Source organism: Schistocerca americana, chromosome 1, assembly GCF_021461395.2.
Source record: "Schistocerca americana isolate TAMUIC-IGC-003095 chromosome 1, iqSchAmer2.1, whole genome shotgun sequence".
Taxonomy (NCBI): domain Eukaryota; kingdom Metazoa; phylum Arthropoda; class Insecta; order Orthoptera; family Acrididae; genus Schistocerca; species Schistocerca americana.
Window position 1 is genome coordinate 1,148,977,472 of NC_060119.1, and position 121,896 is coordinate 1,149,099,367.

The 121,896-nt window shown below is 40.6% G+C and overlaps 1 protein-coding gene and 1 non-coding gene across 4 annotated transcripts; one reads left to right on the plus strand and one right to left on the minus strand.

The window, feature by feature from the left end:
* Positions 1-8,631: 8,631 nt before the first annotated feature.
* LOC124619396 lies at positions 8,632-119,801 on the plus strand. Of its 3 annotated transcripts, none has more exons than XM_047145762.1 (11): positions 8,632-8,712; positions 10,204-10,244; positions 28,898-32,158; positions 42,716-42,823; positions 44,012-44,145; positions 60,963-61,077; positions 61,727-61,906; positions 81,455-81,582; positions 93,206-93,383; positions 97,071-97,251; positions 119,093-119,801. In XM_047145762.1, the coding sequence occupies exons 2-11, from the start codon at positions 10,230-10,232 to the stop codon at positions 119,272-119,274; spliced, it is 4,482 nt and encodes a 1,493-aa protein (XP_047001718.1). In that variant the 5' UTR covers positions 8,632-8,712; positions 10,204-10,229; the 3' UTR covers positions 119,275-119,801. The 3 variants fall into 3 exon arrangements, with proteins under 3 accessions (XP_047001718.1, XP_047001709.1, XP_047001725.1); XM_047145753.1 differs by having other exon boundaries at positions 8,637-8,712; positions 10,204-10,274; XM_047145769.1 differs by lacking the exon at positions 8,632-8,712 and adding an exon at positions 8,809-8,950.
* Trnas-cga lies at positions 39,037-39,111 on the minus strand. Its single transcript has one exon. It is a non-coding gene; the product is annotated as a tRNA-Ser (tRNA).
* Positions 119,802-121,896: the final 2,095 nt, after the last annotated feature.

The window sequence follows — 121,896 nt, forward strand, 5'->3', positions numbered from 1 at the left end:
CTGAAGTTTTCTCTAAAGCCCTCAGTAACATCAGGAGATGAGTCTGGTGGGCGATATTAGGATCTAATTACCGTTTTAGGCCCATCCCTGGTACTGAGTTTTGCTCAAACAATCTCACATGAAGTTCCATTTCTATCTTGGAGGATATCAATTTCTTGTCTACTGTGACAAATACACCACCTCCATTTTCCTTTCGATATCCTTTCCTAAAAATCTCATTCCTATCAGTTTTTGGTTTCAACCAGATTTCTGTACTTCATATAATGTGAGCTTCATTGCTTTTCAGGAGTATTTCAAACTCTGGCACTTTGTTGCAAATGCTTTATCAGTTTATCACTCGGATTTTGTACTCTCACCTGCGGGAAGCATTTCTTTCGATTTTACACTGATACTTCAGGGTTGCTAAAACTGTCGATATCTAAAAAAATAAAAAAGGAAAAGAAAAACATGTGTGTGCCCCACACAGAGTCAGCTATCTGGTAGCAGCCTCTGATGTGCAGTGCACACCTGACTCATTTTGGGGAACCCGAAGGGTCTCAATCCCACGGCACAAGTCCAGGAAGGTGCAGCCTACCTTGTCACAAAAACTTTAAATTCTCTGGTTCAGTCCTTCCACTGAACCAAAGGGCCACGAACAGCTCTGTTGGCAATGCTGCAAATTGTGAGCTCCATTGGAACTCCATGTCCAAGGCTATTCTTCTCAATCTTCTGTGCCAGTCGCTGGAATGATTCATGTACAACCTCAGAGCCCTGGCAACAAGCAACATTTGTTGAAGGATCATTATAATCTGCAGCTGATTGAACTCTGTCCCATCAATGGCTGCCGAAATAGCCTCTTCAGCCTTTTGGATGAGGCCCCGAGGCATACACACCCAGTGTCCTTTCCTGTTCCTTGCTGCTGTTTCCCTAAGGGATACCATCATTCACAGTATGTTGGAACTACCGAAAATTAACAGATCCCTACCCTTTAGCATTTGCCTCCTCTGAACACCAGACAAAATAGGTTTCCTCCAATGAGGTGAAGTGAGCCTCACTGTCTCAGTTCCAGTTTTAGTGAAAGACAGCACCTCAAACATGTTGGTTATGGTGATCAGTATAACTCCCTGGGTCCACCCTGGTCTGCGTCCATCCTGTACAGGACGCCTGGCTCTACCATTGAAATGCCACTTGCAGTGAAGTGGACGAATAATGACTAGTCCCATACTTTTTGCAAAGGAGAAAGGATCCACAATAGAGGATTTGCAGCAGCCACCAATCGTTTGACAGTAATTAGTGCGATTTCCAGCTGCTTACAAGCGTCTACCAACTCTTTCCATGTTCAAGAACAGCATTCACAGTGGGGATGCATTTTGGCTAGTACTCGTAATGCGTCACAGGACAGTGAGTAAATAACTTTAAACTAAGTCCCCTGATTATCTTTTAATCTGTCCAGCCTCAAAATTATTAATTCCCTATAGGAACTGAAGCAAATAAACAAGGTGAGATTTCTATTAAGGCAACAGGGAAATCTGTAGTAAAAATTGTTAGTTTCCTAAAACTTTTTGAGGTTAACTATAGTTATTAGCAAACTCGGAAATAGAGTTAATTTATGATAAATGTAGAAATACATACTCTTTAAGGGAACACTAGACGTAAGACAATAAGTTAGTAACAATATCTGCTATTGTAACTAAATCACAAACACTGATTTATTACAAATTGAATTGTACAAGCAACGATAGCTTCTGAAAATTCTCAAAAATGCGCGTTTATTTGCTTTGATATACATTGAAATTTGGGGTGATCTGTTCTTTGGAAGTGACTGTGAATTACAAACGCTAATTTGCTGGGAAATATGTTATCCAAAACACTCGTGCCCGTAACTTAAGAAAACATAGTTTCATAAGCGTCTGCAAATACGCAAAAAGAAACTATTCCTCGAGTGCAGTAATTATACAATGAAATTAGAGAACGGTTGCTCTGAATAAGAAATTTTAAAAGAGTACAAGTAAGTTTAAGCCTACAATTGACGACAACAGTACTAGTTTATTGTGGCACTCACGAATGTTCGCACTTTCACAATATATCGCCATACAAATAGGTATTGACACAATCAATGAACGATTACGCAGAAGCAATGTGAAAAATAAAATATGTAAATCCAGGATTTAAAATCAGCTCACGAAACTTGCACATGAAGTCTCATACAAAGGAAAATTCCGAAGATGGCTTTTACATATAATTAAACGTGCGAATTACAGGGATTATTCACTTAGCTGTTTCTGTGGCAATTTCTATACTGGCGTGCTGAAGAAGAAAACTGCAGTGTGAGTTTATGTCAGTCAAAATCGTGAAAATGTGCAGCACCAGCAAAGCTTGTATTCTGCCTGAAGCTCAAGCTTTTGACTCAGTTCAAAACGGAACTCATCGGTGACAAAAATTCTACTCTAGTAAATGAGATTCCAGGCTGAAGAAGTATCTGGAGACGCCCCAGAGGGCGGTGGGATGTCAACGTGACTGTCGCCCACCATACGACCCAACAACCCGTAATGATGGTTCAGGGTGCCATTTCCTTTCTTAACAGGACCCCTTTGGTTATCATCTGTGGCTCCCTTACAGTACAGTGGTCCGTCGATATTCAACGCTCCGTTTTGCTGCCTTTCATGGCAAGCAATCCTGGGCTTACGTTTCAGCAAGAAATGCCCACCCACACATGGTGAGAGTTTCTACTGCTTGTCTTCCTTCTTTCCAAACCCTGCCTAGATCAGCAAGCTCGCTGAATCTCTCCCCAATCAGGAGTGTTAGGGTATTATTGCATGTCTCGAGATTTTGACGATCTAACGCGCCAGTTGGATAGAATTGGCACAATATCTCTCAAGAAGACATCCACCAACACCATAAACCAATGCCAATTTAAGTAAATGCTTGCAAACTGGCCAGAGGTGGACCAGTGTATTATTAACTTGCTCAATTTGTGAAGCTCTTTCTCTTGAATAAAACATCCAGTTTTTCTGAAATTATTATCATTTATTTGTCTGGACATGCACTACGTTTCTACCGATTTCCGACCCATTTCGATAATCCTTTGTGGTGAGCTGTTTTGTTTTTTTCTTAGAGTGTGTTTGGCATACTTACACTCAACAATGTCTTATGGAGTAATTTTCTGCGATAGCTCACCACCTAGGAAGAAAGTACTGATTGCCAAAGCAAGCAATAAGAATAATATGGAGTTGACCATAGAAGTAGATGTATGTATCTCATTGAGGAGGTAAGCATTTTAATTTTGCTGTCACAATATGTATATTCGCTGATATAATTCATCATAAATAATCCATCACATTTCAGAAGAACAATTAGGTCCATACCTACAACACTAGAGACAAACGTGGCCCTTGATGTGTGATCTGAGGTTTTCCCGGCATACAGAAATTTTCAAAACGTGGTCCTTATCACCTATTATTAAATCTGTCAGTGCTTCAGAAATGAGTTCAATATGCAGCAACAAAAATCTTTGATCATTTGCACAGTACAGTAACTTAGTATGTCTGACAGGTATCTAATGACTGTTCTTAGACAGTATATATTCAGGTACCGCATTTATGTGCATGATACAAAGAAACATTTAGCATGAGAGATAAAAACCACAACTAAATTATTCGCAAAAAGGAAGACCTAGACATCTGAGGCTGTTGTTTATTCAAAACCTTTGGACAGCTTTCCACTATTCGTTCTGAGTATTATGCTGTTTATGAACGACCCGGGATAGACAATATTCAATTAGAACTACTGATAGCCTTGGGAGAGCCAGCCGTGACAAAACTATTCAATCTAGTGAGCAAGATGTATCACACAGGCGAAATACCCTAGACTTCAAGAAGAATGTAATAATTCCAATCCCAAAGAAAGCAGGCATTGACAGGTGTGAAAATTATCGACCTATCAGTTTAATAAGTCACAGCTGCAAAATACTAACACGAATTATTTACAGATGAATGGAAAATTGGTAGAAGCCGACCTTGGAGAAGATGAGTTTGGATTTCATAGAAATGTTGGAACACACAAGGCAATACTGACCCTACGGTTCACATTAGAAGGTAGATTAAGGAACAGCAAACCTACGTTTCTAGCATTTGTAGACTTAGAGAAAGCTTTTGACGATGTTGGCTGGAATACCCCCTTTCAAATTCTAAACGCGGCAGGAAGCGAAATGCTATTTACAATTTGTACAGATATCAGATGGCAGAGTCCAGGGCCATGAAAGGGAAGCAGTGGCTGAGAAGGGAATGAGACAGGGGTGTAGCCTATCCCCAGTGTTATTCAATCTGTATACTGAGCAAGCAGTAAAGTAAACAAAAGAAAAAAATGTAGTAGGAATTAAAATCGATGGAGAACAAATAAAAACTTTTGAGGTTTGCCGATGACATTCTGGCAGAGACAGACATTCTGGCAGAGACAGCAAAGGACCTGGAAGAGCAGTTGAACGGAATGGACAGTGTCTTGAAAGGCGGATACAAGATGATCATCGACAAAAGCAAAACAAGGATAATTGAATGTAGTCGAATTAAATCAGGCGATGCTTAGGGAATTAGATTAGGAAATGAGACACTTAAAGTAGTAAATAAGTTTTGCTATTTGGGGAGCAAAATAACTGATGATGGTCGAAGTAAAGAGGATATAAAATGTTGACTGGCAATGGCAAGGAAAGCGTTTCTGACAAAGAGAAATTTGTTAACATCGAGTATAGATTTAAGTGTCAGGAAGTCGTTTCTGAAAGTATTTGTATGGAGTGTAGCCATTTATAGAAGTAAACACGGACGATAAATAGTTTAGACAAGAAGAGAATAGAAGCTTTCGAAATGTGGTGCTACAGAAGAATGCTGAAGATTATATGGGTAGATCACGTAAGTAATGAGGAGGTGCTGAACAGAATTCGGGAGAAAAGGAATTTGTGGCACAGCTTGACTAGAAGAAGGGATCACGGTAGGACAAGTTCTGAGGAATCAAGGGATCACCAATTTAATATTGGAGGGAAGTGTGCAGGGTAAAAATAGTAGAGGGAGACAGAGGTATGAATACACTAAGCAGACTCAGAAGAATGTAGGTTGCATTAGTTACTCGGAGATGAAGACGCTTACACAAGATAGAGTAGCATGGAGAGCTGCAGCAAACCAGACTCTGGAAGAAGACCACAGCAACAACGGCAACATGAACGACCATCATTGGCAACGGAAAAGTTCATACCAAACAAAGATTCAAAATGCCCTGTATTAAATCTGCTATTTGTTAACACTGACATTGAAGAGTTAATGTGTAGAACTGTTCGAACAATATGCTACCGTATTGCTACTAAGATATGACTATTGTAAATATTTCTTGAGTTCAATAGCTACTGATTTTAACCATGGAATGTTTTTCTCTCAAGTTATATAAGTTTTTATTTAATGTGGTCCTACTTCACTTTCCCTAATCTTTATACACTCCTGGAAATTGAAATAAGAACACCGTGAATTCATTGTCCCAGGAAGGGGAAACTTTATTGACACATTCCTGGGGTCAGATACATCACATGATCACACTGACAGAACCACAGGCACATAGACACAGGCAACAGAGCATGCACAATGTCGGAACTAGTACAGTGTATATCCACCTTTCGCAGCAATGCAGGCTGCTATTCTCCCATGGAGACGATCGTAGAGATGCTGGATGTAGTCCTGTGGAACGGCTTGCCATGCCATTTCCACCTGGCGCCTCAGTTGGACCAGCGTTCGTGCTGGACGTGCAGACCGCGTGAGACGACGCTTCATCCAGTCCCAAACATGCTCAATGGGGGACAGATCCGGAGATCTTGCTGGCCAGGGTAGTTGACTTACACCTTCTAGAGCACGTTGGGTGGCACGGGATACATGCGGACGTGCATTGTCCTGTTGGAACAGCAAGTTCCCTTGCCGGTCTAGGAATGGTAGGACGATGGGTTTTGATGTACCGTGCACTATTCAGTGTCCCCTCGACGATCACCAGTGGTGTACAGCTAGTGTAGGAGATCGCTCCCCACACCATGATGCCGGGTGTTGGCCCTGTGTGCCTCGGTCGTATGCAGTCCTGATTGTGGCGCTCACCTGCACGGCGCCAAACACGCATACGACCATCATTGGCACCAAGGCAGAAGCGACTCTTATCGCTGAAGACGACACTTCTCCATTCGTCCCTCCATTCACGCCTGTCGCGACACCACTGGAGGCGGACTGCACGATGTTGGGGCGTGAGCGGAAGACGGCCTAACGGTGTGCGGGACCGTAGCCCAGCTTCATGGAGACGGTTGCGAATGGTCCTCGCCGATACCCCAGGAGCAACAGTGTCCCTAATTTGCTGGGAAGTGGCGGTGCGGTCCCCTACGGCACTGCGTAGGATCCTACGGTCTTGGCATGCATCCGTGCGTCGCTGCGGTCCGGTCCCAGGTCGACGGGCACGTGCGCCTTCCGCCGACCACTGGCGACAACATCGATGTACTGTGGAGACCTCACGCCCCACGTGTTGAGCAATTCGGCGGTACGTCCACCCGGCCTCCCGCATGCCCACTATACGCCCTCGCTCAAAGTCCGTCAACTGCACATACGGTTCACGTCCACGCTGTCGCGGCATGCTACCAGTGTTAAAGACTGCGATGGAGCTCCGTATGCCACGGGAAACTGGCTGACACTGACGGCGGCGGTGCACAAATGCTGCGCAGCTAGCGCCATTCGACGGCCAACACCGCGGTTCCTGGTGTGTCCGCTGTGCCGTGCGTGTGATCATTGCTTGTACAGCCCTCTCGCAGTGTCCGGAGCAAGTATGGTGGGTCTGACACACCGGTGTCAATGTGTTCTTTTTTCCATTTCCAGGAGTGTATTTCAATGCTAGCTCAGTCTCTATAATTTGATAATGAAATGCTAAAGGGGCCCTCACACGTTCAATAATACTGTCAAACTGACAATACATTGACCGTCTGAGGGCGCGCACGGAAGCATTGTCAATACTAGAAACACTTACGAGCAGTTTTGATGGATCTCAAAAAATTCTCAATACTGTCAATACATGCTGAACGTGTGAGGACAAGTATTGACGATTTGACAATATTCTCCATTCAGATATTCACAGAGCTTCAGGAATCAACTAAGCGACGTTAGTGTGCACGACTTATTTTTAAATACGCCGTTGTGTATGCTACGCCTCTCATTCAGTTTTTAAGACGTCTTTTTACCACAAAAGAATTTTGATATGCCTATTCAAGGGTAAACATTGTATATACCACTTTAGGACGGTTAACGTTGATTCTCGAAGACCCTGCTTACTTCATTAATTTGAAAATATAGTATAAATTGGTGTATTATATAGCAGCTTGGAAAAACGCACCCATTTCGAAAAATAGGTGATATATCTGCAATGAGTAGTAAGAGGTCTGTGAAATAAATGCCAGTTTCGCCAAATTATCAAAATGCGAGAAAAGAAACTGTTAAACGTTAATTGCCTGAACAGATTCTTGCCAGGCAGATATAATTGCTTAATAGGTTTCCACGGAATTTTACTAATGGTGCTAGCTGATATTACAGAACTAAACTTAAACATTAGGATGACTTGCCTGTCGCCAGAAATCACTAACTCACTCCTATCCTCTTCTCGACTGCGACTGCCTCTCTCATTAACGTACGGTGTTTTGCTTCTCTATTTTATCTCGTATCAGCGCTAATAACTATACGCATGAACCAGGGCTCATGGGAAAACAACTTTCGGGTCCATGGTTCTGACTTCAGACAGTAAATTAACACGTGATCAGTCGTTCCTTTTTTCCAACCAGTCTCAGGCCCGTTTCGTCTTTCTAGTTGTTTTCTACCGCTTGCAAGCTATCTACGGCTAATATAACAGCAGCACACGCTTTCATTTTCGTGTTCGACATTTTAACTGTAAGCTCTCGTTGTCAGTTCTCAATTTTTGTCAGTGTTATTGATAGTCTGAGATCGCTTCCGTATGTTGAAGGTTTGACAGCTATAATTGTCAATAAATTTGAACATGTGCAGGCCTCTTAATAATAATAAAAATGATATTAAAAGACGACAATTCTGGCCATTACACCAGGCACGCTTGTACAGGCAGATTTTAGTTTTTTTCTTATCTATCGTCTGAAAAGTCTTACTTTCCTCTGCTGCACTGATACACTAAATCCACCGTCTTATCTCTAACAAATCGTTATTACCGCGTTATTTTACTGTAATGCATCATGTTTCAACGCAAGTGGAATGAGGGCTGTGTAGTACTGGAATGGGAACAGGGAAGAGGCTCCAGCGAGGACAACGATTAACGAAGGATTAGGTCAGGAGGGTTACGGGAACGTAGTATATATTGTAAGAAGAGTTCTCATCCGTACAGTTCAGAAAAGCTGGTGTTGGTGAAAGGATCCATATGGCCTACAACAATGAGTAAAACGGATCGCTTTAGTGTTGAGCATTATATGCTTGAGAAAGATAACACAGATCTTTCACACTGTTACTGGACCCTGAAATTATAATAATACTTGAGAAATGATAAATATAAGAACTATTCCTATTTGTTGCGTTCAAAAACGTTACCGTCGTACAGGACTTCATAACTACGCAGTGATTACTGTTGCTACGAGCCGTTTGCATCTTTGGTCTATGAAGTTGTGTTAAAATGTGTGACTTGTGTTTAAAGGCATGCGGATCAGCTGTGTGATTTAAAGTAAGCTAAGCACGAGTCTTATCGGAAGTTTAGACGCCAGTGTTTCTCTTTCTGTGTATAGAAAATATATCGATATAAATAAAATAAACATTGTGAAGGCGTTTTGGTGTATTGCAGGTTAGGAAAGGACAACATATGTGCGTTTGGTTTGTTATGGTACTGTGTATATTTGTAAAACGTTTGTCGCCTCAAATTGTTTAAAATACGTCTTGTTCCTTCGCGGCTCAACTGCGTAAAGGTAATTCTCAGAAGTTCACTTGAAGCTAGGATAGTACGACTTTGTTAGTATTACCTTAACTATTTCGCTCCTCGTTTACGTCAAGGCGTGCTGGGATGTCTTCACTCAGGTTATTTTCTTGGTGTACCTTTCAGTTGAGAAGGGACTTTGCGTTTCTTATGCGGCGAAATGGGTAAAAGTGGTAATATAAAGGGGTCTGCAAATTTCACTTTTTACTTAATCTTCCCAAGAGCACTTCTTAAATTTGAAACATCGATAATCGTTTTAATCATACAATAAGTGTGCTAAATGTAAAAGAATTTGCAGAAAATCTGAATGGACTGATGACATAACCAGGAAACTCTTTAACTGAAAATGATAATTTTATTATTCATCGCCAAATACCGTTCCCTTTTTGTCTTCTACTTACTCCGCCCACTCCCTTTCTGTTGTGTAAGTTCCACTTAATAATGCACATGTGTTAGTCATTGACTCCGATGTCATTCAGTAACACTGTATAACGTGACTACATTTTAGGTTTTGTATACGGAAAATATATGATGAAACATTTTTCCCGAATGAGTAATCCATTAATGCTAGTGTTCACCATGTTTAACATTACAAATTCGTCAGAGAATAACAGCTTATCATTACATCCAAAGTTTTATAAAGCTGAGAATAATTACTAGTTGTACTTTCAGTACATGTTAACATATCAAAATAAACTCTTACAGCTGTACACTGACATTTTTCATTGACCTTGCCTATGTAAGATTTCACAAATGACGTGTATTCCCCGTGAACTTTTACTGCATAACGTAGTGGTAGTTGTCAGAATAAGGAACTGTTAAATGCTGCTCGCAGCTTATTTCTATGTTATGACAAGGCACAAAATCCTTCTTGCTGATAACTGTTTACATGCCTGTAGGGGAATTGTTTATGCAGTAAATGATCATTTGTGAAGCAAAAGAGAACACTGTGAATGTCAAAAACCACATGGAATGACAAGTACTTCTTTTCATGGTGTACACTGACTCATTTAAAAAGTTCAGGTTTCTAAAACAGGGCTTCTTAGTACTTCATGTAACAGCCTAGTGTTTAACATTTAATTTTTGTTAATTATAATAGTGTCCATTTTTCAGGCTCAACACACAACTTGCCATTTTAGTATGCATGTTCATTTGTACATAATGTCTCTAGCATGAATAGTATCATTTAATTATTAAACATTTAACTGAACTTACATAATGTGTGCTTTGGTACTTTCTTTATAGTATACTCTGGACGCAAAAGGAAAGCCATGGAGGGAAAACAGGTATTTTCCAAATGCCTGGAAAATAACATTGTAAGAGCTTCCTGTAATGCTGAGTTTTTGCCAGAATTTCTATTCTGTAACATGCTTGTGCATTCTAACGAAGCAAGTAGCCAATTGTATAAAACCTGTAGCCTGTTCTATAACTGCTTTTTCCTTTCACCATTCATCTCATTATTTTGGCTGGCAGTAACTTGATTTGTAGCAGTCTTTTTCTTCAGAAACATGATTTCTAATGACTAGTTAACTCTGAGAGGTACTCTTTTCTGTAATGATTTGATTTCCAAGTTTTGCATGAAGCTCTTCTCGTGGCTCTAACCAAATATGATATGATACTGTATTTTGGGCTCTGACTATGCATTTGCTTGCCAGAGATTTAAGTAACACCTTCTGTTTTTATTCTGAAATGTGGTTCCCATTGCTAGATTGTGATGGGTTTGATGACACATTCTATAAAGTATATAGTTTATTTATATAATAATGGTAATATGTGATATGCTGTTGGTTTTTATTAGATCTTTGTCTATGATTGTCTATGTTTCCATTTTCAAACTGTAAGTAGATGATCACATTATAGGCTACATAATGAACAACAGTAGTTTGTGACACTCTATAACAATATATGTTTAAGTTAATGTGACAAATGAAATTACATCAGTGCATAAGAAATTATGTTATAAAAACACTTATTAGTTGTATATTGTATTAAACATAAGATAGATTAATATGAATTCAGCACAGATACAAATTTTGTAAAGATATTATATAGTTGTTAAAATGTACCCTGACAAATCCTCTATCACAAATGTGATCATTGGGATGATGATAAATAAATAAATATTTGTTCTTATGTTCATGTTTAGTTTCAAAATCAGATTTGCGTTGTATTCGCAAACTTGGCAGACAACAGGGTTATAACTCACTATATGGGCTTGATGACAGTGTAGTCCTAGTACCCTAGATTCAAGTTTAAACTTTCCTTTAGCATTAGGGCAGCACAGATGAGTTTTATGTCATCATTTTGTAATGTAATTATGCAGTCTTGAACATGGCTGTTAAAAGCAATTGTGAGTAAGCTTTGATTAATAAGACAAACTGCCAGTCAGTTGTCATAAGTTTACTTATTTAAACTTGATCTGGGTTCCAATACTTCTGTAATTATCTTCTTCAGAAGTACAAGACATTACTTGGTTACATTAGTAGAAACATATTATGTGAATCTTGAGCTAACCACTCGAGTCACATGCAGTAATTGAAGTATCCGTTAAAACAGTAAAAGTGAAATATATATGGCTGCTGACCAATTGCAAACGTCTAACTAAGATTTACAGTTCCATTGGACATTTTAATTGCTGCATGTGACTTGAGCTTATTAGCTCATGATTATGTAATATGTTTCAACAAATATGTACCAAGTAACAGCATATACTTCTGAAAAAGATACTCACAGCAGTATCGCAACCTAGGTCAAGTTTTAATAAACTTCTGGCTGCTGATTGGGGCTTTTTACTTTCTTGATCAAAGTAATGTTATCATATATTTTGTCATTTGACATGATATTGTGCTTGGCTTTGATTAAAGTATGTTCCTCTCAGCACCAGCTTTTTAAATTTCAACATTTCAGACATCCTCTTCATGGTGCAATTTTGGCCTCAATTCTCCATTTGTTGTTTGTCATCATGAATGGATGAACATTGTTGTTACAATGTTCTATATATGAAATAAATTTTAAAAGTTATGTTAATTGACATCATTGTTTAGTCAACCATGTGACGTCCACAACTGGGTAAGACTTTACCCTAAGTACATGTACCCATCTTTCATTGGGTCATCATCTCAGACATTTCTTTGCTCTTGAAGTTAAGATGAAATAAATATTTGGGCAGAATGCCTTTGGCATGCCTTCTTGATATTTACCGCATTTATAGTAACTTGCAGGGCATTACTATGTAGCCAGCCGCGGTGGCCTTGCGGTTCTAGGCGCTGCAGTCCGGAATCGCGGGACTGCTATGGTCGCAGGTTCGAATCCTGCCTCGGGCATGGATGTGTGTGATGTCCTTAGGTTAGTTAGGTTTAAGTAGTTCTAAGTTCTAGGGGACTGATGACCTAAGATGTTAAGTCCCATAGTGCTCAGAGCCATTACAATGCAACACATTGAGATTTTCAAGGTCAATGTCAGTGACATTGCTTGTAAAAATTCTTAGAAACCCACCATGTTACGTGTGAACCTGAAGCTCTACTCATTAGCTTTCTGTTACGTTAAGCTTGACTGCTGTATCAGCATTGGAACTGGAATTATAGTCATTTATGTTGAGACAGATATAAATTTCACACAATTTCCAAACTTGGAAGAGCTATAACTTTATTCACAATTTTCAAATACCTATGCAAATTAGTAGTTTTACACCACATACCTAGATCATTGAATTATCCAAATTTGAAATAAATCTAAAATTGTCAGTTTTATAAGCAGTAATTTAAAAAGTTAAAATATGTAATTTTTGTTAAGAGATGTAATTCTCTATTTCTTAACCTACATTTCCATTTGGTAATATATATGGAATTTAATTTTTTTTAAATTCTGCTAACGAGATTGGAACCAGCGACTTTATGGGTACAAAGTTTTGCATTGCATACTTTTATTTGCTGTTAGTTGAATTCTGTGTTAGAAAAATGATTTAGTTCTGTAACAGATCAATTTTTTGATAGTTTAATGGGTAAGTGGAAGAAATTATCCACACTTTATCACTTCAGTTTATTAATTACTGGCTGCTCACCTATATCTGTGCTCTCGTGTTACTAATTTTGTTGTGATGAGCGATGGGTAGTAAGAAAGCTACTGTATGAGATTTTCACTCTGCAGCGGAGCGTGTGCTGATATGAAACTTCCTGACAGATTAAAACTGTGTGCCGGACCGAGACTCGAACTCGGGACCCGAGTTCGAGTCTCGATCTGGCACACAGTTTTAATCTGCCAGGAAGTTTCAAGCTACTGTATGTTTGTATTGGGTGTAAGACTTTGGGGGTAATCTGTGACACTATTTCCAGTGGTCACAGGCTCCTTTCTCCATCGTAGTGGTCACATATAAGCTGTCACACTCTGTGAACAAAGGTGGCGTCTGGAAACTAGTAGGTGCAAAGAATATTTAGTTAGGTGGATAGTGTGTACACGTCAGCCTTGGGTGGGACCAGGCATTTTCAAAATTCGAACTATGAAAGTTGGTGATTTGTTCAAACAAAACAGACTAGAATGGACTCGAGGTTGTCTGACTGTCCTTTAATACCTTTAGAGTATAGCAGATGCACCTCTGAAGCTGAAAAATGTAAATGGTACATGGAATTGTTTTAGTAATTTAATTTCATTTTGAAACTTAAGTTGTTGACAATGTGTATAAAACACACACACACACACAAATATATATATATAGTGACTTACCAAACGAGAAAGTGCTGGTAGATAGACATAATAAACAAAATTTATTGTGTCTGTCTACCAGCACTTTCTCGTTTGGTAAGTCACAGCATCTTCGTTTTTTGTATATATTTGTTCCCACGTGGAATGACCAGAAAGGAACAGTGGTTAACAATTTCGTAGAAGTTGTATCTTAGTCCTTCCATTTAGTCTAGCAAATCATTCCTTTGGACATTTTCCTTCGCAAATGACCCATCTCTATTTAGAGTCCAAGCTGCTCTTCACCGAGGTCGTAACATTCCATTCTTCTGTAAGTGATATGTGTGAGTATTCGGCAACAGTGACTTATTAAAATTATGGTTTGTTAATAGCCACACTTGTCAACTCGTGCATTCTGTGGAATATACTTTGTCCCCTTTTTTTTAGGTTTCACCCCTGAGGTACTTTTGTGGAGTTATGCAAAACACTGACCCACATCTGGCATAACGTCTTCACAGGACTTGTTTCCTTTTCCAGCCATGTGTTGTATAGTGTGTATTTCATTCAAATGGGTGAACTAAAATGCCATGCTCACATAAAATAAAATTCTTTGTTTCGCACAGTTTATTGACCTCAGAAATTCGTCAAGAGTTAATCTTGGGATACAAAGCGTCTGCTTTTTGATAGGGAAACACATTGTGACTAGATTCACTATTAGTCAGAAACTGACAAGTTTAGTCAATGATGTGGACCTTCCTACAATTTTCACTTATAATTTCTCTACTCTCCTATTTCCAAAGCACCTTAGTTTACAGGTATGTTGTCCTGAATTTTTTTGTTTTGCAGTCATGGACTTTTCTTCCATGTTAGCAGAACCACCAGCATCCACCCACTACTTTGATTGGTGTTTTCTTTCTGTCATGAAATTGTGGACCCCTGTCTCATCCACAATAACAAATAAATCCACAGTATCATGTGGATTCTGTATGAAAGATTTCAAACGTTCAGAAAAATGCATTTTTGCCTTGCTTGTGGTCAGTATTCGCGAATCAGCCATCTTGCACAAAATTTTCTCCTACCTGATTCTTCCCGCAGAATACACCATGCTCTTTCTTGCTGGCCTTCAAAAATAGCCATTTCATGAAACTGTAATTGTCAGTTGTTCAATATAGTGTTGTACATTTTGTCTCGGTTTTCGTAGGTAGTTGAACTTTCAGAGGGTCCTCTTTCAGTAAAACTGTTTTTTTAATCGAAAAACAAACTCCTTGTAAATGAACACTAACTTTTCATGATATTTCCAAGGACAATAAAATATTATAATTGTGTAAAGAAAAATAATATGTACGTGAAATGAAGTTTCTTCAAGAATCACCACAGCACTTACTTCAGGGTTAGGAAAAACCATAGGAAACCTAATCAGAATAAATGGATAGGGATGTAAAGTTACTACAGTAATCATCTCTCTCTGTCAGGCACTATTTTATGAGAACCTGCTGCTCACACAGCTACATTTGATGTTGAATTATCAGTGGCAGTGGCAGGCAGTCAATGATGAAGTTGAACTAATTGCAGTACCTTTCAACATCACATTCAAACCATCTTTCGTCTTGCATTGGCAAGGGCAGTTACAGCTAGCGGTGCATCTGAAGAAAAACAAATGAGAAACAGCAGCAGTGAGCATTCTTATAGCCTATGGTAAGCAGAACTTGTTTGCTATCAAAAATTTAAATTTAGATATGCCTTTCAGTGTACGGGCAAACCAGAGTCATGTGCTGCTTTAATTTGTCAGAAGGCAGGCAACACTTTGATATTATTCATGTCGTGTGGAAGCTTACTGTAAAAAAATACTGCATGCAGCTATTGAGTCTTTATCCATTAATTTTAGACACTTACTTTCTATGTGGTTATCATTCTGATTTTCAGTGTTGTAATCATGTGTGTCTCGACTGAAATTAGCTGAGCAGTGAAGATTTAAGAAAGGAATGGCTTTGTATGTGTACAGTGCTCGGACAGTTAATATCTGGAGATATTTAAATTTGTCTCTGCAACGATTTCTACAACATATTTTCGTGGTACGTGTAGTGACCGTCTTTGGAAGCTTTAACAAATTCTGCATATATACATTTGCAGCACAGCCCCAGACCATAGTACATTTTAGTAAAATGTCGTCATTAGAACTAGACATTTTCCCTGTAAGAAATATGTTGAAGCTTATTTTTGAGCAAATATGTTCCTGTGATATTCACAAGTCGCGTGCTTGTCCAATACCACTTCCACAGATTTGTCTCCGTTTGTCTCCTGTAGAGCTTAGTTTCGAAGACATAAGTGTGCCATCAAACTTATGTTTTCTGATTCATAATGAGCATGTGTAAGCAAAAGTGGCATACTCAGGCTTTGCCTGCAATGGACCAGCCACTGCAACAACCCAAACACAGCACAGTGAAATGAGATACACAATTCAGCAGTGGCAAGTGCAATAAAACTGCACTACATTATTGTTTGTGAATTTTCTTTCCTTGGTCATTGTACATGAAACATTGCATGTTTCATGATAAAATTTTCTTTCTGTACCAGGGAAATTCGCAAGACGTGTTTCATATGGACCTTTTGTATGATGTAAAAGCTTATATCATCCTGCGGATTGTCATTGTGAATGGTATGTAATGATGGTGTTTTCATTAAGTCTTTTGATCTTTTTGATCAACTCCTTTCCCAATTCATTTCCTGTGGGATTTATTTTCTTTACTGGCAGATGTTAGAAACAGAAGAATAATAAATCAGTTTTTACATTGGTATGTGAAGAAACTGACTGTTGGCCTTTGCCAATATTAATGCTGCACAAACCACTTACACTTTGCATACGTTTCACTATCATTACCCAATCTGATGTGAACCTGGGACTACACTACAGATAAGTCCTTCACTACAACCAAGATTCCTTAGTAACAACAAAACTGTCGCCTTCCGCCTTAACCTAGGCCTTGGACAGTGGTGTAGATCTATGTGCCACCAGAGTTAAGATTTTATGTTTCAGCCTAAATCATTAACAGCTACTTCAACATTGCAAGCAGGTGCAAAGGTACTATGAATAAATTGATAGCATAAATGTTTATGTAAAACTTGCATAGGAAATGTGAAAAATTCTTACTTCTGGCATATGGTCATCATCTGTCATTGGCTACACCATTCCACCGTCCCATTGACTACCTCTAACTTGACATGATGAAACTTTGCCAATATGTGCTCTATACGACACACAAGTGCATCATGTGGAAGGTCATTTTAGACTGTAGTCGGGTATGTAGAGAATTCCTTTCTTTCCCTTCAGTTTTGTACAGTAGTCATTGTAAGTTGTGATTCACTACCATTTTGATAAAATCGAGCACTTTTGTTTGTCAGTCAGCAATTCTAAGTCTTGCCTTATACCTGTTGTGTAGCAACCGTTGTGTTTAAGATATTTCCTATTTCTTACCTGCTATTTTCCTTTACCTTTCCTGGTTGCTACAATCTTTTTTTACAGATTTAGCAGTTAATTTTTTCAACATGAGCAACATACCTGTTGCTGGAATTAATAGTTTGTAGTTCCTGTTTTTGAAATATGGCACAATCAACTACTTGTCCATTTTACTATACATACATGGAAACTTTAATGTTTGTTTTACAGCCCTCAGTTGCTTGATAAACATTATTGCAATATCTGGGTTTTGATGACTGATTCCAGTATGTGTGTGAACTTGGTCAGATATGTAAGTTTTATTTGTTTTCAAAAGATTTTCCCTGTGGAAGTGTTTTCTTCCATGCAGTGGTTAAGATATTGGTCTTCAAACAAGCTCGAATACCCATCTGATCATCCAAATTTAGCTTCTGTCTGTTTTTCCTAAATAATTTAAGATAAATTCCTGGATGGTTCCTTTGAAAAGCATATGATCAATTTACTACCACATGCTTGTCCTCTTAAACTAATCCACTTCTAATGATGTTGTTGATGACATTTTAAAATCCTGATATACCTTCTTTGAAAAGTGCTTCATTTAATTTCCAAAGAAAAATTTATAAGAGTTGTACAGAAAGTTTGTCTCATGTGGTGCAAGTAAAATAGGTTTTTTTTCCTAGGATAGTTAAAATTAATTCAAATTATACTGCATGGTTATGTAACATCTGTAGTCATGAATGAAGGTTTTCTGCTCCTACATTTTTGGCCATTTCTGCTAATTGCCATGGCAGTTGGTATAGGTTTCAAACTACATTCAAATTCTTCCACAGTAAATTAAAATTGGGTATCTTTAACAGCTATAAACTACTTCCGTTTTCATGTAACCTGTTGTTCCATTAAACAATGAGGTTTGTCCTAAATATCATACTGTAACCGATTTCAGATTTTAGGCCAGACCCTGTGAAGTGTTACGTGAGTCCTGCTGCTATTCAGGAGGGCTAGAAACTCTGGTAATCCTTCAAAACTATGTACTCTAGATCGCCAATACCTTGATATTGTAAATTGTCAGGAACTATTCTTGGAGCCTTATATTTGCTCTTTGGAGCAGCAGTCTGGAGACAGTCTCACAATTAAAAAAAAAAAAAAAAAAAATTCTGCCACACACTGTGACATAAAATGTGTGTTGCAGCCTAGAATGTCTTGGGGCCCAGCACTTCTTGTCTCGGTGGTGCATGTACAGGTTGTCAGAATCACACAAGTCTCAGGTTTTGTCCTTTTGGCTCAAAATCACAGTATTACAGTCGTTTCGTTGTTAGTTGCATAGGACTGTGTCATGGTTGTTCAACTCCACCTTCTGTGACCATCGTGCTTTCTCAGAATCCAGGTGACTGGCATTATTTATTTTGGCTTTGCTGGCAGTAACATCTCAGAGCGACTTATTTCCTGGTGACCATGAGGGAGACCTCTTAAACTTGTTGAATGGGTCGTGTGGATACACACTGAATGCACATTGTTTTCTTTTCGTTCCTTTTTGTCATCTTTCTAAGGGACACCAGTATCTGCCATGTGTTTGAAATGCATGAAGTTCGTGCACCCCTTCCTCCTGCACCTTATTTAATGTAGTCGTTTCAAACAGCGTTTCATATTTGTTGATAGGGGGTAAGGGCATAGTATCCTCAGCTCTTCATTACTACTATCTGTGCTGTACAGAGGACTTAGTAACTGCCTCTTTTGGTATAACTTACCACTGACAGTCTAATGGGTATGCAGTTTGTGGCTCAGTTGTTCTGAAGAGAAAGCAGTGTAGTTCAATTACTTTGAGTATTCCAGTATATTACTTGTTCTATTTTGCCCAACTGCCACATTTACAATAGCTGCCAGTTCCTTGATAGCAGTCAGTGCACCTTTCAATTGCACAAAAAGCAGGTTCAGCTGGAAAGAGCATTTACATGGTGATATGTTGCAATCAGTATTTAACAGTTTGTCTCTCATTTGTACTGAATAAGTTAACTTTCATAGTAACGAGGATGGACAAAAACTAACATTTACAATAAATGCAAATAAAAATATTAAATTCTACAACACTAGACATAGAAATAGGCACTGAGGTCGCTTTATGGTACCAGCTGTATCACTAAATGAACTCAAGGAACATCTGGATTAAATAGGTATTGGTTAAAAATAATGTAACAGATTTTTAAGATGCAATTTGAAAAGGAAAAATAAAATATGAGAAAGTATTGCTTAACACACAAATATGTGCCACAATGAAGGAAGGTAAATCAAAGTACTAAAGGTATAGTTTTTACAGGTTACAAATATGTCATTTACGGCTTTTGGTTTTGTGTATGACACTACTAAATTTTGGAAACTTCACAAAGCAAGACATTCAGAAAGTTAGTACTGTTGTTCTGCTTGTTAATAGGTACACTAAGATCAAATTTCTGCCATCTTCTTGTCTGAAACACCATGTCTGTTATAAGTAATCAAGTAGTGGTACAATCATACCCATAGTAGTTGTTAGCTTATTTGCACCATTGATATTTTACATAGCGTGTAAACAACAGTTATGGGAACATTTGTGTTGTTGTATCATGTTGATAGTAATATACTTGGGTCATTTCATGTCAAGTCACCCAGGTCTTGACACCAACCATGTCAGATTTTGATGAAACTTGGTACAATTACGTCTTTTATCATCCTGAAAGCACTTGTAAACTTTTTTTGCTCGATCTCTTATAGTTTTTGTTTTATAAATTTTTAAAGTTTTTAGATTTGGCGTTGTTTCAGCAGTCGGAAATCGTAACTGAAACGTGTCCTCACAACAAAAAAATGTTGTATATTAAAGAATACTCAAGATATCAGTATGAAATTTTGGAATAAGTTTGTGTATTATATCTAAATGTTAAAAAAAATTACCATAAAGATATATTAAAATCTTCCAAATAAAAAAAAAATTTATAATAATTCCCCCCCCCCCCCCCCCCCAACGGGTGTTTAGTTTTACAAAAACTGCAATATCTAGAGTCTCAGACCTGATAGAAAGCTCAAATTTGTTTTAAAATACTCTTAATTGTATAGGCTATTAGATAAAAGAAAAATTATGTTGGCTTTTTAACCTGCTTAATAGTTATCTAATTTTTAAAATAATATTAATTATATTTTAAAAATAAAAAGTACCAAGTGACTTAGACACTGAAAATAAGATTTGTCTTCCTGGAGTACGCTTGCATTTTGTTTTGTTACTCCTGTGTTTTGAAGTAAAAAATTATTACAGTGTTAAATAGTGCTTGGATAGTATTTTATTAAGTTTATTCGAACTTTCAGTAAGTACTGTTACTTAGTTTACAGAGATTCTTTTCCAATATCCTATAAAAGTAACCAGAACAGTAATCAGACCAAAAGTGAAATCAGTATGTCAGATATTCAAACCTGTAGAGTAGGGTTATTTAAAAAATCTGACTGTTTCCAAACAACCTACACACCTTCAAAAAAGTTACAACTGGTATCTGAATTGAGTGAGGAAGAAAAAGATTTGATCCACTTACGATCTGCAATTAATCTGTGTGAATTTAAGAATATATGTTCACACCACAGCTACTACTTTTTAAATGTTTTTGAAAAGTATCAAACAACATGTGTAGACCCACTAAAAAAAACACAAAAAGCCCATCAAAAAATCGTTGAGAAGTGTAGGCTTGGATCTTTCTAAACAATTACTGACAAAAAATATCAGCACAAAACCTGGACAAAAGCTTTGCTCAACATGCCGTAACTTTTGTGAGGAAGAATTAAGAGTTGAAGTCAATGAAAGTGAAACAGATGATGAAGTCATGGTTGAAATAGAATCATTGGAATTCAGAAATGAATCCCTCGTACAAACAAACATTGCTCTTGATAATTTAGGTTTAGGTTTAGGTTTAACACCGATAAAGCTTCATGGCTTGTCAGAACAAAGTAAAGGGTCTTATTTTAAAAGGAAGGTTAGCAGTATTGAAAAGACTGCAAAAAAGGCGGTTTCAAAAGCATTAAAATATGATGCACCAAGTTCTGATGACGACGAACAAGATACAAGTGTGGTTGAGAAAGCAAAGTATTTTGATGTAATGATTTCTCTTATGAAAGAGAAGATTTCATCTGTTGGGAGGTCTAGAAAAATCCAGATTCTGACCTTGGCTCCAGATTCTTGGAGTCGAAATAAAGTGATGAAAGAATTTTATGTAAGTGAGTACATGGTGCGACAAGCTAGAAAGCTAAAATCTGAAAAGGGTATTTTGGAAACTCCTGGTCCAAAAAAAGGTAAAACTCTTTCTGAAAATACAGTAAGACTTGTAACAGATTTTTATGAAAAGGATGAAAGTTCCAGAGTGCTACCTGGAACAAAAGACAAAGTAAGTGTTCAAAAAAATGTGTACATGCAAAAAAGACTCATTTTGTGTAACTTGAGAGAACTCTGTTATTCTTTCAAATGGGAGAATCCCGAGGTAGAAGTAGAATTTTCAAAATTTTGTTTATTGAGACCTAAATGGTGTATCCTTGCTGGTGCTGCAGGCACACACACTGTATGTGTATTCAGTATCCACCAGAATGTTAAACCATTACTGGATGCTGTGAAAATTGAAGAATCTTATAAAGACCTAATTAAGATGCCTTGTGTGCAACACGGAAAACCAAAACTGCATGCTACATCATTGCGACAGCTGTCCTGCAAATGCTGCACTAACTGAGTACTTAACTGAAAAACTAAGTGAAGATTATGATTTAGAAGATGAAATTGTAATCAGTCAGTGGCTTAACACAGACAGGGCAGAAATGATCAGACAGAAGACTACATTTCTTTATTGGTTAGGTCATTGGAAAAGCTCACCCCGTACTCGTTTATAGCAAAATCCCAATCAGCAGCCTTTAAAAGATTGAAAGAAGACCCACCACCCAAAACAGCAATTATTGTGATGGATTTCAGTGAAAATTATTCCTTTGTTACAAAATGAGATCCAAAGTTACCACTGAAATAGAGGTGGTTGTACTCTACACCCAGTTGGAGTTTTTCTAAGAAATGATGAAAACAATGTTTTTGTTTTCAACCACTGTTTTATTAGTGATGACCAAGAACATGTCACTGGTTTTGTTAACTTTGTACAAAAAGAAATTACAAAGTGACTGTCATTCCATCATACTTACATTGACTCAGTTCACTATTTTACAGATGGTTGTGCTGGGCAGTACAAAAATAGAAACAGTTTTAAAAATTTGACTGAACACTTGAGAGACTTTAATTTGAAGGCCCAACACTCTTTTTTTGCAACAACTCATGGGAAGTCAATTTGTGATGGCCTAGGAGAAACTATTAAAAGAATTTTAAGGAAAGCCAGTCTACAGCTTTCAGACGAAGAACAAATAATGACAGCAATCGATGTGTACAAGTTTTGTGAAAAAAATATTGAAAACATTCATTTTCACTTTATTAACAAAAAAGAAGCTGATTTGCTATGGTTAAAACTAGAAAAACGTTTTTCAGCAACCCTAACCATTCCTGGAACAAGAAGTTTTCATAACTTCAAACAACTTCCAACAAACAACCTTGAAATTAGAAGGACTACAGATAGTATAAAACCCTCCTTAGTCTTTTCTTTCCATTCTTTTTCTGATTGGGTTCGTGTTGAACCATCCATAAATAGCTATGTGGCTGCAAATTATGATGGTAACTGGTACTTTGGACTGGTAAAAACAATATTCAATGATGAAGAAGATGCAGAAAATCTATTTCCACATCCTTCAGGACTAGCTGCATCATTTTATTGGCCTGAAAGAGAAGATTCCTGCGTAGTGCCTTTGGAGCACATAGTCTGTGTAAATAGACGCACCTCAATCAAGCGGCACTGGAGGAATGTATTACTTCAAAAAAGACTGTATCAGAAGAACTGAAAGCTCTTGAATGAAGTGGAAAAACAGTTTGAATCAGCATTAATGTTTATTAAAAAGACAAAATTATTCAAAAAGTTCAATGTTTCAAACAATCAGTTGGGTTATGCATAAGTTTCATAAGTACACTATCTTTGTACATAATTCTAATGTAATCTACTATAATTAATAAACATGTTAAAAAGCCATCATTAATTTTGTTTTATCAAGTAGCCTATATGTTTAAGAGCAAATTAAAACAAATTTGAGCATTCTATCAGGTCTGAGACTCTAGATATTGCAATTCTTATAAAACAAAACATCCGTTAAAAAAAAAAGAAAAAAAAATACATATATATTTTTTTCATAGAAAATATTAATATATTTTAATAGTATCATTTTTATCTTCAAATATGTATAATAAATAAACTTGCTGCAAAAATTCATGATGTTATCTAAAAGAGTTTTTAAGATAAACAATTTTAAACTTTGAATACAAATTTCCGAAGGTTCGGAAAACGCAAAACATAAAAAACAACTATAAGAGATAGAGCAAAAAAAATTTGCAGGTGTTGTCAGGATGGTATTAGAACCATCTGAGCCAAATGTCATGAAAATCTAAGGAGGTGGGTGTAAAATTTATTTTTTATTGGGTGATTTGATATGGAATGACCCACTCACCAAGTGGACATCTGCATTTGAGATTAAGTGCCACAATAGTGAATGAGCATTATTATTGTTATTGTTATTATTATTATTATTATTATTATTATTATTATTATTATTATTATTATGTTCATTTCTCCACATCAAGTAACAACTTTCCTGTACATCAGTAATCAGTACCAGTATTTATTACAAGGCTTCATCTAGAAAAATAAAAATGAGATCTACAGTTTTCTGGATTCGAAGAAGAAGAAGAAGAAGAAGAAGAAGAAGAAGAAGAAGAAGCAGGAGTGGCAATAATATCCCCAATACACCAATGTGTTGACTGGAGCTTCCGATAATGTATGTGTCATGGCATGATGAGTTATCCTTATTTAAAGTGCATGGGGACAGTGCCGAACAGTCAGTTTATTTTTAAGAACAGGTGTTTCCATTATTTTATGACTGTTGCATGTGTAAAGGCAATAAATACTAGCTCAATAAAATATATTATGCAAATATTCTTGCTACAAGTGTTTATAGAATGTACCCATTCCATTCCATTATTATTGACTGATATTGGCTTCCATAACATGATTCGTTAAACAATTATTAAATTTACTGTTCTGGTAACTTGTTTTTATATAGTGGTTTCCTTTTATGACCTGTGTTTCCAATAAATTTATTCTATGTATACAAATAATGGAAAATCCAAGATGGTATAATGACAATATTATGAGAAGTGATGGATTGCTATGCACCATATAGTGGGGATATTGAGTTGCAGACAGGCACAACAAAGAGACCGCTAAACAAATAAGCTTTTGGCTAAAAGGCCTTGTTCTGGAGTAGAAAACAAACACACGTGTGCACTCCACTACTCACAGATACATGACCACTGTGTCTAATTGCCAAGGCCAGACTGTGAGTAACTGTGCATGATGGGAGAAGCAATCTGGTTATAGTGGGTGTAAGGAGGAGCTTGGGCTGGGAAGAGGAAGGGATAGCTGTGGGGGGACAGTAAAGTGCTGCACGGTTTGTTGGTGGCCATTCATGCGGATAGACATTTTGTTGGTTGTCATGTCATGCCCATGTAGAATGCAACACAGTAGTTGCAGCTTAGCTTGTAGATCACATGACTGCTTTCACAGTTGGCCTCACTTTTGATTGGATAGGTGATATTGTGACTGGACTGGAGTAGCAGTGATGGAGGGTGTATAGGACAAGTCTTTCATTTAGATCTGTTGCAGGAATATTAACCATGACTCAAGAGGTTGGGAGCATGGACGGAGTGGAGATGGGATGAGGATATTGTGTAGGTTCAGTGGCCGGTAGAATACCACTGTGGGTGATATGGGAAGGATATATTTCAAGGGACAACGAGAGGTAGGCAAAACCTGGTGGAGAATGTGATCCAGTTGCTCCAGTCCTGGGCTGTACTGAGTCATGAGGCGAATACTCCTCTGTGGCTGGACAGTGCGGCTTTATGAGTTAGTGGGTTATTGGAGAAATAAGACACAGGAGAGCTGTTTCTGTACAAGAGTGGGAGCATAATTCAGTCTGTGAAGGCATGAGTGAGAACCTTGGTACATTTCGAGAGGGACTGCTTGTCACTACAGATTCGGCAGCAGTAGGTGGTTAAGGATGTATGGAAGGGTCTTCCTGGTATGCAATGGATGGCTGCTGTTAAAATGGAGGTATTGTTGACGGTTGATAGGTTTGATATGAAAGGATGCTGAAGTAGCCATTTAGGAGTGGAGGTCAATATTAATGAATGTGGCTTGTTGGTTTGAAGACCAGGTTAAGCGAATGGAGGAGAAGGTGTTGAGATTCTGGAGGAATGAAGATAAGGTGTTCTCATTCTCGATCCGGATCACAAAAATGTCATCAGTGAATCTGTGAATCAGGTGAGGTGTTTGGGATTGTGGGTGGATAGGAAGGAAGCCTCTAGATGGCCCATGAATAGGTTGGCAGAGGGTAGTGCAATGCAGGTGCCCATTGCCATACAATGGATTTGTTTGTAGTTGATACCTTCAGCGGTGCCTTTTATATATGGGGCAGTAAACAGAAAACTGGTTACTATGCTTCCACCGCCGTGCAGTCTAGCGCACTGCTTCCTGAGCGGGAAGGCGTGCCAGTCCTCGGCATGAATCTGCGTGGAGGATTAGTGTCAAGGTCTGGTGTGCCAGCCAGCCTGGTGGATGGTTTTCAAGGCGGTTTTGCATCTGCCTCAGCAAATGCGGGCTGGTTCCCCTTATTCCTCCTCAGTTACACTATGTCGGCGATCACTGCGCAAAACCGTCCTGCCACAGAGGAGTGTTCCCCTCTTGACTCAGTACCACCAGAACTGTAGCAACTGAATCACTTTTTCCACCGGGGTTTCGACTATCTTTCGTCGTTCTGTGAAATGAGGAATGTCCTACACACTATCCTTCCCACCCCTCCCCCAATGGTACTCCACCATCCACCAACCTACACAGTATTCTCATCAACCTGTACTCCACCACCACTCCCAACCTGTTGCCTCATGGCTCATATCCCTGTAATAGATATAGATGCAATACCTGCCCCATACATCCTCACTCCACCACCTACTTAAATCTGGTCACAAGTATCATCTATCCCATCAAAGGCAGGGCTACCTTTAAAAGCAGTCATGTGCTTTACAAGCTAAGCTGCAACCACTGTACATTTTATGTGAGCATGGCAACCAACAAGCTGTCTGTCCACCCAAATGGCCACCAACAGACTGCGGCCAAGAAATAGCTGGACTATCCAATTACTGAACACGCTGTCCGACACAACGTTCTTCACTTCAGCGACTGCTTCACAACCTGTGCCATCTGTATCTTTCCTATCAATGCTAGCTTTTCTGAATTGTGCAGGCGTGAACTCTACATAGCAACGCACCCAGTCTTTTTACTTTTCTCATTTTCCGCTCCCTTTCCCCTCCCCCTCCTCCCTTCCATCCTCTGTCTAACCTCCCGACTACACGTAGCTGTCCTACCCGCTCTCCACCTCATCCCTGTATGCTCCTACAAGCAGCAGTTTACCGACCCCCTCCCCGCCCCCAGCCTTCTCCTTACCCCCACCACCCAGATTGCTTCTCCCATTATGCACAATTGCTCGCAGCCTGGCCCTGGCAGCCAGAGAGAGTGGTGTGAGTTGTGTTTGTGTAAGAGAGAGAGAGAGAGAGAGAGAGAGAGAGAGAGAGAGAGAGAGAGAGAGAGAGAGAGTGTGTGTGTGTGTTTCTACTCCAGAATTAGTTCTTTTGGCTGAAAGGTTATTTGTTTAGCAGTCTTTTTGTTTTGCCTGTTTGCAACTCAGTATCTCCAACATAGTGTGTGTAGCAATCCATCATTTTCACAATATTGTTATTTTCGATCATTGATGAGAAACTTGTGCTTTGTGGCATTGTGAGTGAAACAATTTTTGATTCAGGCCTAGTTTCAGAGATTTATTTATTTAATTAAATTTCATTTTTATCTGTCATCAAGCAATATGCCTTGGGAAGAGATTCAGGAGAATCATTCCAAGAATCAGATGAATGTTGTGGGAACCTCAGCTTCGACAGAAACCATTCAAAAGGGCTCAATGAACCTTACTGTGGAACAGTTTGTAATCGCACTTATCATAGGACTATACTGATTTAATTGAAATTACATGTTGCATGTATTACACATTCCAGTTAAGTTTCTCACTGGAGTAATTTTTACTGATCTAAATTATAACAACAATGTATTACTTGTTGTGCCATTGTTACTTAGATATAAAAGACACATTGTTTTGCAGTTTATAGAAAATTTTTGATTTGAAGTCTACTTTATTTCAAGGAGCAGTGACCAAGAAAGAGTGGATTATCATTCTTTTTATTAATTGTGTGGCCCAGGTGTACTTTCATACACCACAAGATGTTAGAAACACCAAACCAAGCCTTCAGATATGTACAAAATAGTCTTTCCCTAGTTTTTTGTAGTAATTTCAAGCAGTTGCTGTCAGTAGTAATGAAGATAGTGGTAGATTAGGAATGTAGGTCAACTGGCAAAATACAAGTTTGGTGCAATATTATGTAGATGCTTCATCTTCATAGTGTGCTGACATGAATCTACGACAGCCGGGGTGCCTTAAAGTTCTTCGTTATTATTATTATTAAAATTTGCTTAAAGCAAAGGAGCAAAATTTAGCCTGCTAGATAATTTGTATGAAACAGTTGCATCACTCCAAGACTGTTTCTTTTGCTTAGTGTTTCCTGGCATTAGTAATAAATCATTACAATGTTCAGTAGTGCTTGAGAGCTAGGTTAGAAACAGGGGATGACTAAGCTGGAGGTGGCACTGACACACATACATAGATTCACAAAGATGGAGGAAATATGGTATATCAAGTTGTTGAATTTTGGCACTCTCTACGACAAAATTATTTCTTTTATTTTAGTCACTATCCTGAGATTCTGTTCCACAAAGTGAAACTCAAAGTCAGACCGCAATTATTTTGCTGCAAAATCTGAGCCCTCCCAACCCCTGTAATGGTACCCAATACATTTATAGGTGTATAAATGGGAAGCAATAGAGGGAAGTTCTGAATTGTAGCATAGATAGTGACTTTTTTATGCCATGAATGCCCTGCATTTCTATCATTTTCTCATTCTATTTTAAATGTGTACAGGTGTACAGTTATTTGTAACTGTTTGTTTTGATGTGGCGGTAACTAAACTATAAGGAGAGTTCCGCACATCAGTAACATTGTACTCTTGAGTTATATGGGTCTCACGTCGCTAGCTTTAACTGCATTATCTGGATCAGCTGCGTCAATAGTCTGTTGCTCCTCAAACCTTTGGCTACTACCTCAGACATCATTAAAATAATATAATAATAATAAAATTAACAGTGTTGATTGTACTCAGAAACTAAACTTTCAAGGTTGAAAGATATAGCAAGAGGGAGAGACTTCAAAAGCATAGAACTATGAAGTGTGGATGGTGACACACACCTAGCAGAGTGATACCTTCTTCCACTTGTTTCAGATACTTATTTATTTTTACACACACACACACACACACACACACACACACACACACACACACACACGAGTTATTCATATCCGTTATCTCCATAAAATAAACAGATCTCTTTTATTTATTTATTATTATTAATAAAATCATTTTTAGAGTGAGATATATTATTTTTCCTTTGTTAAAACCTTGCATCTTACGTAACATCACATTTATGTTCATGTTGCTGTTTTTAAAATGTCGTTTCACTACTGATCACAATCTTTGTGTTACAGGACGTGCAACATCAGAGAGAAACAGTTAAAAGGAAGCAAAAGTCAGCAACAGTGCAGAATGAAAATCAACATAAACACATTGAAAAAAATTGTGAATTGAAAGCCAAGAGAAAAAAGAAGGGTCTTGGGCCCTTGGTACCTACCCAAACCATAGAGAATTCATCTTTAAGCAAGGCATCAGTTGATAAAAAATCTGAAAATAAATTAACTCAGAATGTGTCCAAGACTAGAAGAAACGCCAAAAAAACTTGTGTTTCGAATGAAAAAATAGGTTTGTGTTTCCAGGACCATGCTGCTCAGTCACTGTCCTTGTCAGAGAAACAAAATATCTCAAATAAAAACGAAGTAAAACCTAAAGACCTTGAGACTGGACATGCTGTGGTCCCATCATCTGATGAAAGTGGATCAAAAGTGCCATTGAGTAAAGCAAAAAAAAGAAGACTAAGGAAGAAGCGAATTCTGCAGGTGTTGGGTCTTGTAAACAAACAGGTTCCAGCAAAGTCCCGAAAGAAGAAAAAGAAGAAGTGTGGTGATAGTGAATCTAATCTTGAGGAGAAAGCAAATGACAGCAGCAATTCACAGACTGAATTTAGTAATTTGTCTAGTGACATCAGTACTAGAAACTTTTTGTTTGAACAGAATTCAGATAGTTTAAGAAACACACACAAAACCAATAATATTTGCAATCACATTGTACCCAGAAGGCCAGTAACAGAGGACACATGTTTAGATGACAATGGTGGACATTTGTGTTCTGCTGTGAGAAACAGTTATTCCCAGGGAAATACTTTGCCAAATGGTACAGCTTCGGAAAATCCCAAATCAGTGTCAGAAAATATTTTAGCGACCAAGAGAAAACAGAAGAAAGAGAAACAGGCTGTAGTAAGCTCAAACAATCCTTTATCCTCAGAAACCAGCAATGGTATTCTATTTGAGGGTTTACAGAATGATATTAGCTTGTCACTGAATAGCGGAAATAAGGCAAAGAAGTCATCGGGTCGAAATGACAATACTGTAGAGAAAGGTAAACCTGTTACTGAATCAGTGTCAAAACTTCCCAAATCAAAAGAGAAGGAAAAGAAGATTACTGTTTCAAATCGAAGTTCGGCAAGTACTGAAACATCCAGCTGCGATACTGCATCCAAAGTTTCTGGGAAGACACTTTTGCCTGAAAACACAGTTAGAATTTTACATGAGAGAAAAAAGGAGCCTATAGGTAAAGGCTTTCCAACCAGTTCAGTAGACAACTCTGATAGTTTAAATGTAAGAGTACACACGTTCCTTCCAGAAACTGAAGGTAAAATAATTAAAAATCCTCTTTGCGATACGGAATTGCCCTCTGCTCTCTCACTACAGAGAAGTGTCCTTATAAGTGGCCCCATATATACCAGTCCAAACTTTGAAAACAGAGTCACTAGTAGTGCAGAAAGCAATCAGATATTCAACATCAGCAAGACCTCCTCAGTGCTTTCCAGCAGCATTTGCAGTGCAGCACCTGTAAAATCAAAGGAGAGTGATAACAGTCACGTGAAGATTCAGAATACTAAACCATCAATAATTACTTCAAAGAGCCCTACATGTCGTGTAGACTCATCTGGATTTTGTGTGAATGAGCATTTTTCACTTACTGATAAAAAGTGCGAGAAGACGTTATTAGAGGAAAAGGCTGTTTTTAGCAAAAGTGTGGAAAAAGAAAGTCATATTTCTATACGTGAGTTAAAGCAAAGTCCTTTGGAGTTGCAGGAATTTTCTAAAGAAACAGCTGTTTCATCGTGCGAGAAAAAGAATCTCCCCTTGTTGACTAAAAAGGAGAAAACTACCATAGAAAGTACTAAGGGCATCAAAAATACTCCTGTAAGTTTAGTTGAGGCTGATTGTGGTAAAAGTGCTGCAGATAATTGTTTAAGTGAGTCTTCATCAGAACCCCTCACAATGCCAAAAACAGACAAAACACGTGAAGAAATAAAGGCAGAGAGGGAGGCAAGAAAGTTAGCTAAACAAGCAAAAAAATCAAAGGTGGTAGTTACGCAGAACCAGCCAACTGCAGCACAAACAAATGATGCTGCTTCCACATCCAGTATCACTGCCGAGCAAGCAAATGTTGATGATAATAAACAAATAAAGAAATCCAGTGCAGCTAACACTGTGCAGCTACAACATATTGAAGTTGCTGCTAGCAGAAGTTCCAAGCTAAATGCTGCTGCTGCTGCCGCCACTGAAAAACAAAGTCCAAATGATCCACAGAAGTTACCTGATGGAACCTCAAATATGGCGATGAGTTCGAGTCAGTCATGTGTACAGGCTGACGATAGTAGGCCCAAAGTAAATACTGCAGGTGAGAAACCAAATAAAAGTGATGCCTTGAAGTTAGCTGATGGTATTCATCCAACAGTTGTCAACTCAAGTCAGCCTCATGAACAGGTTAGAAATACTGAACGTAAGGTAGATGTCGTTGCTCAAAGCCCAAATTCAAGCGATGCTTTAAAGTTAGCCGACAGCATTCATCCTGCAGTGATCAACTCAAGTCAATCTCTTGTGCAAGCTGGAAACAGTGGACATAAAGCCAGTGCTGTCAAAAAACCAAATACCAGTGATGCCGTGAAGTTAGCAGATGGGCTGCACACTTCAGTGATGAATTCAGGTCAGCCTCATTCACAAGTTGGGAGTAGCGTTCCTAAAATAGATACTGCTAGTTCTACTCACACAGAGGGAACAAATGTGAATGTTTCTGTGAAATCTGTTGATGGAATTAGTCTCACACAGCATGTATCACCTTGGTCCGAGTTGAAACCTTCTGCAAATGAGTCCAAGACAGATGCTGCTGCAACTGAGCACCCAAATGCAAGCGACTCTTTGAAGTTAGTTGATGGAATTTCTACTCCACAACAGACCACAAATCGGACCCTCACCCAGACTGGCAGTAACAGTCCCATATCGGGAGTTGCAGGTGAGCAAACCAATACCAGTGATGCGTTGAAATTAGTTGACGGTGTTCATCCTACACTGCAGGGCACGAGTTGTGTGGACACAAGTGATGTAGCATCAGGAATTCAGGCAGCAATGGCCCAAATTAATGACCACAAGGCAAGGAAGTTGCCGCAACAGTCGGTCCCAGTACAGAAACGAATCAATGCTTCAGATGATGAAAAAGTGAAGGAAAGGTCTGTTATAATGAAACAGAAGACAGAAACTCCAGTGGCAGCGCCAAGTACAGATGGAAAGTCAAAAGCTGAGCTCAGAGCTGAAAGGAGAGCAAAGCAGGTATATCTTTTTGTATCATTTCTTTGCATTTATTAATAATATAAAGTACTTAAATGTAGTATACATCTAGTGCTTACTTTTTTATTTCATGAGCAAAAAATATGTGAGTTTTTCTGTGAAACTATGTGATTATGCAAAGTTTTAAAATAACAGCTAGATTTACTCTTTATTACACCAAATTATATTCCAGTAATACATTAATGAAACACACAGATCCTCTAATTTAAGGTTTACTAGTAAACTAAGAACTTCAGTGGGTTACCATAGTAAAAACAGCCACATTTTTCGGCTGCACTTTGCAGCTCAGCACCAAGTGTTAACACTGGAACAGTACTCAAGAATAGATCACATTTTAGTCTATATCAACAAAAATAATTATTTTCTGAAAATATAATTGTAGAGATAAAAAAATGTACTCACCAAGCCGTGCCGAAACCACACACACAAATGTTGAGGAAATATGCAAGCTTGCAGAGCCACTGATTCCTCCTGACGGAAGGGCTGAAGGGAAACGAGGAGTGGCGAGATTTAGGAAATGAGGAGAATTACGGAAAAGGTGGTCAGAACTGTGGATTGGGGAGACTTAACAGATGGAATGAGAAAGAAAGACTGATTCAGTCTTTCCTTCTCACCCCATCCAGTAAGTCTCCCTGGACATGTGGTCATGGATGACTTTTCCATAACCCTTCCCATTTCTTACGCCTTTCCAGTCCTTTTCCTTCATCCTTCTTCCTTCCCCTTAAAAGCTTGTACTAGAAGTAGTCACTGACTCTAAAAGCTTGCACATTTCCTTAACTTTTATGTGTTTTATCCTCCCGGTGCTTGTTGTATAGATTTTTTATCTATCTATTTATATCACATTTTTCTGTGGTATGCAGTTTCATTAATAGCTGCATTAGATTGTCCCAGCAAATCCAGACCTAGCTTTCCCATTCCCTACCGCTGTTTTCAAATTTGTTCTATTTCATTTTACTTCCTAGCCTAGTATGTAAGCATTTAAGTGATATAACACATTCCTGGTGTGTATCAGTAATTTTACAATCCAATACTATTGGGTTCTTTATGGAGAATAATGGAACATCCAGGCAGCTGCACTCCTGAAAATATGTTCCCTGTAATCATACTGAGATTAACTCGGTGATTACATATTTTTTTATTTACAGATTTGTCTGCAACTCCACCTTCTGAAAAATCAATGTCACTATCCTCAAAATTATGTGATAACTCTTGAGCAATTTCAGCATTTGTCAAACTGAATCTTGCCATGTTGATGCAACTAAGTGCATGTGAACTGAAAAATGCTGTTGTGAAGACCTGCAAAAATACTCTTCTATAGGATACCTGCTCAATCTGGTAATCAATACTTGAGCTCCAGTCTTTAACGAGATTCCTAGTTGTTTGAGAAGTACAAGAACACAAACAAGATTGAAGGAGAACATCGAGAAAGTGCACTTGTAAGATTATGTGTGGTGGTGGACTTTCAGGCAGCTCCAAAGTATTATGAGTCCTAATCAATAGGACCTGTAAACAGGGGTGTGGTCTTTCACCCCTACTGTTCAATCTGTACATCAAAGAAGCAATGATTGAAATAAAAGAATGGATCAATAGTGTAATTAAAATTCAAGGTGAAAGGATATCAGTGATATGATTTGCTGATGACATTGGTATCCTGAGTGAAAGTGAAGAAAAATTGCAAGGTCTGCTGAATGGAATGAACAGTTGACGAGTACAGAATATGGATTGAGAGTAAATCAAAGAAAGATTGAAGTAATGAGAAGTAGCATACATGAGAAAAGCGAGAAACTTAGCATAGGTAACAAAATAACCAACAACAGACGGAGCAAGGAGGACACTATAAGCACACTAGCAATGGCAAGAGAAGTCTGCTAGTATCAAACCTAGGCCTTAATTTGAGGAAGAAATTTCTGAGAATGTACATCTGGAGTATTTTAGTGGAACATGGACTGTGTGAAAACAGGAACAGAAGAGAATCGAAGCATTTCAGACTGAGTGCTACAGACAAATGTTGAAAATTAGGTGGACTGTTAAGGTAAGGAATGAGAAGGTTCTGCGCAGAATCAGAGAGGAAAAGAATATGTGGAAAACACCAATAAGGAGAAGGGACAGGACGATAGGACATTCGTTAAGACATGAGGGAGTGACTTCCATGGTACTAGACTGAGCTGTAGAGGGTAAAAACTGTAGAGGAAGGCAATATTGGAATACATACTGCAAATAACTGAGGAGTAGGTTGCAAGTGCTACTCTGAGATGAAGAGGTTAGCACAGGAGAGGAATTTGCGGTGGGCCACATCAAACCAGTTGGAAGAATGAAGACAAAAAATCAATTGGGTTGAAAATAGAGCATCAAAGCAATTCGAAGGATGCTTTTGGAATTGCAGCCAGTCAGTATAGACCACACAGGAGTGTAATAGTGGTGCTTGGGAAGCTTAAGTGGTTAGAGATATAGTTTTTGGAAAGTTCTGATAGAATGTAAATGCTTTTTAATTAAAACAGACCTCACCAAAAAGCAGAAGTGTTGAGTTGTCAACACACACACACACACACACACACACACACACACACACACACACACACACACACACACACACACACAAGAAAGGAAACTTGCTAGCTTTTGGAGTAATCATTTTTCAAGTTAAGAAAAAGAAACACACACACACTTGTTCACACATGGCTATCCTCGTACATAATTCTGTCTAGATGAGCAGTACTAGTGCTGCATTTCAGCAGCTGGACTAGTTTGTGGTGGTGGTCGTGTTGGGTGGGGTGAGTATAGGGTAGAGCGGTGGGGAGGTAGGAGGGGGGGGGGGTATTAGGGGTGGGTGACTAGTGACTCAGAGAGAGACAACCAGCTTACGAGCTAGGAATGCAGGATGGAAGGGTGACGGGTACGTGGGGTAGGCGTGTAATGTTCAGTTGTCGGAGATGGAGGAGAGTTGTGCACATTGAAGATGACGTGGGAACATGAATTGGGAGGAGTTGCAGGATGGAGGAAGTAGAAACTGTTGGGTAGATGGTGTGGGGTCATTGGGCCACCAGAGATTAAGACCAGGACCATTACAGAAGCATAGGGTTTGGTGCAAGGATATCTCCCATCTGCGTTGTTCAAAGAACCTGGTCGTGGAGGGAAGGATCCTGATGGCCCGGGTTGTGAAGCAGAGGTTGAAATTGAGCATGTTGTGTCACCAGATGGCATGTTTTGTTACTAGCAACAGTTTGGCAGTGGCCTTTTATCCTGGTTGATGACTGGTTTGAGTCATATTGACATAAAAAACAGTACAGTGGTGGCAGCAGGGTTGGTATGGGAAATGGCTACTTTCATAGGTGGTGGGACCGCTGATGGGGTAGGATAAGCCTGTGACAGGACTGGAGTAGGGAGTGATGGGTGGGTGGATTGGGCAGTCTTGCACCATGGTCTACCTCAGGTATATGACTCCTGTGACAAAGGGTTGGGAGCGGGAATGGCTTAGGGATGGACTAGGATGTCGTGTAGAATGGATGGTAGTGAGGACACCACTTCAGGATGGGTGGGAAGGATCTTGAGTAGATTGTCAATCATTTCAAGGGATGCTGAGAGTTCATCAATACCTTGACAAAGGATATGACTCTGTTGTTTAACTCAGGAGTTGTGTGGGGGATGATGGGGGCACTTCTTTGTAGCTGATTCTGTGGGGGTGTAGAGAGGATAGAATGGCAGCTATCAAAATGCAGGTACTGTTGGTGATTAGTGGGTTTAATATGGACAGAGGTGTGGTTGGAGCCATCAGAGGTGGAGGTCAGTGTCCAGAAAAGTGGCACATTGAGTTGAAGAGGACCAGGTGAAGCAGATGGGAAAGAAGCTGTCGGGGTTGTGAAGAAATTAGGATAGTATGTCTTGTCCCTGAGTCCAGATCATGAAAATATCATTAGCGAACCTGAACCAGACTAGGGGAACAGAGTTTTTGGGGGCTAGGAACGTTTCCTCTAGATAGCCCATAAAAGTGTTGGCATAGGAGAGTCGCCATAGCTGCATTGCACATTTGTTTGCATACCTTCCGTTCAAAAGAAAAGTAGCTGAGAGTCAGGATAAAGTTGTAAGGTGTATAAGGAATGCGGTGGTGGTTTTGGAGCGTGTAGGGTATTGAGAGAGGTATTGTTCAATAGCAACAAGGCTATTGGTGTGAGGGATGTTTGTGTGTAGGGAGATGGCATCAACAGTGACGAGTAGGGATGTGCGTGGTAAATGGGTGGGGATGGTGGAGAGTTGGTAAAGGAAGTGATAAGTATCTTTGATGTGAGCAGCTAGGGTTTGGGCATTTGGTTGAAGGTTTTGGTCTGTCAGAGCAGAAATTCTTTCTGTGGGAGCACAATAATCAGCTACAATGGGGCATCCGGGAGTGTTGGGCTTGTGGATTTTGGGGAGCACGTAATAGTTGGTTGTGCAGGCTGTTGTTGGGGTGAAGAGGGAGGAATACTCATGGGAGAGGTTCTGGTCAGGACATATGAGTTTCAGTTGGGGTTGGAGCTTGTATATTGGACTTCTCAGATGGGATGCCTATAGCAGAACTTGTAGGTGGAGGAGTTAGACAGTTTTGTGGTGGCTTTCTGTTAAGTAGTCACTGCAACACATCACAAGAGTGGTGAAGCCTTTATCCTACCTAAGGTACCTCCCACCCCTCCTAAAGTGGTGTTCCTCGCCCACCAAACCCCCACAACATTCTAGTCAATCCCTGTGGTAGACTATGGTGGATGACGTGCCGAATCAACCTACCCAGCACTTCCTACTCCATGCCTGTCACAGACTTATCCTACCCCATCAGAAGCCAGGTCACCTTTGAAAGCAGCCATGTCACATACCAACTCTGCTGCAAACACTGCACAGTTTTTTGTCCCCCCCCCCCCCCCCCCCTGCATGACTACCAACCAATTGTCCAGTAGGGTGAATGGCCTCATTCAATTTCAATGGCTGCTTACAACCTGGTCCATCTGGATCCTTTCCTTCACAACCAGGTCCTTTCAACTATGCAGATGGGAGATAGCTTAGCAAAATGCCCTCTGATACTGTAATTGCTCTGAAGTCAATCTCTAGTAACCCAATGTCCCCCCCCCCCCCACGCCCACCCTCTACCCAACAGTTTTCCCTTCCTCCATCCTGCCACCCCTCCCAACTCATGTTCCCACATCACCTTCAGCATGTTCAGCTCTACACCATCTTCGACAAGTGAACATCACATGCCTACCCCATGTACTTACCACCCCTCCCCTCCCTCCCTCCCTCCCTCCCTCCCTCCCTCCCTCCCTAGCCCCCCTGCCCCCAATCCCTCTCCTTGCCTCTCTCCTTTCTCCCTCTACCCACCCTACCTCACAGCACTGGCATTGGAACTTTTCATCCTGCTTGCACCATGTAGGGGCATAGATGTGTGAATGGAGGGGGGGGGGGGGGGGGTCGGCAGTGCGTGTGAGTTTTACTTTACTCTAGTTGGGAAGACGATTACTCTGAAAGCTAGCAAGTATTCTTTCTTTGGTGTGTGGCTATCAACAACTTAACACTTCTGCTTTGCTGTGAGCGATCTGCTTTAACCCAAAAGCCTTTACATAGAGATATAGTTTTAGGTGTAGGCACAATTCTACTATCTTAATAAGATATGAGGTGACTTTACAAACAAAGTTAAAAATTATCATGGCAGGCCGAATAATCGAGACGGGTTTTTAGTTTTTTAATATATTAACCGACGATTGCTGACGCGCTGCGATGTTGAAGGTTCCAAATAACTTTTAATAAATGTTACCCTACACTTCAAAGTGACACAGACACATAACACTATTTTTGTCAACATAGCCACTGAGCCTCTGTAAACAGCAGTCTGAACATGCCCCTTGATGCCAGAGATTCATTTTTTGGTCAAGGAGCCATTCAAGAACCACTGTGTAAATGTCCTCACCATTGGAAAATTTAACCCCCCTCCCCCCAATGTTTGCTAACAGAATTATGGGTGTGATTTGCATCCATTATTGAGTGCTACTTTCTGCTGTTTTTACAGTACTGACATTCTAAGCAAACTGGCTCTGTGCTACTGAATTGGCAAAAATGAGATCATTTTGTGCTAACAGTTAGCATCATGAATTCCCAATCTTAAAAATCGATAGTGTTGTGGAGCAGTAACAGTTTTAGCACTCTCATTGGGAAATGGCATTTGAATAGCAAATAAATTCCAAATTTTGTTTGAAATGAAGCAAAACAGGCTAAGAAACATTGGAATGATGGAAAATTTGTTCGGTAGTGACTGATCCATTCATTGAAACATTTTTGTATCATATGCTGTATTTTGTGATGGTACAGAGGAGAATTAAGGAATTACATGAGCACAGAACCAATAACATGTCAGCTGCCTCAAAAAATCTCAGAATGCTTGCATCTGGCAGAAATAATGGCTCAAGATTCATTAGGCAACTTCCAAGGATACCAAAAAATGTTTTTCGGCAAATATTTGCCAAAGACTTAGGCAAATGAAAGTTGTCTGTGTGGTTGTGTTAAGAATCAAAAGTGCTTGTATCAAGACTTGGTGATTTCAATGTGAACTGTTTACAAAGCAACATAGCATAATGTTGTGTAACATAAGGAATTAAAATCCTAAGTATGTTTGCATAGAGTGCCTGTTATGTTAACATCAGAAGGTCAAATATCTTAATCTGATTATTATCTAGGAGTCCTCAGTAGTGTGTGGGCAAGAATTCACCAGATGCGACCTGAATATTTGTAGCAATATACTTGATACTTCCTCCACAGCTATGCCTTAGCTTGAAACTTCCAGAATGAGATTTTCACTCTGCAGCAGAGTGTGCGCTGATATGAAGCTTCCTGGCAGATTAAAACTGTGTGCCGGACCGAGACTCGAACTCGGGACCTTTGCCTTTCGCGGGCAAATGCTCTACCAACTGAGCTATCCAACCACTCTGGATGCCAAGCATTCTGGATGCCTTAGCTTAATTATCATGCCCAATGTTTGCTAAATGAGGGTGCTGCTGAGTCTTGATTGTTCCCAAAAGTAAAACTGATGATGGTGAAATACCACAATCTAAGATGTGGAAAGGAAAATGTGGTTACACAAAATGAATACATTAATTGTTTGCAAAACTAAATTGAGTCCTGTGAAATTATCAAATTATTAATATCTTGTATTTCTTATGAACACAGTATTAACTGATCCAGAAAGATTGTGTGATCTGACTTACAATACACTGAGTGCATTAATGATTTAATGAGCAGCAACAATCAAATGCTTATGTTTTAATTTGAACCAAAATTAAAATATCTGCTGTATGTTGCTGTTTTAAAACAGTGACATGCCCTGGTGTCCACACTTGTTTTGAGGTACCATTAATTCCACAACAAAAGCATTGAAAGAAAAGATAGTCTCATTTAAGAATCAAAAATTATATACCTGTGATATTTGGTGAATTAGGCTGTTTAAACAAACTACTGTTAATGATTTGTGACCCTCCCCACAGTTTCCTTCTGTCAGTAACTCTCTCTTCTTCCTTCCCAACTGTATAGAAGCTCTCTGTCCCATTTCAGCTTATAGATTAAATCTGTCATGAATTTTCATGTCAATATACACTACTGTAGAGGAAAAAGTTCACTTTGCTAACGACCCATATGTTTTAAGAGGAGAAAATTCTAAAATATTTGAAATCAGTTGGTATTAAAGCAACTGGAAACCTGCGAAGAGAATCTGCAGCAGAATTATCATTAACATAATACTGAAGACAACTGCTACTATTCAGTAAGCAAGCATGTGTCTCAAAAAACTTCTGCAACAGTTGAACCACAGCAGCTGTGTCATTGAACTAACTGTTGTAATTGTTAACTGCCCCAAAAGCATCACACAGGCAGTCCTCCCCAGTCAAGGGATTAACATAATCTTGTTTCCTTTTTATATGTGAAGTGTAAAAGACAAATATATGAGCTCATACTATGGAGCAGATCTGCTTATCTACTGGTGAGATAGGAATTACAGTTGGTACATTTTTTGCAGATGATGCTGTTGTATGTAGGAAAGTTACAATACCATAAAATTGTAGTGAAATGCAGGAAGGCATGCCAAGGAATGACACTTGCTGCAGGAAGTAAATGTAACATAAAACACATAAATAGATAGAAAAGCCTGTTATATTTCAGTGACACTATTGGTTATCAATCACTCGAACAATAAAATCTGTAAACTATCGTACAGTAACTGTCTGTAGTGACCTAAAGTGGAATGACTCCATAAACTAGTTCTAGGAAATGCAAACACCAGTTTGTGATCCACTGAATGAACCCTAAGAAATCCAGAAGAGAGGAATGAGGATTGTTACTGGGAGCAAACCCAGAGACTCCTGCAAACCCATCTTCAGAAAGTTGGAAATCCTTACACTGCCTTGCCTATACATTCTCGAGACTCTAAAATTTTTCAGGAACCACATAGTGCCAACTGACTCCAGAGTTGTAAAAAATAATGAAATACGTAAACATAACACCAGGAAAAACTCAAATCTGCATGTTTTATGCACAAACACTCAACTGTGTAGAAAGGGAGCTTTCCACATGGGCCTCCAACTGTTCAACAATCTTCCCACTAGTATTAAGTCTATCAAAGACAACATAAAATTTAGCAAAGCCGTGAAGTCATATTTGTTGTGTCACTGTTTTTACTCTGTAAATGAGTACTTAGAACAGTAATCTTGCTATCTGTGTTAAATTGAAAACAATGAGCAATATAATACATTATGATACTATATGTTAACAGTGTTAACTGATATTTTCCGACATTTGCAACACACTGTGTACCATCAGATCACTTGGAATAAATAAATAAAAGTCATCCAAGAATGAAGCAACTTGGAAAACCCGAATTTGACTGAGTTTTTAGCATTACTTACCAACCTCGAACACTTATAGAGGAGAGAGAGAACATACAGAGGGAAAAAAGAGTTTCATCACAGTTTCATTTGGTAGGTGTGTGTGTGTGTGTGTGTGTGTGTGTGTGTGTGTGTGTGTGTGTGTGTGTGCATGAAATGCCCATCCAACATCTTTCATAGACACCACAAGCAAGACAATATGCATCACAGCAGTGTTTACTGTTAAAACTCCAAAAGTGTGTGGTCCAAGAAGTTGGGAAACATATTAGTTACTCTCTGATTCATCTTGCAAAATTGCTGTAATGGGGAAATCACAGAAATAGAGCTCATGCACAGTGCCAGGTCATTCATTATTCCTGCACACCATTTGCAAATGGGAAAGAAAAGGGTAGATAGGGATGAGAATACTACCCAAAGTACTGTCTACTACACACCTTAAGATGGTTTCTGGAGTACAGACATAGATGTAAAAGTCTGGGATACTTATTGGGGGAGGAAATATATACTAAACATCAATCTTTTGGACCATTAAAAGGGAAGCACATATTTTGTCTGTTGGAAGAAAAATGTGGCAAGTAATTAGAAAAGCATATAGGACAAGCTCACTGGTGCAACATCCCTATTCTTTATCCCATGTGCCTCCTTTGTAATAGCCGGCAGCCATCCTTCCCTCACTCCCCCATTTTTTAGATTTGTGCATGGTTATTTCTAAATTCAAGCCCTTGAAGACAAGTGCTGAGGAGAACTCATGTCTGCAATTTTGCAAATTGATTACTTGTAATGTATTGTGGGTGTTGGCGTGTCTGTTGACCAGTGGTCCTGGTTCCACCCTGAACAACCCCATTTCATCCAACTTTTGCCTCCTCGTCAGACAAAGAATCTACAGGTCTCAGAGGTTAATAATAGTTTATGTTTAAATATATATCATTATCATTTCCTATAATCTAGGTTTCTCTATTTGCATTTGGTTTTTAATATGGTAGTGGGAATATCTTGGATAGAACTGAAATAGTAGTTTGAAGTTGTGAAAGGTATTAAGCAGCAGCTTTACTCTCCCCCCTCCCACCCCACCGCACTCCCCCCCTCTCCCACCGCACTCCCCCCCTCTCCCACCGCACTCCCCCCCCCTCTCCCACCGCGCTGCCCCCCACCCTCTCCCACCGCACTCCCCTCCCCCTCTCCTACCCTACTCCCCCCTCCCTCTCCCCCGTCCCCCCTCCCTCTCCCCCGCCCCCTCCCTCTCCCCCGCCCCCTCCCTCTCCCCCGCCCCCTCCCTCTCCCCCGTCCCCCTCCCTCTCCCCCGTCCCCCTCCCTCTCCCCCGTCCCCCTCCCTCTCCCCCGTCCCCCTCCATCTCCCCCTACCCCTCCCTCTTCCATCACCCCCCCCCACCCTCTCCCCCGTCCCTCCCCCTCCCTCTCCCCCGTCCCTCCCCCTCTCCTTCACCACTCCATCCTCTGTTGTTACATGCCTATCTGCTACTCAGTGCCTCTTTTTATATGTTGATTATATGTTTTCATTCAATAGTTGTCTTCCATCATATTGTTCATGTTCTAAATTTGTGGGACTGTATACTTCATGCATGTTCACATTATATTTATTGCATTACAAATTAAAAGAATCTTACTATTTAATCTTTTCATAAAAACTTTGTAGGAGGCACAGAGAGCAGCCAAATTACAGAATCAGCAGCGTAAATCGGGAGATCAGAAAGAGGAAAGTAAAAGCAAGGCTGACAAGCCACCTAAGATTTCCAGAGACAAGGTAGGAATCCTGTTTTGTTGTTCTGTTGTGTCATAAATGAGAAAGTTATTATGAAATTGCTTATAAAACTTTAGAAACCCTGCTGTTGTCTTGTCAGAGCTTGTTTTGGATAAATAATAGTTTGACTGTAAGAACCCTTATTATGCATATGATGATTTTATCTTGTAATTAGTTATTTGTACATTCTATTTGTGCTCAAAGCACTGCAATAAAAATAATTTCCTTTCAAGAATGTGCATGTGTTCTGCATCTGAATGGAGTCAAAACAATGAAAGGTCATTTAATATTGCAGACCTTACTCATATTAGAATATGTATGCCAAGTCACATTCAGAGTTGTGAGGATAATGTGGTTTTCCAATGTGTTGACAGAAGCTGTAACCTCTTCTCAGGTGCATGTTACCACCAGAATTAAATATTCCAATGATAATAGATAAACCTTAGTGAGAGGAGGGGAATTCAGAGTTGGGGGTTCCAATGTTCGCTGTAAGGTCATGAGTAAACGCATGATCTGCGTTCATTTTTCATATGTTCGGTGTTCACTCGGGCGTGCACATGCACACGTAGACACGTGATCGGAAACTCGTTGAGCAATATTTTTTCAGAAATCCATAAAGAAGGCATTATCATAAAAAAGAGCAGATACCACTAATTACTTTGGTTACATGGGACCTGCTGTGTGGATGTTTCTGATCAATGTGTAATAGCAGCCACTTTCATAATAGCTCTTCAACTGTCCAAGAAAAGCCACCTGAAGAGGTCTTGAGAGTAAAAGTGGAGATACTGTAAGCGAGGGTTCTGGAAGTACAACATAGTCATCAAATCATCCTGTAGAGACAGCAAAGACAAGATTAGACTAACTACAGTGCCCATTGAATCATTTAAGCAATCACTGTTCTCATGCTTAGTTTGTGAATGGTATAGGAAGAAGTCCTCATAAGTGATACAATGGGAAGTACCCCTCTGCCATTCAATTCATGTAGTTCACAGAGTGTAGATGCAGATACTAATTTGTCACATTCTATCAGTATTTAATCGTAATAAGATTGAGAAATATTTGTAATTAGATATTTGATTGTATTATAGATGTTAGTAACATTTCGTTTATGGAATGAAATACAGCTAGAGTTTTAAGAATGTTGTAGTTTACAATTTTTCTTCTTCTCATCTTTTGCATATCGCATTCCAGCAACAAGCACCAGCCAAGAGCGGTACCGCGAGTCCTGTTTCGAAAGTAGCGCAAGGGCTTGTAGATGTTCAGCACAAAGTGAAGCTGTTCAACCATTTATATCTACGTCAGAAAGAAGCCATCTCTGCAGCTGTGTAAGCATTTCGTTCCTTAGTTTAATACAAACCGTACAAGAAGTTTTTGTTATATACAGACTTGCCTGTGAAAGTTTCCAAGTTAGAATTCCAGTACATAAGAATTCTTTTTGAATTACGATAAAAGATATCTGTAAAAGTGAATGAAAGCTTTTTTGTATTGATCAGATATAAATATGCTGTACAGATTTTCTTCTAGAAGTCATTTTTCATATTGGCTTAAAAAAAAAAAAAGAAAAGAAAAAAAAGGCAACTGACTAAATTCAGGTCCATGAAACATCTGCATTTACATGAGAACAGCTGTATTTACATAAACATGTATACTGCGCAGCTCACCTTGAAGTCTGTCGTAGAGGGTACATAGTATTACAGTATTGTCTCCCAGTCTTTCCTATTTCGTCTGCAGGTGGCGAGTTGAAAAAAGACTGTGGGCTCATCTCAGTGTAAGCTCAGGTTTCTCTGGTGTTACCGTCATGATTATTATGAGAGATCTATTTGGGAAGAAGTAATGTTTCTTGACTCACTCCAGAACCTGTGCTGAACCATGCAGCTCTTCTGTATTAATTAATCCAATTTGTTGTGGCTCCCAAATTGATATATAATGCTCAAAATTTGATTGAACTTGGGTTTTCCTTCATGGATCTTTTCGGAGCGTTCCCCACAATCGGATTTCTGTAGATATTGCCAGCACATATTTCTAAAATTTTAGGTGTAGGAACATATCTTTTCAACAACCAGTCCCCCCCCCCCCCCCTTTCCCCTTACGTGTCTGTGGAGGGGGGTCAAGGGAGCACTAAGTTCAAAATTCTCACATATTTCTGGAAATTACTGTGTCTGATTTTACTCAGCCGCATGCAAGGGGTAACACAATGTCTCTAGTACACACTACATTGTTTGATTGGCAAGACTGCTGATTGTTTGATTGCCAAGACTGCTGACAGTAAATTATATAATTTTTTTGTGATGGCAGCTGTTTCGGCATTATTTTACTGTCTTGGGAAATGTGAATTTTACAGAGCATTGCGGAAATAGAGCACCCATTCTTTTCTCTGTCGCTTCCTTGTACAGTCCCTAGTGAGCTACCGAAATGGACAGATCCAACATCTAGCACAGTATAAACGTGGCTGCATTTTACATTCTCCACAACCATCCCCAGTGCCCACAAGAGCAGCCCTTTTGCTTGCGTAAATCTTAATCTCAACAGTAAGTTTGCATTTGACTGATCAAAGGTTGCTGAGACTACATTCAGTTTTACACGGTAGAGCGATTGTAGTAGAGTATGAAAGATACGGTCTTGTTATACTGTAGGTTTAATCACCTATACTTCATCTGCAAGCGCAAATACAGAAGAAATAGAAATTTCTGCACTTGATGAGAGGGATAAAAAGTTGAATAAAGAATGAAAAGGTGTCTAGACATTCTTAAACTATATGATTCATAAACTATTGGGTACAACCCAGCGCAGCATCCAGCCATAGATTTAAGAGTTCCATAATCCATTTGCCATGTCTGCACCATCACATGCAAAACATGGGAGACAAATACTAGTTTGGTTAAGTCGTAGGCAGTGAAGGGCTGGTTCTATCAACCAATTTGATGGGTGTTTTCGCAAGTTTCATTCATCCATGTTCATATTAATAATATACAAAGATATACGTTGGATACAGTAATGAAATATGCTTACTTTCGAGGTACAGCAGCAATCTGCCTTACAAAAGATTCACTGGATAACTAGCAAATGTTTAAGATAGAATGAGCTGTGAGTACTTCATGTCAAATTTGTTTCTTGGGGCACAACATGTTCTCAAACTCAACTAATCAATTGTTTAAAACATGGAACATTTGGAATCTTGCCCCCGCTTGGATAAATTTCTGTGGATACGTGTGACATGGCAAAGGAAAGGGAGACTTGAGTAGAAAATGTGGGTGCAGAAGGTTAGCGAAGTGGGGGCATGCAAATACAGACAGACAGCTGCCACCACCCTTCACAGAGGAATGGGGTACTTAAAACTCAAGTACATAGGGCGCGCACTATCTCTGACACAGAGAGTCTACCCCAGGAATTGGAACATCTGAGAACTGTATTTCGAAAAAATGGGTACTCAGAGTGGCAGATTCAACGTGCTCTCCGCCCAACCACTACAGCACAACCTGTGGATATGGATGAAATCACGAGGTAGGAGGTAGGCACTGCGTTTATTCCATATACAGGCACACTCTCTGGGAAAATCGCCCGCATTTTGAAGAAACACTGGGTCAGAACTGTGTTTTGTCCTCCGAATAAAACTCGTGCACTGGTAGGGAGCACCAAAGATGACCTCGGTTTGAGGAAGGCCGGCATGTACCAGATTCCATGTCAATGTGGCAAGTCGTATATTGGTCAGACGATGCGTACCGTCGAGGATCGATGCCGTGAACACCAGAGGCACACTCGACTGATGTATCCGAGCAAGTCGGCGGTCGCTGAACAATGTTTGTCGGAAAATCACGCTATGGAGTATGAATGCACAAGGATTCTGGTACAGACGTCAAGATACTGGGACAGCGTTGTTAGAGAGGCCATCGAAATTCGCACCAATGACGACCTCATAAACTGTGACTGTGGCTATAATCTTAGCAAGACTTGGGAACCAGTGATTGGGTTAATCAAGAGTAAATCGAGCAAACGTATAGTTGTGATGACCATGGCGGACAGAGCCATCACTCCGACGTCATCTCAGACGCCGTCGCAGTCTGTTCCACCGCGCAACCAAGGCGCGGGGCGCGGACAGCGGAGGGATCGTGCCGCGCGGGTGGAGGGTATTTAAATCGGCCGCCGCCGCGACCGAACCCAGTTCCCTCTGAGCAGCCATAGTGTACGGATCTCCGTGCCGGCACATTCACAGGAGATCAGTCTGTCAGTTCACCTGATGATGGCGACATGTATGATTGCCGAAATATTGTGCCCGTTGGATGCTGTAGACCGGCAGTACACCCGTGGATATTTTGATTAAGATAGGTCATGTTTTCACCGTGTGAAATTTTACATATAATTGTACTTTAATTGTAATATGAAGTTTATTTGATTTTTTTATTACTTTAATGAAGTCACAGCTTTAAATTCTGGTAAACTTAAAACTAATTAGAAAATGGAAATGTTTGAAATAAATAATTTACACATTAAGAAGATAGAAAAGTTTGAAGATAGGGAAGAGTTTAGATCCATAGAATGCCACCATTGATGCTATACTAGAAGGAGTACCTCAGAAGGAAATTGAGCCTCTTGCTCGTATGGGCCACTGCCTGATGCCACAGTCATTGAGATCAGTCCACAGAGACTTTCTGTAAGTGATTGTGTTGTGTGTGTGTGTGTGTGTGTGTGTGTGTGTGTGTGTGTGTACAACATAGAAGTAACAGGCACAGTCAAGCTCCTAACTGAAGTTTACAGGCAGCAAATGTGTGAGGTAAGCTCAATGCTCATTAAGAAATGAACCACGAACCGGTGGGGATTGACATGTTTCATCCTCAATCTCTCTGCGATGTTTGGGAAGAATGCATATTATACTCTATGGTCCTTTCTGAAGTTGTCCTGCTGTCCTGCTCCCTTTGCTATGAAATTGCCGTGGAGGGTTTCATTTGCAGTTGCTCATAGTTTGTAGTACAGCCGACGTTTTCACTTCAAGGTGCTCTCTTAGAGTTGTTCATTATCACAAGAATTAGGTCATCAACATATGCGATTACTCCTTCTGTGCAATCATACCCTTCCTTTAATGTTTGGAGTGGTTCAGTAGTTATGTTCCAGAAAATGGACCTATAATTTGACCCCTGTGGGCACCCCTTAGGGATCTTTTCGGTAACTTCATCATTCCTTGCTCGCCACTCATTGACCCTATTTCTGCAATAGTCAAGAAGACTGTGGTGTGGAGCTGCCGGGAGTTGCAGGTCTTGAAGGTGTGCAGACTTCACGTGCCACCATAAGTTGTCGAACACTTCTGCTATTGTGTTATAGCCAGATTCACAAACAGTGGTTGTTCGAACAGGTCAAAGCCCATATGAGGAATCCAGTGTTGCCATTTCCAAGTGACAGTTGTAGTATGCACATACACGTGCTTTGTGCTTGAAGAAAATGAGTATCCCACAAATTACGTCTCTTGCTAGCTTATGTAGAATTTGTCATTTACCCATCACCATCAGCAATGAGAAATTGTAGCAAATGGAATAAAAATGTACTAAATAACTCACTACAGTCGTATTTAATGCTCGCATTGGCTAAGATATTTACAATAGAGCGTGCAGAAGACTACTGAATGCTCATTGGCTTCAAAGAATGTGTTGTAGGTGCACAGAACAAGCATAAACTTGACTGTCTTGTTTGTGGTGCCAATTATAGTAATACTACATTATATTTCTTTTCTCTTCCATTTACTGTTTGGATAGCCTTATTTATCTTTTGACTTTTCGCGTCTTATTATGAACTGATATATAAATACAAAGATGAGGTGACTTACCGAACAAAAACGCTGGCAGGTCGATAGACACACAAACAAACACAAACATACACACAAAATTCAAGCTTTCGCAACAAATTGTTGCCTCATCAGGAAAGAGGGAAGGAGAGGGGAAGACGAAAGGAAGTGGGTTTTAAAGGAGAGGGTAAGGAGTCATTCCAATCCCGGGAGCGGAAAGACTTACCTTAGGGGGAAAAAAGGACAGGTATACACTTCTGCCTCGACTGACATCTCTGCCCAAACTCTTTGTCTTTAAATATGTCTGCTTGTGTCTGTATGTGTGGATGGATATGTGCGTGTGTGCGAGTGTATACCTGTCCTTTTTTCCCCCTAAGGTAAGTCTTTCCGCTCCCGGGATTGGAATGACTCCTTACCCTCTCCTTTAAAACCCACTTCCTTTCGTCTTCCCCTCTCCTTCCCTCTTTCCTGATGAGGCAACAATTTGTTGCGAAAGCTTGAATTTTGTGTGTATGTTTGTGTTTGTTTGTGTGTCTATCGACCTGCCAGCGTTTTTGTTCGGTAAGTCACCTCATCTTTGTATTTATATATAATTTTTCCCACGTGGAATGTTTCCTTCCATTATATTATTATGAACTGATTTAGACTAAGGCCCATGAGTGCCCTGTGCACATGAAAGTGATCGCAAAGGAGAACGTTAATCATTCTACCTATTTAATTTACGATATCTGATGAATAAATGAGAAACACACTTGGTCAGAAAATCCTTCCTGCACCCATGAACATAAATACAAGCTGTCCGTAACCAACTTTGACTGAGGAAAACTGTGTTCTAATGCCAAGCCTCAGCAGCCACCTTAGCTCTTCCTTTGGTGGTGCTGATCACCATTTTCACATCCACATGGTGCCTGCTTCTTTCTATCTGCACAGCATGATCTTAATCCACCTACATGATGCCGTGCACTTTTATAAATTTAACTGTGGAGTCAAAATTCCTGTTACTAGTATCAAGCAAGATGCAGAGTGTGATTTCCTGAAAGAGTTGTGTGTTTGATAGTTTCGTATGAATTTGGAGAAGTGCAGTTTCACTTGATTCGCCTGGTTGATAAGTGTGTTGGTTTTCATGTGGAGGAATTCCATTTAACCTACTCCTCCTAACATGCATGTTGACTAGTTTTTCTAATGTCTTTAGAAGAATGAAGGACAGGTTGGTTGGTTTCACTTTCTTAGCCTTGATATGATTGATTCTCCTTGGCTTTAGAATGAATACAACCTTCACTGCCTTCCAAGCATTGTGAATGACCCATGCAACTAAACTAACTCTACACCGTCTTCATAGGAATCCAGTTAATCCTTCTGCTTGTTGCAGTGGAGCCAGAAAGATACCATCTGGACCTGGAGACTTGAATGTTTGAAATGTTCCCATCACACACAGGATTTTATTGAAATCCACACATTCCTTGGCATTGATCACCTGTAAATGAGTACTGTGTAAGGGCTGAATTTTGGTTTGAAACATCTGCAAGTGTGCATTGGGTGAGTGAGTCTTGAGGAGGTCTTTGAGTATCTCAAGTGCTAACCTAGTATAATCACCATCCTTCATCATTAGTGTGTCTCCTGAATTTGTTCGCAACCTAATCAGGATTTTTTTAAGTCGGACTCTGGCAGCTGTAATTTTTAATTCTTCACAAAATGTCTTCTAGGATGATTGTTGTGCTTGCTTAACAGCAAGATTGGATTTAAGAAGGCTTCTCAACATTTTGTTCATTGTCCTTTCCTTCTTGCAATGGTAAACAGTCTTCTTACCAGCTTTCTTCGCAAATCCAGATTTTTGTCCCACCAAGATACATTCCCGTGAGTGCTCTGCTTGGTGATTGGGCAGTTTTTTTTAAATATGATGTCATGCATCCGCCATTTCCTCTAAGTCTACTGGATTTCTTATCAAAATTTTAACTTCAGATGGATGAAAGTTTAGGCAGACATTTCAGACTTTGTAATGTTTCAGTCTATGAACTCTCAAAGTGAAACAAAACTGTGCATTCATAATATAAACTGTAGGACTTTAAAAGCATGTCGATTGGATAATTATTTCTTTTTTTTTTCCACAATATAAAGTTTTATTGTATTTAAAGTTCAAGAATTACAACTACATGTTTTTCGAGATAAGAAGGATACCTCTACTTGCATATTCTTGACTGTTCAATGTAAATGTTAAGAATGAAGCAAGTGTTCTGTTCCTCACAGTAAGCCTTATAAGTAATGTTGGGTGGTCCTCAGCATACTTTAGAGGACATGTTCATGCTGCAGCCTCGCTGGTGCACATCGCTGGTACACCTGGCTGACTGCAATAAACGAACCCAATGCGCATTGGCTGGCCACAGGCACATTTAACCTGCAGCTTGATTGCTGGCATAACATGCATGCTTCTCTCTAAGTGTGAACAGTATCACTTGTGTCCACATGTTGGGACAAGGCATGCACCTACATGCTACATACTCGTGGGGCAACCGCAGACACACGGATACTAGGGGCAAGGCACACACATGTGAACCCACCTTTATTTTGCTTCATTCGGACTGTCACTATGTCCCTGGAACAGAAGTTTGTCATCAACAAGAATGAAATTCCATTTTTAGTGTAAATACATCTTCGGGGAAGGGGGGGGGGGGGGGGCATTACATTCCTCACATGAATAAACTTAAATCCAGTTCCTTCAATTCGTGACACACCCAGTTTGTACGACTGTGGTTCTTAGATCAGGGCCTGTCTTACTCGAAAGTGACTCATCGTGGCAGTTGTCCCATTACTGTGCTGCAATTTTATCTGCAACATTCCAGCAACACTTTAGGTCTTACTCTCGCGTTGCTTTCAGGGATTTCTCTCAGACTTTATCACAAGGAATTGACCATCAGTTCCAACCTTACAGTTAATGATCCTCCAGTCCTCTGTCAAGGCTGCGCTTTCTCTAATGGTGTTTCTGGAGAACTTCCTTAAATAGTTTTGGTACCCAGATTGATATTTTAGCGGTCTTCAATAGTCCCGCTGCTGTCCTGAGCAGCAGCTTCGCCTCTTCCCACAGAGGTATTGTTGGCACCAAATCATTAATCCCCTTTTAGCATATTTCTTTTTTGTCATTCCCGATGCTTCAGCCACTGCTTTATTGTACCGTATTTACTTGAATCTAAGCCGCACCTGAAAAATGAGACTCGAAATGAAGGGAAAAAAATTTCCTGAATCTAAGCCGCACCTGACATTTGAGACTCGAAATTCAAGGGGATAGAAAAGTTTTAGACCGCACCTCCAAATCGAAACAAAGTTGGTCCATTGTAACATGAGACACAATTTAGGTCAAATGGATGAAGATACAGCTACAGTAGTTTGGTTCGAGTCGTAAGTTTAGCAGTTAGGCTTTACCAGGTAGCCGTTGCTATGTCAGGCGCTCCATCCATATTTATACGGGTACCCTTCCTTTTTCACGAGCTTCGTCTGGTTTGAATGGATTGCTTATTTTGCTTTGATCTGATAAGTGCCGTTCTCTTTCTTATAGGTGTTTATGTCACTCTAAGCTGAAAATGCATTATTGTACTGTGTCATGCATTGTTTGTCGCATTCTGATAATGAGTGTTCACGACATGTCGCCGCTCGTGGCATGGCTTGCTTTTGTGTGCACTACCGCCGCTTACAATAAAAAAAAAAGAGAGGAATTGCCTCATTAGCGAAACAATGGCAAGTGACTGTTATTTGTTGTTACTTACACTGCTGCTTTCTTTGATAATGATCAACAAGAACCAAATAATAGACTGTGTGTGATAGAAGATGTTCTGAACGAGAGTTTTTCTCCATTTGAAAATCTTTGCAGACGCCTCTTGTATCACGACATGACATATCTCACTTGTTATAGTTTATTAGGCAGACAGGATTTAACAGAGATAGCAGTAAATATGAAAGTATACATGGCACAATTTTTACATTCGTCTTATTCTTATGGTGATACTGCATGTGATTCACGATTCATATAATTTCCTATTAGCAACCATCTCTTGCCACATGTAGGAAAAAATTCAGAACGTAGAGTTGGCCATATTGACCATATTGACATACATCCCAAACAGTCTTGCCAGTCGGATTTTCATAGTAGACTTTTAGTGATGACTTCAAATCCAGAGTGTGTTGTTGTTGTTTTCAGTTCGTAGACTGGTTTGGTGCAACTCTCCACGCTTTTCTAACCTGTGCAATAAAATAATTTAAACGCTGAAGTTTAAAACAAAATTTTATTAGGTTTGTAATACATCTTATATGAAATGTTTAAAATATCAGTCATGATTCTGAATCACTGTCACTCAATTCTTTGTTGCTCATTTCTTCGTACAGAGCTTCTTCCTGCGTGCCATCTAGTGCATTGGATATCAAACATTTTTTAAATGCTTGTTGCACGGTCTGATTTGGAACACACTTCCATGCATCGTAAATCCATTGGCACACTTGGGACAAACTTGCGCACTCTACACGTCCTGTTGTTGTCAGTTGTATGTCGCTTTTCGAAAGCTAGTCTATGTAAATGCGTTTAACCTTGTCCTTAAATGGTTTATTCAAACAGACATCAAGTTGTTGCAGAATTCCTGATCCTGCCTGGAATTACTGCCAAGTCCGTTTTGCTTTCCCTAATTTTTGTTGTATACATGGAAGAATCCTGGAGATACTAGAAGATATCAGATAGATTATATAATGGTAAGACAGAGTAGGAACCAGGTTTTAAATTGTAAGACATTTCCAGGGGCAGATGTGGACTCTGTCTACAATCTATTGGTTATGAACTGTAGATTAAAACTGAAGAAACTGCAAAAAGGTGGGAATTTAAGGAGACGGGACCTGGATAAACTGACTAAACCAGAGGTTGTACAGAGTTTCAGGGAGAGCATAAGGGAACAATTGACAGGAATGGGGGAAAGAAATACAGTAGAAGAAGAATGGGTAGCTCTGAGGGATGAAGTAGTGAAGGCAGCAGAGGATCAAGTAGGTAAAAAGACGAGGGCTAGTAGAACTCCTTGGGTAACAGAAGAAATATTGAACTTAATTGATGAAAGGAGAAAATATAAAAATGCAGTAAATGAAGCAGGCAAAAAGAAATACAAACGTCTCAAAAATGAGATCGACTGGAAGTGCAAAATGGCTAAGCAGGGATGGCTAGAGGACAAATGTAAGGATGTAGAGCTTATCTCACTAGGGGAAATATAGATACTGCCTACAGGAAAATTAATGAGACCTTTGGAGAAAAGAGAACCACTTGTATGAATATCAAGAGCTCAGATGGAAACCCAGTTCTAAGCAAAGAAGGGAAAGCAGAAAGGTGGAAGGAGTATATAGAGGGTCTATACAAGGGCGATGTACTTGAGGACAATATTATGGAAATGGAAGAGGATGTAGATGAAGATGAAATGGGAGATACAATACTGCGTGAAGAGTTTGACAGAGCACTGAAAGACCTGAGTCGAAACAAGGCCCCGGGAGTAGGCAACATTCCATTAGAACTACTGATGGCCGTGGGAGAGCCAGTCCTGACAAAACTCTACCATCTGGTGAGCAAGATGTATGAGACAGGCAAAATACCCTCAGACTTCAAGAAGAATATAATAATCCCAATCCCACAGAAAGCAGGTGTTGACAGATGTGAAAATTACCGAACTATCAGTTTAATAAGTCACAGCTGCAAAATACTAACGCGAATTCTTTACAGACGAATGGAAAAACTGGTAGAAGCCGACCTCGGGGAAGATCAGTTTGGATTCCATAGAAATATTGGAACACGTGAGGCAATACTGACCTTACGACTTATCTTAGAAGAAAAATTAAGGAAAGGCAAACCTAAGTTTCTAGCATTTGTAGACTTGGAGAAAGCTTTTGACAATGTTGATTGGAATACTCTCTTTCAAATTCTAAAGGTGGCAGGGGTAAAATACAGGGAGCGAAAAGCTATTTACAATTTGTACAGAAACCAGATGGCAGTTATAAGAGTCGAGGAACATGAAAGGGAAGCAGTGGTTGGGAAGGGAGTGAGACAGGGTTGTAGCCTCTCCCCGATGTTATTCAACCTGTATATTGAGCAAGCAGTAAAGGAAGCAAAAGAAAAAATTCTGAATAGGTATTAAAATCCATGGAGAGGAAATAAAAACTTTGAGGTTCGCCGATGACATTGTAATTCTATCGGAGACAGCAAAGGACTTGGAAGAGCAGTTGAACGGAATGGACAGTGTCTTGAAAGGAGGGTGTAAGATGAACATCAACAAAAGCAAAACGAGGATAATGGAATGTAGTCAAATTAAATCGGGTGATGCTGAGGGAATTAGATTAGGAAATGAGACACTTAAAGTAGTAAAGGAGTTTTGCTATTTGGGGAGCAAAATAACTGATGATGGTCGAAGTAGAGAGGATATAAAATGTACACTGGCAATGGAAAGGAAAGCGTTTCTGAAGAAGAGAAATTTGTTAACATCGAGTATAGGTTTATGTGTCAGGAAGTCGTTTCTGAAAGTATTTGTATGGAGTGTAGCCATGTATGGAAGTGAAACATGGACGATAAATAGTTTGGACAAGAAGAGAATAGGAACTTTCGAAATGTGGTGCTACAGAAGAATGCTGAAGATTAGATGGGTAGATCACATAACTAATGATGAAGTATTGAATAGAATTGGGGAGAAGAGGAGTATGTGGCACAACTTGACAAATTTAGCATTGGAGGGCAGGGTGGAGGGTAAAAATCGTAGAGGGAGACCAAGAGATGAATACACTTAGCAGATTCAGAAGGATGTGGGTTGCAGTAAGTACTGGGAGATGAAGCAGCTTGCAGAGGATAGGGTAGCATGGAGAGCTGCATCAAACCAGTCTCAGGACTGAAGAGCACAACAACAACAATTCTTTTTTTACTGCAGATGTTTTATGGCCTGCATATGCATCTAATACCAACAGGCAGCGTAAACCAAGCATTGCGCCAGGACGATGATTCCACTGATGTAAGAACACTTATGTCTTTCTTTCTTTTGGTGTCAACCATATAATTTGTCAAAATATACGGGAGTTTGGTCAGCATGTCCCATCTGACCAAGAAGATATTGCTTTTCTGCACGCCGCCTAATTATAAAGCGCTGAAATTCCACATGTTTTTCTTCATAATTTTTTGGCAGCTTCTGTGCAACTGAAGTTCGCCTTCGAAGTGAAAAATCCCAGTGCTTCATAAACAGATCAATCCAGCTGTTAGTAGCTTTAAAATTTTTGATTTTTTGCTCTTTAGCAATTTCATGTACCTTAATTTTTAAAATTTTGATGTTCACAGGCAGGAATTCCTGATGCTGTCCCTTAACAAATTCATTTAAAATCACTTCTAGTGCATGATATCGTCCACACTTTGGCCCACTAAATGCTTTCGTGCTACTTGAACATTGAAGTATTTGTCTCTCTGCAGTCGCCATCGCCTGGCATTGCTCTCGTCAACCGCGTATCGCAGAACTGCAGCATGATTAGAACTTTGTTCCGCAAAAGAAATAACTCTCTTCTTGAATTTGGCACTATAATGAAAGCGCTTCGTTATGGTTCACTAATACCAACAAGCACTTCACAAAATTCCACGAAGCAATAGGTGCCGCTACGTGAAATCTTAATGAGCCCCAGCGTATCAACTCGTGCAACAATCCTAAAGCCTTCTGCATTGTTGGTATTTTTGTGTAAAGAAATTTATTTTTGTTGCTACGAATATTTGAAAGGCTGCTACATTTCAAGATGAACAATACGGAATTTCTGTTTATTTCATTGGATAATGTATGAAAATGCAGTGGTCGAAACTCGGGCCAGAGAAAAAAGCTTGTCTTCTACCATTTTAATTTATTTACTGACTCAGAGGTTTTGACGCCAGTATTTATCTTTGTGCCTGCAAAGCATGCCTGTGTAGCACTACATATATTCGACGGCAGCAGTTAGTTGTGGCGGCACGTACCAACATTTTTCAGAACTTCCACTTACTTTGCACTAGATTCTAAGCCGCAGGCGGTTTTTTGGATTACAAAAACTGGAAAAAAGTGCGGCTTAGTTTCAAGTAAATACGGTAATTACTTTAATAGTATTCTTCTCTCCATTAATATTGTATTGAATCAAACGACATTTCTCATTTAGTCTCTATTGATAATATAGTTTGATACTATATTCTTGAAGTAAATGCATTGTATAAGTTCTTGCGTCCAGCTATATGTTTACAGATGGTTTCTTTCATGTCTGAAAAAGTTGCATAACTTCTTACAAAAAGTGATCTGATGATACACCAAAGCTTCTGTAGGCCATTTTGTCTTTTATTCTTACCCATGTCTTTTAATTTGAAAGAGTATAGCCTATTATTGAAGCTATACCTGATCTGCCCACATAAAGTTATCGATGTCACATTGTTTAAAAATGGGTTTTATTATTCTTAGTTCATTATAAATTGCTAACTCTGTTAGCTTCTTTCCATTATTATTCAGTGTATTTTCACCCTCTGTAACTATATTCTCAATAAGTCTCTTACCAACTCTGGCATAAGTCTCCCATGTTAAGTATATAATCATTTTTCCTGCAGTGTTCTGTAACTGTAACTGGTCATAAAATCCCTTAGCACTTTGAGTTCTTTCTTCTTCTGGTGCTCCCCCCCCCCCAGTCGTCAGTCTTCTGACTGGTTGGATGTCTCCCACCCCCATTCCTTTTCTGCACCAAACTCTTCATCTCAGAGTAGCACTTGAAACCTGCAGCCTCATATTTGCTGGATGTATTCCAATCTCTGCCTTCCTCTACAGCTCCCTCTAGTAGCATGGAAGTTATTCCCTGATGTCTTAATTGATGTTGTACCATCCTGTGCCTTCGTCTTATCAGTATTTTCCATATGTGCCTTTCCTCTCCGATTTCTGTGCAAAACCTTCTCATTCCATACCTTACCAGCCCACCTAATTTTCAATATTCTTCTGTAGTACCACATCTCAAGTGCTTTCGGGAGGACGATGGTTCAAACACATGGCTGTCCATCTGATTTAGGTTATTTGTGTTTTCCTAAATTGCTTCAGGCAAATGCCGGGGTGGTTCCTTCCCTAAACACTTGGGACTAATGACCTTGCTGTTTGGTCCCCTCCCCCAAATCAGCCAGCTCAAGTGCTTTGATTCTCTTCTGTTCCCATTTTCCGACAGGCTACGTCTCACTGCCAAACAATGCTGTACTCCATTCTCAGAAGTTTCTTCCTCAAATTAAGACCTATATTTGATACTAGTAGACTTCTCTTGGACAGAAATGCCTTTTTGCCAGTGCTAGTGTACATTTAATGTCGTCCTTGCTCCATCCGTTACAGTTATTTTGCTACCTAGATAGCAGAAATCCTTAACTTCATCTACTTTGTTATCACCAATCCTAGTGTTAAACTTCTCGCTGTTCTCATTTCTCCTACTGCTCATTACTTTTTTTCTATTTATTCTCAATCCATATTCTGTACTCATTAGACTGGTTATTCTATTCAGCAAATCCTGTATTTCCTTTCACCGAGGATAGCAGTGTTATCAGAGAATCTTATCATTGACATTTTTTCAGCTTGAATTTTAATCCCAATCTGGAACATTTCTTTAATTTCCATCATTGTTTCTTCAATGCACAGATTGAACAATAGCAGTGAAAGATTACATCCCTGTCTTACACCCATTTTAATCCGCGTACTTCATTCTTGGTCTTTCACTCTCATTATTCCTTCTTGGTTCTCGTACATGTTGTATATTACCTGTCTCTCTCTGTTGCTTACCCGTATATTCCCCAGAATTTCTAACACCTTGCACCATTTGACAGTGTCGAAAGCTGTCTCTAGGTTGACAAAGCTTGTGAACATGTCTTGATTTTTCTTTAGTCTTGCTTCCATTATAAAGTGCAACGTCAGACTTGCCTCTCTGGTGCCTTTACCTTTCCTGATCGTCATCCAACACATCCTCAATTTTCTTCTCCATTCGTCTGTATATTATTCTTGTCAGCAACTTGGGTGCATGAGCTAAGTTGATTGTGCAATAATTCTCACACTTGTCAGTTCTTGCAGTCTTTGGAATTGTGTGGATGATATTTTTCCTAAAATCAGATGGTATGTTGCCAGACTCATTTTTCCTAAAATCAGATGGTATGTTGCCAGACTCATACATTCTACACACCAACATGAATAGCCGTTTCATTGCCACTTTCCCCAGTGATTTTAGAAATTCTGATGGAATATTATCTATCCCTTCTGCCTTATTTGATCTTAAGTCCTCCAAAGTTACCTTAAATTTTGATTCTAATACTGGATCCCATGTCTCTTCCACCATAGCAGATAAATCTTCCCCCTCATAGAGGCCTTCAATGTACTCTTTCCACCAGTCCACTCTTTCCTCTGCATTTAACAGTGGATCCCCATTGCGCTATTAGTGTTGCCACCCTTGCTTTTAATCTCGCCAAAGGTTGTTTTGACTTTCCTGTATACTGAGTCAGTCCTTCCGACAATCATTCATATTTAAATTTCTTCACATTTTTCATGCAGCCATTTTGTCTTAGCTTCCTTGCATTTCATGTTTATTTCATTCCACAGCGACTTGTATTTCTGTATTCCTGAATTTCCCTGAACATTTTTGTATTTCCTTCTGTCATCGATCAACTGAAGTGTTTCTTCTGTTACCCATGGTTTCATTCCAATTTCTTTGATTGCCTTTCTTGAGGTATCCATTTCTCTTCAACTGAAATGCCTACTGAGCTGTTCCTTATCACAGTATCTGTAGCCGTAGAGAAGGTCAAGCGTATCTCTTCATTCCTTAGAACTTTTGTATCCCACTTCTTTGTGTATTGATTCTTCCTGACTAGTCTCTTAAATATCAGCCTACTCTTCATTACTACTAAATTGTGATCTGAATCTGTGTCTGTTCATGGGTATGCCATACAATCTAGTATCTAATTTCAGAATATCTGGCAGACCATGATGTAATCTAACGGAAACCTTCTCGTATCTCCCAGCCTTTTCCAAGTATACTTTCTCCTCTTGTGATTCTGGTGCATATACAGTAAAGACAATATGGAGATACGTCCTCTCTGAACTATAAGATGTGACAGTCTTTTATTTATTTATTATTTTATTTATAAAAGTGTGCAGATATATTCTGTTCTTTTATGCTTTCTGCACTCACTTGAGATTCCAGCAGCAGCCCTTTGTTCTTGTGATACTCCGCAATGGATCATCAAATAATTCTGAAATTTGATCGTTTCCTGTAATTTCTTTTTCATTTCAATGATGGCAGCAATATCAGTTTTAGCTTTACTTAATTCTTGTTCCAACTCTGTTTCTTTATATGCCTGACCTTGTACATTCAACATTGCTATTTTAAATACTGGACTTGCATCCTCCCCAGTTTTTCAAAGTGGGCCTGCTATAATGTCTTCTACTGTTCTGAGGTGATGTAACAAGAAGACCTTGTTGGAAAACCACCATGCTAAAACTGAGACAGCAGTACTATGGGTCTGATTCTGTTTCCTGCCTGCATGTCTCATGTGAACTCCTTCCTCATTCTCTTGCTAACTATCTTAGAAGAAGAAGAAGAAGAAGAAGAAGGAGAAGAGGAAGAAGGTGTTTGTTTTTTTCGCTTCACTCTGAGACAGTCTTTCCCACTTGTGGCACAGCCAAGGCTTCAGGCTTGAACTGGTCTAGCTTATCAGTAACTTCTTCTACTCTTGGAACTTTGGCCTCACATGATCAAGTTGCAGAAATGCTTCCGTTGGCACAGTGCCCAATGTCTGGGTATTTCAGATATTTTGAACATCAAAACGCTAAGTGGGTCCAGTGAGTATAGGAATGTGTGTTCATCCACACAAGCAAAACCACACACTGATGTAAGGCTACTCAGGGAGGTCACGCAGTATTATTCCTGAGGTCCATTCATGACACCACATCCTATCTGTCTTGCATCGCTCAGCATGTATCATGTCACACATTGGGTTGTGTGAGTGCTTTCGTTTTTTCCCCACTTGTTCCATCCAATAAACATTTTCATTTGAACTGGATTGCCCAAGGAAGAGTACGTATCCTTCTCACCTCTGTGAAATGATCTGTCGTTGCATGGGCTCAAGCTCACTAGACAAAAGCGGAAGCGTTCATGAGGGAGAATGTGGGGGTAGGGTACGGTCGCGATTTGGAGATAAAATTTTATAATTTGTTTAATTTTGTGTGTTTTATGTTTCACACCATGCCTTTCCTTATTGTCCTCTTTGTTTTGTACAGATTGGGTGTCTCACAGCCTCATTCAAACTTATATAGGTATTTGTATTTATCTGCAGTGTGTAGAGTTTATAGCGTAAATATATTTACTTTTCAGTGGAGCAGAAGCATCGTTACATCCAGCCATCGTGCGGCTAGGAATACAGTATAAATCAAGGGTTGTGACTGGATCAAATGCTCGTTGTGTAGCATTATTACATGCAATTAAACAGGTAAAGATATGGTTTATTTTTGAATATGTGATATTACTTTTGTAGAGAGGAAATGTACTTCGTTTTTAAAACCAAATACCTAGTAGAAAGTGAGACTTTACTATTTCTTTGCTCTTGGAGCCTGTAATTTTCAATTAATTTTGACCAGAGTATGTTTATATTTAATCATAGCTACATAATTGAAAGCTGATTTCTTCCTGCATATCTCAGACTTTATCATTGTTCTGTGTCCGATGCAATTGAAATTCAGGCTAAACTGCACATTTTAGTACAATAGAATAAATATAAATACCTTCAGCATACCTACCTGTTATGATTATCGTACTTTCTTTTCCAGAGTTCTTTAGTCACATAACTGATGTCTGCCTCAACTAATTTCACCCCTCTGCTCCCAATGTATTTTCTGTCATAGTATATAGTCTCACAGATTGCATTTAGCAACATGACTGTAATTTTTATGGAACATTATTCTGTGCATCATTGCGTGTGCTGCGGTATTACTTGAAACTGTGTAATAGTAACTCAATATATTGAGATTGTTGAGCTGTTGTATAGAAGATCTTAACTAAAATATGTAACTTCTAGCAGACATTACTTCATTAATCAGGTTTTGGTATTGATGAGTGATGATTATTTTAAAACTGTGCAGGTGATTGAAGACTTTCACACGCCCTCACAACAAGAGTTCTCACGCGGTTTGGAGAGCTCCTTACGTCAGCTGACAACATATCTTCATGCCTGCCGTCCTCTTCCAGTTTCTGCAACAAATGCTTTACGTCATTTGAAGTGGCAGCTGACATTGTTGCCAAACAATGTGACAGACTCTGATGTAAGTTATCTTCCAAGTCTTTGGTAGCCAGATAAGTGTATTTGGTGTTCATGTGGCACTGCTTTCCAGGTAGTATACATTTTACTTGACCTAACAAAATTTTCCTTTGAAATAATGTAAAACCCATGAAATTTACATAAACTTTTTTATATTTTGAAAGTTATGTGGTTGTATTGAAACATTATTACAGTACACAATTTACTCACATGCGTGTTGCATCTAAAAAGCAAAACAGAATTATTGAAGAGAAAAGGAAGTATCGGCAGTGTAACGAAGTATATTCACAAATAACTGACACTGTAAATAATTATTATATGCTGGATTGATTGAAACTGATAGAAGTGATTGTGAGACAAATATTTGGGAGGATCTGGATTCATTTCCCATCTGGCCATCTAGATTTAGGTTTTCCATAGTTTCCCATAAATCAGTTAAGGCAAATGCCAGGATTGTTTCTTTGTAGAGATCACAGTGGTATCATTTTCAATCCAAATATGTGCACCATCTCTAATGACTCTGTTGCTCACCATTCTTTTCCTGAGTGAGTGAAATATTTTAATGTTTGACTCCTTAACTGGAGAAATAAAATATGAATATTTTATGGTGCTGCTGCAACTACTATTGCTGTAAACTGGAAAGGAATATGCATGTGTTAAGTACCATTTACAAAATATGACAAGGAAGTTATAACTGAAATTAAGATTAGCTTCGAAGTTAGGATTGAGATACCTTGTCTCTCATCTTCTAACCCCTTGTGTTCAAGAAAGCTGTATTGTAAAGATTTGTAGCAAGAGATGGTGATAAGATAGTTTTTCTTTCAAAGGTAGCACATTTAGCAGTTTACTTTTTAGCACATGAGATTTTTTAAAAATGAGAAAAGATAAAGTGAAATCACACATGAGATACATCAATAAGCAAAAGGTATAAAATGTTTGTGCAATCATTGATGCTTATACATAAGTGCATACTTTTGTGTACCTGCAATTTGACAGATGGGTCATTCCATGTCAAAGGGACCTATTAAAAGGTGTCCCCACTCAGCCACCTCCAAATCTGATTAAATTTCGTGTTAAGGTTCTATGTGGTCTTTGATGGTTATGTACAAAATTTCAGTCCAGTATCTTCTGTGGTTGAATTTTTAGAGACTTTTAAGGAGAGGCTACTCATTTTCAAATCACATACGAAGGTGCAAATGTTCTAGCAGACATTCGGTCATTTAATTTAATATACACAGACACCTTTTTATGCTGAATCACACCACGGCAAAAATTATGGATTTAGCCATACCTAAATACAGATAAAAGCCTCTAAAGTGGCTAAAAAATTCATTGCACTATTCTGAGAGCCAAGGTTTGACTGATCACTGCTACTTTTCATATGAACCAAACACACCAAAACTTCAGAGGGTTATTTCTACCTTTGATGTCTGTTTGTGGATACAATTTAATTAACATTGGATGCCTAGATGAAAATATATGCATTTGCAAAGTTGACAAAAATTTTCTACATTTAAATTTTAGGGTATTTTTGAGGGGCAATATCTCAACTTTGTCTTGTTCAATCCTTTTTGCTTGCCACAGCTGGAAAGAGCATGCTTTAGGCTTTCAAAACTATAGTGTGTATTTTCTGGATCTCGCATACTGATGAGTAAGGTTACCTATCAAAAGTAGGGAAAATTGATTAGCGAGAAATACAAAATATTAATACAATTTCAAGGTTTAAATAAAAAAATTTATAATTGTAATTTTAATAGTAGAAGATTTGCTTGTGGTTTAGGGACTGTAACTATGCTAATAAGAAGTGTTTTTACATTGGTTTACGTTATAGAATATAAATATAATAAATCCTCAGAAAATTCTGTTAATATTAAAAAATCTGGACGATCATATTGGAACACTACCTCGCTTTAAATCATTTTAATCCTACAATGCATGGGGGTGCATATATGCATTGTCACTCAGTTTCCATCGACATTATAAAGCAGGATACATTGCTGAATCACCACGTTCAGTTGTTGCTTTCAATATTGGCAGTTTTCACAGTGTGTTTTTTGTGCAGTTTAATCTTCGGTGTTGGCATTGTACAATCTGTCTTGGTAGTTTGAATAACCATTGTCGTAGCTGAAGGAATGCACTAAAACAATATATTTTGATACATTAATTTGTATATTTTATATACATACAAGTCTGAATCTGCTATGCTTCAAAGCAGGATATTCACGTGCTTTCAGAACTGCTTGTTATTAGTTAGTAAACTATTGTATCGAATGAACTAAGAGACTCTTGCACCCTGCTACTTTGGTGGATCAGATGGAGCTGATTGTGATAAGTCATCACCATTGTATTATGGAAAAAGTCACCTACAATCAGTTAAGAAAATGTCACCATTGAACAAGAAACTTCCACGACATAAGTCTGGTCTTGATTTTACTGAAGATGCCCCACTTTGTTATACCATAATGCCTTCTTGATGGCAAAATTTCAATTCCTGCAGAAGGCTTGGTGCAACCTGGTTGGTAAAGAAAAACATGTAATCAAGAAGTCTTTAACACCAGTAACCATTGCAATGCATGATAGGTTGAAGTTACTGTCTAATGAAGGTTTTAAGTCTGGCCAGAAAATTTGTACCAAATGTAGACCTGAAGTGGCCCAAAAAGAATCATACCACCAGGATAAGCAAGAATCACCATCCACTGAAGACATGGATGTTGTTGTTACTTGCTTTACTGCTAGTATTTCATTATCATCACTTGGAGAGTCACCATTAAAGCTTCAACGGATTAGTAAAATGATTCAGTGGGATAAATAAAGCACAAAGTTCTGAAAGCCCAAGGCAGCATTACTAAGGTAATTGCCACAACTGCTGGTGTGAGCCAAGTAGATATTGCTCAAATACAAATGGAAGAGTGCCAAAAATGTAAAGATATGGACACCTTAATTGAAGAACTTAAGATAAAACTACAGACTTCAAGCAATTGCAGTAAAGTTCAAATTCAGACCCTGGTCCCAAATCACTGGGCTATTGAAAATATGGCTAAAGAATTTCCTGTTTCAACTATAATGGTGAAGAAGGCTAGGAAACTGAAGATGGAAGGTGGGATTTTGGCAACACCAGCAAACTGAAAAGGGAGAAAGCTCAATGTTGAAGTAAAACAAAAGTCCTCATTGTTTTTGAAGATCATCAGTTTTCTCGTTTATGTCCTAGTGAAAAGGATTGTGTTGCTGTAAGAATAAATGGAGAAAAGATTCACAAGTAGAAAAGCCTTCTCCTTTGTAACCCGAAAGAAATGTTCATTGCTTACTGTAAGCAAGATGTAAATCAGCTGAGCTTCTCAATGAGAGCTCAGGCCAAAATGGTGTACTACAGTACACACATTCAGTAGTGTATGTGCAATCCATCAAAATGTCAAATTAATGTTGGCTACAGCAACATCCATCTAAGATGACTACAAGAATTCGATGAAAGAAACTGTATGCAGTTTGGAATCAAAAGATTGTATGCTGCAACATTGTGAAGAATGTGCAGAAAAAATACAACTAGAGGCTTTTCTTGAAGATGCTTTTAAAAACGTTGACTCTGAAGAAACAATGGAATACAAGAAATGGGCCCATACTGACAGACACACACTAGAGTCATGTCAGAGAACTGTTGTTGATTTCATGGGGGCACTGATTTTGAAAATTACCAGTTTAAGAAACCATCACTTTGTATGAAAACACAACATTTATACCTTAAGCAGCTAAAAAGAAATCTCACAGAAAGTGAATTAATTATATTGATGGAGTTTGCTGAGAATTATTCATTTGTTGTTCAAGATGCTGTGCAAGGATTTCATTGGGAGAATAGTTAGGCCACATCAGTTTGTTGCCTATTTTGGTGGCAAAGGATGTCAGAGTATTAGCATTTGTATGATCAGCAATCTGTCTCCATCGTGATACTATTGCTGTTCATGCGTTTCAAATAAAGTTAATAGCACATTTAATGACAAAGATTGAAAACATTAAGAACATTTATTACTTTAGTGATTGTTCACCTGCTTAGTATAAGAATTTCATCAATTTATGTCTGCATGAAAAGGATTTTGGCATCACTGCCAGATGTAATTTTTTTGGAACGAGCCATGCTAAATCACCTTGTGATGGCACTGGAGGAACAGCAAAAAGACTAGCAGCCTGTGCTAGTTTGTAGAGGTCATTAGATAACCAAATATTGACTCCATAAGATTTGTTCAAACTCTGTGATGGTAATATTCCAGGCAAACGGTTTTTTTATGTACCAAAAGAAGATATTGAAAAAATTCAGCCTGATCAAGAAACAAGGTTCACCATGGGACATACAATATCTCGAACAAGAGAAAATCACCAGTTTAAGGCAATTAAACGTAATCAGCTTAGAGCAAGCAGAGTTTCCAATGATGCTACAGCTTTGATAATTCATGCCTTCGATGCACATGGAGAAATTCCAGCTATGTGAATCGCAAGTTTACAGCCAGGAAAATATGTTGCATGTATCTATGACAATTTTTAGTGGGTTAGAAATGTGTGTGAAATTTCACACGAACAACAAGAAATCATCATGAGCTTTGTGCACCCGCACAATTCTGCTTGTTCCTACCACTGGCCAACTGTTAAAGACACCTGCTGGATTCCTGAGCAACATATTTTCATGACTTTAGAAGCAACATCAGTGTCATCATCAGGAAGACAACACAGTTATCCACAATCTGCCCTTGACAAAATTGTAATACTGTTTAACCAAAAATGGAACTGACTCTTTAGTATTTTTGTTTTGCAGCTTTGCTGTGTTGAGTATTTTACGTGTTTTTATGGCATGTGTTTAATTAATGATTGAAACTGATTTATATACTGGAACAAAAAAAGATTAATTATGGGACTTCAAGAGCAAAATATTTCACTTTTCAATCTTCTCGAAGTGCTAAAATAATAACTTTTGAAATGTGTTATTACTCGTAAATATGCAAGATCAAAAAATTAAACTATATACCTTTGAAAGCTGAAAGCATGCTCTTTTCAGCTGTGGCTAGGAAAAAAGGATTGAACAAGACACAATTGAAATATTGCCCCCAAAAAATACCCAAAAATTTACATGCAGATAATTTTGGCAAACTTTGCAGATGCATATCTTTTCACCTAGGAGTCCAATGTTAATTAAATTTGATCCATACATAGACATCCAAGGTAGGAATAACCCTCTGAAGTTTTGGTGTGATTGGTTCATATGAAAAGTAGCAGTAGTTGGTCAAACCTCAGCTCTCAGAATAGCACAACAATTTTTTTAGCCACTTTAGAGGCTTGTATCTATATTTAGGTGTGGCAATAATCCCTAATTTTTGCTATGGTGTGTCTATGTATATTAAAGAAAATGAATAAATGTTTTCTAGAACTGCTAAAAAAGCCTAGCAAACTTGGCCCATTTGGACTTTTTTATGTATTGCAAAGATGAATAGCCTCTCTTTAAAGGCCCCTAAAAATTCAACCACTGAAGATACTGGACTGAAATTTGGTATACAAGAATCCAAGACCATATAGAACCTCCACACCAAATTTCATTACATTTGGAGATGCTTGAGTGGGGAATGACCCAGGTGCTACTGTTTTTGCCATAATGAAAATTAGCTTTCAGAAGAGTGTCTGGCTTTCTTTCTATTTGATCAGTACAAAAAGAACCCACCTTTTCTTAATTATGTTCATTTGCTTTTATTTGCATATATTTCATTGTAAGAATTCCTGTATTGGCACAATGCTTGCTATTCTTCATCAAATCACGAGTGTTATTTACAGCTGTCATCACTTCTCACTTCCCATGTTCCACACCTTTCTAGTTACTAAGCTTCCTTCCTGGAGGTCTCCAGTCATCATTGCCTGATGTTCACCTTCCTTCCATGTTCTTGGAGAGCATTCCCTCTTCCTTCTCCTTTGTGGAGTCCATGTCCAAACTCGTTTTGATCACCTGCCATAATCCATCCTTTCTAGATGGACAAGCACAATAGCTGTTGAGCTTCTATTGCTTCACTTAACATCTTGCTGGCTCCCATAATCTCTCTTGCTGTATTATTCTTCACATGGTGGATCATCTGAATGCTTTGATGTTTTATATCTCCAAAAGCTAGCCTCTCTCTCTCTCTCTCTCTCTCTCTCTCTCTCTCTCCCTCCCTCCCTCTCCCTGCCTGCCTGTTATTCAACTCCCATGTCTACACCATATGTAACAGGACTGTCAACAATGGATTTATAGATGAATTTCTTGGTCCTTTTTGTTATTTTACTATCCAGAAAACAGAAGTGAATTGTCTTATTGCACTTAGGTTTGGTGTATTTTGTTATTTATGTCAACTCTGTGTGTACTGTTGGATGGCAACAATACTCCCAAGTATCTGAAAACATCACATCCTGTGATTTTGCCAGTTCAATGTGTAGGTCTTCCACATTCCTTTCTCCTACTGCTAAATATTAATTTTTCTGCATTTTGACTGTCAGTCACCTTTCTTCATATTCTTACTTCTGCTTTTGCACCAAGTAGGTTGCATCATTCTTATCTCCAGCTACAACAACCTAACTGTCAGCAAAAGAAGGGTACAATGTTTTCTGCCCTGTTTTATCAGTTTCTTTACAGCTCCTTGTAGACTTTAAATAAGTTTGGCAACCTAGAGCACCCTTGTCACTTTCTTTGCAATAGAATTTTCTAAAACTGTAGTTATTGCTCATTTTTGTGGTAAATGAAAACCATAGCTACAAAAATTTGTTCAGTGAATGAATGTATGTTGGAATTGGTGCATTTCTTCTTGTCCAGTTTCTAGTTGCTAATTTATAATAGATCATCTTTGTAGTTTTTCAGCACTTATTTTCCTTAAAGGCTATCAATACAAATAAGGATTATTTTGATGATAGTGAAGTCGTGATCCTCAGAATGCATTTAACCTTCTCTCACTACTGTTCTTTAGTACACATAAATCAATCTGAAATCAATATATATTTAAGAAAGGAAGAGAATATCCAGTAGCAGTAAAAATGAACATTTTTTCCAGTCATTGTTTAATGTAATCTGTTGCACATCAATCATCACTGTCCTGTGTTACATGAGTGGATTGTATAATCATCTCTCAGTTATTATTTCCAATTTAGGAAGTTTTCTTCAACATTATTTTTCAATTAACTGCCTTTCCCTTTGTCAAAATATGCTATATGGTTAAGTGATTCAGAAATTCTTCCCTTTTTTATTTGAAATCATAGTTTTATCATCTCAACTTGCAATTACATTTGCATAATTGTCAAATCAACAACTCCTACGCCACAGCTTTGGTCACTATATATCATTATAACGTCATCTTTCTCTTTACGTACAGCAATCAGCAATCTCTCCGCATCTTTCAGAACTTTCTCCCCCCCCCCCCCCCCCCCCCCCCCTCATTTTTAGCACAACCAGGAAGGGTGGGCGTTAAAGCTATCCATATATAGGGTGATACAAAAAGGAATAACAGATTCCAGTTGTTTATTACAGACACACTATGAAAGATAGAAACTTAGTGTGCTTGTCACTGGATAGGGGAAGGTTTATTGAGTCTTACGTTTGCATGGACGTGAGTGCCAAGCATTCCTCAAGAAACATCCAAATAGTAATCCCTTTCATTCCACACGTGAATCAACAGGTCCCTGTTTATTAAATCAGCAGCTTCAACAATTCGATTTCTTGGCTCTTGAAGAGTAGCTGCCTTAGGTGGGACAAAGACTTTGTCTTTCATGTACCCTCACAGAAAAAAATTGCGAGATGTGATGTCTGGCAACCTCCACCTGGGAGGCCAAAGACAGTGAACAAGATCTTGTTGTCCACCTCTTCCAATCCATATGACATACATGTCCAACCAGTATTCTTCCATTTGCATGTGCAACCGGCATTCCAAGTATTTTGAATGCCAATCATAAATTTGCTTGTGCAGATGTGGCCTCTAGCTGAATTGATGGCAGAATACATGTTGCACTTGAACTATGTATTGACTTCATACATATTCCAACACAGAAAATTCTCTCTCTTGTGATGTAGTTGCCGTTGCTACAAACAACAGTGCAGCTGTGTCAGAACTTTGAACCTTCCTGTTTCCAGTAACATGAACAATGTGTTTCTATTTTTTGTAGTTTGCCTGTAATAAAAAAATTGAAATCTGTTCTTTCTTTCAGAATTACCCAGTACAGTCACTATTACTGCACACAACATTGTCTAAAGCACAGACATATGGATCGTATATTGTACGACTGCATGCCTGAATATTGGTATATTTCTTGCATTCATTTATCCAAAAAAACTCTTCCATCTGGCCTCCTCACCTTCTCAGAGCAAACTTAAGTTAATTGAAATCAGTAATTTGACCCTTCTGGACTAATCAGTGCACCATCAGGACACTCCTAGAACTTCATAAATAAGCATCTGTAAGTGATCTGTAATGCACTTACAATGGAGGGTACCCATCCGTACCTGATCTCAAACACACATTCCATTTACTCAACTACCCCTGCCCTTTCACAGCCTTTGAACTTCTCAGTGTTCACAAAAGCAATCTGATGATTCCAAGTTCTTTCATATTTACCCCAGTGTGCCAGTACTACACTACCTGGCGAAAAAGTGAAGCACCTAGAAAGGGAGGAGGGAACGAAATGAATCCTCAATAGTTGAGAGCCTATGTGATGTTATTTCAGAGATTACAAAATTGAGTCAGATTTACGGAGAACTTAGCAGTATGAGCCCACTAACCAGTTATGACATTGCAACCGCTCAGGCCTGGATGCATGTAGTGATTCAATTGGCCAGGGTGTCATGAAGCCATTCTGTCCTCTCCTGAAGGCACCTGTAGTAACTGGTCCTTGATGTCGTAAATACTGGTTCTGGGACAGAGTTGACGTCCAAGTTGGTCCACACATGTTCTATCAAGGACAGACCTGGGTATCGTGCTGGCCATCAGAGTACCTCAATATCATGCAGACAATCCATAGAGACACGTGCCATGTGTGGACGACCATTGTCCTGTTGAAAAATCACTTCACAATACTGTCACATGAGAAGTAACACATAAGAACACAGAATGTCCGTGACATACTGTTGCTTCGTCAGAGTTCCTGCAATCACTACCAGCCGTGACCTGAAGTCATACCCAGTGGCAGCCTACAGCAAAATGCCTCCCCCTGCGGGTCCGGGGTAAGAATAGGCCCGAGGTATTCCTGCCTGTCGTAAGAGGCGACTAAAAGGAGTTTCAACCATTTCAGCCTTTCCATGTGATGGTCCCCCTTGGGGTTTGACCTCCATTTTTCAAAATTCTACAGAAGTACGAGCCTTTTGGGGAAGGACGCCTTACGTGGTGTACCACTGGTCCTCAGTGCACTAAGTCCTTGGCACTCAGCATTGTACCGGCGTTGTAACCATACCCACTATTCCTCAAATTGGGCCTAAACGCCTGATGGGTTGTACAAGTTACGCCCATAGTGCGTCCCCATCTGCACCTACGATCATGATGGACTTTCCATGGCACCAGAAATCCAGCACGGTAGCCAGCCCGTTGTGGTGGGGTCGTCATGTACCCTCTAGGTTGTAGCCCCCTGACAACACAGGGTCGTAATGCCGATACCTGAGCTGCACCCTCCCCACGTCGGCCAAGGAGTAGATGCCCATCTCCTTGGGGCATCAGGACTCCCAGCAACGGTCATTCTGCCAGGTGGCCCTTGCTGAGGCTGGGTGGCGCCCGTGGGGAGAGCCCCTGGTCGGAGTGGGTGGTATCGGGGCGGACGTTTCGCAGATGAAACGTCAACACGTATCAGGTCGCTCTGCGGCCGAGTCTTTCAAACGGAAAGGTACTGTCTCTAGTTCTGGTTCTCCTGCCCTTTCCCCATTGGCCACTCCCTGGGAGGAGGGACAGGCCCGCCGGCTTGGGGCGAAGTACTTCCCCCGCTATTTGGTCTGTTCTCGAACCGATGGGGGGACGTTCGCCACCTCCAAGCCCGTGTTCTTTGTTCAGCACATTGAGGACATCTTCGGGGAAATCGAGGCTCTCAGTAAGATGCGTTTGGGGTCCGTTCTTATAAAGACCACCTCCGCCACACAGTCGGCGGCGCTCCAGGCATGCGACCGCCTAGGGGATATCCCAGTGTCCATTGTCCCGCATCTGACACTAAATAGGACGCAGGGGATTATTTTTCATCGGGACCTACTGCTGCAATCTGAGGAGGAACTCAGGGCCAACCTGGAGCGCCGAGGCGTGCATTTGGTCCGGCGAGTCCAGCATGGCCCCAAAGACCGTCGCATCGACACCGGGGCCTTTATCCTCGGCTTCGAGGGGGATGTTCTCCCGGAGAAGGTAAAGTTGATGTGCTACCGGTGCGACGTGCGACCTTACGTCCCGCCTCCTATGCGCTGTTTTCGGTGTATGCGCTTTGGGCACATGTCGTCACGGTGTGAGGCTGAGCCCCTTTGTGGCGATTGTGGACGTCCTCTTCATGAGGAACATACATGCACCCCACCACCTCAGTGCATTAATTATTCTGGCATCCACTCGCCTAGATCCTCAGACTGCCCCGCATATCAGAAGGAGAAGAAGATAGAAGAACTCAAAACTTTGGATCGTCTCTCTTATTCTGAGGCCAGGAAGAAGTATGACCGCCTCCATCCCGTGCCGTTGACCACTTCGTTTGCCTCAGTTGTGTCCCCTCCTTCCGCGGTATCCTCACCCCTATCCTGTCCCCCCTCCACCTCCTCCCCCCATCCGGGGTCTCTGCCTCCGCCTCCCAAATCCCTCCCTTCCAAATCCTCCTCCCCCATGGCCCCCGCCCCCTGTGCCCCAGGGGCCACCCTTCCTCTTCCTCCTCCTCCTCCTTCTCCTGCCCCCCTGCCGCCTGAGGAGCGATCCTCTTCTCAGGCGTCCATCGGGGCAACGTTCCGGACCCCAGCTTCCGAGGTCCGGCGTTCCAAAACAGACCCCGCACGTGAGGACCTTCTTTGGGTCCAGCCCACCGCCCCTGTGCCTCCTCGGACTTCCAAGAAGGCCCCCAAGAAGAAGTCTCTATCCCCCTCTCCACCCCAGCGCGTTTCGTCTGACGCTCCATCCGTGAGTCGCTGCTCCCGGCCGTCCTCAGTTTCGCCGGGACGCTCTGCTGCCAGGCGCTCAGCTGGCCTCTCGTCGGCAAATGGTGATGCCCCTCCTACACCACCAGGGACAGCGGCCGCAGCTGGCGATGACTCGATGGAACAGGATCCGCCTCCCGCCGGTTGTAGCGTTGTTCCCTTGAAACTTGGCCCTCCGCGGCCGTCGAGGTGACCAGCTATTCCCCCGTCTCGTTCCCCCTCCTTTTTGACTAGCGATGGCCTTGTTACATTGGAACATAAGAGGTATTCGATCTAATCGGGAGGAATTACAACTGCTCCTCCGCCTGCACTGTCCGCTCGTCCTTGGTCTCCAGGGAACCAAGTTGCACCCGACTGACCGTATTGCCTTTACCCACTATACCTCGGAGCGGTATGACCTCAACCCTGTGGACGGTATCCCAGCTCATGGTGGGGTCATGTTGCTCGTTCGGGACGATGTCTATTACCATCCCATCCCATCCCATTGACCACCCCACTCCAAGCAATAGCTGTCCGTATTACTCTTTCTGCTTTTACTTTTTCAGTTTGTACCATCTACACTCCATCGTCATCCACTGTTAGTCGGTTGACATGATGCACCTGATTGTTCAGCTTCCCCCGCCGTTTTTATTGTTTGGCGACTTCAATGCCCATCATCCCCTTTGGGGCTCTCCTGCATCCTGTCAAAGAGGCTCACTCTTGGCGGATGTCTTCAACCATCTCAATCTTGTCTGCCTCAATACTGGTGCCCCAACTTTCCTCTCGGACTCTACTCATACCTACTCCCACTTGGACCTCTCTCTCTGTTCTACCATTCTACCACTCTTGCCCGTCGGTTCGAGTGGTATGTCCTTTCTGACACCTATTCGAGCGACCACTTCCCCTGTGTCGTTCGTCTCCTGCACCACACCCCATCCCCATGTCCTTCGAGCTGGAACATACTGAAAGCTGACTGGGGACTTTACTCCTCCCTGGCGACCTTTCCGGACCATGATTTTCTCAGTTGTGACAGTCAGGTCGAATACCTCACGGCTGTTATCATCAATGCTGCCGAACGTTCCATTCCTCGTACTACCTCTTCTTCACGTCGCGTTTCCGTCCCCTGGTGGAACGAGGCTTGTAGAGACGCTATCCGTGCTCGACGACGTGCTTTACGCACCTTTCGCCGCCATCCTACGTTGGCGAATTGTATTGGATACAAACGGCTGCGAGCGCAATGCCATAGAGTCATCAAAGACAGCAAAAAAACTTGTTGGGCCTCTTTCACCAGCTCCTTTAACAGTTTTACTCCCTCTTCTGTCGTTTGGGGTGGCCTGCGCCGGCTGTCGGGCATTAAGGCCCACTCCTCGGTACCTGGCCTGACCTCAGGTAATGAGGTCCTTGTTGATCCTGTGGCTGTCTCCAACGCCTTTTGGCCGGTTTTTCGCGGAGGTTTCAAGCTCCGCCTATTACCACCCTGCCTTCCTTCCCAGGAAAGAGGCAGAAGAGGCTCGGCGACCTTCCTTCCACTCGCTGAATCTGGAAACTTATAATGCCCCCTTTACTATGCGGGAACTCGAACGTGCGCTTGCACTGTCCCAGTCCTCTGCTCTGGGGCCAGATGCCATTCGCGTTCAGATGCTGGCACACCTTTCTCCGGCGGGCAAAAGCTTCCTTCTTCGTACCTACAATCGCGTCTGGACCGAAGGTCAGGTCCCCATGCGTTGGCGTGACGCCGTCGTTGTTCCTATACCCAAACCTGGGAAGGATAAACACCTTCCTTCTAGTTACTGTCCCATTTCTCTTACAAGCTGTGTCTGTAAGGTGATGGAGCGCATGGTTCATGCTAGGTTAGTTTGGATTCTTGAATCTCGACGGCTACTTACCAATGTCCAATGCGGCTTTCGTCGCCGCCGCTCCGCTGTTGACCACCTTGTGACCTTGTCGACATTCATCATGAACAACTTTTTGCGAAGGCGCCAAACGGTAGCCGTGTTCTTCGATTTGGAGAAGGCTTATGATACCTGTTGGAGAGGAGGTATCCTCCGCACTATGCACAGGTGGGGCCTACGCAGTCGCCTGCCCCTTTTTATTGATTCCTTTTTAACGAATCGAAAGTTTAGGGTACGTGTGGGTTCCGTATTGTTCGACATCTTCCTCCAGGAGAACGGAGTGCCTCAGGGCTCCGTCTTGAGCGTAGCCCTTTTTGCCATCGCGATCAATCCAATTATGGATTGCATTCCACCTAATGTCTCAGGCTCTCTCTTTGTCGATGACTTCGCGATCTACTGCAGTGCCCAGAGAACATGCCTCCTGGAGCGCTACCTTCAGCGTTGTCTAGACAGCCTATACTCATGGAGTGTGGCAAATGGCTTCCGGTTCTCTGAAGAGAAGACGGTTTGTATCAACTTTTGGCGATATAAAGCGTTCCTTCCGCCATCCTTACATCTCGGTCCCGTTGTTCTCCCATTCGTGGAAACAACTAAGTTTCTAGGGCTCATGTTGGACAGGAAACTGTGTTGGTCTCCGCATGTCTCTTATTTGGCGGTCTGTTGTACACGTTCCCTTAATGTCCTCAGAGTTGTTAGTGGTTCATCTTGGGGAACGGATCGCACTGTCCTGCTTCGCTTGTATCGGTCCATAGTCCGATCGAAGCTGGATTATGGGAGCTTCGTCTACTCGTCTGCTCGGCCATCTCTCTTACGCCGTCTCAACTCCATCCACCATTGGGGGTTACGTCTTGCGACCGGAGCCTTCTACACTAGTCCTGTCGCGAGTCTTTATGCTGAAGCTGCCGAATTACATTGACCTACCGGCGCGACGTACTGCTGTGTCGGTATGCCTGCCGGCTGTTGTCTATGCCCGACCACCCCTCTTACCAGTCCTTCTTCGCCGATTCTCTCGACCGTCAGTACGGGTTGTATGTGTCTGCCCTGCTGCCCCCCGGAGTCCGCTTCCGTCGCCTGCTTCGACAATTGAATTTTGCCCTCCCTACCACCTTCAGAGAGGGTGAGAGCCCGACACCACCTTGGCTCCAGGCTCCGGTTCATATTTATCTCGACCTCAGCTCACTCCCGAAGGACGGTACTCCGGCTGCAGTGTATTGCTCACGGTTTGTCGAACTTCGTGCTCGACTTGCCGGTCACACCTTTATTTACACCGATGGCTCCAAAACGGACGATGGTGTCGGCTGTGCCTTTGTCGTTGGGGCCGCCACTTTTAAATACCGGCTCCTCGGCCAATGTTCCAGCTTTACCTCCGAGCTTTTTGCTCTCCATCAGGCCGTTCAGTGTGCCCGCCGCCACCGCCATTCATCGTATGTACTCTGCTCTGACTCACTCAGTGCTCTTCCAGAGCCTTGGAGCTCCCTGTGGGTTCCCGGACATGTAGGAGTGCCTGGGAATGAGGCTGCGGATGCTGCAGCCAAGGCTGCAGTCCTCCTGCCTCGGCCAGCCTCCCATTGTGTCCCGTCATCTGACGTTCGTGGGGATGTTTGTAAGAGGCTTGTGTCGTTGTGGTGGGATGCTTGGTCATCCCTCCAAGGAAACAAGCTCTGGGCAGTGAAACCACTCCCAACTGCTTGGACAACCTCCTCCCGACCATCTCAGCGAGAGGAGGTCCTTCTGACCAGGTTGCGGATTGGGCATTGCCGGTTTAGCCACTGCTACCTGCTCTCCGGTGACCCAGCCCCGCAGTGCCCTTGTGGTCAGGCATTAACAGTACGCCATGTTTTATTGTCGTGTCCCCGCTTTAGTCAATCTCGTGTTGTCCTGTCCCTGCCATCTACTTTACCGGATATTTTAGCTGATGACGCTCGAGCAGCTGCTCGTGTTCTGCGTTTTATAACTTTGACTGGCTTGTCCAAAGACATCTAACCTTTTTCCTTATTTTATCTACATCTTTGTTAGGTCTTTCTGGTGTCCCCCCCTCTCCCTGAGTTTTACTAGATCCCATGTGCTCTAACAACAGTGACTGGGCGCTAATGACCTCAGTAGTTGAGCGCCCTTAAACCTCACCAAAAAAAAAAATGCCAGGAGTAATATCCAAAACTTTGGAAGGATGGGACCTATTCTCAGGTTTCTGCCATACATGCCAATGATGATCATCTAGAGTGGTGCTGAACTCAGGGTTGCCGTAGATTCTGGAAAACAGGAAATATCAGAGAATTTCAAACATGTCAGGCAAATATCAGGGAAATTTGGAAAAAAAGCCCTGGAAAAATCTTGTTTTTGTCTCAGTAGATGAAATGGTTTGTTTACTGAGGTGTCGTGCATCATTGCTGGCTGGGTGCAGCTGAGTATGTGCACCATTTCTGTACTCCTCTCATTCCTACTGTTTCTCCCCTTCCTACCCCTCCCCTCACATTGCAGTCAGTGCTGCTACCATTTCTTACCGCTAACGTAGCAGCCGCTGACAAGAGGCATGGAGCTCATATTTTGACAAATGCTATGGCTGAAAATTTAGTTGTGAGAGTGCGCTTGTCTTTTCTACATATGTCTGTAGCTCAGCAATCATCTTTACAATGAGTTGCTACCTGTCTTCATTATTACTGATTCTCAGAGTACTTGAACAAGTTATTTGTTGCCTGGCTTGATCACCATGCTCTCATTTCATAAACATGCTGTTTGTGGCTTGTGAATAGCTGGCCACAGGAGTGGATGTTTATGATGGGTCAAAACTGAGGCCATTTCTGCGAGTATCTGTATTGGGTATTGGACCTGCCGATCTGAATCTATCCTGTTCCCACTAATTTGTGCAGCCTGCCTGTCAGGTGTAGTTTCACCGATCTGCCCACAGGCCAAGTCTATCTGTGTGTGAAATAATGCAGCGGATTTTCATGGTTTATGCATGTACCCAGGACTACAGTGCTCCTCAGTAGGCCAGAGGCCGTGGGCAAGGGATTTCAGGAATTGTGACTGTCTCGCTGCAAGTACATTGTACAGTGTGGTGTTTTATAGATATTTTATTTGTCCTAGTACATTTTGGCACTTCGAGAGTAATTTATGTTAGAAAGTATGGACGATAAGAAGAAGAAAATTGTCAGTCACTGGCAGTTGTACGCTATGTACTCATATATTTCTCGAAAGAAAAATCACACAATACCTGTAAAATAATAGATATAACACACCTGACAATAATGAACATGATAGAACTAAAATTTTGTGGGCGGTCACCTACAGTATTGGTTTACACACTTCTTCCCCACTTTATACACTTCTTTTAAGAGGCCTACATTTTTCTGAGGTGATTTCTAAAATCAGTGAAGGTATTCTAAATCTGTCTTGTGACTCGAAGGAAATTCGTATTTTTGTCACCAAATGTGTTCTCCAAAATGAAACACACATACCATTTGGCTTGCTATCTCCATCTAAAAACAGTTCATTACAAAAGATGTTGATGTTAGTACTTAAGAGTTTTGCTCACTTCAGGAAATGCCATCCGCTTGCAAGTCTTTTTTCAATATTTCCTCATTTGCACCATTGTTTCTTGTACCATAGCTGCAAAAGACAGATTGTCAACTTATGTCTTTACTAACCCTTGAGATCTCAAAATTTGTCAGGGAAAAATGCCAAAACTTGTCTGGAAATCAGGGAAATATCATTTGGGGAAACTTGTGGCAACTCTGTGAATTGTGTTTCATCACTAAACAATGTAACCCCATTCATCAGAAGTCCATGCTTCCTGGTCAAGCCATTAATGTGTTATGATGTTGATGCCAGCCTACACCTGGGATAATAATTCCCTGGTCTAGCTGCTGCTAGTCTCTGACTAGTGGTGCAGGAAGATACTGAATGCTGCAGGGAGTCCATTATTTGTTCTTTGATGGCAGGTACAGATGCGAAGGGGTTATGATATGCTCAATGTGGAATACAGCGATCCTCCGTTTTGGTGGTCAGATATAGTTGTAGGAATCTTGGTGACAATTATGCCTGCCCTCATGTTTCCACGTGTTCCATCATTGGATCACTCTCATATCTGAATGACCCACAGATCTGCAGACTGTGCTTTCTCACATGAGTATGTGGCATCTCTGTCTCCTTCACAGTGATTACTCAACATATGAAGCCGTTCACATCCCTTATATACCGTACTAGGCTTGGTAACAACACTAAATGTCGACAACATTCTACCTAGAAGGCTGCATCTCTAATCTACCTACCTGCCATGCCAATGGTGTGTGTGTGTGTGTGTGTGTGTGTGTGTGTGTGTGTGTGTGTGTTTGTGTGTGTGTACAAAGTTATGTTGAAATCCGACCATGACTTCTGCTGCTTTACTTTTATTGTTAGGCAGTGTGACATACTAAAAACAGTGCGACTTACTGTCTCACTAACTTTAGCACTTTGAATTATCATTTTCGTGTTCCCTTTGATAACAGTTAATATCAGTAATATCATTTAATGGTTGAAAAGTAAATGGTGATACTACACATAGCCAATCAAGTATGAGGGTCCTTAATGGATGTGAACATTGCTATACCATTACTACAGTTCAAACTGCAGTGAGGCATAGTATTTTTTGCAGTAACGAATTGTTGGCAGAGGTGAAAAAGGGGTAACTGACCTGAAAACCTCCTAGGACAGACTAAAGACCAGACCTTTGATGCCACCAAGCCATTCCATTAACCCACTTAAAGCTGAGTGGCACAAATTTGCATCATACCTGTGCGACACTAATAAATGGAAGATTAACTGTTTTTAGCACAGGAGCAGTAGATGCAGATTCTATATAAAGCTATCAACACTTGCAACCTATGTTGACACCTCCCGATTGTTTCAGATTTGTCTAGAACTATATTTGTATTTTTATTTTTTTATTTCTTTCTTTTGTGTAGGAATTTATTCAGGCACTAAGGGACGAAGTTGCACTGCTCTGCATAACTTAAGGATGAGCTTTATGAAGTAACATAAGATACTAACTACTAGGTGGAAATAAAGGAAAAGTGTGGGAGCGTGTTGCTAGAGGTCTTCCAGTCATGTGCAGAAAGTAGGACGTCACAAGATATGAGGTTGGTATGACTGTAGCACCAAATGAGGCTGGCCCCCGCAACATGAGGCAGTGGAAGGAATGGGAAGAGACAGCATATGTCAATCAGTGAACAGTTATGGTGCACTGGTGGTGATCTTCATTACAGTGTAGCTGAAAGATAACATTTGGATGCAGAAGATGGGCATAGTGTGAAAAGTGTAGCCCCAGAGATCGAGATTGGTCAAACCATTGCTTCATGTGCATGAGGAGCATTTCAAACCACAGGCACTGCTGTCCAAAGGCAACAGGCAAGAAGAGACATCAAACATTGAGTGCAGTTGCAGCTACATTAAACAGGAATCAAAGGCACACAATCCACAGTGGCACAGAAATTGCTTGGGGTGGTCCCTTTGCCCAACTACCAGTATGTTGTTTTCTGTTGACACCCGCACATCAGTGATGGTGCTAAGAGCATAGGGACTGAACTAAAGAGGAGTGGGATCACATGCTCTTCTTAGGTGAGAACAGATTCAGTCTGAGTAGTTCTTGTGGACATATGCTCATATAGTAAGAGGTGGGAACACGTAATGCGCTCAAGAACATTGCCGAACATGTTTGTTTTGGTAGCACAGGTGTTGGTGTGGTAAAGCACAATGTTGCATGGGAAAACTGACCTCCAAAGCTAAGAAGGCAGTACAATCACTGGTCAACATTATTGTGACATTGTACTCCTTTCCCATGTGTGTCTTCCCAGGGGTGCATTTGACCCTGCCTCCATTTTTATGGATGACAATGTGCAACTGCATCAAACAGCACAGGTGAAGGAGCTGGAACCAGGGGACATGCAGTGAACGGACTGGTCTGTCCATTGCCCCCGACTTAAATCACGTCAAGCACACATATGATGCGTTTGGAAGACAAAGTAATGCAGCTTGCCCATATGCACCAACAACTGTCCAACTGGTGGGGGAAGAACAACTCCTTACCACCTTGTGGCCATCATGGAATCACGTTGTAGAGCATACATTGCTGTCCACGGTACTCTCATACCCTATTAAGAACCATGTCCCACCCTTTGTAACATTGATGGTGCCATCACAAATCATGTTGACTTCAGTGCAATTATTGACTTTTAATGAAAGTGTTATTTCTGTTTATCTCATTGTTTATTTCTTTTAGTTGCCTTCTGTACTATACTGTACAGTTCTTTCTATGTGTGGTCCAAGAATCATCGAGCTGTGTCACTTGGCAGTGATTTCATGTGCAAGTTACTTTGTCGCTAAGTTTTCATCATTTTATATATTCAAAGTAATTATAAATCACATAAAGTTAGTTACAGAATGATTAGAGTAGCTTAAGAGAAACATCAGACCACATTTTGTATGTGTGGTTATGTCAGGGTATACATATAATAATTTGTTGTTTTTGCTGATATTGTAGTCGTGCATGTGTACTTAAAATTTACAAAGATTACATTTTTTGCAGGCAAAGAAGAAGTTACATGACTCTGTTGACACATACATAAGAGAACAGATAGATGTGGCAGGCCAGGCAATTTGTAATGCTGTTCTAGACAAAATAACTAATGGTGACACGATACTCACGTATGGATGGTGAGTTGTAATTTGATAGCATAGTCTTGTACACTTTTCAGTGAACCATGTTCTTTCAATAAAATTGATGTGGCACCATTAAAGCAGTTATTAATCTTCAGAATATGCGAGGTATGATCAAGAAGTAAAAGAAATTTTTTAATTTCACAGGCTTTTATACATCCAATTTTCAATTTTTTTATATTGTTGGTGCACATGGTATATTTGCATTTTCAGCTGTTTTGAATATTTAGTTTATTGTTGACAATCAGAAAAATTATGTGTTTTTGAATGCTTGGTGAAGTATTACTTTCGAAAAAGATGGATCAAAGAATTTGCATTAAATTTTGCTCGAAAAATGGAATAAAGTACAGCACTGCATTCAAAATGTTGACTGACTTTTTGGCAAATTTACTATTGAAAGACAAGAGTTTATGAGTCTTACGAATGTTTGAATCAGAGTCGAAAACTCGTTGAAGATGACAACCACTGTAGATGCCCTAGCACATCAATTTCTGATGAAAATGTGGAAGAAGTGAAGAAAATGATTCTGGAAAATCCCAGTCACCATCAGAGAGGCTGCTGATGATGTTGGCATATCCGTTGGCTCATGCCAAGCAATTTTTTCATGTGTTTTCAGTATGTAATGTGTAGCAGGAAAGTTTGTTCCGAAATTGTTCAACTTTGACCAAAAACAATGTTGCATGGACATCTCTTGGGAATTTCTGAATGTAGTTGACAACAATCCAGAACTTATAAAGAAGGTTATAACACATGAGAAAACACGAGTATACGGGTATAACATTGAAACCAAGGCCCAATCGTTTCAATGGAAACTGCCTGAAGAGCCAATTTTTTTCAATTACAATGGAATATTACATCATGAGTTCCTGCCTTATGATCATACGGTCAATAAGAAATACTACCTGGAAGTCATGCGCCATTTTCGTAAAGTTCAAAGAAAACGACCAGAATTGTGGCAAAAGAACTCATGAAAATTGCGTCACGATATTCCTATATTCCTTGCACTCACACCTGAATGCATGTTCGTGATTTTTTGGTTTAAAAAAAAAACTGTTATATTGCCTCAGTATTATCTGGAAATGGCCCCCTGCAACTTCTTTCTATTCCTGAGGCTGATGGGAACCATGAAAGGATGTCGTTTGGCTACCATTGATGAGATAAAAACAGAATTGCTGGAGGAGCTGAACACCATGATGAAAGGTGAGTTTCAAAGTGCTTCCAAGATTGGAAAAAGCACTGGCACGAGTGTATTATATCTGAGTGGGATTACTTTAAAGAGGGGACAGTGTTGATGTTGATGAATAAATAAAGATTATTAGAGAAAAACAAAAACCTCCGTTACTTGCTGATCATATCTCATATATCAGCATATAATTCAGAAGCTGTTAAGGCCAAATATAAATGCTGGGAGGGGGACGTAGGAGAAAAAGGAAATTCTGAAAAGACCTAAATTAAGGAATGGTTCTCAAGTAATTGGGTTTTACATCTACATCCATACTCTGCAAGCCACCTGACGGTGTGTGGCGGAGGGTACCCTGAGGAACTCTATCGGTTCTCCCTTCTATTCCAGTCTCGTATTGTTCGTGGAAAGAAGGATTGTTGGTATGCTTCTGTGTGGGCTCCAATCTCTCTGATTTTATCCTCATGGTCTCTTCACGAGATATACGTAGGAGGGAGCAATATACTGCTTGACTCTTCAGTGAAGGTATGTTCTCGAAACTTTAACAAAAGCCCGTACCGAGCTACCGAGTGTCTCTCCTGCAGAGTCTTCCACTGGAGTTTATCTATCATCTCCGTAGCGCTTTCGCGATTACTAAATGATCCTGTAACGAAGCGCGCTGCTCTCCATTGGATCTTCTCTATCTCTTCTATCAACCCTATCTGGTACGGATCCCACACTGCTGAGCAGTATTCAAGCAGTGGGCGAACAAGCGTACTGTAACCTACTTCCTTTGTTTTCGGATTGCATTTCCTTAGGATTCTTCCAATGAATCTCAGTCTGGCATCTGCTTTACCGATGATCAACTTTATATGATCATTCCATTTTAAATCACTCCTAATGCGTACTCCCAGATAATTTATGGAATTAACGGCTTCCAGTTGCTGACCTGCTATTTTGTAGCTAAATGATAAGGGATCTATCTTTCTATGTATTCGCAGCACATTACACTTTTCTACATTGAGATTCAATTGCCATTCCCTGCATCATGCGTCAATTCGCTGCAGATCCTCCTGCATTTCAGTACAATTTTCCGTTGTTACAACCTCTCGATACACCACAGCATCATCTGCAAAAAGCTTCAGTGAACTTCCGATGTCATCCACCAGGTCATTTATGTATATTGTGAATAACAACGGTCCTATGACACTCCCCTGTGGCACACCTGAAATCACTCTTACTTCGGAAGACTTTTCTCCATTGAGAATGACATGCTGCATTCTGTTATCTAGGAACTACTCAATCTAATCACACAATTGGTCTGATAGTCCATATGCTCTTACTTTGTTCATTAAACGACTGTGGGGAACTGTATCGAACGCCTTGCGGAAGTCAAGAAACACGGCATCTACCTGTGAACCCGTGTCTATGGCCCTCTGAGTCTCGTGGATGAATAGCGCAAGCTGGGTTTTACACGACCATCTTTTTCGAAACCCATGCTGATTCCTACAGAGTAGATTTCTAGTCTCCAGAAAAGTCATTATATTCGAACATAATACGTGTTCCAAAATTCTACAACTGATCGACATTAGAGATATAGGTCTATAGTTCTGCACATCTGTTCGACGTCCCTTCTTGAAAACGGGGATGACCTGTGCCTTTTTCCAATCCTTTGGAACGCTACGCTCTTCTAGAGACCTACGGTACACCGCTGCAAGAAGGGGGGCAAGTTCCTTCGCGTACTCTGTGTAAAATCGAACTGGTATCCCATCAGGTCCAGCGGCCTTTCCTCTTTTGAGCGATTTTAATTGTTTCTCTATCCCTCTGTCATCCATTTCGATATCTACCATGTTGTCATCTGTGCGACAATCTAGAGAAGGAACTACAGTGCAGTCTTCCTCTGTGAAACAGTTTTGGAAAAAGACATTTAGTATTTCGGCCTTTAGTCTGTCATCCTCTGTTTCAGTACCATTTGGGTCACAGAGTGTCTGGACATTTCGTTTTGATCCATCTACCGCTTTGACATAAGACCAAAATTTCTTAGGATTTTCGGCCAAGTCAGTACATAGAACTTTACTTTTGAATTCGTTGAGTGCCTGTCGCATAGCCCTCCTCACACTACATTTCGCTTCACGTAATTTTTGTTTGTCTGCAAGGCTTTGGCTATGTTTATGTTTGCTGTGAAGTTCCCTTTGCTTCTGCAGCAGTTTTCTGGCTCGCTTGTTGTACCACGGTGGCTCTTTTCCATCTCTTACGATCTTGCTTGGCACATACTCATCTTATGCATATTGTACGATGGTTTTGAACTTTGTCCACTGATCCTCAACATTATCTGTACTTGAGACAAAACTTTTGTGTTGAGCTGTCAGGTACTCTGTAATCTGCTTTTTGTCACTTTTGCTAAACAGAAAAATCTTCCTACCTTTTTTAATATTTCTATTTACGGCTGAAATCGTCGATGCCGTAACCACTTTATGATTGCTGATTCCCTGTTCTGCAAATAGTTTCAAATAATTCGGGTCTGCTAGTCACCAGAAGGTCTGATATGTTATCGCCATGAGTCGGTTCTCTGTTTAACTGCTCAAGGTAGTTTTCAGATAAAGCACTTAAAAAAATTTCACTGGATTCTTTGCCCCTGCCACCCGTTATGAACGTTTGAGTCTCCCAGTCTATATCTGGCAAATTAAAATCTCCACCCAGAACTATAACATGGTGGGGAAATCTACTCGAAATATTTTCCAAATTATCCTTCAGGTGCTCAGCCACAACAGCTGCTGAGCCAGGGGGCCTATAGAGACATCCAATTACCTGCTTTAACCGTTACCTTCACCCAAATCATTTCACATTTCGGATCTCCGTCAACTTCCTTCGATACTATTGCACTTCTTATTGCTATAAACACGCCTCCCCCTTCACTGTCCAGACTGTCTCTGCGATATACATTCCAATCTGAGTTTAGAATTTCATTACTGTTTACATCTGGTTTCAGCCAACTTTCTGTCCCTAGTACTATATGGGCGTTGTGGCCGTTTATTAATGAGAGCAGTTCTAGGACCTTTCTATAGACGCTCCTGCAGTTTACTATTAGCACATTAATATTGTTATTCCCTGTTGCATTTTGCCTATTCCTACCTTGCCACCGAGCGAGGTGGCGCAGTGGTTAGACACTGGACTCGCATTCGGGAGGACGACGGTTCAATCCCGCGTCCGGCCATCCTGATTTAGGTTTTCCGTGATTTCCCTAAATCGCTCCAGGCAAATGCCGGGATGGTTCCTTTCAAAGGGCATGGCCGACTTCCTTCCCCGTCCTTCCCTAATCCGATGAGACCGATGACCTCGCTGTCTGGTCTCCTTCCCCCAAAAACCACCACCACCACCTACCTTGCCGCGTCTCAGGAGGCGTCTTGTCGGGCCTAGGGAGGGAATTCTCTAACCTAAAAAGCCCCCATGTGCACTCCACACGTACTCCGCTACCCTTGTAGCCACTTCCAGCGTGTAGTGCACGCCTGACCTATTCAGGGGGACCCTACATTTCTCCACCCGATAGCGGAGGTCGAGAAATTTGCAACCCACATCTCCGCAGAATCGTCTGAGCATCTGGTTTAAGCCTTCCACTCGGCTCCAAACCAAAGGACCGCGATCGGTTCTGGGAACGATACTACAGATAGTTAGCACTGATTCCACCCCGCGAGCGAGGCTCTCCGCCTTCACCAATTCCGCCAATCGCCTGTACGAACTGAGGATGACCTCTGAACCCAAACAGCAGGAGTCATTGGTGCCGACATGAGCAACAATTTGCAGTCGCATGCACCCAGCGCTCTCTATCGCCGCCAGTAGGGCCTCCTCCACATCCCGGATGAGACCCCCCGGCAAGCAGACAGAGTGAACACTGGCCTTCTTCCCCGACCTTTCCGCTATTTCCCTAAGGGGCTCCATCACCCGCCTAACGTTGGAGCTCCCAATGACTAATAAACCCCTCCCCCCGTGTGCCTGCTCGGACCTTGCTGAAGGAGCAGCCACATGTCCACTCACAGGCAGAGCAGGTGATGCCACACGGCCAGCCTCAACATTTACCCTCCACCTCGTGCGCCACGAACGCCGCTGAACCCGCCACTACCCTTGGTGAGAGGGTGGCCCAACCACGCCCGGTACCCGCGAAGATGTCTCGACAGCAGGGACAGTGGGTGAAGCATGTAACACCTGGGGTGTACCATGCGACGCACCAGACTCCCCACTGCTGCTACACTCCGAGGCAGCAGCCTGAAGACGGCTGACCGTGGCCATCAACACGTTTAGCTGTTCGCGAACAGTGGCCAGCTCCTCCTGCGTCTGTACGCAGCAGTCACACATCCTATCTATCCTAAGGAATCAATTTACGGAAGAGAGTTAATCAACTTTTAACTAGACTGCTAATTCACTAAAGGCGGCTGATTTAATGCTAAAGACTATAAATGGTTCACCAAATTGAACAGAAAGGTAGCAAATTAGTATAATCTTTTTAATAAAACTTGCTTCTCAGTCGGTAAAATTAGCTCATCTATGATTTCACTTCATAGCACTAAAATTGTTTGTCATATGTTGTAGCTGACAGTAATTAATTGAACTTAAAACTGTGTACTACTTTTATTAGGTGTATGGTATCCTTAAGTAATTTAGCTGGTATGAATGTGAGTGAGACCTGATGGATACAGTCTTACTGTGTTGTCAGATTCCTTGCCATTAGATTCTGCATTCGACTAAACATGATATTTCAGTATTCCATTTAACACCATTTTTCAGATGAAATATTTTGCTTTTTATCTGTCAGAACTAATACCACACAAGAGATCCCCCCCCAACAGCCTATAGGTTGCAGGAAGGGCTTGCTGCAACTTGTAATTAAAACCGTCTGCCAGCTGAAGCAAAGAACTGTGGTTTATTACATGTTCAGTGCTGAAGGACACAGGAGTGAGGTGACAACTTATGGCTCATATTTCATTCCATGTCTGTTAAGTGCTACTCCAGATATAACTTTGTGTGATATTTTTTAACACATTTTGTCCTGAACAATCCCAGTAGTCTGGTAGATGCATAATTTGACTTAATGACATGGCACGAGTGTATTATATCTGAATGGGATTACTTGGAAAAGGCGATAGAGTTGATGTTGATGAATAAATAAAGATTATTAGAGAAAAACAAAAACCTCCATTACTTGCTGATCATATCTCATATATCAGCTTATAATTCAGAAGCTGTTCAGGCCAAATATAAATGCTGGGAGGGGAACGTAGGAGAAAAAGAAAATTCTGAAAATACCTTAATATAGGAATGGTTCTCAAGTAATTGGGTTAATGCTAAAGACTATAAATGGTTCACCAAATTTAATGACATGGAATCTTATAAAGACAAGGGCTTAATTTAAGCCAGATGTTAAATCCCATCTTAACATGATTAAAGCAAAATACTCATTGTCCTAGCAGGCGGGGGAATGCAAATCTCAGGACACATTTATACCACTTTGACATTGCATGTTTACACAGCATCATTAGACAGCTACAATGGTGCACAGCTACAATGGTGCACAGCTACAATGGTGCACTTTCTTCTGTGAATAGAATGAGGGAGAGGGGTCATCTCTGATGAGACATCAGTTGAGCAAGATACAGTACAACAATTCTTCTGAGAATGGCAGCTGGGCAGGCCTGTGACATAGTTGAATGCAGGATCTGGTGGAAAACTCAAGAAGAATATAAGTCATTATACCGAAAAAGCCTAAATTCTCATTAAAATCAGTTAAAAGTATATTGGTATAACATCACTGGCAAAGGGAGAGATGTACAGTAAGAAACAAAGCTAAAAGAAGTGTGTGAGATCCACTGTAAATCACAAGTTAAAAGCAGCAAATAACTTACTTAAGTCTATTTGCCACAAAGACTGTCATTGTGTAGGAACATCTAGTAATAATAATCCACAAAACTGAAGAGTTTCTTCTTCCTCTCTGAGGAAGAAATCAATGTTGGCAATATTTGAGATGGGAGAGAAATATTTACATACTACTTAGCAAGACCAAGTGAGGTGGCACAATGGACTTGCATTCAGGAGTGTGGTTCAGATTGCTTCCAGATTTAAATTTCCTGTAGTTCCCCAAAGTCGCTTAAAGTGAATGGCAGGATGGTACTTTAAAAGGTACTAGTCAATTTACTTCACATTTATGTCTAAATCTAAGTTGTGGTCTGTCTCTAATTGCCTCATTCTCAAAGGGTGCTAAAATCTGTCTTCCCTGCTCCTTTCCTGTTTCCTAGCTGCCAAAACAAGAACAACTTTAAAGGAGCCAATAGTCACAAATTTTAAAAAGTTTAATCTTGTGCTTTGTTAACTCTGTAAAACCAATAGGCTATAGTACAGGTGCTGGAAAACAATAAATCAGATTGTGTGCTAGAACAGAGACAGAGACTTAGAATTAATAGTGAAATATCCCTTCTTAGTGGACCAATTTTGCAAAAGCATGCCTGTGAAATGTTCCACAGTCTGCAAGTTTGTGTGATTCATGAAATGCCACTAGGCAACACAATTATTGTCACAAAGGAATCGTGAATCAGCAGACCTCTATTATTTATTTGCATTGATGCATTACTGAAATAGATTTTTGTGAGGATTGATGTCTTACTTCAGCTGATGAGCCGAGGTTAGGGAGTCACCACTCTTCCCTGTAGCAAGCCAGCTGCACAAGATCCAACCACTGGACTGGAAACATGTTAACAATAACTTTTTAGTCTCCAAGTTACTGTTTACAGTATATTTGGTGGCCTCATCAGAGAAAAGCATCTCAGGATAACTCCCCAGAAACAATATGATTTACTCCCACTTTAATTCCAAGCAACTGTTTGCTCCCTAATCTGACACAAAATTGCCACATCAGCTGAGGCTAAATCACTGTACACTTGACTTTGAAAATCACATTGCCAATCAGGAATTACTATAACAAAGCTGCATCTGTAAAATCTCGTGCACCTGTGCTGGAACTGTAAAGTTTCTCTGTGAAATTTAAAACTGCTGTTAGCACTCCATATCCACATCTCATCAGTCTTGCCTTCTTCCCTCCACAAGAGTCCATAACTAACTGTAAGATTTTGGAACTTAAAGTCACTTCAAAAATTTAGACTTCTTAGCCATTTGGCTATCAAGCCACAGAACGCCATTTGTTTAGCAGCCATTTGTGTTATAGCTAAAAACACTAACTCATAACAAAATTTGTAAATTATCTTGCAGAAAAGTTCCAATGACATCACTGTTATTGCTCTGAATACTCAGTGTAGTGAAGGCATCCCAAACTGTCGTACTAATCTCAGATTTGGAGATAATCTCCTCAACCCAACCAGACTGCCAACAAACGAAGTATCCCATTTGCCTATGAAGATTTTTACATTTCATGTTGTGACTGGTAGAATAATAATAAAGAACTATGTGAAGCAATTTCACAAACTGCTTAAGTTGGTAAAGGATGACTCATAATTGCCAATAATTGGTTTAACTGCTTATCAGAGTATCATTTTGTTTAATCAAACTATGGGAAGTCCTGGTTGGAATATCAACAATATTATGAATGGGTAGATCACTGTGCCTGGTAAGGATAACACATTGAGAAAGACTGCTACACGTTGAGCTTACAGCCAATCTCTCTTTCAGAAAGGAGAATAAAAACTCGCAATTCACCCAGCCAGGCACACCCCATGCATACATGACCGCTATCTCCGATCACTCTGGCCAAAATGCAATTGTATTGTTCCAGCAGTAGCAGCAATCCAGAATGGGGCAGGGAAGGGAGGAGGTATAGCAGGATATGGCTGGAGGGAGAGGAGTCAGCGCTGCCTGGAGGAGTGTGCAGGTAGTAGGAGGCGGGATAAGGCTACCAGGAGCAGCATCAGGAGGCTGTAGGAGGAGGTGAGCAGAAAAGGAGAGGAGCAGAGAAGGGGAAAAGACTGGTGGTTGCAGTGGCAGAGAGTGAGGGGTGAGGGGACGTGAATTTGGAGGAGATGATAAGAGAGAAGAGGTGAAACTGTTGGCTGGAGACTGTGGAGACAGTGGGTTACCTTAGGTTGAGGACAGGATGATTTCTGGGCCAGAGAATGTGTTGTAAGGATAACTCTCAATGATGAAGTTCAGAAAAGCTGGTGGTGGAGGGCAGGATCCAGATGTCCTGGGTTGTAAAGCAGGCAGTTGAAATCGAGCATCTAACGTTCTGCTGCATTTTGTGCCAAAGGTGGTCCACTTTTCTCTTAGCCACACTTTGGCAGTGGTCATCCATCCTCATGGACAGCTGGTTGGTAGACATACCAATTAAAAAAAAAAACAAAAAAAAACTGTGCACTGATTGCAGCAGAGATGGTATATGATATGGATTTTTTCACTGGTGGCCTAGCCTGTGACAGGACTGGAATAGGTAGTGCTGGGTGGGTGGATTTGGCAGTTCTTGCACCTGGGTCTTCCACAGGCATGTGATCCCTGTGACAAGGGGTTAGGATTGGCAGTGGCATAGATGTGGGCTAGGATGTTGTGGGGTTTGGGTGGATGATGGAACACTACTTAATGAGGTAGGGAAGGATCTTGGGTAGGATTTCCCTTGTTTCAGGGCAGGGTGGTAGATAATCAAAGCCCTGGCGAAGGATATGGCTCATTTGTTTCAGTCCAGGGTGATACTAGGTGATGAAGGGGGGCACTCCTTTGTAGCTGACTTTTAGCAGTGGTGGGAGGATTGGATGTGTGTGTGGGGAATGGCATGGGAAATCTTTTTGCAGACCAGGTCTGGGGGACAGTGCCTCTCTGTGAAAGACTTTGTGAGCCCTTCAGCGAACTGGGTAAGGGTGTTCTAATCACAGCAGATGCACTGTCCCTGAGTGACCAGGCTGTGTGGGAGGGATATTTTGGTGTGGAAGGGATAGCAGCTGTTGAAATGCAGGCATGGTTGGTGGGTTTTATGTGTACGAAGTTGTGGATGGACCCATCAGAAACGAGCAGGTCAACGTCCAGGAAGGTGGCTTGCTGGGTTGAGAAAGACCAGGTAAAGCAGGAGGAAGAGAAGTTGAAGTTGTGAAGGAATTGGGATAGGGTGCCTTGGCCCCGAGTCCAGATAATGGGATCCAAGAGGTAAAGGAGTGTGGTTGGTGGGGAGTCGGTGAAGTAAGTTGTTGATATCTATGACTTGGGAGGCTCAATTTTGGGTAGGTGATTGGAAGTGTTGATCAGTGAGGGCCAAAATTCTTTCAGTGGAAGCACAATAACCAGCTACAACGGGTTGCTCAGGATTGTTAGGCTTGTGGATTTTGGAGATCAGGTGGAAGGTAGGTGTGTGTGTGTGTGTGTGTGTGTGTGTGTGTGTGATGTCAAAGGGGTGAGAAGGGAAATGAATTCAGGAGAGAGGTTCTCTGACTTTTTCCGCAATTAGGATGATTAGGTCAGGATCTGTTCTGGGGCTGTGTTTGGCTGTCCTTTCTTCTGGTGAAAAGTTGTTCTTGGGAAGGGACCAGGGGAAGGAGGTGAGGCCAAGTTGGATTCTTGAAACGTGACCTAAGGGTGGTTAGGTTAGAGGCGGGGAGGATAACAGGTATGAATGGGGATTAGGTTGGAGGGATTGGTGGCAAAGGAGTGTTCCCATTTCAAGGATTGAGAGAAGGAGAGTAGGTCTTTGTCAAGTCCAGCGTGGTTAAATTTGGGTGCAGGGCTGATGGTGAGGCCTTTGGATAGGACTAGAACTTCTTTGGGGCAGAGTATTTTGGTGGAAAGGTTAAAAACAGTGTTCTGGGATTGTTTCAGATATGGATGTAGTGGAGTGGGGCAAGGAATTTCGGTTAGCTATACAGATGTGAGTGCTATGAGGAGTTAATGAGGAGGAACACTGTGGGTAGGTTAGGAACTGGGTTGGCAGTAGGATGTCAGCAGACTGGATAACTTAGAGGTGGTGTCTGGAATGCTCTTCCAGGTGCTGGAGTGCAAGGGATTCAACTTCAGAGATATGATGCTTGTGATAGGGATTGCATAAGTAGCAGTATCTTCTTGAGGGAGCAGAGGTGGTTCTGGGATACCTGTGCTTGGAGATGCGTTTTTGCAATAATAAGTTTTTGAGGGACAGAGACTGGTGGAATCTGAAAATGTGAAGGTCAGTGTGAAAGAAGGGGGTGGGGCTATCCTTCCCCGTTCCCCACTCCACTCCAAATTGACGCTTCCACTCTGTGCAGAACAGTTGAATTCTGGCCAGAGTGACTGCAGATAGTGGTCGTGTGTGAGGTGTGCTTGCTTGTGTGAATGTGTTTTCCTTTTCGAAGAGGGCTTTGGCTGAAAGCTCAGTGTGTAACAGTCTTTTCTTTGTTTTTGTCAGCAACTAAGCATGTCGTCATATGCTGAGTAGAAATGTGCCTTTTCATAATATTTTGTTTAGTAATCTATAACTATTATTAATTTATAAACAATTTTCTTTATTTTCAGTTCATCGTTGTTGACGAGAATTCTGCTGAAGGCTCATGATAGCGGGAAAAGATTTCATGTTGTTGTGGCAGATGGGCGGCCGTGGCTTGAAGGGCGGGAAATGTTGCGCCGACTTGTGAAGCATGGCCTAAAATGTTCATATGTATTGTTACCTGCTGCCAGTTTCATCATGCGTGAGGTAAGGTTCAGTCTCCCATGCCTGTAAAAGTTTTATCATGATGTAAAGCAAAAAGAAAAGTAGAACACCTGTATAACAGTGTGATATAACAGCAAAAGATTGTCAAAACAAGATGATGAACAGCTGTGGACTGTTAGACTGGTGGTTTTTCATCAACAGCTCTTTTGCCCAGATGGACAGATAATAAATCTGGAAAATTAAATGAAACATGAAATACACTACTGGCCATTAAAATTGCTACACCAAGAAGAAATGCAGATGATAAACAGGTATCCATTGGACAAATATATTATACTAGAACTGACATGTGATTACATTTTCACGCAATTTGGTTGCATAGATCCTGAGAAATAAGTACCCACAACAATCAGCTCTGGCCGTAATAAGAGCCTTGATACGCCTGGGCATTGAGTCGAACAGAGCTTGGATGGTGTGTACAGGTACAGCTGCCCATGCAGCTTCAACACAATACCACAGTTCATCAAGAGTAGTGACTGGCGTATTGTGAAGAGCCAGTTGCTCGGTCACCATTGACCAGACGTTTTCAGTTGGTGAGAGATCTGGAGAATGTGCTGGCCGGGGCAGCAGTCGAACATTTTCTGTATCCAGAAAGGTCCGTACAGGACCTGCAACATGCGGTAGTGCATTATCCTGCTGAAATGTAGGGTTTCCCAGGGATCGAATGAAGGTTAGAGCCACAGGTCATAACACATCTGAAATGTAATGTCCACTGTTCAAAGTGCCGTCAATGCGAACAAGATGTGACCGAGACGTGTAACCATTGGCACCCCATACCATCATGCCAGGTGATACGCCAGTATGGCCACACACCGTCAGGTGGCTTGCGGAGTATGGATGTAGATGTAGATGTAGATGGCAATGAGGAATACACGCTTCCAATGTGCGTTCACCGCAATGTCGCCAGACATGGATGCGATCATCATGATGCTGTAAACAGAACCTGGATTCATCCGAAAAAATGACGTTTTGCCATTCGTGCACCCAGGTTTGTCATTGAGTACACCATCGCAGGTGCTCCTGTCTGTGATGCAGCGTCAAGGGTAATCGCAGCCATGGTCTCCGAGCTGATAGTCCATTCTGCTGCAAACAATGTCGAGCTGTTCGTGCAGATGGTTGTCTTGCAAACGTCCCCATCTATTGACTCAGGGATCGAAACGTGGCTGCAGGATCCGTTACAACCATGCGGATAAGATGCCTGTCATCTCGACTGCTAGTGATACGAGGCCGTTGGGATCCAGGACGGCGTTCCGTATTACCCTCCCGAACCCACCTATTCCATATTCTGCTAACGGTCATTGGCTCTCGACCAACGCGAGCAACAATGTCGCGATACGATAAACCGCAATCGCGATAGGCCACAATCCGACCTTTATCAAAGTCGGAAATGTGATGGTACACATTTCTCCTCCTTACATGAGGCATCACAACAACATTTCACCAGGCAACGCCGGTTAAGTGCTGTTTGTGTATGAGAAATCGGTTGGAAACTTTGCTTATGTCAGCACGTTGTAGGAGTCGCCACCAGTGCCAACCTTGTGTGAATGCTCTGAAAAGCTAATCATTTGCATATCACAGCACCTTCTTCCTGTTGGTTAAATTTCGCGTCTGTAGCACGTCATCTTCGTGGTGTAGCAATTTTAATGGCCAGTAGTGCAAGTGTGGAAGGGAAGGGAAGGTGTGTGTGTGTGGGGGGGTGGGGTGTAATATTAGTATTGGATGATGATGAGAGCAGAGAGATAGTGAAACCTGGTGCCGGCGCACAGACTGTTCCAACCAAACAGCACCAAGGGGGCCACCGAGCTTAACGTCTCTATTAGACTTATGGGTCACTGTCAACTATGTCACATACCCTTACTTCATGAGAGACTGCAGAGAGATTTGTTATTTAAACCAGGAAATTGGTACAAAGTCTAATGATCAGAAGTTTACGCCACCACCTCTATCCCGCTTGCCAGCCAAATACTGACATTGAAAATCTATTCCACTGCCAGGATTTGAGCCAGCTTACTCCCAGTTCAAGCACCATTGACCAAGCGTGCGTTAGCGACCTTTGCCTTGGTGATGGGTACTAGGATGATAGTATTTCTACAGCTTACCCCACTCCCTGAGAGACATTTTTTAAATTTTTTCTAAAATTGTGATTAATGTTAACTGCTTGCATACTTTTAGTAGATGAAGAAAAACTAATTATAATGCAAATTGATGTAGTTCTTAATTGGCTATCCCATAAATCCATCCAGATTGGGCACTTATTTATTAAGAATGAAAGCTGTTCGGAATGTTCCTTAAAAAAAGAAAAAGTTACAGAATATATTTGGAGGTTTTATTCATATTTGAATACATATCCATCAAAAATCAATTAAAATACACTTTTTTTTTTTGCTGAAGCTGTAGTTTTATTTGAAACCAGATGTTTTACTCCACATTGTTGACCACCCTCAAACATTTGGTCATTTTCAAGAGGATTTGTATGCAAGCTTTTAAGTACACATTAACTGATCATATATGATGCTAAATTGAAGAACCAAATGTGACCCTATTTACATAGTCACTATTTAGTCTCTTCCCATTCACTGGTGTAGTGTGGCTGTACTTAATTTTGAATGTGGACATACTTGGGTACACTGTTGTATGATAAGCTGTAATAGTATGGTTAATAGTCAGTTGGGATGCTAATGTTCTGGAAGTACTCTCTCATGTTCGGTTCTTTGTTGTGAAATAAACTACATTCTGTTAATTTTATACATATGAACATATCTAAAAACAAAGATGATGTGACTTACCGAACGAAAGTGCTGGCAGGTCGATAGACACACAAACAAACACAAACATACACATTAAATTCAAGCTTTCAGGAAAGAGGGAAGGAGAGGGAAAGACGAAAGGATGTGGGTTTTGAGGGAGAGGGTAAGGAGTCATTCCAATCCCGGGAGCGGAAAGACTTACCTTAGGGTGAAAGAAGGGGTATACACTCGCGCGCGCGCACACACACACACACATATCCATCCGCACATACACAGACACAAGCAGACATTGTGTCTGTGTATGTGCGGATGGATATGTGTGTGTGTGGGGGGGGGGGGGGGGCGCGAGTGTATACCCCTTCTTTCCCCCTAAGGTAAGTCTTTCCGCTCCCGGGATTGGAATGACTCCTTACCCTCTCCCTTAAAACCCACATCCTTTCGTCTTTCCCTCTCCTTCCCTCGTAACTGATGAGGCAACAGTTTGTTGCGAAAGCTTGAATTTAATGTGTATGTTTGTGTTTGTTTGTGTGTCTATCGACCTGCCAGCACTTTCGTTCGGTAAGTCACATCATCTGTGTTTTTAGATATATTTTTCCCACGTGGAATGTTTCCCTCTATTATATTTATACATATGAACATACGTACTTGAAAATATCGAACTAAAAATTCACCAAAAGTGTGGTGTAAAACGTTTATTGTGTAAAAAAAAACTCTTTTAATACTTAGTGGATTAATTAATAAGAAAGGAACCAACTTGCTACTGCACAATCACGTGAGACAATGTCACAATAATTTGGATTCAAGGATTATTATATTCATACTGTGCATCTCTTGTAATGAGAAATAATAATTCTTTGTAGTCAAATTATCTGTTTGTTTAAAAACCTATGTAATCACATTGGAACCATCCACAATTCCACAGGCAACAAAGGTATTACTTGGAGCCCATGCACTCCTGGCAAATGGATATGTGATGTCTCGTGCAGGGGCCTCGCAAATAGCTTTGCTTGCTCACACTTACAATGTGCCAGTCTTGGTTTGCTGTGAAACTCACAAATTTAGTGAAAGAGTGCAGACTGATTCCTTTGTCTACAATGAACTTGGTAAGTAGGCATAAATCACAACTGTAAGTAAAAATAGTTAGATATCTTTATTGTATTGTATAAAATATTTAGCAGTGTTAAATAGTTTACCAAATACGTGTTTCAAATGGTGATGAAGAACACAATTAAGTTTCGTGTAATTGTTTGTGTGTGAATGGGGACCTTGAGAAGCATATTAGGTCTAGCCACTGGTGATTTGTATGCAAATCAGAGTCTTGTTTAGCCACCAAGTGAGGTGGCAGAGAGGTTAAGACACTGGACTCAACAGTAGTAAAGATCAGGGTTAAAATCCACTTACAGCAGATTTAGGATTTTAGCAATTTCTGTAAATCACTTCAGGCAAATGCAGGGATGATTCCTTTGAGCAGGACAGAGCTGATTTACTTCCCTGTCCAAGCTTGAGTTCCATTTCTAATTACCTCATTTTGACAGAATCTTAATCAGGGAAAAGTTTTCATTTGTTCTTTAAGGCTGTCATTATGACTTCGACTGCAGTCATAACTGTGTTGTAGGGTCAACTAAAACTCATATTTGGGGCGACATGCTGCAGAGCCCTGCATGCAACATTGTGTAAGAAGTAGTGTGTTTGAAAATATTCATTAGTCCTGTCTGTGAACTTTAAGGTTTCCCCAGTTAAAAGATGTTTGAATAACTTCTGGGACTGCAGATAGGTAAATTTGTCAGAAAGTGTCGACATTTCGAAAGGTAAACCCCCGCACCTCACCTCCTCCCTGCTGCCACCCCTAATTTTCAAAAATGGTAGAGATTCCGGGATGGTCCATTTCAGCAAGAACACTTGCTATTGGCTGGATCCGACTGATGTTAGTGAGAATGCATAGTGCAGCACAGCTGTGGGTTTGCATGGCAAATGCACCAAACCGCAGCCATTGGGGCGTATTATTCGTTCATTTTCCTGTTGATTAAATTTAATAAAGATCTGGACAAATCAAATCAAGTGGCTTGACAGATGTATTGCACCTTAGGACCAAATAAACCATATTTAAGAGGGGAAAATAAATCACTTGTTTGATGAAGAAGCAGATGGTAATGCAGCCTTTTCCAGATTTCTCTTTATCATTTACCAGATGAAGATATAATTCATAGCTCCTTCCTTCTTGTGGCACATTTCATTCTGGCTTCCAACTTAGTGTCTTAATTCGGATTCCTAATCGTGTTCTTACAAAAAGAGCAACGACTGTGTCATGAATCTCGGGTAACTTTTGTTTAAAGATATAGTGCATTTTACAACCTTTTTTTATGTTAGCACACTTGTTTGCATGAAAAGCAACAAATTCTGCTGCAAAGTACAACACTTTATTTTTCCATGCTGGCATTGGATGAGAAACATCCCCACAAGATATAATTGTATTCACTCTGAATTATGCTTTCGTACTTTACTTTTTGTTGCTGGAAAAACCAATGAGTTATCAGTGTCTTGACATTGTAATGCGATATAGCCTCCAATGTATTTCAGCACATCTGGGAGAACATGAGAGATTAGAGTTGTCGCACACTGTTCCCACATCTCTTAATAAGATTTTTTTCAACTTTCGCAGTTTCTGGTATTTCTTATACTTGTGATTCATCAGCATCATTTCTCACAGTGTCCACGTAGTATAGTGGTTTAGACACACTCATCATATGCTGAAGGTTGAGTGATTCAATCTCATCAGGTGCCTTTTTTATTTTTATATGCATAACTTTTATCGTTATTATATTGATTTAAACATATTATTTTATTTGCTCTTTTTCATTTGGAATCTTTGTCCATACTTTTTATGTATTAACTTTGATTTAATTTCTACCATTTTATCATTTTACACTCCTGGAAAACAAAACTTAGTACACCTGGCAAGACAACATTGATGCGCTGATGGCATATGCCACTTGGGAGATAGTAGGTGTACTGATAATGGTTTCAACATCATCCATCAACAGACAGAATAGTGGCATCTGTGTCTGCTCTTTAATACGAATGCTCATATGCTCATAGCGAGAAGGTTCAGTGTGATGCAAACGTGGAGCAAGTAGGCAACCATGCCACAGAGACGCACTTGTGCTTTCTAGAGCCAACTGAGCGAGTTTGAAAGGAGTTAAATTGTGGCCTGAGTGGTGAGACGGACGTTTCAGAGCACCATACAAGTTGGACATATTGTATCAGCTGTGGAACGATGCTGGTATCGGTGGTCATGTGGACATTCTCACCTGTAGAAATGGTACTGTGTGTCTGCACAGCGCAGGCGCCCACCAGTATCGTCATATTGTGAAGGGCAGCGGTGGCAGATCATACAGCTACCACAACACAGATGAGAGGGCTTGTGAGACCAGACATGTCAACATGAACTGTTGTGAACCAGATGTTAGTAGTGGGACTACAGGCGTGCACAATCTTCTGCTCATCACAACATAGACATGCACTGCTTGACTGGTGCTGTCAGAGGATCACTCTGAAGATGGAATGGTGCGCCGCAGTCTTCATCGATGAAAGCAGATTCTGCCTGGCCACAAGAGATGGACTTTAGTGCATATACCTGGTGAATGTTGTCTCATAGAGTGCATTGATCCAAACTTACTGGCCCCACCCCAGGCTTATTGTCTGAGGTGTGATAAGCTACAAACTTTGGTGTTTCTGGAGGGGATGCTGACCAGGGCTGGGTATGAGCAGAATGTTGTTAGACCTGTTCTTTTGCCATTCTTGCAATAGGAAGGTGATGGGTTGTTCCAGTATTCTCTGCAAGATGTGCAGCAACTTCCTTGGCCAGCATGACCTCTGGACTTGTCCCCAATTGAGCATGTGTGGAACACGATGATGGGACAAGAAGTGACTCTTCAACCGACAACTCTTACAGAACTATGTCAACACGTCAAGCATGCTCAGCAATAAATCTTAAATGAATTGGAAACCTCTAAAAGGAAATGCTAATTTTTTTTTTCATTGGCCGTGTATATTTTTGCCCATGAATTTAGTTTTATTAATAACTGTCTTCTTTTATTTAAACCTTAATCTCTGTTATTTTGTCCATAGTGCAGCAAGAATTCGTGTTTTAAATGTTTGTATGATGACTACTGTCAAAAAAACATGTGCATCTTGTAACGAAAAATACGTTGTCAATACCATTGCATAGCTAATACAAATAGATTATTTTGTTTTGTACCCTATAGATTGGTATTTTCAAATGCTTATTAAATACCAGTATTATGATAGATAAATACTAGTAATTAAAAATCACATCACAAAAGTTTCAGATAAGAAAAGGATGAGAGGAAGAAAAAATTAGAACAAATAAAAAAGTTAATATGATGATTAAAATGATGCAGCAAAGCATTAGAAATAAAAATTATTTGTATAGCAATTAACTAAATAACAAGAATGATCAAAGTTATTCCAGTAAAGATGTAAAAATAAAAATAAAACTGTAGTATCATATGTAGGGATTTGAACCCACAACCTTCAGCATGTCAGGAACACTACGCTATGCCACTGGTTTTGGTAAAGGCATTATTTTTAAGTTTCTGCCACATGATGTGAAAATGTCCATGCATTTGCATCAAACTATTCATTAACATTTCAAGAGCTCATCTTTGAATTTTTCATCTTTTGAGCAACACTAATGCCCTGTACCATGGTGCAGTTGCAGTAACCCATGCTCATATTGACACAAAAAGAGTTATTTTCCTTGGAGGCACATCACGATTTCCATGTTCTACTGAATGCACAGATACTCTACATGACATCACAGTGCAGAAGGAAGTGTGGGAAATTTTTGCTTGCCAGGGGCTAGAATGGCCTACTTCTTTCTTTATATAGGGTTTTCTAGAAATGTTGCGACAAACTTCAGGGGAAGTGGGGCACATCATAAAGATTGAGAATTGCATAGCAACCTATGGTTCAAAACGACTGGGCTAGGTGGTAGCAGAGGTCAGAGACCAAAAAGGAAACAAAAGCATGCTTCATTTGAAACATCTTTTATACCTAATGAGTAAACACTGTGTATGATATGAACACATCTCTAATATTCCAACAGGTGCTCAAAGTTAGCACCATCAGTCGGTACGCATGCCTAACACGTTGAAACACACCAGGAGTGTATTCCAACGGGTGCTCAAAGTTAGCACCATCAGTCGCTACGCATGCCTGACACGTTGAAACACACCAGGAGTTTCTTTAATTGTAGCAGCTGCGCAGACAATTCTTGCGATATGATCCATTTTAGACTCCACAGGATCGTGATACAAGAGATTTCACGGCTCCCCACAGAAAGAAATCAGGGCTCAGTAAACCCAGTGAGCGTTGGGGCCAGGGAACTGGTCCACCACACCCAATCCATCGAAACAGGAATGATCTGTTCAAATGCACACACAGCCAGTCCAAAATGAGCAGGTATCCCATCACAATGGAACCACATTTTTTACGCATATTTGTTGGAACATCTTCAAGCAAGTGGTGTTCCCATCCAGTGCTCTCGTGTACAGCACCACCTAGCAGTGTATGATGACTTTTGCAGCTGTGGGCTGCCGTGCAATTCGCAATCCTTATTATGTACCCCACCTCCCGTAGAAGTTTGTCACAACACTTCTGGGACACCATGTATGAGTATACCTTAGGGGGTACTAGTTGAAATATCAGTGTTCTTTTGAAGAGTTTATCCAGCCACACACCCACAAGTTACTTAAACGACTTTGCTGTCACCTAGTGGCTTCATGAACATTTGATGAAACCTTCTGTTTCTGTGACACTCGTTTTCAACCTTCATAACATCTTAAGCTTCATAATAGTTGCTTAGTCACCTTTCTTATTCCCTTCTTTTTCACATGATGCCAATTGTATTATTTATTAGTATATAGTGTTAAGTATGTTGTAACAATAACACCATCAGCTGCATTTACTGATGTTGTTTATAGGAAACTGGTTTCAACGTTGATGACTTTTGCAGCTGTGGGCTGCCGTGCAATTCTCAATCCTTCAGGTCCCTCTATAATCATTTTGGTAAAGGTAATCTTCACCATACTTTATGTTGAAGGTCGGGGGGATTGCAACAGTGTCCACAGAACTATGTAGGAGGTCAGGGGAACGGGGGGTGGCAGGCATAATTTCATTCCAAGCTTTGTTAAGCACCATGTGTCAGAAAATTGTCTCTGATCTGTCAGTTGTCAAGTGAGGGATTACCTGGTTATGCGCTACCCATTCCACGAGTACCTCACAAACTACGTAGTGTTTATATTGCTTATGCCCTCCATGTGGAATACTGATACTTATATACTTATTACCAATCTAGAAGGGTAATTATAATGTTCTAACTGATCAGTGTGCATTAAAAAAAAATTAAATTTCAGCATATCACATATTGTAACTTCCATTGGCAAACCTAAAATTTTATGTTAGTGCTTTAATTCAGGAATAATTCTTAGGAACCTTATACTCCCCTTCCCCCTTTTTTCTCATCTAAGAAAGAGTGCTTTACAATCAGTAACAGTACAAAATAATGTAAGTTGCTCATCTTGCTTAACTACTTTAGCATCCGTTACCAAGAAAAGATGACAGTTAAATCTGGGGTGAAACAATGTCTGCTTGACAAAGACATGACTCTCTCTCTCTCTCTCTCTCTCTCTCTCTCTCTCTATCTATCTATCTCTATCTGGTGTTTTTTTAAATATTTCTCAGTTTTACTGGATGTCTATGGCCCTGGACAAGTGGGATAAATCCACAAAGTTTTTATTGTTTTAGATTTCAGTTAAATATTTGTAATTTTGACTGATAAGAACTGATTCCCTAACAAAGAATTTGACTTTAGCCCACTGCTGCAGAGTAATACTGCAGCAATAAAATATAAACTATAGAAAAATACCAAAATAAAACTTAATTGCAAAGAGATGATGTCATTTACAACAACAAAGCACAGTGTACACACAAGCGTCTCCCGACAGCAAAAAGTGTCAAGGGCTTTAGGACGAAAACTGTGCAATACTTCGTAACAGAAAATTGCTTTCGATGAGCATGACATCACAACTATTTACATTAGTTTCGTTTGATCGGTAGCTTGCGGGCTCACGCACGTGTGCAGAGCTGAAGTTACATATAATCAGTGCCCTCTACTGCTCCTGGCTACTGGAAGTGCAACTGCTAGCTACATAAGCAGTAGCAGCAAGCAGCCAGATTCTAGCCAGAAAAACTTTCCTAGTGCACCCAAGCTGCCAGATCTGCACATGCAGAGAGTAGACCAAGTTGTTGTTGTGGGGAGGGGGATAGCCTTTACGTTACTCAAGTTTACGTTTAGAGATTTTGCTGTTTTCTCTGTGTCATTCGCTCTCACATCAAGTGGGAGGGTGGGGGGATTGTATGAATTTGTATGGCTGGGAGCTATCAACTGAATTAAAATACGTTCACATTATTACAGAAGACTGAAATATGTTATAATTTTCAGTCTTCTTATTTTATTTCCACATTGTTGGCAATCAAGCATTTATCGTCTTGCAGAATAATGAAGTTATTTTTGTTGAGTTGCTAAAGCAATTAATCTTTCCTGCAGAGGCAGCCAACTTATTTGAAACTAAAGTGTTTCATTCAGCACCATTTGCTAGTTTCAACTGTTTGGTGAATTTCAAATGAACATTTTCATCTTCTGGCACAAATGGCATAACCTCAAAAAGAACAAACATGAGATTATGCAGTAGGGGTACTCCAAGAAAATTGGCATCCCAGAAAACGTACTGAAAAGCTTATTTTCAGGTATGGGCCTACTTCATTGTGAATCTGGACATACGAATGCGCACTTAATGCTGAATTATGCATTTTAGTGTGGTTTGCGAAATTCCGATGCTCTAGGAGTATTCTGGTGTTTCTTTTATGATCTACATCTACATCTACATCCATACTCTGCAAGCCACCTGACGGTGTGTGGCGGAGGGTACCTTGAGTTCCTCTATCGGTTCTCCCTTCTATTCCAGTCTCGTATTGTTCGTGGAAAGAAGGAATGTCGGTATGCTTCTGTGTGGGCTCTAATCTCTCTGATTTTATCCTCGTGGTCTCTTCGCGAGATATACGTAGGAGGGAGCAATATACTGCTTGACTCTTCGGTGAAGGTATGTTCTCAAAACTTCAACAAAAACCCGTACCGAGCTACTGAGCGTCTCTCCAGCAGAGTCCTCCGCTGGAGTTTATCTATCATCTCCGTAACGCTCTCGCGATTACTAAATGATCATGTAACGAAGCGCGCTGCTCTCCGTTGGATCTTCTCTATCTCTTCTATCAACCCTATCTGGTACGGATCCCACACTGCTGAGCAGTATTCAAGCAGTGGGCGAACAAGGGTACTGTAACCTACTTCCTTTGTTTTTGGATTGTATTTCCTTAGGATTATTCCAATGAATCTCAGTCTGGCATCTGCTTTACCAACTATAAACTTTATATGATCATTCCATTTTAAATCACTCCTAGTGCGTACTCCCAGATAATTTATGGAATTAACTGCTTCCAGTTGTTGACCTGCAGTGTAAGACCTCTTAATGCTATAGACATATGAACACACGCAAATGTTTACTTGAAGATGCTAAACATGCAGGGTCAGTAATATTGAATAAAATATTTTGTCTCAAATATGTTGACAGCTTTAGCAGAATTTTACAAATCTGCCTTCTGTCACAAGATGTGCTTCAGAACTTGTGTTGTACCTCCACTAGACTTGATGTTATTTTTCAATTTGTGTTGTTTTGTCTTAATTTTACAGAATGCCATTCTTCAATAATTTACAACTGGCAGCAGACCATGTTTTATTATTGTAACTCCCCACAATACCTTATATTTACTCATTGGGTAGATTATAAACAGCCAGTCATAGTTTCTTGGTTTCACAAATAACAGATAAGTGTGTTAATTTTATATAGTGTTTGAAAAAGTCATGAAAAACTAATTGTTTGTACTTCTGGCATATGCAAACAACTGGGGGTGGATCTCTCTTTTTTAATTGTATTCCTTCATTCCTTCTTATTAGATTTTTACTGCACTGTATGGATGTAAACCTGATTGGAAATGCTACGTAAGAGTATTGCAGAGTACGATTAAGAAAAAAAATGTTAAAGTCACCACACAGCAAAATATTAAGGTACTTTGAGTTGTAGAGTCTAATTTTGAAACGAATATTATTCCAAGGACTGTTTTCTTATTTTTGATTCCTTATGGGGATAGGCTATGAAAAAACAATTGCCTTAAGTACATTAACCTCGTATGTCCCCCCCGAGCAACGTACTGCACGTGGTCATGTGACACCCCACTACTGACAAAATTCCAAACAGAAATGCGACTGATGAAGGCGTATGCACAGAGCAAACACTAACCACAAGTTTCCTGTGTCACAGTAGCTGCACACACGCAGTAATGCCTGTTTTCTGGTGCACACTGGCAACTATTCAAACAATCCTATTTCTAATAGTTCACGGGAAAATATTTCAAATGATGGTTTGAGAAGCATTATATTATGAATTACATTATGTGCGGGAATTTGTGATGAATTTCTTAAATCAAAGAGCATTTGACTGACATTCAAAACTTAATACTTTGAGCACCAGCTACTTAGAAAATTTTTGGGCCCAGAGGACCAGCCATTTATGTTGTTAATTAAAATTTCACTGGCACATTTGTGTTTGATGTATCTGAAGGGGTAGCACACATTACCTAACAGTGATGCTTCTATTGGCTTACTGCATCAAATGATGAGCTGTGATGGGCTGACAAAAGTGCATCACCATATCAATTTCGATGCTTCGGAAACTAATGTGCTGTATATGCTGGAATTCATGCCCATACTTTTGTAATAAGAAAATATGCGGTGTACATGTTGCTGCACATCTAGTCTCCTAAAGTGCCAGAAAAAGGATTGATAAGCTTGCAGCTCCAAGGGAAAGAGTACTGTCACTTAACAAGGAAAAAGTTTATTTCCACCCAGGAAACTGGGAAATCTGGGACTTTCATACACTCTATTTTACCAAACATCTTGTCAGATAATTGCCTGTGGTATATCAGCTGTCAAGTGAGAGGTTGCCCACTAACCATTCAACCAGCAGTTCAGAATGTAGGTAAATGACCCCTCTTGGGGGGGGAGGGGGGGGGGGAGTTGATTGTCAAAGAGTAGTGCCTGCAGCTACTAACCAGCAGTAATAAAATAGCGAGCTGTTAATCATGGGAACCATGTGTTGGAGGTGCCTCCAAAGCATCAGCAGCTTGTTGCCCAGACCAGCTCACTGTTGAGCCTAGTGTACTTCAGGTTCTCAGCCTATGTGGAATAGGATACGAGAGACTTTATATTAAACTGGCATGTTCACATACCCGGCCCATTTGCTTCTGAAACAAGGGAACCATTCCAGGGATAGGAGAAGTCTGAGTGGCCAGCAACTTACCTCTGATCCAGTTGGCTTTCACTATCCATTATTTCAGCCACACAGGTCCTAAAGACAGGCAGGGGAACTGTCGGTCTTCATCGACCACTGAGTGAAGAATGCACGACACGTGGCCTAGTGTCTTCCATGTAAAATCTTGAGACAGAATTTCTGGCCAGGACTTTCCTTCAAGAGGCAAAATACTCAATACTGCTGACAACACTATCATAGTTGTCATAACTATTGCTTTGTAAAATAAAGGAAAAACACACAGTGCACAGGGCCCACGGGCTGGTGCATTTGGATGTACTTCTACCTTCTGAGAGAGAGAGAGAGAGAGAGAGAGAGAGAGAGAGAGAGAGAGAGAGAGAGAGAGAGAGAGAGAGAGAGAGCTAGTATAAAAAAGTTTTCTGCTGCTGTTTCCATGCACCACTCATCAGTCAGATATAGGTGAGCAGTTGCCTTTCCTTTCTTTTACGCAATATTCCATCCAGGAATCTCTATTGTTATATCTATTAGTTCCTTCCTCAGGAAAGAGACAGGATAGGTTGGGGAATGTTAAAAAAGGAAGGACATGTCATTCAGACCCCAGGATGTGAGGGACCCACAGACAGTCTGAGGTTTAGGCTAAGGAAACATTAAATATGTAAAAGAACAAGGGGTAACTTGGACTGCTGAAAGTATAACTATATTGAGAAAAAAGGTTACAGAAGGTGAGGGATTTCTGTACAGAGATAAGAGGTACTGAATGAATGTGCAGAAAATAACAGATAAGAGAACATCAGGTAACTGTAGTGTAAAGATTACTGAAATGGAAATGGTAAACGACAGCTAAACACAGAATAGTAGTAGTCAGATAAAAAATTGTTAATATGTGAGAGAGGAGAAAAATCACCAAAGTGAGGGAAATAATGGAAATGATCGTATGGCATTGTCGGCCGGGAGCCCCCATTCGGGGAAGTTCGGGTGCTGTATTGCAAGTCCTTTTTAGGTGACGCCCCATCGGCGACTTGCGAGTCAATAATGATGATGGATACACAACACCCAGTCCCCTGCTGGGAATCGAACCCGGGTCCCCTGCGTGGTAGGTGATCATGCTACTGCTACACTACAGAGGCAGACACCAAATTGAGGAAGAAGGTAGCCAGACAAAGAAACAGAATGGTATGGAAAGAGATAATTAAACAATAAGATTACATCCAAATAGGGAAAAGGATTTCATTGGTAATGAGGCAAAAAGAATTCCTATGTAAAAAAAAAAAAAGCCCCGAAGGCAAAAATATGGATTGCCAAATAATCTAAAGAAGGTGAAGAGGTAATTTACACAACCTATTGGCCACTGACTGACTCAGGACTGAAGACCACAAGAACAACAACATTGGCCACTGAAATAATGTGCAGAAAATTGAAACAAGAGATAGTTGTTAAATGTGCTATAAATGTAACTGAAAAACCAATACACTGCTCTGCAAAACTTAATGATGAAATAGATAAAGGAACAGAACATATTAAAAACTTGGTGGAAATGAATGAAAGCATGGGAGCATGCTGCCATAGGTCTCCCAGTCACGCGCAGAAAGTTGGATGTCACATAGCATGAAATCAACTTGACTGTAGCGCCTAATGGTGCTTGCCCCATAACATGAGGCACTTGAAGTAATGGCAAGAGACAATGTTTGTCAACCACCATGCACTTGTGGTGCACTTCGGTAATCTTCTTCGTTACAACATGGCCCAGAGACAGCATCTGGACTACTTCACATGGGGAAGAATCCTGGGGAGACTGGAAGCAAAATGAAGTATTGTGAGTGTAGCCCAGTAGTTTTGTATTGCTTGCAGCATTGTTTCATATGCAAAAAGAATGTTGACAACCACAGGCACTGCTGCCTGAAGGAGAACAGGTGGTAAACTATGGCAGCAGATTATTGCTACATTGTGAAACAGGCAAGAAGGCACCCAAGCCAAACAAAACCACATGCAACAGAACTGCAAGACATGAAATTGCACATGTCACTGTGGCGCAGCTACCGCATCGATACGGTCTCTTTGCCCGGTGATCAGTACATTTTGCTCCATTGACATCCCCACATGGGCGGCTGGTTTCCGAGCATGCCAAAGGCATAGGAACTGGGCCAGTGAGGAGTGGGGTCACATGCTCTTCTCAGATGAGAGCAGATTCAGTCTGAGTAGTGATTCAGGATGTATCCTCATATGGTAAGAGGCGGAAGCACCCAGGAACGTTTTTGCATTGTTAACATGATTTCTTTTTGCTGATTCAGTTTTATTGTTTGGGGAGGTGTAATGTTGCGGGGTGTACAAACCTCTAAATCTTTGAAAACATTGTACTCACTTTTTAACATTTTTGCAACAGTGTACTCCTTCCCCATGTCGGTCTTTCCAGGTGTGCATGCGGCCCTTGTGGATAACAATGCATGACCACTTCAAACAGAGCTGGTGGAACTACTCTTGAAATGAGGATATTCAACAAATTGACTGGCCTGCCAATTCCCTCAACTGAATTGCCCTCAAGTGCTTGTGGGATGCGATGGGGTGTGTTGCAGTGTGTCCACATGCACAGATGACCAGTGAACAGTTGTCAACTGTACTGGTGGAAAAGTGGAGCTCAGCATGGGAGCTGCATTGCTGTCTATTGTGATCATACACACTATTAAGAATGACATCGTGCCCATCGTAATGTCCAGGGAACCACCATAAATCGTGATGACTTCAGTATAATCACTGCGTTTTATTAAAGTATCATTTCTGTTCGTCTCACTGCATATTTCTTTAAGTTATCTTCTGTACTACACTTAGCATTTTGTCCTGTGTGCAGACCAAATTTCATTGGGTTATGTTACTTGTCAGGGACACATCATGTGAGAGTTTGGGACAATAGTGTAAGTCTCCAAGGAAATGAGAGAAGATTGCTAAATGCAGAAAGACAGAAGCCACACAAGAATAATTGGTGTAGGAACAAGGAAACACAACCACAGAACAAAGAGGAAAGACTGTTGAAGAATGAAAGTGGACAGTAAAGAAAAAATAATTGCTTAACAATGAAAAAAGTACACCAGATAAAGAAAAAGATATTGCTGGTGTAAGTTTATGGTAGTAAGCCATTTGAGGTCTTTGGGTTATGTATACAGGGTGGGCCATTGATCGTGACCGGGCCAAATATCTCACGAAATAAGTGTCAAACAAAAAAACTACAAAGAACGAAACTTGTCTAACTTGAAGGGGGAAATCAGATGGCACTATGGTTGGCCCGCTAGATGGCGCTGCCATAGATCAAACTGATATCAACTGCGTTTTTTAAAAAATAGGAACCCCCATTTTTTTATTACACATTCGTGTAGTACGTAAAGAAATATGAATGTTATAGTGGGACCATTTCTTTCGCTTTGTGATAGATGGCACTGTAGTAGTCACAAACATATGGCTCAAAATTTTAGACGAACAGTTGGTAACAGATCGGTTTTTTTAATTAAAATACAGAATGTAGGTACGTTTGAACATTTTATTTTGGTTGTTCCAATGTGATACATGTACCTTTGTATTTCTGAGAACGCATACTGTTACAGTGTGATTACCTGTAAATACCACATTAATGCAATAAATGCTCAAAATGATGTCCGTCAACCTCAATGCATTTGGCAATACGTGTAACGACATTCCTCTCAACAGCGAGTAGTTCGCCTTACGTAGTGTTCGCAGATGCATTGACAATGCGCTGACGCATGTTGTCAGGCATTGTCCGTAATGTTCACACATGCATTGACAAAGCGCTGACGCATGTCGTCACGATAGCAAATATCCTTCAACTTCCCCCACAGAAAGAAATCCGGCGAGGTCAGATCCGGCGAATGTGCGGGCCATTTGCTTCGGCAACCAATCCACCTGTCATGAAATACGCTATTCAATACCACTTCAACTGCACGCGAGCTATGTGCTGGTCATCCATCACATTGGAAGTACATTGCCAGTCCGTCATGCAGTGAAACATCTTTTAGTAACATCGGTATAACATTACGTAGAAAATCTAAAGAAATATGAATGTTTTAGTTGGACCACTTTTTGCGTTTTGTGATAGATGGCGCTGTAAGGGTCACAAACGTACAAGTACGTGGTATCACGTAACATTCCGCCAGTGCAGATGGTATTTGCTTCGTGATACATTACCCATGTTAAAATGGACGGTTTACTAACTGTGGAAAAGGTCGATATCATGTTGATATATGGCTATTGTGATCAAAATGCCCAACGGGCGTGTGCTATGTTTGCTGCTCGCTATCCTGGACGACATCATCCAAGTGTTTGGACCGTTCACCAGATAGTTACGTTATTTAAGGAAACAGGAAGTGTTCAGCCACGTGTGAAACGTCAACCACGACCTGCAACAAATGATGATGCCCAAGTAAGTGTTTTAGCTACTGTCATGGCTAATCCGCACATCAGTAGCAGACAAATTGCGTGAGAATCAGAAATCTCAAAAACGTTGGTGTTGAGAATGCTACATCAACATCGATTGCACCTGTACCATATTTCTATGCACCATGAATTGCATGGCGACAACTTTGAACGTCATGTACAGCTCTGACACTGGGCACAAGAGAAATTACGGGATGATGACAGGTTTTCTGCATGCATTCTATTTAGCGATGAAGCGTCATTCACCAACAGTGGTAACGTAAAATAGAATGCATGCAGAAAATCTGTCATCATCCCGTAATTTCTCTTGTGCCCAGTGTCAGAACTGTACAAGACGTTCAAAGTCGTCGCCATGCAATTCATGGTGCATAGAAATATGGTACAGGTGCAATCGATGTTGATGTAGCATTCTCAACACCAACGTTTTTGAGATTTCTGATTCTCACGCAATTTGTCTGCTACTGATGTGCGGATTAGCCGTGACAGTAGCTAAAACACTTACTTGGGCATCATCATTTGTTGCAGGTCGTGGTTGACGTTTCACACGTGGCTGAACAGTTCCTGTTTCCTTAAATAACGTAACTATCTGGCGAACGGTCCAGACACTTGGATGATGTCGTCCAGGATAGCGAGCAGCAAACATAGCACACGCCCGTTGGGCATTTTGATCACAATAGCCATATATCAACATGATATCGACCATTTCCACAGTTGGTAAACCGTCCATTTTAACATGGGTAATGTATCACGAAGCAAATACCGTCTGCACTGGCGGAATGTTACGTGATACCACATACTTGTACGTTTGTGACCCTTACAGCGCCATCTATCACAAAACGCAAAAAGTGGTCCAACTAAAACATTCATATTTCTTTACGTACTACACAAATATGTAATAAAAAATTGGGGTTCCTATTTAAAAAAACGCAGTTGATATCCGTTTGACCTATGAAAGCACCATCTAGCGGACCAACCATAGCACCATCTGGTTTCCCTCTTCAACCCTGACGAGTTTCGTTCTTTGTAGTTTTTTTGTTTGATGCTTATTTAGTGAGATATTTGGTGCGGTCACTATCAATGGACCACCCTGTAGAGTTGAGTCATGACTAGTGGATCAAACAGAATAATGTCATTGTTGGAAGTTAGAAAAGTAGCTGGAGTGCTAAGTATGTAAGAAGGAGAAAAAGCACAGGTGTGAGTTAATCATTTGTCATCAGAAATAAATGTTTAGTGAAATAAAAAGATTTGAACTGTTGTTTTCTAAATGTTAGTGGCTCACATAATCCAAGTCTAATGAGTGACTTGGTATATGACTGCACAGTTTCTGCTTCCCTGCACTGATATCTTAAAAAGTGGCAACAGGTGATGAGGACAATCTTCAGTTGAGAAGAGTGTGAGGGAGAATAAACCTAAACCATAAGTCTAAAAGTAAAAGTGATGGTTAAGAGAATAGCTCACATGCCAACCTTCGGCAGAAAAGAACGCCTTGTGGAGAGGCGAGGAGAAACCACACAACCTATGAAAGAAGTATTCAATGGACTGTGAAGTCAAGTGATAACTACTGCAAATTACTCCTTATGGCTGAAAAATGGAAGTAATTATCAAGATAAATAGAGATCATGATAACAGCAAAATGAACAAGGTCACAAATCTAAGGATTTAGGATTTTCGGACAGTAGTGAATTCAGAGTGGGAGATTAATTTTACATCATCCTTGTGAAGATGAAGCATGAGTCTGCTTGCGCCACACACTGGCGCAACTTTGCATACGCCTTGGGGCCATCTGCCAGCCACACAGTCGTTGCTGGTTGATACGTGCAGGAATGTTGATCTTGGTCCACTCAAATCAAGTCAGCTGGCAATGTCTGTATACTACAAATATCGTGCTCCAGTAACGTGGGCACCCAGACGTACCAACAATGACACACAGACATGTCATCACACAAATAAATAGTGATTTTGTGTGCGTATTTTTTCGTTATTTCTTATTTCATGACCATGTTATACAGGGCATGCAAAAAGTAAGTAATCTTGTTTTCATTAGGTATCAATATTGGGGTGGGGAGGGGGGGGGGGGGGGGGGGAAGAGGGTGTGCTCTCTCTCTAGCTCATTAAGGAATTCACCCAAAAGGTTGTGAAATTTTTTTTAGCTATTGCCATTTCTTGATGAAGGGACACTGACTTTATAAGGTTGATGTATTTGATGACAAAATAATGAAAAGAATAGACCTTAAAGGTTTTCCTTTTGTTTTCCAAAATTCTGATAAATTTGGAAAAAGATTTAGTGGGGTGAATGTAAGGCTATATTAGGAAACTAGCTGTGTATTTCATATGTTTAGAGTTGAGTCAAGGTTAGCATGCTGAGTGGAATAATGTGATTGTCGGCAGTTAGAACAATAGTCAGATTGCTAAGTATGAAAGCATATGTGCTTGCATTAATCATTTGTCATCACCTAGAGGCGTTTAGTGAAATAAAAATTGATGATTTAAATGTTGGTTTCTAAATGTTTATGCGTGTGATTAGCCAAGTATCATGAGTAACACGGCACATGACTGTTAAATTCCTGTTGCCAAAGAAAGGAAAAAATGTTGCTAATTAGAGAGAGATTATTGTTAAATTGGAGGGATCTCTACACACTAAATAAAAAAATTGCGAAATGACAAGCAAGTAAATAACCCACAAATGGGATTAAAAAAATGCTAAAAAAAAGAAAACGTGGTCAGGGTGTATATGACCCGTGACAACTGGGAGATCTGGGAATTTTTTCATCCGGGAGAAAACTGGGAAAAACCTGGGAATTTTTTAGAATTCCGGGAATTTTTTATTGTTTTAGTTTTTGGTTACATTTTTGTAACTTTGACTAGTAAGAACCAATACTCTAACAAAAAATATTACTGTATTTCGCTACTGCAGCAACAAAACACGAACGAGAGAAAAAAAAAAACGAAAATAAAATCTAATTTGCAAAGGAAATGTGCCATATACAGGAACAAACAACAGTGCTCATACAAGCATCTGCCAACAGCAAAATGTGTCAAAGGCTTTAGGAAGACTATGCAGTGTTTCATAACAACAAATTACCTCCGATGAGCGTGATGTCACAACTGTTTACATTAGATTCGTTTGAGCGGTTGCGAGCGAGCTTATGTGCATGTGCAGGTGAGTCGCATAAAAGTAGTACCTTCTCCTGCTTCTGGCTACAGAAGTGTGTCAGTTAGCTGAATAAGCAATAGCAGCCAGCAGCCAGATGCTATCCGGAAAAATTTTACTGGTGCACCTAAGCTGGCAAATTCACATAAGCGCAACAGGCCCGGAACTAGGGGGCTGGAGCAAACCAGGGTATCTATCTGTCCCGGGCGGCAGTTTTAGAGGGGTGGGGGGTACCAAATTCATATTATTGAGGAAAAAGACCGTGTTTGATAAAGCACCAAGCATCCAGCGCACGTTGATCTATTGATTACTCATATGATTTTGAACGCCTCCCTGTTGGTTTTTAAACATTTTTTGATCAAATTCTAAGTTGATTTCTGAATGAATCATAAGTTGATTTTTGAATGCGTGCATAGTGTATGCGATGTCTCTGCCAGGGGAATCCCCGTCGCATCTAGAAATAAACTTTCCTGCACACAAAAGGGGATGGGTCTATACGAGCTGAGCACTAGCCGGTGTGGCTGAGCGGTTCTAGGCGCTACAGTCTGGAACTGCGCGACCGCTACGGTCGCAGGTTCAAATCCTGCCTCGGGCATGGATGTGTGTGATGTCCTTAGGTTAGTTAGGTTTAAGTAGTTCTAAGTTCTAGGGGACTGATGACCTCAGAAGTTAAGTCCCATAGTGCTCAGAGCCATTTGAACCATTTTTTATACGAGCTGAGCGAATAAAGCCGAAAGGGTGAATGACAATCGCTGTTTATGTGGTTGACTGGGTTTGCAAATGATCAGCGTTGTTATAATTACTAGCGAATTCCATAGATTCAGACTACCAGAGTGGAAATAAACGACTAACAGGAATAACAGGCAACTAAGATTACATATTGTCTTTTCCGTGTATCCAAGAAAATGAAATTTTGACAGAAAATTTTTGGCTAGACCGGTACAGTACTAAGGGCCAGTTATACAGTCCCTGGCTAGCAGCTGCTAAAATTCAATTCTGGGAGTAGCGCGAAAAATGCGTTGTACGAACACTTAATAATGCCTAACCAGAGAACAAATGCGGGGTCACTAAACCGCTGATTGTGGCAGGGTTAGTGAAGTTAACCAGGGAATAAATTTTGAAACTGGCAGGAATAGCTACAGAATTGGTGATGACAAGATTGTTTGTTAGAATGAGGAAGGAGAAGAAACCGAGATGCACACAAATTACGGAAGAGTATGACAATTCCAAATTTATATAAAAATTTCGTACTATTACTTTTCGATCTCATGCTTAAGAAGCTAGATAGTATGAATGAAATGTGAAACTATTTACTAATATGAAACCTTTTGCTTGCAATAGGCCTGGTAGCATTTGATATTGTTACTTCGTGAATTATATTCTGTCCTGCTGTAAAAATGACCTTTTGTGCCAAAACAGTGTCATTTATTTGGTTTGTGTAACAATTGCTGCAATATTAGGCAGGTCAATTTCGTTTTATCTAGCAGACTATTTGGGTACTATTTGTATTAACAGCTTTTCTGCGTTTTTTCATGTAGCAAAACGTTTGACGAACTTTGATGAAGTAATAGATTCTTTCCCAGAAAGGAAAGTACGCCATATAAAGCTGTGGCAGGATTAGAGAGAGAAAAAAGCTAGGACTTGAGGATTGAAGAAATGTGTACTGTCTTGCTTGTCTCTTGTCTTTACTCGTTTTATGTATCCCATATTTAATTTTATGTCACACAGAACAGCAAGTTATTAGCAAATAGGTAGTAAAGCCTGAAAATTTTCTGAAGAGTTCTTGTCCTCCCGGTTACAAATAATCCCATACACTACAAACTGCGAGATTTTTTAAAGAGGGGCAGGATGTCAAACCGGCCGACTGGGAGCAGGAGAGGCACCATACGAAATGTTAATTTCCTCTAGCTTGAATATAGTTTTATGGCACCCATTACAAACTATAACATGTTTGAATTCCACAGAGCGAAATACAGAGACGTGTGATGGAAGAATTCTGTGAAGAAGCATGGCACTAGACTTCGACACACTTAAGACCAAATAACATGTTTTACGTTCCCTCGATCATATATGTTTTATGTATCAGACTTTTCAGAAAGATGTGCGCTACAATATGAAGATATTTTTGAAAAGTCGATTTTTTAAATTTCTGGCGTCCTACCTCAAACGCTCGAGGGAGGGATAGCGCCACTATTTAATATTGGCCCGGTTCGGAAATATCGAAGATCCGGACCTGATGCACAGAGCAGTCTGAGTTGTAGTGGGGAGGTGGTAGTCTCCACGTGACCCGTATTTAAGTTAAGTGGGTTTGCTGTTTCCTCTTCGTTTATTGTTCTCACGTCAAATGAAAACAAAACGGATTTCTGTGGTTGGGAGCCATCAAGTGAATTAAAATACATTCACACAATTACGGAAGGCCAAAATAGTTGTTAGTTTCAGATTTTATTTTATTTCTACCTTTCTGACAGTCAAGGGTTAATCGCCTTGCAGAACAATGAAGTTATCTTTCCAGAATGAGATTTTCACTCTGCAGCGGAGTGTGCGCTGGTATGAAACTTCCTGGCAGATTAAAACTGTGTGCCTGACCGAGACTCGAACTCGGGACCTTTGCCTTTCGCTGGCAAGTGCTCTACCATCTGAGCTACCGAAGCACGACTCACGCCCGGTCTCACAGCTTTACTTCTGCCAGTATCTCGTCTCCTACCTTCCAAACTTTACAGAAGCTCTCCTGCGAACCTTGCAGAATTAGCACTCCTGAAAGAAAGGATATTGCGGAGACGTGGCTTAGCCACAGCCTGGGGGATGTTTCCAGAATGAGATTTTCACTCTGCAGCGGAGTGTGTGCTGATATGAAACTTCCTGGCAGATTAAAACTGTGTGCCTGACCGAGACTCGAACTCGGGACCTTTGCCTTTCGCGGGCAAGTGCTCTACCATCTGAGCTACCGAAGCACACTCCGCTGCAGAGTGAAAATCTCATTCTGGAAACATCCCCCAGGCTGTGGCTAAGCCACGTCTCCGCAATATCCTTTCTTTCAGGAGTGCTAGTTCTGCAAGGTTCGCAGGAGAGCTTCTGTAAAGTTTGGAAGGTAGGAGACGAGATACTGGCAGAAGTAAAGCTGAGAGACCGGGCGTGAGTCGTGCTTCGGTAGCTCAGATGGTAGAGCACTTGCCCGCGAAAGGCAAAGGTCCCGAGTTCGAGTCTCGGTCGGGCACACAGCTTTAATCTGCAAAGTTATCTTTGTCAGTTTGTTAAAGAAATTTGACTTATTAATCTTTTCTGCTGAGGCATTCAATTTATTTGAAACGAAGTGTTTAATTCCACACTATTGCCTAGTTTCAACTGTTCGCTACATTTCAAGTTCACGTTTTCATCGTCTAGCACGTATGGCATTAAGCCATAATGAAAAACCAAACATGAGATAATGCGATACTGGTACTCCAAGAAAATTTACGTCTGAATCTGGACATAGGAATGTGCACTTTAAGCCGCATCATGCATCTTAGTAGGGTTCACAAAATTCCCATGCTTTTGGAGTATCCCCTAACGTCTTGTCTCTTTTATGACATAATGTAAGATCTTTTGATGTTTTACACGTACAAACATACGGGCTTCCTGCACCATCGCAGCTGCACAAGCGCGGTGACGCCTGTCATCTGACGCAACTGCTGAAATGAATCTATTTCTAACAGGTCGCAGGAAAATATTCCGAGCGGTTGTTTGAAAAGCGTTACTTTCACGTAAAGTAAATTTCCTTTTACACAAGATGAACTCTGTCCGCCAATGTCCGATGAATTTCTTAAATTGCAGAGTGTTTGACTCTCATTCAAAATTGAAATCTTTGAGAACGACCATTTAGAATATTTTCGAGCCCAGAAGATCAGACATTTATGTCGTCATTAAAAATTTTACTGGCACAAAGTGTAACACGTGCAAAAAAGATCAACATTATGTGTGCAAGCTTAACTTCTCTTGCAGCTTTTTAATCTTAGAGGCCAATATTATAGGCTACGTGAAAGCTTTTCTTTACTTTAAGCAGCACTATGTATATTAATTTTTAACCATTAACTTTCCCTTTTTGTGTATTCACACTACTTAACAGTGATGTTGCTATTGGTTGACTACATCATGTGTCCTATGCTCCGAATATCCGCTCTCATCGGCTGGGGAGATCGCTTGACATGAGCTACGACCGGCTTACAAAAGCGCATCGCAATCTCGATCTCAATCCTTCCGAAAGTAACATGTGGTGTTTGGTGGAATTCGAATTTATATTTTCATAATACGAAATACGCAGTGTACATGTTGCTGCACATCAGACATCTTTCCAAAACGTGTTTTTTTTTTTTTTCGCCCCCTGAGTTTCGTTTTCTAAACTGCCAGGAAATTCTACCCCGGTGTATAAAACTACAACCATTGAAAGGATTTATAAGTTTTACAGTTCTGAGGAAAAGTATACTATTACTTAACACGGAAAAAGTGTATTTTCATCCGGGAGAAAGTGTATTTTTAACCGGGAAATCCGGGAAAAATCCTGGAAATTTTTTTTTTCCTCGTCCACGTATACACCCTGGTGGTGCATTGCATGAAAATAAAATTGTCAAGAAAAGTAGTAAATTATGAGAGGATTGCTGGGCACTACATACTTTCAAAAGGTCAAATATTTAGTATTGTAGATTGACATGTATAAAACTGACGACACTGTCCCAACTTTTGGAACTATTAGTTCCTTCCACTAGGGAGGGAGAGGAATTGGTTGAAGAAGGTTAAAACGGAACAACAGGACACTCCAGCCCCAGGATATGTGGCTCTTAATCATTTGTAATACTTGTATCTGAAAACAATTGTTAGAGAAATGTAATAAAAGTTCTTTTTTTTCCTTCTTTTTTGCAGGTGACCCCGATGCTTTAGGTGTGCGAGGATGGCATGAAGTTGGCTGCTTGACACCTCTGAATCTCACATATGATGTGACTCCACCAGATCTTGTAACAGCAGTTGTCACAGAACTTGCTATTCTGCCCTGTACCAGTGTTCCTGTAATATTGCGCATTAAACCATCTGAGGCTGGCTTTTGAGGGCTGACACTGGTATGAGAGTTAAATAATTAGCATTCTGCTAATCTACAGTTTGCCTTTGTTCTACAGCTACTAGTTTTTGTTTCAACAAAGCTTCCATGTCAATAATACCATTGTTTGAGTGAGAGTGCCAAGAAAGTAAAATCAAAAATGTTATTAACTTTATATGTGATTAAATGAAAGTTGTCAAATAATTATGATTACTTATGTACTGACACAGTACAACAGCAAAGTAAGACTGTACTTATTACAATGTAAATAACTTCAGAAACATGGTAGTAAAATAATATACATGGAAAATAAGACTGTCAAGGGAATGTGTCTTCCCAGTTTTCCCCTGTATTGAAACCGATCTTGTTATCAAGAGCCAGTAGGCATGGATATCTCAGTGATGATTCTGTTGTTTCTGTTAATCTTGTTTCATACACCATTTGTATTGATATTATGTTGTGTTTGTTAAATATATTTTTCTTGTAATATGTTGTTTAAATTTTGGTTTTAGTAAAGTAAGCGGTACAAAAACTAAATTTGTGCAGTTATTAAAATTTCTGTAATGTCATATATGGCAAGGATAGGTATCTTGTTTTACTTTTATTCACAACAGAACTGAAAAAAAATTGGGCAGTTAGACTTTAATAAAATAACTGTGTAATCAAGAATTCTCTCCATTGCACTGTCTATGCCGGCAAACACACAATGCCACTGCCATAGCCCTCAAGATGGACTGGTCCCACCATAGGAACTGAATAGGTATATGCCACATCTCTATATTATCACCACCATAGTTCAGTGCTTAACACATATCCCGAAGTTGTCAGTTTATGTACCCTTAAGTATCTATTGGGAGCAGATAAATGTACCACTGATGTATCTCAATATTAGGATGAGAAAAGTCTGGTTTACAGAAATGAGAAAGAAAGGAGGTTTTATTCAAACCATGGATAAAATTTTGAAGACTTTATACGCGAGGAGTCACCTGCATTCTGCTAGTGGGGCTTTTCAAGAGAGGTTGGAAGTCTCCCTGTGGTTGTAGTATTAATGCATTAGTGTCACAAAAAATTGTGACCACACAACATTCAGTTTTCTAAAATTATCTGGGTATGATGTTTCCATGAAGAAAAATTTTGGAATTAAAACCAGTCCCCGATCGAGGTCTCGGGTTAGGGACTGACAAGGTTAAAATGATATTATCTAGAATTGCTGATCAGTACTTCTGAGAGACACAAAAATACACTACCCTAGCATTCAGAACTAACAGCTCCTCCCTGAGGGAGGAGAGGGCAGAGTATGGAAGCAGTGCGTAAAAACAGAGGTTCAGGTCTCTCGAGCCCAGGCATATTGAGATATCTATTGGCTAGGTAATTACAATCCAAACCTTATTGCTAGTAACGGAAAATGCGTAACAGGTGTTACATAATTATGAAGAGCAAGTTAGGAAACAGTGTGTTATGCACTGGTGGAATTATTATTCTCAAGATTAAAACTAAATTAATGGTAACCACAGTTGTACAGTTTTACATGCCGCAATCACTAGCAGATGATGATAAAAATAAATATAATGTATGAAGAACAAATGGGAGATATGGAACAAAGAAACCAACTACTGGATGGCAAAACAAACTGAGATGTGGATACTCAGATTGTAACCTAGTGCTGGTGAGAATACAGGATATTAATAAATGAAGTTGAGACTGCTAAGACAGTTAGTGCTGAACTACATTAAAGTGTTGAGTGCAGTACAACAGAAAAGGAGTAGAATGTAACAAAGAAATAATTGAAGCCCAAAAGGTTACTGAAAGGGAAACAGCCATCAGCAACTCTCAGTATTTGGATCTGGATCAAACAAAGCAAAGAAGGGAATGATGTTTAGTAGTAGGAATATCGTAATTACCAATCAGTGAAATTATGAAGGGTCACAAACAACAAAAAGAGAGTGGCAAAAGCAAAGAATATTTACAGTGTAGTTCTAATAGTATGAAATGTGAACATAACATTTTGGAGAAATTTTCTGAAGCAGTATTTATGGAGTATAGAGTTGTAGAAAAGTAAGATATGTACAATAGAAAGAGAAGCTTGTGAAATGTGCTGCTGCAGAAGGTGCCTTCAAACTATTAGACAAAGAAGTTCGTAGTGAAGAACCACTAACAAGAATAAATGAGGAAAGAAGTCAATGGAAAATCATTACCGGGGGGGGGGGGGGGGGGGGGGGATGTGGACCATATGTTGAAGCATGTCGTGTTCTATACACTAGAAGTGTTAACTAATTGACAGGGACGTGGAACAGAACTTAAATACAGTCCAGCACTGAAGTGAGGAACAGGGCAAGGGTGTGGGAATAGGGGTGCAGGATGTAGAAGTATGCCAATAAAGATAATTCACCACAGTGTAGGCATTGGTGTTTTGTACTTGTGAGATGTGGAGGGCAGGATTACATAAAGGAAGAGAGAGCTGAAAGAAAAATATGGATGAGAATTTACAGGACTATAACCCAAAGTGTCAGGCCATAGTGAAAAGGAAGGAAGCAGGAAGTGGGGTACCGTTATAAGACAGAGGCTAACAGCAGTTGAGGTCAGGGAGATTATGACATCAAAATGTGTTGAAGGCAACTTCCCCTGCATAACT

Excerpts from the sequence above, each read along its gene's own strand:
- LOC124619396 (XM_047145753.1), top strand. The coding sequence starts at position 10,230 with ATGGAGGGAAAACAGGTATTTTCCAAATGCCTGGAAAATAACATT. Across the intron at positions 61,078-61,726 it reads TATTACATGCAATTAAACAG|GTGATTGAAGACTTTCACAC; the intron begins GTAAAGATATGG and ends AAAACTGTGCAG. Across the intron at positions 93,384-97,070 it reads CCAGTTTCATCATGCGTGAG|GCAACAAAGGTATTACTTGG; the intron begins GTAAGGTTCAGT and ends ACAATTCCACAG.